Genomic DNA, 144,179 nt, shown 5'->3' with positions numbered 1-144,179 from the left:
CTCCCCATAGCTGCAAGGCGGGTATAGACAGTTTTGGTACTGTTCATTTAAATAGTCATAATTTTGCGCTCGCTTCTCTGTTTTTTATGAAACTTATATCAAACTCTTTCTTTTTTCAAGATCTATCTATTGATGTTCTCAATAATCTATTTTGAGTAGCACAGAAAAAGTTATGGCTGTCTAATCAGAGCAGATTGTTTATTTGGGACAGTTTTCACACTTCTCACTAAAATAGTCATAACTTTATGCTCGCTTCTCTATTTTTAATGAAACTTATATCAAAATATTTTTTTTCAAGATTTATACATTGATGTTTTCAATACTATGTTTTGAGCAGCACAAAAAAAGTTATGGCTATCTGATCAGAGCAAGCTGTGTATTTGGGATAGTTTTGACACTTCTCACTAAAACACTCATAATTTTATACACTTCTCCAATTTTTATGAAACTTATATCAAAATATTTATTTTTTCAAGCTCTATCCATTGATGTTTTTGAGACTCTATTTTGAGTAGCACAGAAAGTTATAGCTATCTGATCAGAGTAGATTATTCACTTTGGAAAGTTTTATTGGTTTCTTTCTTTTCTTGAAAATGATGCGGCCCAACCATCCGCCGATCCGTCCAAATGAGCCGTATCAATATACCCCTTTCACTTCAATTCACATCGTATTGAGCCAAAAGATTTTCTTTCAACAAAGAATTGCCCTCACTTTTGGAGCTAATCGCTTGGCCCAAATTAATGCTTCCCAAGAGCCTTTCCTATTTCCTCTTCTCGACTACAATCTCACCTTCGATGTCTACATATTTGTTTTGCTCTAGGGAGATAGAGGGTGAGATTGTGTTCCTATTTCTTTCTTTGATCGGATTTTCCTCTAGGAAAAGGATCTCTTAGTTATTAGGACCTTTTAACAGAACTTAGGGAGAAAACTGCACAAATCACATTTGGGCAACTTTTGGCACTCTCTCCAAAACTTAGGAAGGAATGGGGTAAGTTAGCCACCACAAGAGAGTCCAAGAAAAAGAAGAAGAAGGATAATGGGATCCCTATGGCTCAAAAGGTAGACATAGATATGGGGGATGATGTTCTTGTGATTGATGTAATCATTGATGGGCAAACAATGGAGGTGCATCAATAAATGTCATGACTGAAAAAACAATGAAAGATGCTGATTTGAAGTTGTCTTATGTTAACTCTCCCTATCGCATTAAACTTGTTGATAATACTAGGGTGAAAACACTAGGAGTGGTAAAGAATCTAGCAGTGGACGTATGTGGTATCTCTGTGCCTACAACTTTTAGGTTATTCCTACAAAGCCAGATGTTAGGGCTTACCCATTGATCTTGGGAAGGCCATGGCTTCGCCATGTGAAGGCAGTTCAAAAGTGGGAGATAGGTGATCTCATTCTTCAAGGAGAGAATAAGAAGGTCCGCTACAACATCAAGAATTGCCACAAGTGTAAGGTTCCTCCTCAGCCCCTAAAAGATGTATACGTTCTCCTCTCAGTCCCCTGTAATCATCCCCTATTTCAGAATGCAAGAAAATATTGTTTTCCTTTGTTTTTTATCTAGAGAGAGGTAATAGAGTTTTGAGATATTTTTAGATATAAAGTTATCCCTTAAATTTAAGATGAATTTCCTTTAAACAGAAGTTTAAAAAGAGTTTTCTAATATGCATTAGAAATTAATTGAATATGTGCATTAGACACCTTAGCCTAAGGGTCCACATTTTCAAAAAATTATGGATTAAGGTCCAAAGAGTGTTCTAAAGGGCCAATAGGGTTAATCCAAGTGTTGGAATAAGAAAAATGCAAGAATAAAAGAAAATCCACCAAAAATGAGTAAATTCTCACATAAGATGAAGAGTTGACTAGTATAGGTACTTAATAGTAGAAAAATGAGGATTTATTAGTAAAAATTTAGAATTTTAACACCTCAGGAGCTCATGAAGGAGGCGCCTAGAATCTCATCATTACCCCCAATTTTTTAATCAAAAAAATGAGATATTTCATCTCTCCTCTTTCAAACTAGATCAGAAAAGTGAGCCTAACTGGTCCAAAACTTGTCCAAATTGGATCAAACTAAAGCTGGAAGCCTCTCGATCCCAATTGGACTTGGTTGGTGGCCTCCCTCTCCTATAAATAGAACCCCATTCCTTTGTATTTTCATCTTAGTGTATTTACATGCTAGTGTAATTTTTAATTTAGTGTATTTCTATTATCCCTCTACCTTGCCTCTCCATTGTGAAGCTTTGGAGCTTCATTAATCCTCTTCATTTCTTGGAGATTATCCTCTTCTACTTGGTGGCCAAGCTTCTTCTTGAGGGCTTCACTTCTCTCTAAAGAATCAAGCCAAAAACCAAGGGTAAGCCTAAAACAATGGTGTTTTACTCTCTTCTTGGATGGTAATCTTCTTCCCAACCTCTCTAATGCTTGGGAAGCATTTTAATTCATGGTTTCTTCGTAAAACCATGCTCTTATTGATTTATGTTGTTTAAATGCATTAATGTTAATCTCTTATGCTTAAATGTAACGTTTTTTATTTGTAAATCTCTCTTTCTAAAAGATTACTCACTTATATAGTTAAACCCTTCTTGAAAGAATAGATCTTAGTTTTCATCTCACTTTCTTACCCAAAACTCTAGGCCTAACAAGCTAGAGATGGAGATTAAGCAATTTTATGATTTTTAATCTATTTAAAAATGAGGTTAATTCATTTAAGCTTGTTTTTATGTTAAAAAATTCATATTTATTCATTTTAAGATGGAAGAGAGCTTAGGATAGCATTCATGTAAATATTTTCATAGGGAAGATATATTTGGGTTTTTTTTTAATAAATAAGATGCTTAGACGCAAATTATGCTTAAATTTATGCTTAGGTTTAGGCATAAATAATTTTTATATTAAAAGAGGAAGTCTCACCATATTTTTATGTAATTATGTTTATGCATAATTTTAAGAATGCAAAAAGAGAAATTTTCACGATATGCTATATGCATAAAACATTTTAAATGCTAAAAGATAGATTTTTGTCACATTTTTGAATATACATTTATAGTACATAAGCATAAATGTCTAAAATGTAAAAAGAGAAATTTTTGTCATATTTTAAAATAGGTATATTGATTGGAATGTATATACATGGGTATTTTTTATTTATCAAAAGAGGAATTTCCATCGTATCTTTAAATAGGGAAATGCATAAAGTAATTTTGGTATCAAAAAGAGAATGTTTCATAATATTTCTATATAGATAATCATGGCATGTTGATGCCTAGGTCCAATTTGGAGAAAAGAATATTTTAGTATAATTCTATGTGAATATTTTAATAAAATGATGTATGCACATTTATTAAAGGATCATTTAGAAAAATAATTATCCTTGTTAGATTCCATTATTCACAAATATAATTATTTAAAGTTCTATTATGTCCAAGGAAGAATGAATTTTTATATTTTTGGATATTTACCCTTACAATTAGAAATCATAGTTATTTTATTAGATAAATGGAGAATTCTTTAGGAATAAATTCAAGTAAGTCGGTGCTAGACCATGACCACGTGAGAAAGGTGGGTCAGTAAGATGCCTGCCCATCTCTTGAATCAGAAATTAAGCCAAGTCTTGTGACCATTCCCATTTCTTCAGTACGAAAATGGATAACCGGCTGATTAAGAGAAGTTTTCCCTAAGACCCAAAATCATCTAGAAATAAGTTAGAAATTCGTTGTAATTGATGGATGGATCACCAAGATATGAGATTCGTGATTTTCATTGAGAAAGTCCGGGTTTCAAAAAAAAGGGTCTTGTGAAATCAAACTTAATGGGAAATTCTTACTTGCATAGAAACTCTATTTTTGTAAAGGACTGTCTTACGCCAGAATGCTGGAGGAAGCATTTGGCTTATTATTAATCTAAGGAGAGTTTACGTTGCAACAACTAGCGGGGAGTCATCAAAGGATGTCTTTCGTGGCGGTAAAGCCTGCTAAGGTCTTGACCAGCCTCGGTACAATTAAAAATGGTGTGCTTCCAGTATGATGGGTGAGGGCCAACGAAGTGGTCGCTGAGTGAAGTGCTAGGACACCTAAGGAGGATCCTAGAGGGTTTTGACCAAGCGATGCACAGGCTCGTGGATGCTAGCACACCCATGCATATGTCAAGGGAGATATTCATGGATTGGCGAGAAATTATTTAAGTAAACTGGAAACTATGAAATTGGATCTCATTAGTTGACTAGCTGGTCTTTAACAGCAGAGAGTCCAGATGACACTTTTTGTTAAAAAAAATGGAACTGGAATATTGAGGATTATGATGGAAACAATGTGGTTTTATTGCAGTTCTATCTTGAAAATAGTTGAGTCTGAGAAAAAGACAAATTTCATATTGGGTGCGTAAGTGGTGTGTCTAATTGATATTTTTGCATGAGTGCCGGCTAGGGGGCCTGGGAACTCTTTTCCCTAGTACCCGAGACAAAAAACAACCAAATTTTAATAAAGAGGGATTCCACCAATATAGGTTGGCTAACCCATGGGCCGGTTGGGGTTGGGCTGTGGATTGTGGGCTGTGGTTCAATGGATTCCTACAATAAATTCCAATTATGTTCAAGTTACGATAGTTAAAGTAAGTCACAGGAAGATTCTTGTTCTATTGAAAAGAATCAACTACTGTGCCTCGCTTGAGGGGGAAAAAGCGATGATCTCTATGAACCAAGTGCAAGTCCCTCCATTCGGCCATGTGACCTACGAGTTCGGTCGAAATAGAAAGGATATTTAAGGCTCTTGACCTCATTAGAAGATTTTTCCTAGAGGAATTGCCCGTGCTTTCTGGGCGAGGAAAGTTTTTCCAGTCTTAGTTTCGGAAGAATCGCCAGACTAGTCCCTTGCTCGGACATCCATGACCGAGGCCTCGAGTGGGAAGCTCTGCCCTACGCAAGAGGTTGCTACTTCCGCTCCTAGCACTCCGGAGTTCGATGTGCAGAGAGGGAAAGGGTCTCTCAACAAGAAAGTGGTAAGAGATGAATCTTCAACTTCCGAGAGTTCAGAGTCAGAGTCATTTGATGATGATGAGACAAGTGGCAGCTCTCCGAGGCGTCCATCTCAGAAGGAGAGGTGGAAGGAGTTGTGTTTGGCCTTTGCCTAGGCATCGATTAGGAACACTGAAGGAGAGGGAACCTTGGCGGAAGAAGCTTCTTCAATCATGCCTGAGAAAGAGAAACTCGCCAATCTTTGCCAACAAAATGAGCTTCTTCTTGATGAGTCCATAACAAGTAATGAGAAGGAGAATTACTTGAAAATGTTGGATGGGTTTCCTAACCTTTTTGCAAACAGCTACTCACAGGTATGCCAAGTTACCTTAGTAGAGTACAAAATTGATCTCAAACCCCAAAGCAAGCTAGTGGTGCAACGGATGAGGCGATTGGGAGTGGTGCAAGAAGAGGTGCTCAAGATGGAGGTAACTAGCTTACTTAAAGCTAGTTTTATTTTTTCAGAGAAAATTCAAAGTGGATTTCTCCAATGGTGTTCACTCCCAAGAAGGCTAGAAAATGGCATGTTTGTGTCGATTTTTTCCCTTTAAATGCATGTACAAAGAGGGATTATTTTCCTCTACCCTTTCAAGATGAGATCGTGGACCAAGTTGCAGGCCATGAATTGTATTCAGTGTGTGATGGATACTCTGGATACTTTCAAATTCGTATTTGTGAGGAAGATCAAAGGAAGACCTCATTTGTTACCCCCTGGGGGGAGCGTATGCCTATAGGGTGATGCCATTTGGATTAACCAATGCACCAACAACTTTTCAACGGTTCATGAGTCACGTATTTACACCTTACTTGGGAAAGCTTATAAGAGTCTTTTTGGATGGTTTTTGCATTTATTCAAGCCGTGTGGATCACTTGGAAAAGTTGAGAATGGCGTTGTAAAGGGTTGACGATGCAAAGGGTTGTCTCAATCCTAGAAAATGCCACTTAGCACAAAAGAAAGTGGTTCTTTTGGGGCATGTTATCTCAGAGGAAGGCATAGAGATGGACCTTGAGAAGGTACAAGCAATTATGGACCTTCCACCACCTTCCAATGTAAGGAAGGTAAGGAGTATTTTGGGTAAAACAAAGTATTATCAACACTTTAATGACATGTTTTCTGAGAAGATGTATCCTATAAATTTGTTGAAGAAAAATGTTTCCTTCCAATGGGTACTAGAGCAAAATCAAGCCTTTTGTTTGCTTAAGGAATGCATGAGTCAAGGTCCGATCATGTAGCCTCCTAGGTGGGGGGATTACTTTTATGTGAATCTAAGTGTGTCATCACATTCAATGGGTGCTATACTCTTGCAAAAGGGTGATCAAGGACGCATGAAACTAGTATATTATGCAAGTCAAAAACTCATTGATGCCGAGGAGAGATATGGTGAAATAGAGAAAGGAGGTTTGTCTTCGGTCTTTGCAGTGAAGAAGTTCAAGTTATACTTGTTGCCTCGTCCTTTTTTCTTCATTACATCTCAGCCTTCTTTTACAATTCCTCGTTCGTAAACCCAATCCTGCATGAAAGTTTGCAAAGTGGCTTTGTGAGCTTTAAGAATTCTCTTTCATTTTTATTACAGAAAGTACCACTAGATCCTCTCTTGCAGATTTGCTTACAAGTAGGGAAGAAGAAGAAGAAGAAGGAACTAGGACAAATTAGGAAGAAGTATGTGATGATTTGGAGACTCCACCAACCGCTTTCACTTTCTATTTTGATGGAGCCTTTAGACCTTCCAAGCAATGTGGGGCTAGGGGAATAGTCTTATTTGATCCAGAAGGAAAAGAGGTACGGGCCAAGGTTAGGGAATTTCCAAAAGCTATATCAAATAATGTGGTTGAGTACAATGCCTTGATTTTTGGATTAAAAAATAGCCTAAAAGGAGGGGGTGAAAGAGGTACAGGTTAAAGGGGAATCTCAACTAGTGATTAGGGAAATGAAAGGAAAATACAAAGCAAGGAGTATGAATCTGCAAGATTTATATAAAAGAGCAATGGAGTTAAAAGAAGTTTTTGAGTTTTGCAAATTTGTGCATATTCAAAGGAAGGATAATCAAAAGGCAGATGAATTGGCTACTAAAGCTTTGGCTTCTTTCAACAATAGAAGCAAAGCCTTACAAGGAAAGCTCGTCCTTACACAATCCTTAGTGACATTCTATACAAGCAAGGCAAGGATAAGGTCCTTATGAGGGTGCTGAGCTTGAAAGAATCTAAAAGGGTTATGGAATTATGTCATGAATGTTCAGGTCGCTTTGCTTCAGCTTGCACTACTCGAAAGATCCTTAGCACATGTTATTATTGGCCATGACTCAACAAAGATGTCCATGAATGATGTCAAAGTTGTGAAGTGTGTCAGGCATATGGGCACAAGACATTGGTTCTTGGATCTTTAAATCCCATTCCAGCATATGGTCCATTTGAAAGATGGGGATTGGATTTTGTAGGCCCACTTCCTCGCTCCTCACATGGTATATATTGGTTTCCACCAACTATATGCAACTAGATGGGCATAAGCAAAGGCCACGGTCAACAATAAGGCAACAACTATGGCATCATTTCTCAAGGAGTACATATGTGCCCGATTTGGGTCCCCATTGGAAATCCTTACAGATGGAGGGAGATATTTTAGGAATGACTTGATTGAATCTTTGGTGCACAAATTAAAAATAAATCATGTCATGTCAACCCCTATTATCCTCAGTGCAATGGTTTAGTTGAAAAAACTAATGGTTTGCTTTGTGGATTCTTGTCTACGCTAGTGGATGCCATGAAAAGAAAGTGGGATGTGCATGTATCAGAGGTCCTATCGGCTTATAGAACCACTCATAAGCTCTCTCTTGGTCTAACACCTTTTTAGCTAGTGTATGGAGTGGAGGCCATTTGGGCCGCATCATTTTCAAGAAAAGAAAGAAACCAATAAAACTTCCCAAAGTGAATAATCTGCTCTGAGCTATAACTTTCTGTGCTACTCAAAATAGAGTCTCAAAAACATCAATGGATAGAGATTGAAAAAACAAAGATTTTGATATAAGTTTCATAAAAATTGAAGAAGTAAGCACAAAATTATGAGTGTTTTAGTGAGAAGTGTCAAAACTGTCCTAAATACATAGTTTGCTCTGATTAGCCAGCCATAACTTTCTTTATTCTGCTCAAAACAGAGCATTGAAAACATCAATGGATAAAGCTTGAAAAAATAAAGATTTTGATATAAATTTCATCAAAAATAGAGAAGCGCGCACAAAGTTATGACTATTTTAGTGAGAAGTGGCAAAACTGTCCCAAATAAACAATCTGCTCTTATCAGACAGCCATAACTTTTTTTGTGCTGCTCAAAAAAGAGATTGAAAATATCAATGGATAGATCTTTTAAAAAAAAGATTTTGATATAAGTTTCATAAAAAAAAGAGAAGCGAGCGCAAAGTTATGACTGTTTTAGTGAACAGTACCAAAACTGTCTATACTGCAACTATGGGGAGAGGCAACGATTTCCCTCACTAGAGAAGTAACTTCCAAGATTCATGGTGGGTTGAGATATCCCAAGGGAGTAGAGGATCCTATTATAACAGATCTGGAAGCAAGATACTCATGTGGACACACTAAGCTCTGAAGCGAAGAGGGAAAAGATAAAGGAAGAAAAAGCTTAATTCATGAAGCAAAAGAGACTTCCAATTGGAGAGGACTACAAGAGTAGGAGAGCCTAATGTTTAAGGGAGATGAAAAATGATAGGAGGAGATGGATACAAGGTTATGGCATAACTACAAGGATATTTATAAAATGAGGTGCTTGAGAGGGAGGAGAGAGGCCTCTTTTATAAAGAAACTCTCACCCTGTTACATTTCCAGCCAGTACTTCACCCCTGGTGACATAAGGCATGGGTCACCATTAATTGTTCATTTGGGCACATTTTGACAAGTGTCCCATCTAAAGATGCTCATGAATCTTTTAAAATTGAAAAAGTCAAGAGTCCTCTGACATGGAGCCCATAGGGACCCTCTCTTTTCCACCTATCAACATCCTCCATATTCCACTTAGGATTTCTAGAAGGATTCCTCTTGATCCCACACTTCTCCACACTCCTCCACGTGCCCTTCATGTGCTTGGCATGTGGTTTCATACTATTTAAGTATCTTATTGATTCCATGTAGACATTTGGCCCACCCTAAATACATGACTCATTTCTATCTTCCCAATACAATCCAATAATGTTTCACTCTCAAACCACTCTATTCCCATACCAAGGTATTTATAATTCATACACATATTACAATGAATCACTCCACTCATACTCACATCCACAATCATTCTACTAATTATCAAGCCCATATTTGTTATTACATGAGATAAAGTAGTCGTCATTAAATGATTGACAAGCCGCAACGAGATTAGCTGCCAAAAGCTATCTCCTGCCGCCAACTTCTCCATCACACTTCTCGGTTCCCATGTCTCCGTGGCTAGCTTCTCCAACACATTGTGGGCCTTGCAAGATTCTCCCACAAGTTTCCATCTTATTGTTATTCTAAAAAAAAGATATCAATTTTTGTTGTCACATCTTTCCCTCCTCAACAAATCCCCGAGCTTGTCTTAGGGGTCTTATGGCCATGGTATCCAAGGGTAAAACATCTTTAGTCAGTATTCATTGGCATGTCCAGGAACCTCTTGACCATTTGTATCATCCAAAGTATAGGTGTTCTTTTTGACTTTTTTCTTTATCCTAAAGGGGCCCTCCCAGCGTCGAAGAAGCTTCTTATCTATTCTCGTCTCTACACAACCATCAAATCTCATGACCAAGCTTCCTTCCTTGAGTTCTGGCTTCTTCTTCTTCTTCTTTGTAAGAGTGTCATGCCTTGCCTTGCACTGTTGTTGTGTTGCCTCCAAATGTTGAAGTGCTTGAAGTCGCTTCTCATCCAAGGTCTCCAGTTGAACTAGGCATTGGGCATGAGTTTCTTCTTCATTACTTGATCATGCAAAAGATGTGCAAAGGCTCCTGATCAGTCCAAATGAGCCATATCAATATACCCCTTTCACTTCAATTCACATCGTATTGAGTCAAAATATTTTCTTCCAACAAAGACTTCCCTCACTTTTGGAGCTGATTAAGTGGCTCAAATTAATGCTTCCCGATAGCCTTTCCTATTTTCTCTTTTGGACTACAATCTCACCTTTGATGTCTACGTATTTGTTTTGATCTAGGAAGATAGAGGGTGAGATTTTTTTCTTATTGCTTTCTTTGACACCGAGATCGCCTCCCCTTCTTCAACTTTTGGGTTTGAGATGTGACCAAAGTTAAACCCCCAACTTTGTGTCATAGTATTAAACATTTGCTTTCTCAACCACTTATCTTCGAGACATATTAACTATATAGCTTTTATTCAAAGTTTCCAACCTATTAAATTCAATACCAACATGGTAAAGAAAATGTAGTTGATGATGCTTTAAGTAGGAGACCTACGATTCAAAATATTTCCAACCTATTAAATTCAATACCAACATGTAAAGAAAATGTAGTTAATGATGCTTTAAGTAGGAGACCTACGATTCAAAATATTTCCATGATTGAGAATACATCTTTTGACTCTATGCATGAGACTTACAACCAAGACCTTGACTTTAGTGACATTTGGTCTAGACTGAGAGAAAATTATTGGAACCCTTTTGTGCTGAGTATTCCTACGACGATGGATATCTTTTCTTCCAGAAAAGTTTATGCATTACTCAACCCTTTAGATGTTATATTCTAAAGAAGTTACATCAGCCACCCTATGCGGGGAATCGAGGTGTTTCATCTACATTTCATATTATATCTAGTGAATTTTGTTGGCCTAAAATGAAACTTGATGTAGCTAGATTTGTTTCTAAATGTGATGTTTGTCAAAAAGTGAAAAGTTACAAGGGTAAGAAATTTGGCTTTCTTATGTCTCTTCTAGTTCTTAACACTCCTTGGGAATATATTTCTCTGGATTTGATCACCAGTTCTCCCATGACTGTAAGTCATAATGATATGATTTGGACTATTATTGAGATAGATTTAGCAAACACACATATTTTCTTCCTTGTAATAAAAAGACTCTTACTGTGCACATCAAGCTGCACACTTGTTTGTTAAATAGATTTTCACACATCATGGCTTACCAAGTGATTGTTTCTGATAGAGGTTCTAAGTTTTTTAGTGATTTTTTGGACTACATTGTCTTGGTGATTTAGATGAAAAGGATTTATCACTAGTTTGGTACCAAAACAGGACACTTGAGTGTCCTTTTTTGGGGGTTGCGAAAAAAAAAATCGAACTCCTAATGTAGGCTTTAAAAACCAAAATGCTTCATTGGGCATGTAGAACATAACCCTATGCTTATGCAAAAAATGCTAAACATATAAAATGCCTTTTTATTTGGAAGTACATAAGCAACAAAGTAGCATATGTCTTGAAAATGAACATTTTTCAAGATTTTTCCAAATATGCAAGCATCATTCTCTCAAAAAAAATCCAATGATATCAATAGCATTTTTCTCAAGATATTTTGATAGCATACATCAGTCCAAGGAGGTAGAAGTTCACCAAAAAAACCATTTTCCTTTCCTAGAATTTTTTCCAAAAAGGTTGCATAAAATCAGCAAAAGTAATGCGTATTATCAAAACTCAATCACGCCACTAAAAAATAATGTAGCCCTATCAAATGATAATGTTGATTATTGGTTTTCATGCTTGAGATGAGATAAATAAGCCATAATTTGATGTGTATGACACTTTAGCCTCCACTTAAGTAGGTTCTTATCGCCTAGTTCTAAAAAAACTGTAAAAAATAAAAATGCAAAATTTGATCATCTTTTATCAAAAACTAATCATAACTATGCTTGCACAAGTAGTCTACACCTATAGTTACAACAAATAATGCACTTACACAACTTTTTCCTTTGATGAAAATCAAAATTAGGCTCATAATTAGACATTTTATGTATTAAAAACAGGTTGCGCAAAAGGCCATGTATGAGAAGAGGCCCAAAAAGTGGCTCTAAAGTTTTGGAAAATTCAAAACAAAGTAGTATTTACCCTATATAACATGGGTGCACCTCAAGTTTTACATTATTAGCTTGCATATGGAAGGAGAAAAATTCATGCTCCACCTGTATAAAAAACGTCATTTCAATATTAGCGAGTCAAAAATTTATCCAATAATTGTCGTTTGATGATTCCAGGATTTAGTTTACATCATGGGCTTTCCATCAAGCCAAGTTTCATGATCAAACTATGTCCCTTCTAAAAGTTATGTCCAAATTACTACTATTTTGAAAACAGCAAAAATCATGTGTTTTATCAGCATGTGTCTAAGAAAATTATAATATTACCTTGCAAAAGCTAAGAAAAGTGCAATTTAAAAAATCTCAAGGATTTTTTGGGTCTTAAGGAACATCTGTGGATGTTAAGCATTTCAAAACTCTTAATAGATTGCCCACAAAAATTCAAGAAAAATGCTAACTTTTCAGGACACTTTAGTGTCCAATTACAGAACTAGTGTTAAGCTTTTGATAAAAGAAAGTCGTATTTTTTTGTAAAGGGCAAGCTCATGCAAGAGTGTAAAACTATTTTTAGCATGTGGGGTAGTTTTGTTAATAAAGACATAAATACCCAAGAGGTGGGAGTATGCCGACACTTCTTGGGAGGGTAGATTTCACCCACTACTCTCTCATGATTATTTTTAATTATTATTTATGCTATCTTGCTAAAGATGATTGTTGAAGTCTATGTAACTTGATCCATTTGATAGTTAGTAATAATGTGTCTCCCCCCAAGATCCAATTTCCTGTTAAAAAAGTGGATGGCTAACACTACAAAAATATCTCATGTAAATACCATAGTAAAAAATATATTGTATAAATACCATGACAAGAAAATATCTCGTGTAAATACCACGGCAAAAATACCAAAATCATTAGCTATCTCGCCAATGCCAAAATACTAAAAGGAAAACCTTCACGATAATTTCTCACACCAAATCATCGATATCATGTCCCGGCCATACCGACTTACGAGCACAAAACTCGTCAATCTCACCAACGTACAAGTTGTCCATTCAAACACATTACACATTAGCAACATATGCTAAAATTACACAAGAGCACATAAACATTAAATCTAACACTTAGTTCCAGTCATCCCTAAATTCATATGTCCTACACATGGAATATTCGTAATCACCCAAGTGCCATGCTACGAACATAGTCGTAAATAATTAGGCGTGCCCAATTAACCACAGAGGGATGGATGGACAAACCATAGCATAAATGTAATTAATGATGATAGTCATGTATGTTATGCATTGGAAACAAGAGAAATGCTCAACAATAATTAATGTGATTTTCTTTATTGTGTTTTAAAAAACAAAGTACGACATAGTGATGGTATTTGTGCATCTACTTTAAAGATTAAATTTGAAGTGATTTTTGATCTAAAGAGTTCTTTCTATTCTGGTTGTTTTCCTCAATGTGAAGTTGATGCTTTACAAGCATTATTTATTAGGGCTATGAGTCTAGATCTAGGGAAGGAACAAAAGAGTGATTCTATTCTTCTTGTTCAAAGTGGCAAACCAATTCAAGTTGTGGTGTTATAAATATGGTACGCCCAAAAGGAGTCGACCTTTAGAGTGTGAATTCTCTTGAGGGAGGAAGACTTTTCAAGAGATTATTTCTAAGTTCTTAGACATGTTTCCAAAAGAGCTACCTCTTAGTTTACCTCTGAGAAGGGGTGTAGACCACAAGATTGAGCTATTACCAAGGACTTAACTTATATTTAGGTAGCCATATAATAAGCCAGATTGAGGAGGATAAAGTTGCTAGATAGCTTTTAGAGTACCTCCATATGGGGCATGTAAGACCTAGTAAGTCGTCATGGGGTACATGTGCTCCTTTAGTAGACAAGAAAGATAAGAACAAGAGAATGTGTTTCGATTATAAAGGGCTTAACAAATTTACTGTTAAGAATAAATATCATTTTCCAAGGATGGATGACTTTATTAATCATCTTTGTGGAGTGGGATACTTCACGAAGATTAATCAAAGATAGGTTATCATCGAATTAGGATATTTGAGGATGATGTCTTTAAGACTAGATTTAGGACTAGTATGGGCTTTATGAGCTCTTGGTTTTACCATTCAGAGTCACAAATGCACTAGTATCTTCCCAATAGATGATGGATGATTTATTTTGTTTATATTTGGGAAAGTTTGTGATTATCTTTTTAGGTGATATCCTCATGTATAGTTGGACCCTTGAGGAACATGCTCAAAATTTGAGAATTGTGTTACATATTTATAGAAAAGAAGTCTTGTTTGCTAAAGAAAGCAAATGTGATTTCTTCAAATAAGAGTTGATGTACCCTTGGACACATTATTTATGTTAATGGTGTCCATATTGATCATAAGAAGGTTAGGAAGGTTTGTGAATAGTAGGAGGTTGTGAGGTTTCATTTGTAGTTATAGAGCACTTCTGTCTCACTCCTTTGAGCTTATCAATCTCTCACACACTCTACAACCTTATGTTCTTATCTTTAAGCATTGTGTGTGTGAGTCCAGCTGTCCATTCTGAGAGATACAACAATCCCTTGTTTGCCACAAATTTCCATTTGGGAATATTCCTTTAGCCCATATCACACCATGCAACTAGAAGGAGTGTCGAAAATTCCTCCCACATTGACATAGCCACTTCATCACTACTTGCACTTCATAACTACAAGCCTTGAGGGCTAATCAAAATCCATAAGTTTGAAACTTTATAAAGCACCTTGTGAATATAGAATCACATGTACATGTAATGCAAAATAGAATGGTTTATACATTGCATGACATAGAGCTACTAACCTATGGCCATCTATTGTTCCAATGGCATCTGCAACCTTTATATGTCTCCTTTTCTGATGCAATGGTACATAAATCATAAGTCTTGACAAAGGGTTAACCTCCTTCATCACCTAAGAACATGGTTAGAAATTAATACACTAACCCTTCCAAGTATTAAACTTCATTTTAGTATGAGGTTCAATATTCTCACCTTGCATTTCAGTAGTCTCCTTTTCATGGTCATGTATGCCTTTTCCACATCATCATCTTGAGACTCATTTGTGTCACAAGGGATTGAATCAAAGACATTTTTCTTAGTGCTCAAGCTATCATGGTTTTTCTTGGGGCCTAACTCCTTTTCCTTGGAAGCTGATCCTTGTTTGGGGGCCTTCATACGTCACTCTTTCCACCTCAACCACTCTTCCATGCAAAGCATCTATCTCATCAAGCACGTATAATAGAATGGATGCAAGAAGATAGTAAAGATAAAATATGATTTTTACTTTTGAATAAGTTATCTTCTAAAGGGTGTCTATTTTTTAATGGATAATCAATCCACCATGGACACACGCCCAAATCCCATTTTATGTACGAGCCATAAGAATTCGTAAATACATGGTAGAGGAGCCATCCCTAATCACCCAATCATGACACTCCATCAAAATATTTGTAATATATTGACCTCGGGTATGTGCATAACCCACCAACATTCCAACTTTAGTTTTACCTGAGCATACATAAGATATACATATTATTGAACTTGTTAAATAATATGAGCATACATAAGATATATTGAACTTGTTAAAGGGTCATCTAAAGAAGTCACTTGTAAACAAGACAAAGGATAAACATAGTCATTTATGGATATTTGTCTACAAGAATATGTCTCATGTCATGCTCAATGATGAAGAATGTATCCTTGAAATGTACTTAGAAGAACCAAGGATTGCTCAAGCATCTCCCCATTGTACTAGCCAAAGAAGCTTGCACACAATTCTTCTGATTATATGGTTGATGATGAGCTTGTACACATTTGAGAATACATGTTTGGATTTCCTTGTGGTCATTTGAGAGTGTTTCTTTGATCTGCTGTTTGTTTCCTTCATCTATTCAAGATTGAGGCTTTATTACGTGTTATCCAATCTTCTTTGAATATCCAGGGGATCAAATGGTGGGATATCAAGGTTTTCTTCTTTGTTTTGGTTCAATTTTATGTTGAAGGCAAGGAGTTCTATTGGTTAAAAGACTATTGGTGGGAGTTAACTTTGGTTGAGTTTGGTTTGGGGAGAGTTAGCCTAAGTAAGGATTGATTATGAGTCATCCAGACATCAGAATGATCAACATATGGCTTAGGGATGTTGTGCTAACTAGTATTAGTTAGGGGAAGTGATTTTGTGCATCAGCTGACAATTTTGGACCTCTCTGAGGGCAACAAACAAAAGGTTTACTATTTTACAATGTGTCTCAGGCAGCAATATGACATAATAGCAGGTCAGTTGATTGCTTCTGCAGTTTGGGACTGGTCTTGTTTAAGTGTTTAAAGGTCCCTGTGGTGTCAGATGACTCAGAGGATAGATTTTCGGTGTGAGCTAGGTCAACTTGGGAAGTTGGGTAGATTTTGCCTGTTCGGAGGCAGTTGTGAGCTAGTAATAGTGAGCAGAGAGCTAGTGAGGTGATATCTTGCCTAGTTGAGTGATATTTGAGGGTTTTTACTGAGACAGAGGACATCTTAAAAAGTGTTAGAATTGCTTTTGACGTCGGAGGCAGATTAGCTCTATAACAGAACTTAGAAGCAAAGGATGTAGGAGGAAGGCCAGAAGACAGTCAGAAGGGGGTCAACAAGACAATCAGGAAAGCCTTGGTAGTATGGATATTAAGTCCACAGACACCGAAGAGTCATAGAGGATACTGGAGGATCACTTTTAGACTGGAAGAGCAATCCAAATTCGGAGACAAGTCTGACTTGTTTGGGGCAGCCAAGAGAGTATATTGTCAGACATAGCTTAGCTGACTAATTTTGAAAGGTTTTGAGACCTGTTTGTGAAGCTATCTCACGGTGGAGGACACTTTGGGCTCTAGAGAGAAAATTTCGGACAAGAAACAAAGAATCTTTCGAAGGCAGATTCTGAGCATTTTTGCATCTACTAGAGGTGTGTTTGATCAGCTGAACGTTAGTGGTGGTCATGAGAGGGTGTTAGGTGATAGATCAAAGATATTGGAGGTCAGTGCTGACCTTAGAGGACAACTTAATGAGGTCCAGGAGGTAGCATGATTAGTTGCTCTGGTGCCTACTGGTGTTGGTTATTTTTGCTGGGGTGTGGTGCTTGTGATAGACTTCTCTCACGGTGGTGTGCTTCAGACAGAGATATAGAGGCAGTATCTCCTGAGGCCATCATCGTCTCTAGTAGATACGTCAAATGTAATGAAAGATACCTAGTTGTGTCATGCTAGGTTTTGCCATACATCTATTGGTGGTTTAATACTTGCAGAAACATGGATTGTTAGAGGTTTAATACTTGGAGAAACATGGATTGTTAGAGGTCCTACCTCAACTTGATCCCCTAGCTAGATATATTTATGTGGTAAGCTTTCATGCTAGGTTTTGCCATACATCTATTGGTGGTTTAATACTTGTTGCAGAAACATAGATTGTTAGAGGTCCTACCTCAACTTGATCCCCTAGATAGATATGTTTATGGATGTATCCTTGGTAAGCTTTCTTACCAAACTTTCCTAAACAATACAATAAACAAAGCTAACCAAACAAATTGCATTTTATACATAGTGATATGTGTAGTGCTCCAATGTGGATCCTATCTTTGGGAGGAAATCTTTACTTTATAACATTCATTGATGATTATAACAAATTTGGATGGTCTTACTCGATGAAAGAAAAATCAAAGGTATTTTCTCATTTTTAACATTTTCTTACTGTGGTTGAGAATAAAACTAGTTAAAAGTCCAAACCCTCCGTACAAATAGAGAGGGGGGATAATGTTTCAAAGACTTTTTGGTACAAAAAGGCATTAAGCATCAATATACAACTCCCATACACCACAACAAAATGGTGTTAAGGAGAGAAGAACCATAACTCTCATGGAGATGGTTAGATGCATGGTTAAAGATCAGTAGTCTGCACAAGTTTTAGATGGAAGCAGTTATTGTGTTGAAAAGGTGCCACACTAAAGATTTAAAAACTATCACTCTTTATGAAGATTGGTTCAACAAAAAATTTAAGATTGAGCACATGCATGTTTTGGTTGTTCAGCATATACACATGTGCCATCTCAGATGCAGATTAAGCTTAATGATAAGGTAGTGAAATGTATTTTTTATAGCTATAGTGCAGAAACCAAAGGCATATACACATATGAGTAAGAGAATTTGAAAAGAAAAACGCCACCATATGATAGCCGAGATGATTAGCCATCCTATGTGGCTGTTTTTTAAATATTATTTTTAGAAAATGGGAAAATTTTTATGTTTTGATTAGTTTTTGTTCTTTTTTCAATCTCTCTCTCTCTCTCTCTACACCAAGTCTCTCAAATTTACATTATCGATGCAATATGTACCAAAATGGGCACAATAATATTTCCTTTGCAAAACTTGGCCTCTGTCCTTATGATGCAAATAATTCTGCGTGAAAGTAGAAGGCACTCAATGCAAGAAGTGAGCACATGTGTGTCCCACTTGGCCGTGTGTGAAACCCCCTTAAACATAGTATAGCTGATAATACTATCCAACGCTCACATAACCTGGTTTGTAGTGTAATTTTCCCAGCTAAAATTTAGAAATCTCCGTATATTGCCTTTAATTTTAAGGGATGAAATTTGTACATTTTAGTTATAAATACCCACATTTATATGATTTCTAGCGATTTTCATGTCTGAATCCAAGTTAAGCCTGTGCATTGCCTGGGTTGAAAAAAACATATTTTTCGAGCATTGATATTATTATCATAGCTATGTACCAGTGTTCACAAAGAACCTGCAAACCCTTACAATGCACCTGCAAAATTCACGATCTCACTTGTAAAAAATAATTTTGCAATTTTAAGAACCGATAGAATTTTAAGCATTTTAGTTTTATTTTGATTAAGAAACCTGTAAATGTTGAAGAAAAACTTGTAAATTTTAAAATTGCAAGATTTTTTTTTTCAATTTGAGAAGAAAAATATTCTCTGTGAACACTGCTATGTAAATTGGATTTCTAGATAGTGGGGGGCATCATTGTTTTGAGCATTTTTCAAATTTTCAAATACAAAGTGACCGTTGGAGGAAAGCAGTCTCCCTCATTTCAATCTCACATTTGGGGTGAACTTCAACTTTTCATGATGGAACGAGCGATGAGATAGTAACGCCTCTGTGAAAGGGCTGTGAGAATTCACTACAACACTCACCTATCGTTCTCCCTTTCCCAAAAAAAGAAAGAAAGAGAGAAAAAACACCACCACCGCTATGAGGCGCCATGGCTGGCATCTTCCTTTCCACAGGCTACAGGCAAGTGATAATCTGTTGCAATCTGCAGTACTAAAATAAATGCTTCTGTTTTGATCAGATAGCTTATTTTTTTCAGAATATTTTCTCCGTTTCCGCGCTTTCTTCTCTTCTTGCAGATCACTGCAATCGTAGCTTTCTTGTGTCTGCTGGTCTGTTTCTACCTCTTCTCAGCACCGCTCTTGGGTAAACAAGAGGTTATTTCAACTTTTACAGTCCTCTATACTGCACTGGTAAGCTGATCTGCTAAAAGAGCGGTTTAAAAAAACACCAAAAAAAAAATTTTTATAGCAGCAGGCATATTTTCAGTTTGTTTTTGGGCATTAGTTTTGACAGATTTTCAATGAAATGAGTCTTTGATATTACTGAGTACTCAAAACTTCATTTTTATTTTCGTGAAAATGAATGCAATATTTGTTTTTATTGGTATCAAAGTTCCGTTTTATCCCTTTATTAAAAGAAAAATGGCAACATGTGATTGCTTTTTTGCAGGCTACTGCAGTGTTTTTCCTTTATATTCGATGTGCAGCTATCAACCCAGAAGACAAGGGCATGTCGATACACATCCCCATCAAGCCCATTTCTAATATGAATGGCATTATTATATCACAAGAAAAGATGGACACTGTTCAAGATTCAATCTTGAAACTGGAAGCACTTCACTCTCTGGCCATACAAAGCCATCTAAATGCTGGCAAGGGTGCATTCTTGGCACTGTCAAGATTCGCCAAACTGCCCTTGCTGTGTTTATCAGAAGCAGATGATTGCATGGGAGATGACACTACATCATCACAAACCATCTCAAACTCACTCAACTGCGTGCTTTGCAACAGGCGGGTAAGTCCTAAAAAACATGTAACATCATGTCTAGTAACCGAAACCGCACCATCTTCCTACATCATAGATTTGCTTGATACTAGATTTTTGTGGGCTAAAACAATACCCTATGTCGGATGCAGGTCAGTACATGCAGCAAACATTGTAAGAGCTGCGACAAATGCGTATATGCATTCGACCATCATTGCAAGGTATGTGTACTTAACATCTAAGGGTCTTTACAGACAGATCCTTGCCCATTGGAGGTTGGATGTGGGAGATCCTCTACCCATGAGGGACAGGTAGTTGAGATCTCTTTGTGCGTTTATAGGCCCTAAAATCCCCATTCTAAAACAGTACAATGACAAGTGGAAGAAAACATTGAAAGCTAGAGGGATGGTTCAATGCCAAGGTGTGTGTAATCCACCAACATGTACGTCATGATGGGTGTGGGTCACTGATACATGTATTGATTTCTTGTTGCACTTAAAAAAGGCTGTTGGCATTGGCTTAAGTTATAGGCCTATGCAGATCTCTCAAATGACCTCCCTCCTTGTAAGGGGGGCTTAGACAGATCAGTCTCAAGCTGTCATGATTAGACATGGAGTGCCATTGACATGTGTGTGTGTATATTGCTGAACAGTGGATCAACAACTGCGTAGGAAAGAGGAATTACAACACTTTTCTAGCTCTCATGGCTGTGACTGTTGGCCTTGTAAGCACTGAACATGCTCAACATGTCATCGCTCTTTGAAATACTTGACATCTTTCCCGTTATACTATAATGTGGGGTACTTATGCAGATGCTTTTGGAGGTTGTCACGGGGGCAACAGTAATTGTGAGATGTTTTCTTCATGACAATGGTATCAGTCAGAAAATCAATGACAAACTGGGCAGCAGATTCTCGAAAGGTTCGGTGGTTGCCATTGTGGTATGCTTTCCTCTTCCTGAAGAGGCATGAAAAGTTCGCTTCTTAAAGACCCAATTCCAATAAGCATGGAAATAAAAACATTTCAATGTTCACTTGAGTGCGAGCTAGGTAAAGATTAAGTATCAGTAAGTAGCTTGTTGATTCAATCAGAAAAATTAGCAGAGCTCTGACATTGCATTGCAGCTGGAACTTTATTATGGTAGTGCAGGCTATCTTTTCAGGCATTTCTTTGGTAGCATTGGCAGCAGTGGGAGAGCTGTTACTGTTCCACATTCTCCTCATTAAGAAGGTAGAATCATAACTTAGCTTTTTGCTTGTTCATAGCCACAAAAATGGGTGTCACCTTTATCTCGGAGTTGGTGCTACATTTCACTACTTCTGGCAACACCACTGCATTACAAATAGTGTTCTTCTCTGATGTATACTGGCAGGGGCTTACAACATATGACTATGTGATTGCCACAAGAACTTTGAATGAGCTGCAGAGCCTGTCAGACCAAGAAAATGCTCACAACCCTCCAGTTTCTCCTGTGAGCTCACTCATGAGCAGCCGGAGTGTGGGGTCGAGTGCATTTGGTGCTCAGTACAGGCGAGCATGGTGTACCCCTCCAAGGGTATACTTGGACTCAGACAATCAGGTGCACAAAGAACTTCCATACTATGTTTTTACCACATACCTATTCGTTTCTTTGTATCCAGACAGCAAGCCGATCATTTCCAACACCCACTCAGTCAAAGTCCTCGCAGACACAACATGGGTTTTACATGTACTAATGAATCAATGTTTTACATATTTGCACATAGTCAGCATAGCATGTATCCCCAGCATAGGCATGCAGATACTCTTAAGTTTTGTAGCAGCCATCTGACTTAGTATACAGAGTGCATATGATGGTATGCCACATACTGGTTATGATTTCCAACTGAACCAGTATAAATTACCTTATTTTACATCTTTGATTGATTTCCCTGGCTCTGCTAACAGCTGGTCTCCTGCACTACATTTTCTACAGGACGAAGTAGCCCCGCAATTACCTCCATGGAGTTTGCCTTCAACAATTGATCCAGATTCAACCCCATCATCCTCCTCGGTGGCAGTGGCAGTGGCAGCGGCACGCCATGTTAGGCCCCATCGGTACAAGGTCAAGATAAGCCCATGGCAGCTGGCAAGACTGGACATGGATGAAGTGTCAAGACTAGTGGCCAAGGCTCGGGTGTCTACTAGTCTGCATCAGCGGCAGCCATCACTGCCAGTTTTTGGACAGGCAATGTCGTGGCCGCAATGCAGCAGTAGCAACAGCAACAGCAACAGCACCAACAACCTCAGCAACAGCAGCACCAACAACAATGAGAGCAGTGCTAAATCAAGTGCTGATGACGAAGAAAACGACCATTGTCACACATTAGGGTTTCAATCTACGTCTCCAGATACCGAAGGCATGCCATGGACCTCAAGCCCTCAGCATCATCACCATCATAAGCCTGAGTCCACCTTAGGGTTTCACCTTAGATCATCCGAAACGAGATACCTTCCATGCTCATCAAGTCAATTCACGTCAGGGTTTCAGCCCATATCATCAGGACCCAACTGCATGATGTGGACCCTGAGCCCACCTGCTCTAGATAATCATCATCATCAAACCACATTAGGGTTTCAACCAACATTAGCAGAGGACAAAAGCCTGCCATGGAGCTATAGCCCTTACAATAATCATCATTCTCCTCCCAATGATTGTCATCATCATGACATGGACATTGAGATGTCGCCTGCACACGTGGCTGATGATTTCATGGACAGCCCCAGCCCCATTCCGAGGCCTGTGCATGCAAAATCCTCATCTCCTGGCTCTGCGTCAAAAAGCCTGCTAGTGATGAGCTCCATCAGTGGTAACCATGAAGAAGACTGCATACCTTCAAAGAACAAAGCCACCACTGCCTCTTGTCGGTCCCTAAATTTTGAAGAACACAGCAGCAACCTTCATGTCGATGGTGCTTCCATCTTCTTTGGAGGGCCTTTGAACTGTCAAAGTGCTTCCCCATCAATGCCTTCTGATACTGAATAGCATAGCATGCAGGTATAACAATTTATCCAAAGGTTTTTTGGAGGGCCATCTTGGACTTTGCTATTAATAGGATTTTGTTGTAAATTATGGTGGGCCATAAGAAATCAGAACATCATTAATATATTAAAGGTGGTATAATCTGTATTACATATGTTGCAAAATATATAAGTAAGGTAATTTTCAAGACTTTGCACAAGTAAAGGAGGAAGGTAGACTTCCCCCTGGGGAGGGGATTCATGAAACATGCCTGCCAGAGAAAACATTACATCCTTTACAATTGCCAGCTCCTAACCCATTTTCAACATATCCATCCAACAGACAGCATCCTATTGGCATCATGTTTATGATCGTCGTCGTCGTCATCATCGTCTGTCATTGTCATCACCATTAGGAAATGGATGATGTATTGGTTGACCTACAGGTTGGCACCCTCATCATCATTATTATCAAGGTTTCTCGCCGCACATTGTAAAAGCATCATCATCATCATCAACATCATTATCAGTTTATGGTTGACCTATAGGTTGGCACCTTCATCATCATTATCAGAATATGGTTGACCTATAGGTTGGCACCTTCATCATCATTATCATCAAGGGTCTCTTTGCCGTACGTCCGAAATCCATCCATTATCACCAGAATACGGTTGACCTACCGGTCGGTACAACATTAACGCCATCGTCATCTTCACCATGGCCATCATCCGTCGCACCTTACATTGATTATCATCATAATGTAATAAGGAAATACGTTCAACATTGATCAAGCTATGGTGCAAGGAAATGGGTTGAGCAGCATGTGTCCTCATCATGATCAGAACATGTATCAAGGTACAGTTCATCGTTCTCAAGAAACGAGTTAAGGCGCATCATCTCTCTGTTTAGGTCAATCATCCAAGCGTTTGTTTTTTTTTAAAGGTTTTAATGTTTGTGAAAGTATATTTTTGCTTGCAATAAAAAGTCAAATCCTTGAGGTTTCTTTTCTAATTTTTGTAGATGTGTTTTGATTAATATGCACCCCAAACGTTTGGTGGTGGTGCATTTATTAATTATCATATTGATTACCACGTGTCATATTGTGTCATATTGCATGGCTCCTTATATTTTATCTTTTTCTTTCCTATTCCATCGTCAGTTGCATGTCGTCGTCTTCTCGGTTGCTTCTGGATATTTCTGTGGTGGCTGCTCAAATGTTCGTCCTATTCCATCAACGGGCTGCATGGGCTTCGTCTTCTTGCTCTGGATGTTTCTCAACTGATTGCTCGGATGATTGGGTATGTGTAGTGTGGTTTGGCATGTTCAGCATGCTTTTGGATTTATCTTCTCGAATCTTTTACGTGTCTTTCCTTTATTTATTCTGTGTAGTATGGGTTGGCATGTTCTTCTGGATGTTCCTTGCTGGCAATTTGCATGTCGTCCTTCATCTGAGTGGTATATTCTTCTCTTCGTCTGTGTCTGTGATTGATTAGGTATATGCATTGTGGGTTGCTATGTTCAGCATGCTTCTGGATTTGTTGCCGTGTTTTTCCATGATTCGTTATGTGCACTATATAACGATAGCAGCGGAAGTCGCAACCTTACACATAGGGCAGAGTTTCCCACTTGAGTCCTCGTAGGGGCCCACGAATATCAAGACAAGAAACTAATGCCTCGGTTCATCCAAATCCCAACCCAGAAAAACTTCCCTTGCCTAGAAGGCATAAGCGATTCCTCTGGGAAAAATTTTTCTAACGTAGTCAAGGGCTTTAACTTCCCTTTTTCATTCCGACCGAACCCACGGATCACATGGCCAGATCAAGGGAGGAACTTGCACTTGGATCATAGAGACCAACGCTTTTTTTCTGATCATTAGAGGCACAGCCGTTGATTCTTCTCCATAGAACAAGGATTATCCGTGATTTACTTTAACTATCGTAACCTGAACAGAATTGAATTTTAATTATAGGGATCCATCAGTCCAGCCTAACTCTATCCAATCCCATGGGTTAGCCAACCGCCCAACCACTGTATTGATAAGATCCATTATAAAAATTTGGTTATGTTTTGTCCCAGGTACTAGGGAAAAGAGTTCCCAGGCCCCCTAGCCACCACTCATGCAAAATACAATTTAGACAAACCACTTATGCACCCAATATGAAATTGTCTTTTACAGATTTAGTTGTCTTTAAAAGCAGACTTGAAATGAAACCATAGTATTTTGAATCATAATCCTCCAAAATATCTAGATCCAATTTCCAACATTCCTTCATTGGTGTACCTATGGCATCATTGACTCAACCAAAACGCTCACCACCTGCTCATTTAGGGGCCTTTCCAATAGTTCTTAGCTCATAGTACCCGAAAATATAATCACATAAAAATCCAGATGGACTCTTCGTTGAAGATCAGCTAGATCAATCAATAAGGTCCATGTAAAAGGGTCATGAACACATCCGTGTTGAAGACTAGCAAGGCCAATCAACCAGATCCATGCCCGTGTTCAGAAAACAACTCTAACTCATTTTCATCCCCAACGCACACGTGGGTATCTTCGGGGGGCGGCGAGCCCACCGAGCACCGTATGGTCAGCACCCTCTAGGCTCCTTCATAGGTCACCTAGTGCTTCACTCCTTCTAGGCTCCTTCATAGGTCACCTAGCGCTTCACTCATAGGCCACTTCCTTGGTCCCTCATCCGCAGTACCGGAGGCTCACTATTTTAATCGACGAACCGAGGCTAGTCAAGACCTTGACCGACCTTGCAATGCGAGACGTCCTTCATTGACTCTCCGTCAGCTGTTGTTTGCAACCTTTTCACTTAGGTCCTCACACGACCTTATTTGACAAGATAGTCAAAGTGCTTCCCCAGCATTCTTGACATAAAACAGCCTTTTAAAAACAAGTTTTCATATACAAATATAGTTTCTAATGAACTCCCATCTTTCCACATTGTTCCACGTCATTTCTCATTACTTCACATTCTTCTACATTAATTCACATTGCATCATTCCACGTCCATTCATAGCTATTCACATCATCCTACATCCATTCACATCATTCCATATCCAATCACATCCATTAACATCATTCCATATCCAATCACATCCATTAACATCACATCACATTCATTCACATCCATTCACATCATATCATATCCATTCACATCTATTCTCATCCATTCACATCCATTCACATCCATTCACATCCATTCTCATCCATTCACATCCATTCACATCCATTCGTGAGCATCCATTCAAATCCATTCAGATCATATCACATCTATTCACATCTATTCTCATCCATTCACATCCATTCGTATCCGTTTAGATCATATCACATCCATTCACATCTATTCTCATCCATTTAGATCATATCACATCCATTCGCATCCATTCGTATCACATCCATTCGCATCCATTTAGATCATATCACATCCATTCACATCCATTCACATCTATTCTCATCCATTCACATCCATTCGCATCCGTTTAGATCATATCACATCCATTCGCATCCATTTAGATCATATCACATCCATTCACATTCATTCAGATTATATCACATCTATTCACATCTATTCTCATCCATTCACATCCATTCACATCACATCCATTCACATCCATTCACTTTTCTAAAAATGTTAGCATAACCCTCTTTCAATTTAGAATGAGTTAATATGATTTTTCTATATCATAAACAAGTTTAACAAAATTAATCATCCGTTTTTTCTAGATTAAAATCATAAAAATAACTAATCTCTTTCTCTAGCTTGTCAAGCCTAGAGTTTGGATTAAAATGAAGAGATTATCATTAAGAATCATCCTTCTACCAAGGATCTAGCCATAAAGATGATTAACCTTTTCAAGAGAGATTTATTAATAAAAAACATTATAATTAAGCATAAAAATTAGCATTAATCTAATTAAACATTGTGAATCATTGGAGAGCTTGATTTCAAGAGAAAACCATTCCATTGAAAGCTTCTCAAGCATTAGAGGGGTTGAGAAGAAGAAAATCATTGAGAAGAATAGAAAAAACCATTAAATTAGGGTTTACCTTTGATTTTGGCTTGATTCTTTGGATAGAAGTGAAGCCCACAAGCAAGTCCTTGGCCACCAAGAGAGGGAGAGTAAGCTCCAAGAGAGGATGGAGAATAGAGAAGCTCCAAATCTCTCAAGAGAAAAGGCAAATTAGAGAGATAATAGAAATATGCTAATTTAGAGATAATACTAGCATGGTATTGCTCACAAGTTTAACAGAATTAATCATCCTTTTTTTCTAGATTAAAATCATAAAAATAACTAATCTCTTTCTCTAGCTTGTCAAGCCTAGAGTTTGGATTAAAATGAAGAGATTATCATTAAGAATCATCCTTCTACCAAGGATCTAGCCATAAAGATGATTAATCTGTTCAAGAGAGATTTATTAACAAAAAACATTGTAATTAAGTATAAAAATTAGCATTAATCTAATTAAACATTGTGAATCATTGGAGAGCTTTATTTCAAGAGAAAACCATTCCATTGAAAGCTTCTCAAGCATTAGAGGGGTTGAGAAGAAGAAAATCATTGAGAAGAATAGAAAAAACCATTAAATTAGGGTTTACCTTTGATTTTGGCTTGATTCTTTGGATAGAAGTGAAACCCACAAGCAAGTCCTTGGCCACCAAGAGAGGGAGAGTAAGCCCCAAGAGAGGATGCAAAATAGAGAAGCTCCAAATCTCTCAAGAGAAAAGGCAAATTAGAGGGATAATAGAAATATGCTAATTTAGAGATAGATAATACTAGCATGGTATTGCTCAAAGATAAAAACACAAAGGAATGAGGGTCTATTTATAGGTGAGGGAGGCCACTTACCAAGTCCAAGTGGGTTCTAGAGCCTTCCAACTTCAGTTTGACCCAATTTCGATAAGATTTGGATCAGTTTAGCCCCCTTTTTGATCTAGTTTGCACCAGGACAGAGGAGAGGTTGCACCAAGAGAGAGGAGAGTTTGCACCAGGAGAGAGGAGAGATGAAATATCTTGATTTTTTTGAATCTGGGGAGCTAGCAGTGGAAGTAGCAACCTTACGTGCATGACAGAGTTTCCCACTCGAGGCCTCGCCCACCACGAATATCCGGACAAGAAACTAATCCCTCGGTTCCCAAATCCGAACCCGGAAAAACTTTCCTCGCCCAGAAGACATAGGCGATTCCTTTGGGAAAAATTTTGCTAACGTAGTCAAGGACCTTAACTTCCCTTTTTCATTCCGACTGAATCCGTGGATTAGATGGTCGAATCAAGGGAGGAACTTGCACTTGGATCATAGAGACCAACACTAAGTCTTTTTTCCTGATCATTAGAGGCATAACTATTGACTCTTCTCCATAGAACAAGGATTATTTGTGATTTACTTCAACTATCGTAACTTGAACATAATTAAATTTTAATATAGGGATCCATCAGTCCAGCCTATCCCATGGGTTAGCCAACCACCCAACCATTGTATTGATAGGATCCATTATGAAAATTTGGTTATGTTTTGTCCCGGGGGTACCAGGGAAAAGAGTTCCCAGGCACCCTAACCGGCACTCATGCAAAATACAATTTAGACACACCACTTATGCACCCAATATGAAATTGCCTTTTACAGATTCAGCCTTCTTTAAAGCAGACTTGAAATGAAGCCATACTATTTGGATCATAATCCTCCAAAATATCCAGATCCAATTTCTAACATTCCTTCATCAGTGTACCTATGGCATCATTGACAACCAGAACGCTCACCCCTACCTTGCTCATTCAAGGGCCTTTTCAATAGTTCCTAGCTCATAGTACCCGGAAATATAATCACATGAAAATCCAGATGTACTCTTCGTTGAAGATCAGCTAGATCAATCAACAAGATCCATGTAAAAGGGTCATGAACTCATCCATTGTTGAAGATCAGCAAGGCCAATCAACCAGATCCGTGCCCGTGTTCAAAAAATAACTCCAACTCATTTTCTTCCCCAACGCACGTGTGGGTATCTTCGGCAACCTAGAGCCCGAGCACCGTATGGTCAGCACACTCTAGGCTCCTTTGCAAGTCACCTAGCGCTTCACTCATAGGCCGCTTCCTTGGTCCCTCATCCACCGTACCGAAAGCTCACCATTTTAATCGAACCGAGGTTGGTCAAGACCTCGACAAACCGTGCCACGCGAGACATCCTTCATTGACTCTCCGTCAGCTATTGCAACCTTTTCACTTAGGTCCTCTCACGACCTTATTTGACATGATAGTCAAAATGCTTTCCTAGTAATCTTGACATAAAATAGTCTTTTAAAAATAAGTTTTCATATACAAATGTAGTTTCCAAAACAAACTCCCATCTTTCCACATCGTTCCACGTCATTTCTCATTACTCCACATTCTTCTACATTAATTCACATTGCATCATTCCATGTCCATTCATAGCTATTCACATCATCCTACATCCATTCACATAATTCCATATCCAATCACATCCATTCACATCGTCCTACATCCATTCACATCACATCACATCAATTCACATCCATATCACATCACATCAATTCACATCCATATCAATTCACATCACATCAATTCACATCCATATCACATCCATATCACATCCATTTACATCCATTCACACCATATCATATCCATTCAGATCATATCACATCTATTCACATTCATTCGCATCCATTTACATCCATTCACATCACATCAATTCACATCCATATCACATCCATTTACATCCATTCACACCATATCATATCCATTCAGATCATATCACATCTATTCACATTCATTCGCATCCATTTAGATCATATCACATCCATTTAGATCATATCACATCCATTTACATCATATCATTCGCATCCATTTAGATCATATCACATCCATTTACATCCATTTACATCCATTTAGATCATATCACATCCATTCGCATCACATCCATTTACATCCATTCACATCATATCACATCCATTCACATCCATTCACATCTATTCACGTCTATTCTCATCCATTCACATCCATTCACATCACATCCATTTACATCCATTCGCATCACATCGATTTACATCCATTCTCATCATTACTATATTCAATCATATCCATTCATATCCATTCTCATCATTCCTACATTCATTCACATCATTTCTACATTCATTCACATCTATTTACATCCATTCACATCATTCCTACATCCATTCACATTATTTCTATGTCCATTCACATCCATTCACATTATTCCTATATCCATTCACATCCATTCATATTATTCCTATATCCATTCACATCATTCTTATATCCATTCCTATATCCATTCACATTCATTCACATCATTCTTATATCCATTCACATTCATTCACATCCATTCAATATTTTCACATTCTTTCTCAAATTTCTCAAAATAAAATACACTCAATATTCTTCTTTTTGAATAAAAGATTCATGAGATTTACAAAATCAATTATACCCATATTTTCTCTTTTAGTATAAACACTAATCCATTTATCTAAATGAATCATTTCCATAATTCTCATAAATTGAATAATTCTATAAAATTTATGCATAACCTTCTTTATTTTTATGACTATTGAATAATGCTCAAAACTCCTCTTTTAGCATAAAAATATCTATGCCTAGAATATGATAGGAATTCCTCTTTTTGCTTTATTAAAATCATGCATAAAAATAAGATTTATATTTTTTTCTCAGAAATTTTACCATAGCTTTGCTGCAATTACTAAGAATATTCAATTTTCTATTTTAAAATGAATACTTGTAATGAAAATATGATAGGAACTCCTCTTTTAGACTAAAATTAAATTATGCATACATAGCATAATTATAACCATAATTATGATTAATTCTCTTGATTAATCATAATTATGCATACATACATAATTATAACCATAATTATGATTAATTCTCTTGATTAATCTAAAATAACTACTCCTCATTTCTAAAAATGTTAGTATAACCCCAATTTAGAATGAGTTAATATGATTTTTCTATATCATAAACAAGTTTAAAAGAATTAATCATCTTTTTTTTCTAGATTAAAATCATAAAAATAACTAATCTCTTTCTCTAGCTTGTCAAGCCTAGAGTTTGGTTTAAGATGAAGAGATTATCATTAAGAATCATCCTTCTACCAAGGATCTAGCCATAAAGATGATTAATCTTATCAAGAGAGATTTATAAACAAAAAATACTATAATTAAGCATAAAAATTAGCATTAATCTAATTAAATATTGTGAATCATTAGAGAGCTTGATTTCAAGAGAAAACCATTCCATTGAAAGCTTCTCAAGCATTAGAGGGGTTGAGAAGAAAAAAATAATTGAGAAGAATAGAAAAAACCATTAAATTAGGTTTACCTTTGATTTTGGCTTGATTCTTTGGATAGAAGTGAAGCCCACAAGCAAGTCCTTGGCTACCAAGAGGGGGACGGTAATCTCCAAGAGAGGATGGAGAATAGAGAAGCTCCAAAGCTCTCAAGAGAAGAGGCAAATTAGAGGGATAATAGAAATATGCTAATTTAGAGATAATAGAGATAATAGAGATAATAGAGATAATATGCTAATTTAGGATGGAGAATAGAGAAGCTCCAAAGCTCTCAAGAGAAGAGGCAAATTAGAGGGATAATAGAAATATGCTAATTTAGAGATAATACTAGGATGGTATTGCTCAAAGATAAAAATACAAAGGAATGAGGGTCTATTTATAGGTGAGGGAGGCCACTAACCAAGTCCAACTGGGTTCTAGAGCCTTCTAGGTTCAGTTAAAATCCGACAAGATTTGGGTTTACCTTTGATTTTGGCTTGCTTCTTTGGATAGAAGTGAAGCCCACAAGCAAGTCCTTGGCCACAAAGAGGAAGAGGGTAATCTCCAAGAGACGATGGAGAATAGAGAAGCTCCAAAGCTCTCAAGAGAAAAGGCAAAATAGAGGGATAATGGAAATATGCTAATTTAGAGATAATACTAGCATGGTATTGCTCAAAGATGAAAATACAAAGGAATGAGGGTCTATTTATAGGTGAGGGAGGCCACTAACCAAGTCCAACTGGGTTCTAGAGCCTTCTAGGTTCAGTTAAAATCCGACAAGATTTGGGTTTACCTTTGATTTTGGCTTGCTTCTTTGGATAGAAGTGAAGCCCACAAGCAAGTCCTTGGCCACAAAGAGGAAGAGGGTAATCTCCAAGAGACGATGGAGAATAGAGAAGCTCCAAAGCTCTCAAGAGAAAAGGCAAATTAGAGGGATAATGGAAATATGCTAATTTAGAGATAATACTAGCATGGTATTGCTCAAAGATGAAAATACAAAGGAATGAGGGTCTATTTATAGGTGAGGGAGGCCACTAACCAAGTCCAACTGGGTTCTAGAGCCTTCCAGCTTCAGTTTGACCCAATTCCGAAAAGATTTGGATCAATTTGGCTCCCTTTTTGATCTAGTTTGCACCAGGAGAGAGGAGAGATGAAATATCTTGATTTTTTTTGAATTAAAAATGTGAAGCAATGATGATAAAAAAGGCACCTACCTCAAGTGGCTTTCCCTCCTTACTGAGGTGTCAAAAATGCATCATTATACCAAAATATTCCATGTTTTTACTAATATACCTTAATTTTTAACTAATAAACCCTGTACTCAGTCAACTCTTCATCTTATGTGAGCATTTACTCATTTTTGGGGTATTTTCTTTTATTCTTTGCATTTTGTCATCCCAACACTTGGATTAATCCTATTGGCCCTTTGGAACCTTATTTGGACCTTAATCCAAAAATTTCTGAAAATGTGAACCCTTAGGCTAAGGTCTCTTATACACATATTCAATTAATTCCTAATGCACATTGGAAAGTTCATTTTAAACTTCTGTTTCAGGGGAATTCATTTTAGATATCAAGAGAATTTTTGTATCCAAAAATATTTCAATTTTGGATTACCTCTCTCTCGACATTTTCTCTCTCTAGGCCAAAACTAGGTAAAACAATATCTTTTTCCATTTCTTGGGGGGATGATTACAAGAGACAGAAGGGGAGGTTCTTACACCTTTACATCTCAAAAGCTGGAGGGAGGAATATTACAACCACTCCTTTGTCTCGTGAAGCACAAGCTTCTACGTCCACTGTTCCTAGAGCTCAATATCCATGTCCTCGAATTGAAACGCCGTCGGAAGGTGCTTAGACATTCACAATTTGCGTGAAGGTTTAAAAAAAGCAAGGTCTTCTGGTAACTATTTTTCATTCTTATTATGCTTTTTTTTAATAATATTATGTCATGAATTGCATATTGTTACGTTTGGGCTGCATAGGTTTTAATTATTTTTGTCATGCAAGTTATTTCGTTTTCTTTTGACATCATGCTTTTTTTGGTGTTGGTTACAATTGTTATCTATCCATGATGCAGTGAAAATTAGCATCCATAATACATCTTTTAAAACTTTCATCCATGATATATATATATATATATATATATATATATATATATATATATATATATATATATTGAACATCTTCATCACTGTTGAAAATTCCTAGCATTTGGAATGCATATTTTAGAATTTACATCCAATAATATATATATTTTATATCCCACTGAAATGTGAAATTTTCTATTGGGCGGCAAGTTTTGTATTTTTTGTATTTTTGTTATAAAGCGAACACTTTATATTTCTTCATAAATCAATTATGTTTTTTCAAATAAAAAAAGAAAATATATTTGTTATTTTCAAGATTAGTAAAATATTTTATTTTTTCTATTCCTAGGAGTTTCTTTCATTCTATTTTTTTAATGAAGTAGATAATTATTTATGTCAAATAAATATTATTCTATCTCTATTGATCTGTTGGTAGAAATGAAAAACAAAAAATATATTGCTATTTTCAAGATTAGAATTTTTTTCCTTTTTCTTGTTCCTGGCAGGTTATTTCATTCTAATTTTTTAATCGAATAGATAATTGATTATTATTTTTATAAATGCAAATCCATAAACTGTGTTATTTTAGTTTAGATATATATTGTTTTCTAACTCTTAAATTCTTAAAATTATTTAATTAAATATTAGTATTAAATTGGTTTAATATATATATATAATATATAATTAACTAATTTAAGATTAACTATTAAATTGGTGTGATATGTATATAAATTCTTTTCTTTAAATTTATATATATATATATATATATATATTATTTTGTAAAAATTAGTTAATTTAAGATAAAATCTAAAATTCTTAAAATTAGTCAATTAAAGATTAAGTATTAAATTGGTTTAATATGTATACGCAAACATAGCATAATTTTTAAATATATATTATTTTCTAAAAATTAGTTTTGATTGAAGATAAAATCTAAAATTCTTAAAATTAGTCAATTAAAGATTAAGTATTAAAATTGTTTAATATGTATATGATATACAATGCGCAAACATAGCATTGTATAATATGTATATGATATACAATGCGCAAACATAGCATAATTTTTAAATTGGTTTAATATGTGATTATGTGAAAATGAATGTAGATTTTTTTTCCTTATCTGTTTGATTGCTCTTTTTGTAGCTAAATATGAATATACTTTACACCGTTAAAAAAATATAATTTATAATATTTCGTATTGTTTTATTTTAAAAAGTTAATTATAAATTTGGAAAATTGGCATATTGGTGTATGTGTTTTTTCATTTCCAAATTTGAATAAAAAGTAAATATAATTCATAAAATAATAATAATTTTCTTAATGGTATATACAAATATCTATTTTTCCAAAAAAAACAATAATAATTTCTTCTTAGATTTTTCCTAAGGTCGAATTAATGTTTGCTTTCATTTTCATTCAGAGTGTATGTTTCTTTAAATTTTAAATTTTATAACTGCTTTGTATTTACTTGTTTTCTTGAAGGTTCAAGAAAACTGAATGCAAAAGGAAAAAAACCAATGCAAACCGAAAAAATGCAGATTTTGAACCTTCTATACATAAAATACCTTCTTTTCCAGCTGAGAAGAAAACAAGGCTGTTTGAAATACCTTCTATACATAAAATACCTTCTTTTCCAGCTGAGAAGAAAACAAGGCTGTTTGAAGTTTCCGTTGACAAAGAATGGGAGGCTCTCCTTTGCATAGAGCTACAAGTTTTCTGCCATCTCAAGAACATTGTGCTCTTTTGTTGTTGACAAAATACCAACCTTAAATCTTTCAATCAAGGCTTTTAGAAATTCAATTCATCTAGGCCGAAGAACCATATATCTTTTGTTGCAACACATTATGGAGGGGTGTATCTATGACTTGAACCAACAACGTGTTAATAGTAAGCCATTTAGGTCCAATATTAGAGACATCCTTATCATATGAAAATGTAATGAAATTGGAGGTAGATCTTGATTGTCTTTAAAATTGCTACCTCCCGACTCCTCGAAATATCTTTCTTCATCTATCCTTATAGTGGCAATACTCTCCAAATTACATGCATCATGTAAGCTCCTTGGTGCTGCATCATCTCCTATACTTGTAGCTCCCATTCCATCTCTATTTCTTTTATCAATAGCATTCCTCGCATCCTCCATTCTCTGTGAAGTCAAATATTAAAAATAGCTACTTAAATACACTTATAGAAATAATCACCAACTTTCTACTATCATAACTATCTACACTAAATTTTGGTTTGATGGAAGTATAGAACCACTTCATTCTCTCCCTTAACTTTCTTTGATTTGGTCCACTATCATAGGGGAGATCGGCAAGGTGTTGTTCTCCGATCCTTAACTTGGTGAGAGAGATTTTCATTCTCCACTTTTCCCCACTAGAATGGATGGGTTTAGGATCATCTATCATTATGGAGAATGAAAGTGGTGCTATTCTCTAATCCACTTGGAAAATTTGATTTTAGGGGTCAATGATGGATTTGGTACCATTCTCACCTCATTAAGGGAGATGGTAGCCCCATTAATTTTACGAAAAAATGGCATTGTGTCATTCTCCTTGAAGATTTTGGTTTGAGATGAGAATAATAAAAGGAGAATAGCAGTGCTGTCATTCTCTCCTCCTTCCTCCTCTAATCAAAATTTGATGGGAGAATTACTCGATTGCTATTCTCCCTCTTGTATAAGATGGAGGAAGAATGGCAATGGTGCTATCCTCCTTTAATCATTAAACTTTCCAAGGGAGAATGGACGTTCTACAATTCTCCCTCAAATCTGATTACAATGAAAGCATGGAGCATGGCTTTGTTTGTTTTGGTGCATTATCATTTTGGGGAGAATGGTAGTGGTGCCATTCTACCCTCAATCACAATGTCATCCTAGCTAGACTTTTCCAAACTCACTCCTCATTAAAGGACCCATTCCCCATTGAATATTTGGTTTGAGATGAGAAAGAAAGTGGTGCCATTCTCCCTCTTATTAGATTTGGTTTGGTTTGGTGCATTATCATTGGGGAGAATGGCAGTGGTGCCATTCTCTCCCAAGCCCATAAGGAAAATTATGAGCTCATTTTCGGGCCCTCTAAGAAGTTTCATGCTCTTTCTCTCTAAAAAACAGGGCCATGGTGAGCCCTATCACTCTTATGTCAGAACCCCTATCATTAAGAAGATTATGATGAGTAGATTTCAAATGTACAATTCACTAACCAAACCGACTGAATCTGTAAGTCTCATGGTCAGATCAAGGAAAAAACTTGTACTTGGATCATAGAGTCTAACGATTTTTCCCTCATCAGGAGGCACAACCGTTGATTCTTTTCCATAGAACAAGGGTTATCCGAGATTTACTTCAACTATCGTAACTTAACATAATTGAGTCTCATTTTAGGGATCCATCAGTCCAGCCTAACGCCATCCAATCCCATGGGTTAGCCAATCGCCCAACCATTGTAGTGATAGGATCCATTTAGAAATTTGGTTATGTTTTGCCCCGGGTACCAGGGAAAAGAGTTTCCACGACCCCTAGTCGGCGCTTCAAGCAAACTTCAAGATAGTCACACCACTTACACACCCAATATGAAATTGCCTATTTCACAGATTCAGCGGTCTTTAAAACAATCCTTTAATGAAACCATAGTATCACTGATCATAATTCTCCAAAATATCTAGCCTGAATTCTAATTTCCAATCATTCCTTCATCAGTGTACCTATTGCATCCTTCACAACTAGAACGCTCTCCACCTGTTCACTTAGGGGCCTTTTCAATAGTTCCTAGCTCATAGTACCCGAAAGTATATTCACTTAAGAAAATCCAGATGGACTCTCTGTTGAAGATCATCAAGATCAACCAACAGATCCATATAAAAGAGCCATGGACTCATCCGTTTTGTTGAGGACCAGCAAGGAGAATCAACCAGATCCATGCCTGAGTTCAGAAAACAACTCTAACTCCTTATTCCATTTCCTTCCTCGATGCATGCGTGGGTATCTTCGGGGACCCAGAGCTCGAGCACCGTATGGTCAGCACTTTCTAGGCTCCTTCGCTCGCAGGTTACCTAGCACTTCACACATAGGCCACTTCCTTGGTCCCTCATCCACCGTACCAGAAGCTCACCATTTAAATCGAACCGAGGCTGGTCATGACCTCGGCCCCGACCGTGCTATGCGAGACGTCCTCCATTGACTCTCCGTCAGCTGTTGCAACTTTATCACTTAGGTCTCCACGACCTCATTCACAAGATGGTCAAAATGCTTCCCCAGCATTCTTGACATAAAACAGGTCATAAATATAGTTTCTAATAATGAACTCTCATCTTTCCACATTGTTCCACATCATTTCTCATTATTCCACATTCTTCTACATCAATTCACATTGCTTATTCCACATCCAGTCATATGTATTCCCATCGTCTTCATCCATTCTCATCCAATCACATCATATTACATCTCATCACAGCACATCATATTACATCTCATCACATCCAATCATATGTATTCCCATCGTCTTCATCCATTCTCATCCAATCACATCCAATCATATGTATTCCCATCGTCTTCATCCATTCTCATCCAATCACATCATATTACATTCATATCGTCTTCATCCATTCTCATCCAATCACATCATATTACATTCTCATCCAATCCAGTCATATGTATTCCCATCGTCTTCATCCATTCTCATTCAATCACATCATATTACATTCTCATCCAATCACATCATATTACATCTCATCACATCTATCCTCATCATATCTCATCCATTCACATCTACCCATATCCACATCACATCTCATCCATTCACATCTACCCATATCCACATCACATCTCATCCATTCACATCCACCCATCTCATCCATTCACATCTACCCATATCCACATCACATCTCATCCATTCACATCTACCCCGATCCACATCACATCTCATCCATTCACATCACATCACATCTCATCCATTCACATCTACCTAGATCCACATCACATCACAATCATCCACCTTATATCTCATCCATCCATTCACATTACATCACATTCATTTATATTCATTCAGATCCACATCTCATCACATCACATCCATCCACATCACATCTCATCCATTCATGTCTCATCACATCATATTCACATCCATTTACATCTGATCATATCATATTCACATAACATCACATCCATTCAGATATCATCACATTACATTCACATCCATTCACATCTCATTGCATCCATTCAGATATCATCACATCACATTCACATCCATTCACATCTCATCGCATCCATTCATATATCATCACATCACATTCACATCTTATCACATCCATTCACATCTCATCACACCCATTCACATCCATCACACCCATTCACATCTCATCACACCCATTCACATCTATCACATCACTCATATCCATTCACATCTCATCGCATCCATTCACATCTCATCACACCCATTCACATCCATCACATTCATTGCATCCATATCACATCACATACATTCCATCCACATTTATCCTTATCACATCACATTCATTCCATCCATATCACATCACATTCATTCCGTCTACATTACATCACTTCCACATCTATCCACATCACATCTCATTCATTCCATCCACATTACATCACATCCACATCTATCCATATCTCATCACATCCATTCATATCTCATCACATTCATCCACATCCATCCATTCATTCACAGTCACGTCTATCCACATCTATCCATTCATTCACATGCATATCTATCACATCACATCTCATTCTCATCCATTTACATCACATCACATCCTTTCACATATCATCACATCTTATTCATATCTCATCACATTCACATCCACATCTATTTATATTACATCACATCCCATCCACATCCACATCCACATCCACATCCATTTACATCTCATTCACATTTAGTACCATTTTCTACTTTCGATACCGATGGGACTTTTCTAAGTTTCTGTCAATTGCTTGGCCTAGTTAAAGGTACTTTTTCTCGATGGATATTTTCATATTCTTTCTCAAATTTCTCAAGTGAAATATATTCAATATTCTTCTTTTTGAGTAAAAGATTCATGGGATTTATAGAAATCAATTCTACCCATATTTCCCAAATAAAATTAATAATGCTCAAAATTCCACTTTTGATAAATACCCATAATTTGAATTATGCCAAAAATTCCTCTTTACCATTTAATTACTTGGATCTCAAATATCATGGGAATTCCTCTTTTTGTATAAAAATAAATTTACCAAAATTTATCATTTTCTCATAATCAATTAATTATGCATAATTACAAAAAAATTATTTCTCATGAATATGATGAAAATCATTCTTTTTGCATAGGATGTCCAATCCTAGAAAATGGTAGGAAGTCCTCTTTTAGCATTATGCATAAAAATAAGATGCGTATTATTTTTTGAAAATTTTACCATAGCTTCGCTGCTATTACTGATAATTCTCAATTTTTCTTAAAAGAGTAAAAGCTTGTAATGAAAATATGATAGTAGTTCCTCTTTTATGCTTAAAATCAAACTATGAATTTTGCCATAGCTTCGCTGCTATTATTACTGATAATTCTCAATTTTTCTTAAAAGAGTGGAAGCTTGTAATGAAAATATGATAGTAGTTCCTCTTTTATGCTTAAAATCAAACTATGAATTTAAATCATAATTTTAACCATAATCATAAACTTAATTATAATTATCCCACTAGATTAATCTCATTCCATTATTTCTCTTTTCCCAAATTGATAGGATAATCTATTTCTCATTTAGAATCAATCAAAGTAGTTTTAAACTACTTATAAATAATCTAAAAGAAATAACTATTATTTTGTTAACACAAAAACATAAAAATACCATTTTCTTAATCTCTAGCTTATCAAGCCTAGAGTTTAGCTTTGAATTAAGAGACTATCATTGAGAAGCATCCTTTTTCAAGGGATTTAGCCATAAAGATGGCTATTCTTTTAGAGAGAGAGAGATTTACTTAAAGAAAGCATTACAAATAAGCATAAAGATTAACTTTCTCTTAATTAAGCATTAAGACTTTAAGGAAAAGATTGATTTGAATTAAAACATTTATTTAGAAAGCTTCTCAAGCTTGAGAGGGGTTGAGAAGAAGAAAGTCATTGAGATAAATTGGAAAAAACCATAAAATTTGATTTTACCTCCAAGTTTGGCTTGATTCTCTATTAGCAGTGAAGCCCCCGACCAATCAATTAATCCACCAACAGGAGAAGAGAAACTCCAAGAGTTGTTGTAGAGAGAGAGAGCTCCAAGTCCCCAAGAGAGAGAAAAATTTAAGGGATAATAGAAAATATGATTATTTTAATATAATACTCGCATAGTATAGGTCCAATATTTTTTTACAAATGACTGAGGGTCTATTTATAGGTGAGGGAGGCCACTAACCAAGTCCAATTGGGTTCTAGAATTTTCGAGGTTGAGTTTGATTCAATTTGGACAAGATTTGGACCAGTTTGGCTCCCTTTTTTATTTGGTTTGATCTAGGAGAGAGGAGAGATAAAAATATCACAATTTTTTTGAATTAAAAACCCTCCACACATGTGAAATGGGTGCCTACCTCAAGATTCCCCCTCTCCTTACCAAGGTGTCAAAAATGCATCATTATTCTAAAATACCTCATTTGTTTAGTAATATATCATAATTTTTAACTAATAAACCTTGTACTCAGTCAACTCTTCATCTTATGTGAGTATTTACTCATTTTTGGGTATTTTGTTTTATTCTATTGGATTTATCTCATCCCAAAACTTGGATTAATCCAATTGGCCCATTGGAACCTTAATTGGACCATAATCCAAAAATTTCTGAAAATGTAGACCCTTAGGCTAAGGTCCCTTATACACATTTTCAATTAATTCCAAATGCACATTGGAAACTTCATTTTGAACTTTTGTTTCAGGGGAATCCATTTTAGACACTAGGAGGATTTTTATATTCAAAGATATCTCAATTTTAGATTATCTCTCTCTAGATATTTTCTCTCTCTAGGCTAAAACAGGGTAAAACAAGATCTTTCTCCTATTTCAAAGAGGGGAATAATTTCAAGAATAGAAGGGGAGGTTCTTATATCTTTACTCCTCAAAAGCTGGAGGGAGGAATCTTACATGGTGCCTTTGGTGGCCGTCTAAATGCTGCTTGAAGATGTTGCAAGATGTCAATATAGTCTTGATTCTGAAGTCCATCTCTACTCCGAGGTGTGTGGTCATCACGAAGCATGTGGTAAGAGTTATGGTATACATGTTTATGGTATACACAGGTCTATGGATTCCTAGACTTATTTTTTAGGGATTTGGATCCATCCTCAACTTTATGGATTATCTTTATTCCTTTTACTGTGATGGATTATTCTTTTTGGCTCCCTTTATTTGAGATGCATTCTCCCTTTTACTGTGATGGATTATTCTTTTTGGCTCCCTTTATTTGAGATGCATTGGACTTATTAAACTCATGGTTTACGTACTTTGTGTAGTGTTCTCTTATCCTACATCCTCTTTTGACGATTGTTTCTACCATGTGTGGGTGGAACAATAGAGAGCAGATGGAAGGGAACATGGGCACTTGAGAGGGTAGTGTGAATTGGTGGTCAAAATGCCCATAAACTATGAGTAGCAGAAATGCTTATGGAACACCAGGGTTCTATGCCTACGAGTGATTGTTTTATCTTATTACTTGAGCCCACATCTCATCCAAGGTGTGTGTAGTACTAACACAGAGTGCAAGTGGTAGAGTGGACATGACCCTTGGTTGGCACAGGACTTATGTCTACGCCAAGGGTCATGTGGCCTCATGCCTTGTTGTGGCAGGAGACTTATTTTGTCTCGCCCATTTATTTGGGATGTGATTATGATATCTCAACTTATGGGACTAATGTGTCTCCTTGAAGGGTAGAATGGCAGTGGTGCCATTCTCACCTTTATATATATATATATATAATGTAAGGTAGAATTGCAGTGGTGCCGTTCTCCCCTTTAAGGTGATGTATGTATATATAAACTATATGTATGTATGTATGTATACAAAGACGTTTGAAGCCTTAGGCTAGACTCTCACCAATGGGGCACTGTGTGTGAACACACCATTAGGGAAGTTTGAGAGGTCTTAGGGCAAGGTTGTAGATGGAGTAGTTCTTGGACAACTCTCCTTCACCCTTGGATAGGTGACAAAAAGCCAAAAAAATTCAACACTAAGTCTAAAAGAATATGCATACCTCATCCAAGTTCTATTATATGAGACTAGCAGGATGTAACACTTTTACAATAAAATATTCATCGTTTATGCATACCTCATCCAAGTCCTATTATATGAGACTAGCAAGATGTAACACTTTTACAATAAAATATTCATCTTTTATGCATACCTCTATGCATGAAATTCAGCTATGCTAAAAGTAACACTTTTACAATAAAATATTCGTCTTTTATGCATACCTCTATGCATGAAATTCAATTATGCTAAAAGTAACACTTTTATAATAAAATAATCATCTTTTATGCATACCTCTATGCATGAAATTGAATTATGCTAAAAGTAACTCTTCTATAATAAAATAATCATCTTTTATGCATACCTCTATGCATGAAATTCAATTTTGCTAAAAGTAACTCTTTTATAATAAAATAATCATTATAAAACTTGACATTAATCAATTAACCATTCACCTAGGATTAGAGAATGGTTGGTTTTGTTAGAGAAGAGAGGGAAATGCCTTTTTGTAATGAAGCATAACATTTTTAGAGAAGACATAAAGAATAAAAACCATTTAAAGCCATAAAAACCATAAAATAAATGAAAAGAAGAATCACCAACTTACTAATGACTTTGAAAGCTTTCCTTTGGCTTGATGGTTTGAGGGTTCAACTCTTGTTTGAACAAGAGTGGCCAACCAATCTTTGGAAGAGGAAAATGTCAAAAACTAGTGAATTATTAATAAATTCATAGTTCTTGGCTTGGGTGGAGTAGAGTAACAATTCATAAACATTGTTATTTTTCAACAAGGGGGAGGCTTCTATTAGTATAGGAAAAATTGAGCTCCTAACCAAACAAACTAATTCTAGAATTTTCCAAATCAGCTTAATCAATTTTTGACCATTTTTAGATCAGTTAAGCTAACTTTTTGGAACTAGACTTGAATTAGGAGAGAGGAGAGATAAAATATCACATTATTTATGAGTTTAAAACTCATTCAAGCATGTGAAGTAGGCGCCTCATTGAAGGGCCTCCCCTTTCTTACATATGTGTCAAAAATGGAATCATTATTCCCAAAATATCTCATATTTTTAATATTGCTCATAGTTTCTTACTAATAAACCGTGTACATATTCAACTCTTCATCTTATGTGAGCATTGAAGGGACTCCCCTTCCTTACATATGTGTCAAAATGGAATCATTATACCCAAAATATCTCATATTTAATATCACTCATAGTTTCTTACTAATAAACCTTGTACATAGTCAACTCTTCATCTTATGTGAGCATTTACTCATTTTTGGGTATCTTCTTTTACAAAATTGGATCTCCTCCCCACACATGGATTGATCCTATTAACCCATAGGAACCTTAATTGGACCATAATCCAAAAATTTCTGAAAATCTAGACCCTTAGGCTAAGGTCTTTACACCCATTTCTAATTAATTCTAATTGCACATTGGAAATTTCTTTTTGAATTTCTGTTTCAAGGGAATTCATTTTAATAATATGAGAAATTTTTCTATCTAAAAATATTCAAAATCTGAATATTCTCTCTCTAGAATATTTTCTCTCTCAGTTAGAAATAAGATCTTTTATATTTCTGAAGAGGGGATTGATTACAGGGGAAGATGCTGGATATCTTGAGAGGCTGGGGAGGAATCTTACATTCTCTCCCACTTGAAAAACGCGAGATGTCCTCATCTCGCAAATTTGGGGATAATTCCGCAAGATGCACGAATATGAGACTAAGAGAAAATTTAATTAAGATTAACCACTAAGAAAAGTCTCAAAGAGAGCAAGACTCAAGACAAGAACAAAGATTTCAACTTTATTCACTCTTGGAACATATACAGCAAGATAGAAGACCTTTTTACAATTCCATAAACCTGTCCATCATATGGTTTCAAAAGCAACACTCACAAGCTGCACACGTATAAGGTAACTCATCTATGGGAATAATTCGGCTGGTTATTGCAGCACCTATCTCATTGGTATGAGGTGACCTAATAAAAGGACCTCTGAGAGGCAAGCCAAAAATGGGATAAAGGCATATCTTCTGATGAGGAAGAAAACACGCTAGTAAGAAGACCTGCTCAGAAAACCCAACATGCCTTGATCTCATCACACAATAGTATTGGAGACCCAAACCCAAAGCTTCAATAACCATAGCCAAGCGGACATTGTTAACAAAAGTGTTGCTGACCCCACGGTGTTACCCTAGTTATGTCTTGACAGGTCCGCCATTTGGTCTGAGCATTGCTCTGATACCAACTTTGAGATCCCTGTTCCCACCGAGCAACGGATTTGGGGTACTAGCAACGAAAGTAGCACTTCTCGCGTGGGGCAGAGTCCCACACTCGGGGCCTCGCCACGGATATTCGGACAAGAGACTAATCCGTTGGTTTTTCCAAAACCGAACCCGAAAAAACTTCCTTTATCCGGAAAGCACGGGCGATTCCACCAAGATAATTTTTTACTCTAACGTAGTCAAAACCATTACTGATCAAACTGATCCGACTGCACCTATAAAGATACTCGGTCAGATCAAGGAAGAAACTTACACTTGGATCATTGGGATCAATGCTTTTTTCCCCGTCAAGAGGCACAGCCGTTGATTCCTATCCATAGAACAATTACTGTCCGGGATTTACTTTATCTATCGTAATAACAAAAATTGAGTCTCGATTTACGGATCCATCAGTCCAGTCTAACCCCATCCAGTCCCATGGGTTAGCCAACCTCCCAACCACTGTAGTGATGGGATCCAATTAGGGATTTGGTTAGGTTTTGTCCCGGGTACCAGGGAAAAGAGTTCCCAGGCCCCCTAGTCGGAAGTTCATGCAAACATAAACTAGTCACACCACTTACACACCCAATATGAAATTGCCTTTTTCTCAGCGTCGGCTAACTTTAAATGAAACCATTATGTCACTGATGACAATCCTCTAAATCATTGGTTGAATCCATATTACCAATCATTCTCGATGTACTTATGGCATCATTGGCAACCAGAACGCTCACCATCTGTTCACTCAGGTGCCTTTTCAATAGTTCCTAGCTCATAGTACCCGACAAATCAAGATGGAATCCTCGTTGAAGATCAGCAAGATCAATCAACAGATCCATATAAGAGAGCCATGGACTCATCCATTGAGGACCAGCAAGGTCAGTCAACCAGATCCATGCCCGGTTTCAGAAAACAACTCTTACTCCTTGTTCCAATATCTTCCATGATGCACGTGTGGGTATCTTCGGCGACCCAGAGCTCGAGCACCATATGGTCAGCACCCTCTAGGATCCTTCGTAGGTGACCTAGCGCTTCACTCATAGGCCGCTTCCTTGGTCCCTCATCGACCGTACTGGAAGCTCACCATTTAAATCGAACCGAGGCTGGTCAAGACCTCGGTCGACCTTGCTACGCGAGACGTCCTCCATTGACTCTCCATCAGCCGTTGCAACTTTATCAGTTAGGTCTACAAGACCTTAATCCATAAGACGGTCAAAATGCTTCCCTAGCATTCTTGACATAAAACAATCATTTACAAAGAGTCAACCTCGTGTTCAGCCATGTGACATTATGGGTTTATGTGCTGCATGTGATATTTATTGGGCTACTCACATGTGATATTTATTGGGCTACTCACATGCGGGTGTAAGCGCGTACACGCACACACTGGTATACCTTGTGTTCAGCCATGTGACATTATGGGTTTATGTGCTTCATTTCATGATGTGTGGCGTTTCATTGTGGAGGAAGTGTTCTTGATATGGGAGATTTCAAATATAATTTCTATGTCGAACTCTCGTCTTTCCACATTATCCCTCTTAAGTCCACATTACTTATTCCACATTCCGATCAATGTGTACTCATTCTCATCCATTTACTCATATCGCGAGATGACACATTATTTCACATATACATTCACATTCATTATTATTCATACATATCCATGTTCGTACATCCACATCATACATCCAATCCCATATCCGCATTCATACATACACATCCATATCCACATCTATACATCCACATCCATATCCACATTCACATCCATACATCCACATCTACATGCATATATCCATTTTCACATCCTCGTTCATACATCCACATTTACATACATACATCCACATCCGCATCTACATCCATATATCCACATCCATATCCACATTCACATCCATACATCCACATCTACAAGCATATATCCATTTTCACATCCATACATATATCTACATCTACATTCACATCTATACATACACATCTACATGCATACATCCATTTTCACATTCATATATCCACACTCCCATTTCCACATCTTGTCACATCTCATACACCTCTTATCACATCCTATCACTTCCCATACGCATCTTATCACATCTTATCACATCTCATACACCTCTTATCACATCCTATCACTTCTCATACACCTCTTATCACATCCTGTCACTTCCCATACGCATCTTATCACATCTCATACACCTCTTATCACATCCTATCACTTCCCATACGCATCTTATCACATCTTATCACATCTCAATATCTATTTATAGAATACAAGAGAATTCTTATATTTGATATAAGATTTCTTTACGCATCTATTTATGCGTAAATTCCATTTTAAAGAGAATAACACTTTCGAAATAAAAATCAATCTTTTATGCATCTTCCTATGCATAAATTCATTTTAAATGAGAATGACACTTTTGAATCAATCGTTTATGCATCTTCCTATGCCTAATTTCAAGTTAGTAGAATAAAAGAATTTCTCTTATGCATCTAATATATGCATAAAATCCATTTAGGAAAATCACACTTTTAGTATAAAAATATCTTTTATGCATACCTCTATGCATGAAATCCAATATGATAAAAGTAACATTTTTACAATAAAATAATCATCTTCTATGCATACCTCTATGCATGAAATCCAATATGATAAAAGTAACATTTTTACAATAAAATAATCATCTTCTATGCATACCTCTATGCATGAATTTCAAATGTGATAAAAGTAACACTTTTATAATAAAATATTCATCTTTTATGCATACCTCTACGCATGAAATTCAATTATGCTAAAAGTAACACTTTTACAATGAAATATTCATCTTTTATGCATACCTCTATGCATGAAATTCAATTATGCTTAAAGTACCACTTTTATAATAAAATAATCATCTTTTATGCATACCTCTATGCATGAAATTCAATTATGCTAAAAGTAACTCTTTTATAATAAAATAATCATCTTTTATGCATACCTCTATGCATGAAATTCAATTATGCTAAAAGTAACTCTTTTATAATAAAATAATCATTATAAAACTTGACATCAATCAATTAACCATTCACCTAGGATTAGAGAATGGTTGGTTTTGTTAGAGAAGAGAGGGAAATGCCTTTGAAGCATAACATTTTTAGAGAAGACATAAAGAATAAAAACCATTTAAAGCCATAAAAACCATAAAATAAATGAAAAGAAGAATCACCAACTTACTAATGACTTTGAAAGCTTTCCTTTGGCTTGATGGTTTGAGGGTTCAACTCTTGTTTGAACAAGAGTGGCCAACCAATCTTTGGAAGAGGAAAATGTCAAAAACTAGTGAATTATTAATAAATTCATAGTTCTTGGCTTGGGTGGAGTAGAGTAACAATTCATAAACATTGTTATTTTTCAACAAGGGGGAGGCTTCTATTAGTATAGGAAAAATTGAGCTCCTAACCAAACAAACTAATTCTAGAATTTTCCAAATCAGCTTAATCAATTTTTAACCATTTTTAGATCAGTTAAGCTAACTTTTTGGAACTAGACTTGAATTAGGAGAGAGGAGAGATAAAATATCACATTATTTATGAGTTTAAAACTCATTCAAGCATGTGAAGTAGGCGCCTCATTGAAGGGCCTCCCCTTTCTTACATATGTGTCAAAAATGGAATCATTATTCCCAAAATATCTCATATTTTTAATATTGCTCATAGTTTCTTACTAATAAACCGTGTACATATTCAACTCTTCATCTTATGTGAGCATTGAAGGGACTCCCCTTCCTTACATATGTGTCAAAATGGAATCATTATACCCAAAATATCTCATATTTAATATCACTCATAGTTTCTTACTAATAAACCTTGTACATAGTCAACTCTTCATCTTATGTGAGCATTTACTCATTTTTGGGTATCTTCTTTTACAAAATTGGATTTATCTCCTCCCCACACATGGATTGATCCTATTGGCCCATAGGAACCTTAATTGGACCATAATTCAAAAATTTCTGAAAATCTAGACCCTTAGGCTAAGGTCTTTATACCCATTTCCAATTAATTCCAATCGCACATTGGAAATTTCTTTTTGAATTTCTGTTTCAGAGGAATTCATTTTAGTAATATAAGAAATTTTTCTATCTAAAAATATTCAAAATCTAAATATTCTCTCTCTAGAATATTTTCTCTCTCTATGTTAAAACAGTTAGAAATAAGATCTTTTATATTTCTGAAGAGGGGATTGATTACAGGGGAAGATGCTGGATATCTTGAGAGGCTGGGGAGGAATCTTACATTCTCTCCCACTTGAAAAACGCGAGATGCCCTCATCTCGCAAATTTGGAGATAATTCCGCAAGATGCACGAATATGAGACTAAGAGAAAATTTAATTAAGATTAACTACTAAGAAAAGTCTCAAAGAGAGCAAGACTCAAGACAAGAATAAAGATTTCAACTTTATTCACTCTTGGAACATATACAGTAAGATAGAAGAGCTTTTTACAATTCCATAAGCGTGTCCATCATATGGTCACAAAAGCAACACTCACAAGCTGCACACGTATAAGGTAACTCATCTATGGGAATAATTCGGCTGGTTATTGCAGCACCTATCTCATTGGTATGAGGTGACCTAATAAAAGGACCTCTGAGAGGCAAGCCAAAAACGGGATAAAGGCATATCTTCTGATGAGGAAGAAAACACGCTAGTAAGAAGACCTACTCAGAAAACCCAACATGCCTTGATCTCATCACACAATAGTATTGGGGACCCAAACCCAAAGCTTCAATAACCATAGCCAAGTGGACATTGTTACGAAAGTGCTGCTGATCCCACGGTATTACCCTAGTTATGTCTTGACAGGTCCGCCATTTGTTCTGAGCTACAGAAGTTCCCAAGTGAGGGAAAAGTGAGCGCTCATATAGTTCTATAAAATCCTTCTTCACAGACTCGCTTGCGTCTTGAAGGTGAGAAATCATCATGGATAAAACTAAGTCTTGCTACCAAGCCATGAAGGAGATTAAGAAAGAAAGGAGATCGATGGAAGTAAGATTACTGCGAGCGACAAGTAAGAGTTACGACTTATATAAAAGAAGGAACTAGCGTAACCTAGAAGCCAATGGAGTATCTTGCCACTAAAGTTTTACCGTCTTTCCATGATTTGGGTTTGGCACATATTTCTATAGAAGGCTTACATGAGATACATTATGAACTTTGAGATGAGGAGGTAAAAGAAGCTCGTAAGCTAAGTCACCTACTTTCTTTGAATTCAGATATGGCCCACAATATCTAGGGGATAACTTCTTATACTTCTCAAGAGATAAAGAACTTCTTTTGGGTCGTACTCGAATGAAGACCAAAACCTTGGTATTCAAAACACCGGTTCTCACTTCTGAACTCATCGTTCTGAATCCTTAAAACAGGTGGGGCTCCTGAGAAGTATTCTTGGAAAAGGTTCTTCCTTTTTTTAAACAGAATCTTTCTTTTATTTTAGAAAGGAAATAAATATAAGATAGAAAGGGAGGTTCTTACTCCTGTACACCTCGAAGGCTGGGGGAGGAATCTTACAAGCCAGGTGAACACAAACTGGACTACCCCATAAGTTTTGCCAGTCGAGAGTTGTGTGAGGCTAAGATAAATTATACCACCATGGGGCATGATGGTTTAGGAACGGTATATGCCGTGAGACATTACCTTCTAGATAATAAATTTATTTTCTATGTCAATAAATCAAGCCTTGCTATACCTTGTCAACAAACCTTTCTCCATAGAGGGAGAATCACTAGGTGGTTGTTGATTCTTCTTGAATTTGATGTCATAGTGGTGGTATGGCCTAGCAAGAAACATTTCATGGCTGATCATCTATCTTATGTACTTAATGGTGAAGCATCAACTAGAATAGATGATGATCTACCTAACACTACAATGTTTAAAGTTGAGGCCATACTAGAGTGGAGTGAGAAAATCGTTAACTTTCTAGCTAATGGTTTTCTAAAGTCAAAGAATTGATAAAGGTTTCTAAAGGCAAAGAAGTTAAGGAAAGATCTAGCAAGTAAGTTACTTTAAAGAAGCAAAACCTTACTTGATTGATGAAACTCTTTATAGAAGAGGTTAGGATGACATATTAAGGCGATGCTCCAGGGAGGATGAATACTTATACATCACCAAACAAGCACAAGGGGTAGCCAATGGAAACTTTGCAAGAGAATTTACGGCAAGAAAAATACTCTAATAAGGGTATTGGTGGCCCATGCTCTTGAAGGATTGTGCGCTATTTGTTAGAGAATTTAATAACAAGTGCCAATGATGTAAGGACGCGATGCCCTTGAACCCTATTAAAGTTATAGAATCCTTTATGAAATGGGGCATTGATTTTGTGGAACTCATTAGTCTAGGTACACATAGCACCCAAGCAATGTACATTTTAATAGCTACAGATTATATCACAAAATGGGACAAAGCAAGAGCTTCAAGGAAATCGGATGCTATGGCAACAACTAAGTTTCTTTACGAGAATATCATTACCCACTTTGGTTGTCCTTTCAAGCTAGTGAGTGACCAAGGGAAACATTTTAGAAATGATGTAATCCACATCTAACCACAACGTTCATGATTTCACATCGTAAGTCCAGTCCATACTACCCACAAGAAAATGGTCAACCTGAGAGCACCAACAAAGTCCTAATCTCCATATTAATAAAATTGTTGAAGCTCAATGCAATGAATGGGAATTAGAGCTCACAACAGCTTTATGGGCTTACCAAACCTTTTACAAAGTTGCAATTGATTGCATGCCATTCAAGATTGTATATGGGGTTGAGGTGATAATAAGAAAAGTATCGACAAAAAAAGTGGTTTGATAATAATCTCAAGGATAGGAAATCAATGAGGGAGACCTTGTACTTATGTACAAAGTCCACAAACCAAAAAAAAAAACTAAAATATACAAAAAAAACGGACCATTTCAAGTCTGCAAAATAACACCTCAAGGTACCATGCGTGTTGAAATACTTGACGAGGTTGAAACCGTTGGCTTCCTTAATATGGTAGTAAATTCAAAAATTATTATGGTCTTCTTATTGAGGAAGCCTTGCAAGTCGCACATGATAAAAAGGTAGCCAAGGAAAAAGCAAAATTAAAGAAAGCTCAAGCTCAACAAGAAGCTAAAGAAAGGCAAATCTGACAACCACAATGACGAGAAGCTATTATTGGATCCACAGAAGCCTTTGTGGAAGAAGTTGAAGGGGACATAGAGGAGCACATAGCACCTCTATGAACATCTATTTAATTTTCTAGCCTTATGTAGTAAAGTGCTCTATAATGCATCACTTTGACACGGGGGCTAGTCACAATTTAATTTCCTTTAATGCATGGAACTAGTTGGGAAAACCTTATCTCATAGACACCTCTTTAAAGGTGAAAGGTATCCATGGTAGAAATACTAAGGTTCTTGGGCTACTACAAATAGAAACATATTGTGATAGCAAAATAAGCACTTGGTGTGGGATACTTCCTGGTTATGCCTCTAAGAACATTACCTGAACTGATAATACTTGGTTGCACATGGATGAAGGCTATTGGATGTATGATTGATTGGTCAATGGGGGCATGTCTCTCTATGTGTAAAGATATGGCTAAACATTCTACTCATAGACCCCCTACCTCTCACTCTTATCAAGAGTCGCAAGGAGAAAGCTTTAACATCCACAAAATCTAAGGAAACTCCCTCCACTTCATCGTCCACTATTCAAGAAACTCTTGATTCTTTTACCTCCACATGGCAAATACCTCCATGTTAGAATGATGAGAAGATACAACATGCTAAAAATTGGTAACCCAAATCTAAGTCTCCTCAGTGATGGACAAAAGCTTCAATAGCTTAAACAAATAAAGGGAAGACTATTGTAAGTGAAACTTCATCACCAACACCCAAACAAGTTTGAATTCCAAAGAGAAATCCTATCCCATGAGACATGGTGATTGATGATGAAGGTTCTACATAACAAAATGTTACAAAACCATTGTTGGCTATCCAAGCCCCAACCCCATTGGTTTCCCTCCCCACTACACAAGTACAAGTTGCCTTGCTGCAACAAGTGTTAACTCCATTACTCACATGGGGAAACCCATAAGATCCATTCGATCTTATGAAAGCCCCTTATCGCTCTTAAATTTGGAGATTGATATGATGCAACAAGTAATAAAGGGTGATCCTAGCCAACAAGCACTGATGGAGAAAAGTTGGAAGACATGGTTACAAAAAACCTACAATATCTTTTGTGAGGTCAAGGTATGATAGAAGTAGGAAGGGGGATCTATGCTATCATCACTTTTACCCCCACATTCCACTCCCTGAAAAATTTCATGTCCATATCAGGAGGGAGCTTGAACTAGAAAAAGCTAACCCATGAAAATATAGCTTACACCAACATGTACATCAATATATCACTTATACATATAAAAATCTGATTAACAATAAAAATTAAAAAAGATGATGAGAGAGAGCACATATCAAAATAAGAGAATGAATTACGACTATGTTGTTACTACATGTCGTAAGCATGGAATTTTTATGGATTGATACAAGTGACCCTATCGTGGACCCGGATTATCTAGATTGGTACTATCAAGGGTAGAAAAGTATTCTTTCTTTCCAAATCCACTCACGATATTTTTATACATCACTAGGGGAAAAATGTTGTGGAGCCACTTTTGTGGACGTGTTCTACCTACAGTTTCATCCCCTGGTTTCATGTCTTATCTATGAGTGTCGCTTGTTGTCTATAGTATCCTACTTATGCTGGCACTGTAGAACTTATTTTAGGTGCTATAGGACAAGACTCTTGTAGTCCATGGTGTTAACAATCCTAAAATAGGATTGATCATGGTGATAGACATAGATTAAGCAACATAATTAAGGTGGAATAAACCACATTTGATGGTCTCACATTGTATCCATTATTTCTAGTGTCTCCTCTAACAAGCTTGGCTAAGTCATCCTTTGGTTCATGAACATATAGTACCTACTCCTTGCCTTTCCTCTTTTGAGGCTTTTGCTCTTCAGTATCCAAATCTAAACTAGAGTATCCATTATTTCTAGTGTCTCCTCTAACAAGCTTGGCTAAGTCATCCTTTGGTTCATGAACATATAGTACCTACTCCTTGCCTTTCCTCTTTTGAGGCTTTTGCTCTTCAGTATCCAAATCTAAACTAGAGTGTCTTTTTTGGACTTTGACACTAACTCCTCCCCTTTATCTTTTTCTTATATTTCTTCTTATTTTCCTTAGGATGATCCTCTCTGCTCTCATGGCTTGCTACTACTGCTTTCTCAAATGAGAGCTTCCAAATCTGACCATGCCATAGCTATCTAGAGTGTTATCCACAACCCTCCCACAAACCACTGGCTCATGATACTAGTATGTCACCTTGATCCAATCTTATCAAAAGTGATCTCAACTCACTGTAGTAGAGTCTTCCATGATCCTTTTCTTTTGGGTGCATCTTTAACAACTAACACTTATGTTGTTGTCGTGTCCTTCCAAAAAGGAAGGAACTTTTGAGCTATGGAATCAGGTAATGTGATACTAAGAAGTTTTTTGATGTCTTTTATGTGCAAGACCTCAAAAGGAATCTGTAATCAGGTAACCATAGCTGATCATGACTAGAAGGTTCTCTTCAATAAGTTTGGTGGAAGTCATCATATATGCTAGCAATAATGCCATCATAGTAGGGAGAGAAATACAGTGCAACAACTTGTGGTAGGTGTTATGCTCATAGCAACCCCCCTTCCTATTTCAAACATTGTCCTCCAAATTTAATATTTTAAAATTTTTATTGATATTTTCATAGTTCTCTGAGGTCATAAATTTAACTTTCTCTCACTTACTTTTATGATTTGAGGATGTGCACGATACATATGTGAACCGTGCACTTGTGCATCCAAGTAATTTTTCTAAGGTTCCATATTGTAAATTCTCTTTGCATCTTTGATTTTATACTATTTTATTCACTTTCTCTAGTATTTCCTAGCCTTAGAACACTTTTTCTCTCCATTTTTTCTCTCTAGAGTACACATCTATAAGATAAATTTTCTCTCTACACACACATTCTAAGAAATTGACCCTTGTATTCATAATTTTTGCATCTACATATTGAGAGTAGTAATAAGGAGGAATCTTATAGTGTGAGTCCACCAAATGTGAGCCATTATGCATGACTCCACCACACAATAGTGTGTGAGTCCACTAGATGTGAGCCCATAGCAAACATGATGCCTTACCAGGCTCACATGTGTGATGTGAGCCTAGTTCATATCACCAGACCCGTGTGAGCTTATTTTATATAAAAAAAGTCATGATCCACACATAGGATGGAAATATGAATTAAGGCCTAATGTTGAGAAGTATAGACTAAAAGAAGAGAACATGATTTTTTATTATAAAGAGACAATTATGTAAACAAGAGAGCTAGGGGGCTTGGGTGAGAAACCCCTTATACCTGGGCACAACCCACCTTTAATTCGAATTCAATCTCATGCATATATGGTTGGGTGGGGGCTAACCCATGGGCCAGATGGGGTTAGGCATGGCCATTAGATCTAAGAATTAAGGTTTGACTAGATTAGTTAAGTTGAGAATACCTTAGAAATTTCCTCAATTTTCATGTTGGTGGTTTCTTGCCTTGGGGAGCCACCCCGAGTAACTAGCCTTCACAGAGGTTATAGATGAAAGCCCTAGGATTAGTGAACAATCGTAGTCAAGCATACAAAGCTACTGGGCTAGGATATCATAGGGATAGGCTTCCACTAGATTTTATAATATAAATAGTGGTTAGGGTACTCACAGTTGATATCAAAGCCCCAGGTTATCTAGAACTACCATACTTAGGCCCTTTTACAATCTTAGCACAATCTTAGATTACTCATAATGATCCAAGGTATGACTATAAGGAGTCATTATCCGTGAAGAAAGGTTAGGATTTTGAAGTAGCCCTTGTCTCATATCACACTTCAAAAAGAGGTAGCCTTGGTTTTAGTAGTAGTGAGCATGTGGAAAGACCTCGTGGCCCTCCTATTCACGTAGGGGCATTGTTGTGTACCCTTGTAGCCTATCTAGAATTAAGGGTGGAAACCTAGTGTATGGTTGTAAGGACAAGGGGACTTTAGAACATGTTTGAATGTTTCCTTTCAGGAATGGTTGTTTGGATTAGATTTGAATCATGTTTTTTATTGATGCTGTAGACTTATGAGATCAATGACTGTAGGTTAAAATGGATTATTTGGTCTTATGTGAGCATTCCTTATGTTTAGGTGAACCAAGGTATGACTATGACTTGTTTATATGGTATTATAGTCTTATCAACCGAGGGGGACATGATAGCCTTTACTTTTGAGCACTTATTGCCGAACTATGGATGGCACGAAAGGATTGCCTTAGCACATGACACTTCAAGGCAGCTTTAATTTTGTACTTATCTTGATGCACAATAACACTATTGGTTCTAGAAGATGAACCCCTATCCTTAGGAGAGTTCATTTACAAGGCTAAATTGTTTGAGCTTATACCTCCCACATGGTAAGTTTGTATACAATATCCATGGAAGTGAGCTTGCATTGTTTAAAAGTTATGTTAGAGATTAATAAGCTAATGTCATGTAGCCTGTAAACGGCATGCATGAGTTGCCCATAGTGACAACAAGAGCTCGATCAGACATGGAGTCCAGATGTCCAAGCGCATGTGGTGAGTGTGTCTAGGGTTCAGGGATGAGGCACCTAGTTTGGAGGACCGTGGGTGGCTAGGCTAGTGTGGGCAGGCAGGCAACTATATAAGCCGGCAATGTGGACACTTATCCACATATCTTTATGGTTGGGTGGTGACTAGAGCTCTTGGCCCTATTTGGCTATGGTGGCAGCTACTGTGATGTAACATTGGTATCAGAGCCTCTCAGGCCTGGCATCACACCTTCCTTGCAAGCATCCCCTCACGAGAGTGCCATAGTATGATGATAAGGTTTTAGAACCTTAATAAATTTTTAATTTTTTTTTATTTAACAAAAATGTTTGGAGGAGGTTCCCATGGTAAAAAACCTCACACATGCTTTGTGTGTGTGTGTGTGTGTGTGTGTGTGTGTGTGTGTGAAACACACACGGATTGAAAGATCCTTGCCCCCTCTGCGCAACGAATTTAGGGGTGCTATCAGTGGAAGTACACTTCTTGCATATAGGACAGAGTCTCCCACTCAGGGCCTCGCCCATGAATATCTGGACAAGAGACTAATCTCTCGGTTTTTCCAAAATTGAACCCAGAAAAACTTCCCTCGCCCAGAAGGCATAGGCGATTCCTCTAGGAAAAATTATTCTAACGTAGTCAAGAGACTTAAATTACCCTTTTTCTTTCCAACCAAACCCGCAAGTCACATGGCCGGGTCAAGGGCGGAACTTGTACTTGGATCATAGAGACCAATGCTTTTTTCCCCCGTTAAGAGGCACAACCATTGATTCTTTTCCATAGAACAAGGATTATCCGTGATTTACTTCAACTATCGTAACTTAACAGAATTGAGTCTTATTTTAGGGATCCATCAGTCCAAAGCCTAACCCCATCCAATCCCATCGGTTAGCCAACCGCCCAACCACTGTATTGATAAGATCCATTTAGAAATTTGGTTATGTTTTACCCCCGGGTACTAAGGAAAAGAGTTTCGAGGTCCCCTAGCCAGCGCTTCAAGCAAAATTTAAGATAGTCACACCACTTACACACCCAATATGAAATTGTCTTTTTCACAGATTTAGCTGTCTTTAAAACAATCTTTTAATGAAACCATAGTATCACTGATCATAATGCTCCAAAATATCTAGCTTGAAATCCAATTTTCAATCATTCCTTCATTGGTGTATCTATTGCATCATTGGCAACTAGAACGCTCACCACCTGCTCACTTAGGGGCCTTTTCAATAATTCCTAGCTCATAGTACCCGAGAATATAATCACATAAAAATCCAGATGGGCTTTCCGTTGAAGATCAACCAACAAGATCCATATAAAAGAGTCATGAACTCATCCGTTGAAGACCAGCAAGGCCAATCAACCACATCCATACCCAAATTCAGAAAACAACTCCAACTCATTTTCTTCCCCGACGCACGCGTGGGTATCTTCAGGCGGCAACCCAGAGCCCGAGCATCGTATGGTCATCACCCTCTAGGCTCCTTCGCAGGTCACCTAGCGCTTCACTCATAGAGGCCGTTTCCTTGGTCCCTCATCCACCGTACTGAAAGCTCGCCATTTTAATCGAACCGAGGCTGGTTAAGACCTCGGCCGACCGTGCCATGCAAGACATCCTTCATTGACTCTCTGTCAGAGCTGGTTGCAACCTTCTCACATAGGTCCTTCATGACCTTAATCTACAAGATAGTCAAAATGCTTCCTAGCATTCTTGACATAGAATAGTCTTTTAAAAATAGGTTTCATATAAAATTACAGTTTCCAATAACTCCCATCTTTCCACATCATTCCAGGTCATTTCTCATTATTTCACATTCTTCTACATTAATTCACTTTGCACATTCCACATCCATTCATATCCATTTCCATCATTCTACATCCATTCTCATCCATTTACATCCACTCTACATCCATTCTCATCCATTTACATCCACTCACATCATATTACATCTATTCAGATCCATTCATCTCACATCACATTTGTTCACATCTATTCACATCCATTTAGAACCATTCACCTCTATTCACATCCATTTAGATCCATCTCACATCACATTTGTTCACATCTATTCACATCCATTTAGATCCATTCACCTCACATCACATCTATTCAAATCCATTCAGATCTATTCACGTCACATCACGTCCATTCACATCCATCCACATCACATCACATCCATTCACATCCATCCATATCTCATCACATCCACACATCACATCTATTCACATCACATCACATCCATCCATATCTCATCACATCCATTCACATCCATCCACATCACATCTCATCCATCCACATCTCATCACATCCATCCACATCACATCACATCCATTCACATCCATCCACATCACATCAGGTCCATTCACATCCATCCATAACTCATCACATCCATTCACATTTATCCACATCACATCACGTCCATTCACACATCCATCCACATCTCATCATTCACATCCATCCACATCTCATCACATCCGTTTACATCTATCCAAATCCACATCACACCCATTTACATCTATTCAGATCCACATCACATCCATTTAGTATGGTTACTCTACTTTCGATACTAATAGAACTTTTCTAAGTTTGTGCCAATTGCTTGGCTTAGTTGAAGGTAACTTTTTCTTGATCCCATTAAATCTACGCATCAGAGTGTTGTTGAAGGTTTAAAAAGGAAAAATGAACTTTATCATAAATTTATAGTAAAAACTCAGAAAGAGCATTTACATATTGTGGTTTCATTCCTTAAGCTTCATTAATGAAAACTAAATCTAAATTTTTGTTTACTTATTGGATCCTTGATCCTCCCAAGATTCCAAATTTTCTTTTTCTGATTAAGAATTAGCCAAGTTTTCTCGATGTCCATATTTTCACATTCTTTCTCAAAATAAGATATATTCAATATTCTTCTTTTTGAATAAAAGATTCATGGGATTTACAAAATCAATTCTACCCATATTTCTTAATAAAAATGATAATACTCAGAATTCCACTTTTGATAAATACTCATATTTTGAATTATGCCAAAAATTCCTCTTTTAACACTTAATTGTTTGGATCTCGAATATCATGGGAATTTCTCTTTTTACATCAAAATTCTTATGCATAAAAATAAATTTATCAAAAAATTCTCTTTTCTCTTAATTAAATATTTATACATAAATACTAAAAAAGTATTTTTCCATGAATATGATAAAAATCATTCTTTTTGCATAAAATATCTAAACCTAGAATATGGTAGGAGTTCCTCTTTTAATATTATGCATAAAAATAAGATATGTATTTTTTTCTAAAAAATTTACCATAGCTTCATTTTGCTATTGCTGATAATTCTCAATTTTTCTACTTGAATAAAAACTTGTAATGAAAATATAATAGAAGTTCTTCTTTTTAGCTTCAAATTAAACTATGTATACAGATCATAATTTTAACCATAATTATAAGCATAATTATGATTATTTTCCTTGATTATGCTAAATTAAACATTCCTCCTTTCCCAATTTGTTAGGATAATCCTTTTCTCATTTAGAATGAGTTAAAGTAATTTTTATCTATCATAAACAATCTAAAAAGAAATAACCATTATTTTTACTAACACAAAATCATGAAAATATCAATTCTTAATCTCTAGCTCATCAAGCCTAGAGTTTAGTTTTGAAATAAGAGATTATCATTGAGAAACATTCTTTTGCTAAATATTTAGCCACTAAAGATGACTACTCTTTTTTTAAGAGAGAGATTTACTTAAGGAAAGCATTACATTTAAGCATAAAGATTAACTTAATTCTAATTAGACATTAAGAATCTTAGGGCAAGCTTGATTTGAATAAAAACCATCATTTTGAAAGCTTCTCAAGCTTGAGAGGGGTTGAGAAGAAGAAAGTCATTGAGATAATTGAAAAAACCATAAAAATTAGTCTTACCTCTAAGTTTGGCTTGATTCTTTTAGCAATGAAGCCCCTGACCAATAAATTGGCCACCAAGAGGAGAAGAGAAAACTTTAAGAGTTGTTGGAGAGAGAGAGAAGCTCTAAGCTCCCCAAGAGAAGAGGAAAATTAAGGATAATAAAAATATGCTTATTTTAAGATAATACTGGCATGGTATAGCTCAAAGATTAAAATAAAAAGGAATGAAGGTTTATTTATAGGTGAGGGAGGCCACTAACGAAGTCCAATTGGGTTCTAGAGCCTTCCAGCTTCAGTTTGACTTGGACAAGATTTGGATCAGCTTGGCTCCCTTTTTGATCCAGTTTGCCCCAAGAGAGAGGAGAGATAAAAATAGCATATTTTTTTGAATTAAAAAACCCAAGCAGCAATGATGATGAGTAAGGCGCCTAGCTCAAGTGGGATTCCCACCTTACTTAGGTGTCAAAAATGCATCATTTCACCTAAATATCTCATTTTTTTTACCAATATACCTTAGTTTTTAACTAATAAACCTTGTACCAGTCAACTCTTCATCTTATGTGAGCATTTACTCATTTTGGGTATTTTCTTTTATTCTTTACACTTGTCTCATCCCAACACTTGGATTAATCCTGTTGGCCCATTGGAACCTTAATTGGACCATAATCCAAAAATTTCTGAAAATGTAGACCCTTAGGCTAAGGTCCCTTATATACATTTTCAATTAATTCCTAATGCACATTGGAAAGTTCATTTTGAAATTCTGTTTCAGGGGAATCCATTTTAGACAACATTAGGAGAATATTTGTATCTAAAGATATCTCAATTTTGAATTACCTCTCTCTAGATATTTTCTCTTTCTAGGCCAAAACAGGGTAAAACAAGATCTTTTTCCATTTCTGAGGGGGGGTTTCCATTTCTGAGGGGGAGATGATTACAAGAGACCGAAGGGGAGGTCCTTACACCTGTACATCTCAAAAGCTAGGGGGCGGAATCTTACACACGAATGACATAAATCATAGCACATGTAATCATGTAGGCAGCTTTGTGCCATCATCGTAGCATAGATTTGTAAGTTTATGCACTTTAGTTGTCATGGATAGTTCAAGTGTGCGTAGTCACACACGATAGCATCATGGAATCTGAGTGCTTTTACCTCTTGTGCATGCCTATGGGCATCCAAGAGGATACGAGTAAGTGAGGTTTGAGTGCGTAGTTCAGGTGTGCGTTACATGATAGAATCATGGAATTTAAGTGCTTTTACCTCTTGTGCATGCCTATGGGCATCCAAGAGGATATGAGTAAGCGAGGTTTTCATCTGGCATAGTCTGGAAATAGTTTGTGGGCATCGCAGCTATTGAAAAACTAATGACATGATCCCGTGTGTTGACCATGAGTATTTGGCATGATACAAGGGAGACTAATTTGACACTTTTGGCTCCAAGTGTGCATAGTCACACATGTAATTATCTATCATCTCATAAGCATTCTCGCGTAGTCAAAAAAAAATTTGATTCATGGCCACAGTTGCCATAAAATTGGTGCCATCATCGTATGAAGCTATGACCAAACAAATATGTAAATTTTTGAAATGATTGTGCAAGAATGCACATGGGTCATTTTTTTGCTTGTACAATCCGAGTGGGTGTTGTAGAAATAAGTAAATTGTGGTGCTCATAGTACTGATGTTATTTTAGTCATGTGGCCATAGTGGTCTTGTGAATTGTACCATATTTTAAACCACAAATAAGTGTCTTGAGAGTATGATAACTATAGTGTTTACTAAACAATGGAAGTGTATTATGCTTGGTCTGTAGAGATGCAAGCACTTGTGCATGGTCCTAGAGATCAATTATTCTAAGATTTGTAGTAATATGAGAGTGAGGTCCGTAGTGATCTTTCAATTTAGAGTTTACCGAAACTTGGATGTTCATGATGTTAATGATCTAATTGTTCAACGCAGCTTGTAATAAAGTATGAAGATACTCTACCAACCTTTGGAGTATGTTATTGCTCCTTACATTTGAAAGGATGAGAGTGTCCCTGAGAGGACTTCTGTTGGGGTTCATCAACACAAACACGAATACAACAAGCAAACACAATTTCTCCACAAGGAACATGTTGAATAGGCGAAAACAAAAATTCAAACACACCAAAAAATGAATATGCAGACAGAAATTCGACAGACCAAAGTCACACAAGAGAGATAAACCCTAAAAATCTGCTTCATTTTCCCCTCTCTGCATTACATTGCTTCCCCTTCTTTTCTACCTTGCTCAAAAAACGTTACTCTTTTCCCAAAACGTTATTCTTGAATAACTGTTACATATCATAACTTCCAAGATCCCAAGAAATTCATCATACATTCCTACCACCTTATAATTTCGACTCAGCACATATCCAACTAAATATCTGACTAAGCACATATCTGACTTAGCACATATCCGACTTACTAAATAACTGACTAACATATCTGACTTAGCAACATTCACCCTAAGAGAACTATGCCTTCAACACATGGCACGTCCCAGTGGTAGATTTTAAAGAAATCTGACCCGGATCCAGATATCCCTTGATCAGATCAAAATGTCAGATAAAAGTAAAATCATGCTGCTTCATCAACTAGTCTGGTCCACCTCCTTCATAAAATCAGGTTTAGCAACCTGAACATCCTTGTTTGTTGCTGCTATATCCACATTTTGTAATGAAATTGGTTCCTTGAACTACTCAGCAACCTGTATCTGCTCTGCACCATGCATCTCTACATCAAGCACTTGGTCTGCAACTATCTCAACTGATTCTGCCAGCAAACCTGCAACTTGTGTCTTGAAACTCTGGTTCTTCTCCAAAACCTGCACTTTCTGCATTGAAGGTGCTCTCCATAAAGTAATCATCACTCTTAGTGGGCATGTAGTCCCCAACTCGAGACTTTTGGAAAAAATATTAATTTTAAAAACTCTGAGCCAGTAAAGTCCGACAAAGCAACTTCCAACCTAGCAGAATTCAGCCGAACAAACCCTCACAAAAGCTTCAGCAAATTTCAAGCTCTGCAACAACTGATCAAAACACCCTGTGCCAACAATTAAGCTTCTTGCCATCATCTCAACACCTATGTTCTACCTTAAGAACATCCATCTCTGTGCTGTGTTAACTTTTGGTGAGTCGGATCTGACTTCCTCAACATGCACCAAAGCTGAAATTGGCCAATCAAGATGTCGTGGTTTCCCTTGAAACTTCTTCAACGCCTAAAACCATTGATTGGCTTCTCTACCCTTGTTCACATCTGCCACAATAAAGGTTCCTTGAGACCTAAATCCTCCACAATCTGATAAGGTCCTTTATATCTAAGTGTCAACTTCCCTGGATAAGGTCCCAATCTAGAGTTGTACACCCTCACCCAATCACCACTGACGTGAAACACTTTAAATTTGACATTCATACTCACCCATGCATGTCGTCTCTTTTGGATCACCTCAGTAATATATGAACTGACCAACCTGTCTTCTTCCAACAGCATCAGATATTTACTCCTGTGCTGAACTGACAATTTAGAAGACATCTTCTCAGCTGTGATTCTAAGACTTGGCACCACAAACTCCATAGGCACCATAGCTTCTAATCCATACACCAATCTAAATGGTGTCATCCCTATTGTTACCTTAAAGGCTGTTCTAAAAGACCATAATGCTGAGTCCAATTTGTCATCCCAATCCTTATGATTGTCTGCCACTATTTTCTTTAAAATTCCAACCAATGTTTTGTTAGTACTTTGAGCCTGCCCATTAGCCTGAGGATGGTAAGCTATAGACTTTTTATGCATAATCATATGGGTTTTGGTTAATTTAGCTATCACCTCATTTAAGAAATGAGATACCCTATCACTCACAAGCTCCACAGGACACCCAAACCTGGTCATTATGTTGTGATACAAGAACCTTGCAACACTTGAAGCTTTATTATCCTTCAAAGCTACAGCTTCTACCCATTTAGTACAATAGTCTGTTGCAACCAAAATATACCTGCATCCTTTCCTTGTTGTAGGCTTAACAGGTCCCACAAAATCCATCCCCCACTTCTGGAAAGGCTCTAGTGGGGCAGAAAAGGATGATCTGACATTCTATCCTTATTATTTGGCTGACCAGTCTTTTGACATATGACACACCTCTTAGCATACTCATGTGCATCCTTCAAAACTGTGGGCCACCACAATCCAGCCTGGAGAATTGTCTTTCCTGTTATATCTCCTGAGAAATGTCCACCTACTGCACCAGAATTTGCTTCTTGAACAACAACATTCTGTTCAAAATCTGGAATAATGCCTTCAGTCAGAAATGTCAATAATTGGTCATACCAAGAATCCGACACAGCAGCCTCTTTGAATGAGATTTGCACCTGCTTGCTGTAAAAATTCTTTTGAATGCTAAAACATGGATTAGAGAGTGTGGAAAATTGGTTTTGATCCACCTCAACTATCAGAGAATCCCCATTTTGATCCATGGGATCACTTTCAAAGTCATTTTGATCCACCTCAACTATCAGAGAATCCCCATTTTGATCCCATGGATCACTTTGAAAGTGATCCATGGGATCACTTTCAAAGTCATTTTCAGCCATGAGAGTTGGAATAGAATGTTGCAAAAGAATCAACATCAAACATGTTAGCTTTGTTTTCATTTGTTTTGCATGAAATTGGAAAATTTTGGCATTCAAGGTGACTACCCTGATCTGAATTTTGTTGATTTTTAGCCCCCTCTTCATGATCTTGGGCATCATTTGAGACTTGCCCTTCACCTTGCAGCACTAGGTGAAAGAAACTTGCAAAAAACATGGAATTCTCAAATTCAAAGTACTCTCTTTGAGAGCTTTGAACTGAAATCTGATTTGATTCCATTTTTGAAAATTCAGAGTTGGAGTTTTGTGATGCAAAAACATTGCTCATGCACATGATTTTATCATCATCTTGGTTGTTGAGATGCGTGTGGTGAAGAATTTCCCCATTTGGTTGAATGCCTGATGTTGGCTTGGGGGTATCTATGGGTTCTTGGTGGCATCTTTGGCTCACTCCCACTTATACTCCCTTTCCCCTCAATCATCGACACTCCCATTGGGTATCCTCACTCATCATCGTCATCACTTGATTCACTCTCAAACGCATCTTCATAACTCTCATGCAATGCTTCACATGCTTTTTGCAATCTAGCTACCCGCTTAAGGCTTGAACAAGTTTTCTTCCTACCCTCATGCTTTTCACAATATACATATGCATCATCAAGAACCTCTTCAAAGGCTTCTAGCTTCTCTCTAGCTCTCTCCATCTTCTCACAAGACCCATTTTTGGATGCATATTTGAACTTTGAAATGATTTTGTGAAGTTTGGCGCTCAAACCGACCATGCAAAATTTCATGCATTGATCTCCTTTTGAACATGGCTCACACATGTATGAGCATTCATTTGTTGCATGGTTATGATTCATGCAAATCAAACACTTCTTTTTTCTTTTTACCCATATTTGAAGTTAGAAATTAGATAGCTATGTGAGCTCTCATATTCAATGCACCACACCAAATAGAGCCCATATGTATGCTTGGATCAAAATAGCACCTGAATCTATAGCAATGCCTGAATCTGCAGGCTGCAGCACTTGCTTTGCATGCTCCTATTGTAGGCTCCATCCTAATCAACCATTGTGGTTGAAACCACCGTGAACACAGCAGGATCGCCAATTGTGTTGGGGTTCATCAACACAAACACGAATACAACAAGTAGACACAATTTCTCCACAAGGAACATGTTGAATAGTGCGAAAACAAAAATTCAGACACAGCAGAAACTGAATATGCAGACAGAAATTCGACAGAGCAAAGTCACAGAAGAGAGATAAACCCTAAAAATCTGCTTCATTTTTCCCTCTGTGCATTACATTACTTCCCCTTCTTTTCTACCTTTCTCAAAAAATGTTACTCTTTCCCCAAAACGTTATCCTTGAATAACCGTTACATATCGTAACATCCAAGATCCCAAGAAATTCATCATACATTCCTACCACCTTATAATTCCGACTTAGCACATATCTGACTAAATATCTGACTAAGCACATATCTGACTTACTAAATAACTGACTAAGCACATATTGACTTAGCAACATTCATCCTAAGAGAACTATGCCTTCAACATCTTCCTCTAAAAACTACCTTGTGGGGCTAGTCTTTATACTATCCCTTGTGGTTTGAGCAATAGTTTATGTAGTGGGCCATTGGGACGTTATCGGATTATTCTCATAAATACTCTAGATTAAGTATCTGAGGCTATGGACCTTGATATAGTTCTTAAAATTATAGCCATGTTGAACTTTGAAACAAACTGTGAATGGTTCATCTAGTGCAAACACTCATGGGTGCAAATTGAGTTTGAGACTCATAGAATTTTTTTGGGAAGAAATCCAACGACAGAGTTTGGAGAAGCTATATGTAGCATAGCCATGGTTAAATACTACTACTAATAGAGTGACTTCTAGTTTGAGAATGCTATAGAACCATTGGTGAGCAAGAAGACTAGTATAGTTGGATGGTTGTGATATGTGGGTGATGCCCTACACCATTCAAGGAGTGTAATCTCGCCTATATCCAACACTGGTGTTTATTTTTGAGCACATGTTTGGTTTCTATCGAACAAATTATGGAAGTATGGAATGACTTTCATAAATAAAAAAAGTAAATTCTTAGTTTGCTTAGGATATTTAGTGTTGCAAAGTTCATGTCCTTGTAGAACCTACCAGTTGCAAGGCAATAGGAAATGAGTGGATCATTACTAGTATGTGATAAGGTTACTACCTGGTTAAAGTGAGAAGTACTTCACTCCAGATGATCATGGCTATTTATTGTCATTGGGTCCAACACTATGACTATGTTTGTTAGAAAGAATTCTAATTCGAAGAGCTTAGCGGAGTATTCCAACATGTCTGGCGAGTTTAGGACTAAACATGGTGGTTTCAGAAGTAAACTCAAGGCTAATTTGGAGAGGTTAGAGGAAAGCCACATTAGATTTGGCGTTAATCCAGAGTGATTACACAAATCGTGATCTTGATGCTAGTACAAAATTCCTAGCAATTATCTTGATCATTTTGTATACTTTGGCATGGTATTGTTGTATGTTCGTGCACTTTCCAGCAATCATCGCCTTCCTCGTTTAGAAAGGTGTGCTAATCTAGAGTGATTATTTGAGGTTTTTAAGAGAATAAGAGTGAGTTTTGATCTTGAGAAATAAGACGAATATCTTGGGTTATGTACTGAGATGGAGCGCTTAGGGGTGGACCCCAGAGTGAGTTTTGATCTTGAGAAATAAGACGAATATCTTGGGTTATGTACTGAGATGGAGCGCTTAGGGGTGGACCCTTCATGCTTGCTTAAACTTGTGTCAAATGGGGGTGATAATTTATTGGAAGAAAGTGATAGATTCATTTAACCGATACAGGTGTTGAATTCCAATGAGCTCAAATTTTATGGAAAGTCACATACCTTAGGTGCTTGATATTCTAGATAAATCCCTGACCTTGCCAATTTGGTGCTAAACCAAATTGGTAAGATAAAGCCCTGACCTTGCCAATTTGGTGCTAAACCAAATTGGTAAGAGTGTTCAGTGTGTAGTTGAGTATGTGTGAAATTGTTTTTATGCTATGCTCAAGCGTGGTAGATGGCCATAAGGTGGTACCACCACAAAGTTTTGAGAATCTTCTTTAGGGACTTTGATATTTATATTCACACTAAAACTAAGGCTAGTATCATGTCCTAGTAGGACTCATGGTTAGCTACTAACCATAGAGTTTAGAGATTAACATAGTTGTTGAGTGAATGTCTTTGAATTAACAACAATTGGGTGCTAGAATGCCCCATACTTTGTGCCGTATTGCCAAAGGTTTTGAGTCAATCCAGATAATTACTTTTTAATAAGTGGCTTGATTATCTATTAGTGTAAGGTGAGTTTTAGGGATACCTAATCCACATATCATTTCCCATCATTAAAATAGTTTACGATATTGTTTCACATAGTAGAGGTGTCCAATGAGACCACACTTGTAGAGGTGTGTCTGGATGGTGCTATTAGCTTTTTGATGTGACTATAGATAGCCCATAAACATGTCCGTAGAGACATGGTTGGCTATAGAGACATAGATATGTATTGCTGTTGCAAGAGTAGACATGTGGATATGCATGTATCTACTCGTGGATATGCATGTATCTACTCATGGATATGCAAGAGTAGACATGTTGATATGCATGTATCTACTCGTGGCTCGGAGTGGTACTCTTATTGGTTCATGTTATTCTTGGTTTTCTAGTAGTGTGTTGACACTAAACATCACATAGACGGTGTCTGTGTGGAACTCATATTCGAGGTCAATTAAACTTTACCACATTATAAAATAGTCTGCTAAAGACTTGTAATAGTTGCGTAAATTTTTTGAATTAACTTTCATGTGGTTTCTAACCACAAGAGGAAAACATCTTTGATGTTGTAGAACATGCAAAGTAATTCCTTGAATGTCGGAGCACATTCATTATGAGGTTCTTGAGGATTTGAGAACCTCTTGTGTATACTAAAGGCATGATGTTATTTGATGCCCTAGTAGCAATTTGTGTTTTACTGACATCTTTCATAGTTGCAAGTGGCAACTATGGCTTGGTGTTCCACATGAAACACGAGTGTTGCATATTTCCTTGGTTGTAGTACTTAAGGAAAATATGTGTTGTGTGTCCTACTTTCCTTATCGTATTATTTAGGGAAGATACAGACGTAGATGACCATATGGTCTACACATAGACACTTGTTTATAACTTTTTGAACTATTTTTGCAGATGAAAACTCTTATTGGAGGGAAAAGTAAAAAGGTCACCAACTAATAAGATGTGAAAACATCTAAGTTTGAAAGGCTCTTTATCAAGCATCTCTACAAACTACATGGCCTACCTGTAGAGATAGCATTGAGTAGAGGTAGAAAGTTTAATAGTCGTCAAAGGTTAAATATCACTCTAAGTAAGAGTAAGGTCAACCATCTGTAGATTGATGGTGGTCAAACTAAAAACCCAACAAGTTTCTAGAGCATATGCTTGAGCATAGATAAATAATATAGTGGAGAGGAGTACCTGTCACCTTTGGAATCTATTTTGTTGTTGTTTATGACTAGATTTTCTCCATTTACTTTGTTTTATGGACTATAGTCTAGATCTCCTATGGCGTAGAGCTATGCAAGGAGAAGAGTCAACAAGTTGGTAGCATAGTCTACAAATATTTAATAGCGTAGTCGTAGCATAGTCTACAAACTTGAGTTGCCAGAGAGCTCTCAAGTACACCTAGTTTTTCATGTTAGTGGCATGTGAAAACAATGTGTCACCAAGATAACATAGTTTGTTTTAAAGTTTTAATTGAGTCCTTGGAGTTACCACACTTCCCTATAAACCAAGGAGAATTCTTAGGTTAAAAGACCGAAACACGAGATGTACTATGTACTGATGAGAAATTGTTCAGTGCAAAGATGGGTCAAAAAAGGTCTCAAATGAGAAAAACTATATATGCTTACCAACAAATTTCCCCAGTTTGTTTTCGTGGACAAAAACTCTTTAGAAGGGGGGGTAATGTCACATAGCCTGTAATGGCATGCGTGAGTCACCTGTAGTAGCGAGCGGAGCTCGACTGGACACACGGAGTCCACACGTTGGAGCATATGTGGTGAGTGTGCCTAGGGTTCAGGGGTGAGGCAATGGGGTCGGAGGACCGTGGACGGCTGGGCTGGTGTGGGCAGGCAGTGTTGAGATATCGAGCTCGTCTAGTGAGGCGGTGGACACTAATGACCCGCCTGGGGGGGATAGGCCCCACACACCAAACTGGCATGGTTGGTGAGATCTTGGGTGATATGCGGCCAGTGGGATGACAGGCTGTGTGACAGCCATTCTAGAGACTGGCATAGTTATAGCGCCAGCTCATTTAGTCGGGTTCACACTATAGAGAACCCGTGTATGTATTGGTTGAGTACCTTTCATATTATGTGTACTCTTATCTTGTATATGGTGTGTTGAGTGTTGAGTGAAGAAGAAGAAGACTTTCAGCCTCTCACCTTGTGTGTGTTCTCTATTAGGGTTTTGTGAGTGTGTGTGTGTGTGCTTGCAAGAGCTCACAAGCTCTCTTCCTCCCTGCATCTTTTCATGGTATCAGAGCCTGGTTCGTGCTAAGGGCTGAGCTGCAAGCAAGAGAACCACACGAAGCGGTACGAGGGTAAGAGCTTTAACTACTCTTCCCTACTTGTGTTGGTGACTACACCCTTGTCAGGAGCTCTATGGGAGAGGCACCGGCAACGATCTCTGATTGAGGAGCTTTCTTCACAGGAGTAAAGCAATAGGGCAACTATATTGTCCTATCGGACCAAATTTTCTGGGCCGAAAACGCATTTCGGGCACGTCTGGACCTCCGTTTTTTTAGAAAGCAGGCGATTTCGAGCACTGGGCGGGTAAGTCATCGATTCTCTGCAGAACTCTGTTTTAAGAACTGCAGGAAGACAGATTGACTGTGCAGACACTGTGGGTGCTGCAAAGAGGTCTACAGTTGCCACCATTGGGTGTATGTATGCACATTGAAGTCACTGGTTGTGACATTTGAGAGTACTACAGTACCGCTGTGCAGAAAATACAGCAGTTTGTGCAGAAAAACCAGAGTGCAGTTTCTGGTAAAACTGTGTGTTTGGCAAGATGTCAAATGATGGGATAACCCAGATTGTGGCTAAGAAGCTTGATAAGAATAACTTCCATGCTTGGAGGTTCAGGTTGATGAATTTCCTGATGGGAAAAGGCTATTGGGACTACATAGAAGGTGAGCATGAAGAGGCACCAGAGATACCGGATATAAATCCGACTGCTGCAGATGTGAAAGAGTTTAAAGACTGGAACCAAGGAGCCAAGAAGGTTATGTATTGGCTCTCCATTAGTATACAGGACACCATGATTGGGCACATTCAGGATGCCAAGTCCCCTAAGGAGGCGTGGGACACCTTGGTAAAGCTTTATGAAACAAATACCAAGGCACGCAAGATATAGTTGAAGAATGAGCTTCATACTGTGGAGAAAAAGAGCATGTCTGTGAATGACTATGCGCTTAAGATAAAGGGTATTGTGGAATCCCTTGCATCTATTGGTGTGTCAGTAGATGATGATGACAAGGTGGAAGTCTGTCTACGTGGTCTCGGGCCACAATACAAGGCATTCAAGACGTCTATTCAGACTCGGGAAAACATTCCCAACTTTACAAATTTGGTGTCTATGCTGATTATCGAAGAAAAGAGCTTGGGTGAAGACCGTTGGTCTTCACAAAGCAAAAACAATTCAGAGCAACAGGCCTTCTACACGAGTTCAGGAAGAGGACGAGGTAGAGGAGGCCGTGGACGCGGTCAAGGAGGTGGCCGAACAGGTAATCAGAATTATGGCCAGCAGCAGCAACAACAACAGCCCCAAAATCAACAACAACAACAACACGCAGGTGGAAGAGGCAAATTCAGAGGCAGGGGGAGTCAAAGAGGCCGTGGAAATTGGCAAAGGTAATATAATGATGCACGTGAATGCTATTATTGTGGTAAGCCTAGACATGTGCAGGCAGAATGTTATAAGAAGCAGGCTGACATGCAAAATGGGAAAGTGCAGCAAAACAACTATGCATCCTCAAGCAGAAATAATGAGAATAATGAAAGGTTGTTTGTTATGCAGCATGTCGTGAATGCCATGTCTGAAAATGTTGATGCAGCACAAAAAGATAATGTATGGTATGTGGATTCAAGCACTTCGAACCACATGACGAGTCATGGGGAGTGATTCAAGGAGATGAAAAACCCGAAAAGACCAGGTTTTGTGGAAACAGGGGATGACACTGCTCATCCAATTGCCCATGTTGGAAATGTGCCATTGTCTATGCAGGATGGCAAAGTGAAGTACCTTGCATATGTACTTCATGTACCGAACATAACAAAGAATCTCGTTTCAGTTGGCCAGATGATTGAGTAGGGTTTGCAGGTTCGGTTTAACCCTGATGGTTGTTATGTCGAAGACTTCAAAGACAAGTACAAGTTGGTTGCAAAAGGCAACAGAGTGGACAGAATGTTTACGTTGGATGTAGACATGCCTGAGATGAGTGCTGCGATGTTTGCAAATGGTTCAGGGATTGTTGCAGCAGACACAGACATTTGGCATAAAAGAATTGGACATGTAAATGTGCAGAGATTGAAGTCTATGCAAATAAAAGGAATTGTGACAGGGCTGCCAAAATTTAAAGTGGAAGGTATGCCGAAAATATGTGAAGCATGCCAATTTGGGAAGCAAACAAAGCATGTGTTTCCACGTAACAGATATGTGAGCAGAAATGCACTAGATGTTGTGCATTCAGATGTATGGGGTCCTACGAAGACCATATCTATGGGAGGCTGCAGGTATTATGTGACTTTCATTGATGACCACACAAGGAAAGTGTGGGTATATTTCATGAAGGAGAAGAGTGAGGTGTTCACTCACTTTCAGAATTTCAGAGTTTTAGTTGAAAAGCAAACAGGGAAATATGTAAAGTGCCTAAGGTCAGATGGAGGGGGAGAGTACTTCTCCAATGAGTTCTCTGAATTTTTGAAGAAGAATGGTATTCGGAGATAGTTTACATGCAGATACACTCCGCAGCAAAATGGAGTTGCTGAGCGGAAAAACAGGCACATTGCTGAGATTACGCGAGCATTGATGGAAGAGAAGAATATGCCGCATTGCTATTGGGCTGAGGCTGTTTCTACAGCAGTATACATCATGAACAGGACTCCAACTGCAGCCATACATGATGTAACTCCCAGAGGAGAGGTTTACTGGCAGAAAACCAAATTTGTCTCATCTGAAAGTCTTTGGATGCATTGCATATGTGCATGTGCCAGATGAGCTGAGAACTAAGCTGGATCCAAAAGCTGAAAAATGTGTGTTTATTGGATACTCCCTTGAGCAAAAGGGATACAGGTGTTATAACCCTGCTACACGTGAGTTGAGGGTAAGCAGGGATGTTGTCTTTGATGAGATGAGCAGCTAGTATGCTGCTGAAAAAGAAGCTGTTGGGGCTGATGTGAGTGGAAGTGTGGTTGCACAGAATGCAGGTCAGCAATCACAGTCTTTGAGTGGACCAGGAGAGTCCTCATCTAGTGGGTCTGTTGATAGACCATGGAGTGGCAGGCTGCGTCATAATACCAGCCCTGCAAATGTGATTACTACATCACGTAAAGGAAAAGAGAAAGTGGTTGAGCCCCTTGGTATGCTTGACATTTCTGCAGGGCATTCTCATGTTGATGGAGAGTCTAGTGGCTCAGATATGAGCCTTGATGAGGAGCTTGGGATCCCAACTATGAGAACACCTGGTGTAAAGAAGGCTATGGAAGCCATGAATGAAAAGCTGCGAAGATCTGGGAGAGTGAAAAATCCTGTGCAGAGATTTACCTATGATGGTTATGTGGCACATCACTATGCATATATGGCAAAGGTTGTGCAGGTTGTTGAGTCCACATGCATTGATGAGGCTGTTGGAAATATGTGTTGGGAGAAAGCTATGGATGAGGAGATGGATGCACTATATGAAAATGAGACTTGGGATTTAGTGCAATTGCCTGAAGGCAAGAAAGCCATTGGATGCAAGTGGGTGTACAAAGTTAAACATAACAGTGATGGAAGCATAAACAGGTACAAGGCTAGATTGGTAGCCAAAGGATATGCGCAGACATATAGGATTGATTATGAGAAAACTTTTAGCCCAGTTGCCAAGATTAGCAGTATACAGTTGGCCAAGAACCAAGATGGCAACGGTGAGAGTTGTGATAGCAGTGGCTGCGTCAAAGCAATGGTCTTTACATCAGATGGATGTAAAGAATGCATTCTTGCATGGGGATTTGCAAGAAGAGGTGTATATGTTGCAGCCACCTGGTTATGAGGATGTGGGTCACCCCGAGCATGTTTGCAGGTTGAAGAAAGCCTTGTATGGCTTAAAGCAAGCACCAAGAGCATGGTTTGATAAGATTTCTGAATATCTTGTCACTATTGGCTTTCATGTAGCCAATGCAGATTTCTCGTTGTATGTGAGACATGGTGATAGAGGAGTTGTGCTTATTGTCATCTATGTAGATGACTTGATCATTACGGGGGACCATGATGCAGAGATGTTTGATGTAAAGATCTTGCTTAGACAGAAGTTTGAGATGAAGGATCTGGGGGAGCTCAGATATTTCTTGGGCATTGAGGTGATTAGGTCACCACATGGTATTGGATTACTACAGAGACAGTATGGCTTGGACATGTTGTCCAAGTATGGTATAACAGGCTGTAAGCCTATTTCTGTGCCATTGGATCAGAATGGCAAGTTGAGTGCAAATTCAGGAGAGATCTTGGAGGATCCTACTATGTATAGGCGCATAGTAGGAAGTTTGATCTACATGACGATCACCAGACCAGATTTGAGCTATGCTGTTGGGTTGGTGAGTCAATTTATGCAGGTTCCACGGAAACCGCATTTGGATGCAGTGAGACGCATACTAAGGTATGTGAAGTCTACTTTGCATTGTGGACTATTCTATGAGACTGGGACAGAGATATGTGTACATGGGTACACAGATGCTTATTGGACTGGTAGTATCTCAGATAGAAGATCTACCAGTGGATTCATGTTTTCTTTGGGGAGTGCTGCTGTGACTTGGAGCAGCAAGAAGCAGCCTACGGTTGCTCTATCCAGTACAGAGGCCGAGTACAGAGGAGCTGCTATGGCAGCATGTGAGGTAGCTTGGTTGAGAAAGCTACTTGCAGATTTGGGTCTATCAGTGGATAGACAAGTTATCATTTTCTGTGACAACATTAGTAGTATACAGTTGGCCAAGAACCTAGTCTTTCATGCTCCACTATCACTTCGTCAGAGAGAAGGTCTTGGCAGGAGATCTTGACCTTGTTTATGTCAGCACAGAGGATCAGGTAGCTGACATCTTCACCAAAGCATTGGGTACATAGAAGCTCCGCAGATTCAGGGCTTCGCTTGGTGTACATGAGATGGAGTTGAGCTCGAGGGGGAGTGTTGAGATATCGAGCTCGAGGGGGAGTGTTGAGCTCGAGGGGGAGTATTGAGATATCAAGCTCGTCTAGTGAGGCGGTGGACACTGATGACCCGCCTGGGGGATAGGCCCCACACTTACACCACTGGCATGGTTGGTGAGATCTTGGGTGATATGCGGCCAGTGGGATGACAGGCTGTGTGACAGCCATTCTAGAGACTGGCATAGTTATAGCGCCAGCTCATTTAGTCGGGTTCACACTATAAAGAACACGTGTATGTATTGGTTGAGTACCTTTCATATTATGTGTACTCTTATCTTGTATATGGTGTGTTGAGTGTTGAGTGAAGAAGAAGAAGACTTTCAGCCTCTCACCTTGTGTGTGTTCTCTTTTAGGGTTTTGTGAGTGTGTGTGTGTGCTTGCAAGAGCTCAAGCTCTCTTCCCCCCTGCATCTTTTCTGGCAGGACACTAAATAATCCATAAATGTGGACACTTATCCACATTCCTCTATGGTTGGGTGGTACTAGAGCTCTTAGCACTCTTTGGCTATGGTGGTGGCTACCGTGACGTAACAGCTAGAAAGATCAAGAAATTTAATAAAGTATTTTAGAAAAAATAGCAAACAAAGAAATTAGGTTAGTAAATAGTAAATGGATTGTGAATGGATGCACGCTCTTATTATGGCTTAGAACCGAACCATAATCCATACTCAAGAAATGGTGAAAGCATAGCTTTTGTGCATTGGGCCTTGGATAGAGATTTGGAAAAGTGGCATTATTTAGGGTTTAAGGAATATTATTTTGGTCAACCCTACCAACATCTTTTTTTATGGACGTGACAATGGTTGCAAAAATTAAGAGGAAAATTTTGGTTAAAATAAGTTTGGATCATGGATCCTTGAATGCATTGAACCTTAGCTTGTCATGAGAATTTGACTGTAGAAGAATATAGAATTTCAGGTTGTACCCCATGACCCTTAGATGAGTACATCCCTAGACTTTGTCATCTCTTATTGTATTTATCCTGAGAAAAAATTATAACTGTTGGATATTACCCCCTCCATTGATTACTTGATGTAATAAATTTAACAAATATAATAAAACTTTTTACTTTCTATGCATTCTTATTTGAATATAGATTGAAAGCTAAAAAGAAACAATAAATTGTGAATCACACCAATTGTAATTAGGCTAACCTCTTAGATGATAATGAGCCACTTTACCACGATGTGTATGAGAAGCCCTCCATAACACTTAACCTAGATTTTTCAAAGGAGATGGAAGGAATCTAAGAGAGACTCCCCCCCTCTGCACATCAAAATCTGGAGTGCTGGAAGAGGAAGTAGCAACCTCTCACGCAAGGCAGAGCTTCCCACTCGAGGCCTCGCCCACGAATGTACTAATCCCTCGGTTCTTCCAAAACCAATTCAAAAAAAACTTCCCTTGCCCAAAAAGCATAGGCAATTCCTCCAAGAAAATCTTCTAACGTGTCAAGGGTCTTAACTATCCTTTACTTTTCAACCGAACCCGCAGATCACATGGCCGATCAAAGGAGGAACTTGCACTTGGTTCATAGATACCAACGCTTTTTTCCTCATCAAAAGAGGCACAACCATTGATTCTTTTCCATAGAACAAGGATTATCCTCTGACTTACTTCAACTATCGAACTTGAACATAATTGAATTTTATTATAGGAATCCATCGATCCAGCCTAACCCCCATCCCATGGGTTAGCCAACCACCCAACCACTATATTGATAGGATCCATTATAAAAATTTGGTTATGTTTTGTCCCGGGTACCATGGAAAAGAGTTCCCAAGCTCCCTAGCCGGCTCTCATGCAAAAATTAAATAGACACACCACTTACGCACCCAATATGAAATTGCCTTTTCCTAGACTCAACTATTTCCAAAACAGCATTGCAATAAAACCACAATGTTTCCATCATAATCCAATTTCAGTTCCAAATCCAATTTCAAATCATTCCTTCCTCGGCGTACCTATGGCATCATTGGCAACACCAGAACGCTCACCACCTGCTCACTCAGGGGACTTTTCAATAGTTCCTAGCCCAAAGTACCCAAGTATTCCATTCATTCCTTTCTCAGCGTACCTATGGCATCATTGGCAACCAGAACGCTCACCACTGCTCACTCAGGGGCCTTTTCAATAGTTCCTAGCCCATAGTACCTAAGAATATAATCAAGTATTCCACTCATTCCTTCCTCAGCATACCTATGGCATCATTGGCAACCAGAACACTCACCACCTACTCACTCAGGGGCCTTTTCAATAGTTCCTAGCCCATAGTACCTAGGAGTATAAAAAATCCATATGGACTCTCTGTTTTGAAGATCAGCTCGATCAACCAACAAGATCCATGTAAAGAACCATGAACTCATTTGTTGAAGACTAGCAAGTCCAATCAACCAGATCCATGCCCGTTTTCAAAAAACAACTCCAACTCATTTTCTTCCTCGACGCATGCATGGGTATCCTGGGCAACCCCTAGAGCCTGAGCACCGTATGGTCAGCACCCTCTAGGTTTTTTCATAGGTGACCTAGCGCTTCACTCATAGGCCGCTTCTTTGGTCCCTCATCCACCGTATGAAAGCTCACCATTTTAACCGAACAACCAAGGCTAGTCAAGGTCTCAGCCGATCTGCCATGCGAGACATCCTTCTTTGACTCTCCGTCAATTGTTGCAACATTTCCACTTAGGTCCCTCCACGACCTCATTCCACAAGATAGTCAAAATGTTTTCCCAGCATTCTTGACATAAAACAATCTTTAAAAAATAGGTTTCACATACAAATATAATTCCCAAACAAAATTCTCATCTTTCCTTATCATTCCACATTCTTTCACATTATTCCTCATCATTTCTCATCATTGCACATCATTTCTCATTATCTCACATTTTCTACATCAATTCACATCACATCAACTCACATCCATTCACATCATCCTACATCAATTCACATCCATTCACATCACCCCACATCATTCCCACATTCACTCACATCATCCCACATCATTTTCACATCTTCCCACATCATTTCTACATTCACTCACATCATCCCACATCATTTCCACATCCATTCACATCTTTCCACGTCATTCCCACATTCATTCACATCATTTCCACATTCACTCACATCATTTTCACATCATTCACATCATCCTCCACACATCAATCCACATCATCCACACATCCCACATATCACTTCTCATCTCTCCACATCATTCCACACACATCCCACACATCACTTCTCATCTCTCCATATCATTCCACACATCCCACACATCACTTCTTATCACTTCTCATCTCTCCATATCATTCCGCACATCCCACACATCACTTCTTATCACTCCACATCATTCCACACATCACTTCTTATCACTCCACATCACTCCACACATCCCACACATCAACTAGATTAAAAGTACAATTTCTTTACTTTTCATACTGACACGACTTTCTAAGTCTCGGCCATTACTTGGCTTAGTTAAAGGTAACTTTTTCTCGATTCAATTTAGTTAAGTCTAAATTTATGTTCTCTTTTGGATCCTCAATCCTTCCAAGAATTCCAGATTCCTTTCCCAAGGGAATCTAGGAATAAGTCAGTCCAACTACGCATGTTTCTAGTCTTTTTCTAGGAAATCCTTTTCTCGTTCAGAATGTACCCCAAGATTCTATTTTTTGAGAATCTAGACGTATTCCCAAAATATGTTCGTGATTCCTCTTTCTAATTTATCCATTTTTCTCAATGCATTCCTATGAATATTTTCACATTCTTATCTCAAATTTTTCAAAATAAAATATGCTCAATATTCCTCTTTTTGAATAAAAGATTTATGCATGCAACCTCATGGGATTTACAAAATCAATTATACCCATATTTTCTCTTTCAGCATAAACACAAATTCATTTTTATCTAAATGAATCATTTTCATAATTCTCATAAATTGAATGAATCTAGAAATTTGTGCATAACCTTCTTTATTTTTTTGACAAATGAATAATGCTCAAAACTCCACTTTTAGCATAAATTCAATTATGCATAAAAATGATATAAACTTTTCCATAGCTTCTCCACATTTTCAATGAAATGAGAATGCCCAAAATTTCACTTTTAATATAAAAATTAGTTTATGCAAATCCTTCATTCTCTAATGAACACTATATTTGTGAGTTTGGAATTTCCCAATTCCCATTTTTTAATAGTAAAAAGATGGGATGCGGATAACATGCTTATAAGTTTCTCAAAACCCTATCATGTGACCTATCATTGGAAAGCGCTTGGAAAATGGGATCTGGTGAGCTATAGAGTGCTCAATTTGGAGCAACATTATTCAAGTTATGATTAATCCAAAGATTTGACCACATGTCCCAAACTTATGGGAAATTCCCATATTCCCCAATATGATGTTAATGATAAAATTTTGCCATAGTTTCCTTGCATTTTCTTTGACATGAGAATGCTTAAAATTCCACTTTTAGCATAAAAATTAATAATGCATAAAATTCATTTTCTAATGTTGAAAATTTTGCTATAGTTTTCCCACATTTTCTATGAAATGAGAATGCTTAAAATTTCACTTTTAGCATAAAAGTTAATTATGCATAAAATTCATTTTCTAATGCTGAAAATTTTGCCATAGTTTTCCCACATTTTCTATGAAATGAGAATGCTTAAAATTTCACTTTTAGCATAAAAATTAATTATGCATAAAATTCATTTTCTAATGCTAAAAATTTTGCCATAGTTTCTCCGCATTTTCTATGAAATGAGAATGCTTAAAATTTCACTTTTAGCATAAAAATTAATTATGCATAAAATTCATTTTCTAATGCTAAAAATTTTGCCATAGTTTCCCCGCATTTTCTATGAAATGATAATGCTTAAAATTATACTTTAAGAATAAAATTTATTCTATGCATAAACCTTCATTTTCTAATGATAAAATTTTGCCATAACTTCTCCATATTTTCTATGAATTGGAAATGGTTAAAATTACACTTTTAACATAAAAATTAGTTTATGTATAAACCTAAGCTTAAACATAAACATTAATTCATCATAATAATCAAGAAAAGCACGGTTTTTAAGAGGAAACCCATAAAATAAAATGCTTCCCAAGCATGAGGGAGGTTGGGAAGAAGATTAAGACTAAAAAGAGAGCATAAACATCATTATTTAGGCTTACCCTTTGTTTGCTTGATTCTTTACCTTGCAAGAGTTGAGTAGCCCCCAAAGAAAAGGCTTAGCCACCAAGGGGAAAGAGTAATCTCAAGAGAGGAAGAGGTTTAGTGAAGCCCCAAAGCTTCACAATAGAGGCCCAATGAAGAGGGAAGAGGAAAATGCACTAAATTGAAAATTACACTAGCATAGAGTTACTCCAATATGAAAATACAAAGGATTGGGGTTCTATTTATAGGTGGGGGGAGGCCACCAACCAAGTCCAACTAGAATCTAGAGGCTACCAGCTTCAGTTTGATCCATTTTGGACAAGTTTTGGACTAGTTAGGCCCACTTTTCTGATCTAGTTTGAAAGAGGTGAGAGGAGAGAGAAAATATCTCATTTTTTTTATTAAAATTTGTAGTAATGATTCTTATTCTAAGCGCCTCATTCATGAGCTCCTGAGGTGTCAAAATTTTAGTTTTTTACTAATAAACCCTCATTTTTTACTATTAAGTACCTGTACTAGTCAACTCTTCATATTATGTGAGAATTTACTCCTTTTGGGGGATTTTCTTTTATACTTACATTTGTCTCATCCCAACACTTGGATTAACCCTATTGGCCCTTTAGAACACTCTTTGGACCTTAATCCATAATTTTCTGAAAATGTGGACCCTTAGGCTAAGGTGTCTAATGCACATTTCAATTAATTTCTAGTGCACGTTAGAGGGGAATTCATCTTAAATAAAAGGGATAACTTCATATCCAAAAAATATCTCAAAACTGTATTATCTCTCTCTAGAATATTTTCTCTCTCTAGATCAAAAACAAGGAAAAATAATGTTTTCTTGCATTTTGAAATAGGGGATGATTATAGAGACTGAAGGGGAGGTTCTTACACTTTTATATCTCAAAAGCTGGGGGGCGGAATCTTACAAGGAGACTTAGATCAAATCCATGGATAAATACTTCAACATAACTGGATACAATGAGTGAAGCAAGTTGGCCTTGGCTCAAAACTGAAGAATACTTTACGTCAAGTTAATACATGTTTTAAGTGTAAGCAGAGCTTTTGAATATCCAAATCAGGTTAATACCAAGATGCCTACCCAAAACAATCAAAGACCTTACTACCAAAGCACCTCCTCCTTTTTTTTCAAAGTAACCAGTAGGGACTGCCTCAAAACTAGGGAGTTCTTGAGGACAGTTCAATACTTAACCATTTGCATCTAAAGCTATGATGATTTGCCGAGTAGGAGGAAGAAGAAGAAAATGGCAAAATTCATGCATCCACACTTAGGGTAAAGTAGACAATATTCAGTGATTCAGGCACACCAATAAGCTATCAAGGGAAGGAATTTAAGCTTTTGATAGATTCTCAAAGCACTCATTCTTTCATTTTACTTGGATGCATGAGTAAAAAATTAGTCTTAGAACAACAGCATGGAAAACTGATGCAAGTGGAGTTGTCTAGTAGAAAAATTATCACCACTCGCCCACAAGATACACATGATTTAATTCCTATTAGGTGGAAACCTGACTGAGTATAGATTCAAGGTTCTACCCTTAGGATTATATGATGGAATTTTAGGAATGGATTGGCTCATATAAAATTAGGCTAATATCCTTTTCCAAAAAGGGATCATGTCCTTGATCGACCTTCAAGGTAATAAGTTAGAAGGAATCGGTGAGAATAAAGGTCCAATACTGGTCCAATTGGTGAGAATAAAGGTCCAATAATGGTACCATATCTAGACAAAGTGTCTAAACTACTCCAAGGACTCTAGAATAAGAAAGAAATCTAGGTATAAAGCTTAATCTATTAGATAAGGAAGCAAACTCTAATAAACCACAGTGGTTGAGTGAGTATGCAGATGTGTTCCTAGAGGAGATAATAGACTCTAGATAAAGTGTCTAAACTACTCCAAGGACTCTAGAATAAGAAAGAAATAGAGATACCTCCAGCTTGTGAAGTAGATCATGAAATCGAATTGGTTCTTGGAGCCTAACCTGTAGCCATGCAGGCCTATAAAATGGCAATTCCAGAAGCCATTGAACTCAAGGAACAATTAAGCTAATTAGTAGACCAAGGATTTATCCAATCCACCATGGGGAGCTCCTATACTTTTCCAGAAGAAGAAGGATGTAACCCTTAACACATATCTCCTTGCACTATGACATCTTCAACAAGATGGCATGTATTGTCGAGCATGATCACTCCTAAATCTCCATGAGACCACTATATGAAGGAGCCCACGTATGACACACATGAACCAAAATCACAAAATATCATCATCCAAGCGGCTTCACCTAGACGTTATACAAGTCCCAAAAGGTCGTACACTCAAGTACTACCCAATGTTAGGGGCCATGTATGACTAGTACCAGCACACTACTTAGTCATTGAGCTCCACCTTGACCATAATCATCTAAAGCATCTTCCTTATCATCATTACACTAATCATGCCACACCAATCATTCAAGAAGCCCACCCAGTTGAGATGAGTCAAGGTCTCAAAATGATCATCATGTGATGCACTCCGTGGATGAAATCCACATGGTAATCCATGAACCTATATGGTACCCTCACATGCGTTCACAAAAAAACACATGCATCACATGACTATAAATTCCAAATAGTAAACATGATTTCAAGAAATATACACTCGATGAGACATCATAGCTCTGCTATCAAAACTTTAAGTTAAATTTCGCTAGCTGCATATATCCTGGGGAGATCTTCTCTCAAGACATTACATCTAACTTTTTCGAGTTATACCAAATTTCTTTAGGAGATTATTACTCCTTAAATATGTGTTTATTCATGACAACTTATAGTTTTTTAGAATAATGGTGGTAATTCTAAGGTCAATCTACATTGTCTCTCTTATCTAAAACTTATTGCAAGAGAGGGGCTACTCATGGCATGGAGTAGACATGCATGTAGTTCACCATCCTAAGAAGAAGGAAGCCAAGAATGCCATGGAAGCTAAAAAGCTTGTAAATGTGATTAGTAGTCATTAATTATGATTAATAGAATTACAAATGTCCTATATACCAAGGCCCATGTTCACATTCATTTAAGCCCTTAGCCCCTACACTTGGACTTGGCCCATACCAATATTCATGGCCCATACCATTTACAAGCTTGAAAGCTTGTAAATGTGATTAGTATTAATTAAATATGATTAACAAAATTTCAAATGTCCTATAATATAACAAAGCCCATGTTCACATTCATTTAATCCCTTAGTCCCTACACTTGGCCTTGGCCCATGTTCACATTCATTTAAGCCCTTAGTCCCTATTAAAAATGTTCTCCTTATATTGCAAAAGAGATTGCATCTTTCCATTTCATCCTTTGCTTGAGCATTCACATTATCATGCCTGAATGCTACAATTGGCACATACACTATGTAGCCATATACAACCTCAAAAGGTGGCATTCCAATGCTCACATGATATTTGTTATTGTAAGCAAATTCCACCAAGTACAACCATTCATCCTATGCATGTTGCATCTCATAACAATATAATGCCTCAAGCAAGTCTCAAGCCACTTGTTGACCCTTTTGGTCTGACTCTCAATTTTTGGGTGATAGGCCATACTCAGAGTCAATTTAGTGCCCATGCTCTCAAACAATATACGTTAAAATTTTCCCATGAACTTCACATCTCAATCAGTCATTATTTTTTATGGCATACCATGCATCTCGAACACATATTCCAAGAATTGGTGTGCAACCATGGATGCCGAGTATCTCACTTTTCTTGGCATAAAATTGGAAGCTTTTGTCAACTAATCAACCACAACATAGATGCTATGCCATCCTCTCTTGGTAGGAGGTAAATCGATGATAAAATACATTGTAATATGAATCCTTTTACCATCCCCTTACCATATGCCACTTACCATTCGGAATAATTCTCCATTGCAATATGCGTCCACTTACTATCCGAAATAATGCTTCATCTTCTCTTGAGACTTCTTGATGTTCTCCTTGCATGTTTGCAAGAGAGATTGCATCCTTTCCACTTCATCCTTTGCATGAGGATTCACATTATCATGCTTGAATGCTACAATTGGCACATGCACCATGTAGCCATACATAGCCTCAAAAGGTGGCCGCATTCCAATGCTCACATGATATGTGCTATTGTAATCAAATTCCATCAAGTGCAACCATTCATCCCATGCATGTTGCATCTCATAACACGAGTAAGTCTCAAGACACTTGTTGTGACCCTTTTGGTTTGACCACATCATTTTTTAGGTGATAGGCCATACTTGGAGTTAATTCAGTGCCCATGCTCTCAAATAATGTACGATTCATCTTAAACACATATTCCATGAATTGGAGTGAAACCATGGAATCATGCCGAGTATCTCACTTTTGTTGGCACAAATGGGCAGCTTTTGTCAACTAATCAATCACAACATAGATGTTATCCCATCCTCTCTTGGTAGGAGGTTGCAATATGCATCCACTTACCATTCATAATAATGTTGCATTGCAATATGCATCCACTTACCATTCAGAATAATGCTCCATTGCAATATGCATCCACTTACCATTCATAATAATTCTTCATCTTTTCTTGAGACTTCTTGATGTTCTTCTTACATGTTTGCAAGAGAGCTTGCATCCTTTCCACTACATCCTTTGCATGAGGATGTACATCATCATGAGGATGTACATCATCATGCTTAAATGCTACAATTGGCACATGCACCATATAGCCATACATAGCCTCAACAAAAGGTTGCATTCTAATGCTCACATGATATATGATATTGTAATAAAATTCCAGCAAGTGCAACCATGCATCCCACGCATGTTGTGTCTCATAACAATAATGCCTCAAGTAAGTCTCAAGCCACTTGTTGACACTTTCAGTGTTTGACCATCAATTTTTGGGTGATAGGTTGTATGCGGAGTCAATTTAGTGCCCATGCTCTCAAACATTGTATGCTAAAATTTTCCCATGAACTTCACATCTTGATTGATCACTCATTATTTGTTGCATCATACCATGCATCTTGAACACATATTCCATGATCGGTGTACAACCATGGATGCCGAGTATCAGACTTTTCTTGGCACAAAATGGGAAGCTTTCTCAAATGATCAACCACAACATAGATGCTATCCCATCCTCTCTTGGTAGGAGGTAAGACAATAATGAAACCTATTGTAATATGCATCCACTTATCATCTAGAATAGGTAAGGGCTGAAGTAAACCACTAGGCTTTTTTGTGGGATCCTTGTTGAGTTGACATGGCTTACATTTGGAGACATATTCCTTCACATCTCTCCATTGACCAATGCAATGAAAGATATTCCTTATGGCATCATAGGTTTTGAACAAACCCAAATGTTTTTCCATGGAATAAGAACACATCTCATTCATAAACTTTTTCTTAAAACCACTAGGCTTTTGTGTGGGATCCTTGTTGAGTTGGCATGCCATACATTTGGAGATATTTTCCTTCACGTCTCTCCATTGACCAATGCAATGAAAGATCTTCCTTATGGCATCATAAGTTTTGAACAAACCCAAATGGCGTACCATGGGAGAAGAACACATCTCATCCATAACCTTTTTGTTAAAAGCCGAATGAGGCATAAGATACACCCTCTCCTTATTGTAATGAAAATGAGGTAAATCATCACAAGTACCATGATGTAATTTCTATACCATTTGTGATGCCTATTCATTAATCATGTACTCCTATTCATTAAGCATGCCTCTTGATCAAGCATGTACTCCTCTTGGATGTCATGAATCCAATCCTTGTGCACTTCTGTGATGGCTGATAATGAACATTCCCACATTCTAAAAAAGTGAATCTGCCACCACATTATCCTTCCCCTTTGTATAAGTGATCTTAAAAGCATAATTTTGAAGGGTAGCTAACCACCTTCTTTTGTTAGGTGAGAGATTGGGTTGTGATAAGAAGTATTTGAGTACCCTATGATCACTTCTCATGAAGAACTTGCTTCCATAGAGATAGTGATGCCATTTCTTCATGATTTCATACAAGATTGCAATCATCTCTTCGTTATAGACTTGTAACTCCATCTCTTGTCATCCAATTTATTGCTTTCAAATCACCCCATGATCTTGATACAACGGATCAAACCAAATCAAAAGGGAGCCAAACTAGGTCCAAATCTTGTCCAAATTCAACCAAACTGAACCTAGAAAATTCTAGAAACTAGTTGGACTTGGTTAGAGGCCTCCCTCACCTATAAATAGATCCTTAGCCCTTTGTAAAAAAAATATGAGAACTATACCATGCTAGTATTATACTGAAATAATGATATTTTTTATTATCCTCTATAAATTAGAGGGATTGGAGTTTCTCTCTCTCTCTTCAATCTTCCTTGGAGTCTTCATCAACATACCAAACCAATTGATTAGTTGGGGGCCTCTACATTGATTAAAGAATCAAGCAATCTAGGAGAGGTAAAGTGTGGTTTATGGTCTTTTTTTTTAATCTCCAAATGTTCTCTCTTCTCAACTCCTCTCAAGCTTGAGAAGCATTCAATTGAATGGCTTTTTAATACAATTGAAGTTCTTTAATGAATTGTAGTGATAAAACACATAAATTTCTATTTATGCTTAAATTAAATATTTTTTAAAAAAAGATTTCTCTCTCTCCCCCAAAGAATGGTCATTCCTATGATCTATTCTATATTCAAATGAAGCTTCTCATGAAGCAATTCTCTAATCTAAAAGTAATTTCTATGCTTGTCAAATTGAGGTCAAATAAGTGGCATTTTAATGCTTTTATGCTATTTAATTCATGGAAAAATTAGGAATCAAGTCCATAATTGGATATTGATCCAATTAATGGTTATTCTATCATATGATATTACTAAACTTTATGTTTTCAAAGTTATTGAGAATTATCAATAATAGCATCGAAGTTATGGCAAAATTTTTAAAAAATTAACACATAAATCATTTTCATTCATAATATGAAAAGAGGACTTCCTACCATATTCTAGGATTAATCATCCTAGATTAATTGAATGATTCTCATTATAATAAGAAAAAAATTAATTTTTATGTTTATGCATAAATAGTTAATTAAGAAAATTAACACATAAATCATTTTCATTCATAATATGAAAAGAGGACTTCCCTAGCATTTTGACCGTCTTGAGAATGAGGTCGTGGAGACCTAACTGATAAAGTTGCAACAACTGATGGAGAGTCAAGGGAGGACATCTCGTGTAGCAAGGTCGCGGCCGAGGTCTTGACTAGCCTCGGTTCGATTTAAATGGTGAGCTTCTGGTACGGTGGATGAGATACCAAGGAAACTGCGTATGAGTGAAGCGCTAGGTGACCTGCGAAGGATCCGAGAGGGTGCTAAGACCATATGGTGCTCGGGCTCTGGGTTGCCGCGAAGATACCCACACGTGCGTGTCATGGAAGATATTGGAACAAGGAGTAAGAGTTGTTTTCTGAAACAAAGCATGGATCTGGTTGATTGACCTTGCTGGTCCTCAACGGATGAGTCCATGACTCTTTTATATGGATCTATTGGTGGATCTTGCTAATCTTCAATCGAGATTCCATCTTGATTTTTATAAGTGAATATATTATCGGATACTATGAGCTAGGAACTATCAAAAAGGCCCCTGAGGGACAGGTGGTGAGCGTTCTAGTTGCCCATGATGCCATAGGTACACCGATGAAGGAATGATTGGAAATTAGGATTCAATCGGATATTTTGGAGGATTATGATCAGTGTCACTATGGTTTCATTAAATGATTATTTTAAAGATAGCTGAATCTGTAAAAAAGGCAATTTCATATTAGGTGTGTAAGTAGTGTGACTGGCGTTAAATTTACATGAATATCCGGCTAGGGGGCCTGGGAACTCTTTTCCTTGGTACTCGAGACAAAACCTAACCAAATTCCTAATTTGATCCCATCACTACACTGGTTGGGCGGTTGGCTAACCCATGGGACTGGATGGGGTTAGGCTAGATCTGTTATAGTACGATAGATGAAGTAAATCCTGGATAGTAATTGTTCTATGGAAAAAGAATCAACGGCTGTGCCTCTCAATGGGAAAAAAAGCATTGGTTTCTATGATCCAAGTGCAAGTTTCTTTCTTGATCTGACCAAGTGACTCAAAGGTTTGGTTGGATCAGTTTGGTTTCACTAGTAATGACCCTGACTACGTTAGAGTACAAATATCCTGGGGAAAAAAGCGTTGGTTTCTATGATCCAAGTGTAAGTTTCTTTCTTGATCTGACCAAGTGACTCAAAGGTTTGGTTGGATCAGTTTGGTTTCACTAGTAATGACCCTGACTACGTTAGAGTACATATATCCTGGAGGAATTGCCCGTGCTTTCTAGTAGGGGGGAAGTTTTTTCGGGTTTGATTTTTGAAGAACCTTGGGATTAGTCTCTTGTTCGGATATCCGTGTGGGCGAGGCCCGAGTGAGGGATCCTGTCCCGCGCAAGAAGTGCTACTTCCACTGCTAGCACCCCCGAATCTATTGCGGTGGAGGGGGCAAGGATCTTTCAGCTGGTATGAGAATTGACTAAAGTGGATCAACTGAAAAGCCAAAAATGTCAAAAATTTGTGAAGTAACTGTAAAAGGTTGTAATTGTGTGATAAAATTCATACAAATTGATATTCAAAATGAAGATTCATAAAATTGAAAGTGGGTCTTCAGATGAAGTACCGCAATTGTATGGAAATCCCTGACTTGCTTGAGGCCTAGTCTCATGATGGTATTTACCTTATAATTTCAAGGACCATGACTACCCGTATATACCGAGGGTATAACTGTAGCTCTTTGCTGGCAATATATACGAGTAAATCTAAGACCTTGAAATTATAAGTAAAAATGCTATCTAGATGATGAATTTGAATGTTGTTGATATGATTTTAAAGTTGTTGTTGAGAATTGATTAGTTGATTTGGATTCTGATTGAAAAAAAAAAGATGATTCTTGAATTTTGGGTGAAAAGTGATTAGTGGAACAAAGCCACAATGAGGATGAATGGGACGAGTCCCTGTGATGATGTTCGTAATTGGAATGATGATAATGACTTCAGCAAATCAGTACGAGATTAGTGGGATTGTGCTGACAGATTGCTACTGTTAACACTTGACCTAGTGGATCCAGTTAAGGGATGACAAATTAAAAACCTGCATAACTACTGAAACTTCCATGGAGGAATGTTGAAATGGAATTTTCGGTCTAATGGACCATTATTGTGTTAAGAATATGAATGATATATTATGAATGAATTGTTATCTGATAATGAGTTCTATATAAGGGATCTTTATCCCATGATTCTATTGGGAGCCGACCAATCTAAAGAACCCCAGAATCAGTTGGATCTAAAGTCGGATTTGAATTGTAAATAAAAGGATTGCTACTGTTAACACTTGACCTAGTGGATCCAGTTAAGGGATGACAAATTAAAAACCTGCATAACTACTGAAACTTCCATGGAGGAATGTTCAAATGGAATTTTCGGTCTAATGGACCATTATTGTGTTAAGAATATGAATGATATATTATGAATGAATTGTTATCTGATAATGAGTTCTATATAAGGGATCTTTATCCCATGATTCTATTGGGAGCCGACCAATCTAAAGAACCCCAGAATCAGTTGGATCTAAAGTCGGATTTGAATTGTAAATAAAAGGACTTAACAAGAATTTTCGTATTGATAGGATCATGGATCGAGGTCGTCGTGGTAGGAATGATAGCCCCCAACTTGATGAGGAAGAGCTCGACTTGGATGTTCGTAAAACTCTTCATAGATTGCAGCCTGGACCTTTCAAGGGTGAAGGGGAAAACTTGGGCGAGACTGTGGAGAAGTGGATCGAAGCAATGGAAGAGTACTTCAATGTCACCGGTACAATGAGAAGAGCAAAATGGCTCTTGTAAGGCTGAAGATAGTAGAAACAGCCATAGTAGCATGGAGAAACCACTGTGAGACAAACCGTGTGGATTGAAACCACTGCGAGACAAACCATGTGGATTGAAACCACTGCAAGACAAATCTTGTGGATCGAAACCACTGCAAGACAAACCGCGTGGATTGAAACACTCAGACATGGAATGATCTCAAAATTTACCTAAGGAAGAGATTCTGTCCTCTCGGCTTTTTGGAAACAAAGATGAACAAATTCTTAGAGTTAACCCAGGGGAGCAGAACTATTGAAGTATATCACCAAGCATTCACTCTCCTCCTCAAATACTTGCCACTGCTGGATGAAGAACAGCTTATGGCTAGGTTCATTCAAGGACTGAACGAACTTTTGAATATCCTAGTGAAGAATGCCAAGCCAATTTCCATGGCCGAAGCAGTGCGGATGGCGAAGGATTTCGCCAAGGCCTTTGATGTCAAGTCCCGTCGAAGCCAGCACCATCACCAAAAGGTTTTTAGCTCCAGAAGGTGATTCCAACCTTCCACCGTCTAAGAGATATAAGGGTCAAGTCTAGGAGATGGAAAGTTCTAGAATGGAAGAAATCTCCTTTTCCTGGAACTCAATCCCTTGTAATTCAACTTCAGAAGTTCCACCCTTGAACAAGGGAGTGAAATGCTATAACTGTCAAGGATTTGGACATCACAGTATGGATTGCCCAACTCCTTTTGGAACAAGGTTTTCGAGGTAGAAAAATCAGGGATCAAGATTCCAGACTCGAGCTCCTTCCTTCCAAATTAATCAGCTTTCTTTCCGCCAAAATCAAAGTAATTTCAGAGATAGACCCTCTAAACCAATCCGAAGTTTTAATCCAAAGTAATACAAGACCTCCGCCTCAGGAATAGGGGAATTCAAAGAGAGATGTCCCTAAATTGGTCGTTCACTTCCAAGGCAGTAACGCTGGAAGTGATTGAAGAAGAAGAAGAAGATGAAAGAGATCATACTCCACCTATACGAGATGAGGACATCTCGCGTTTTTTAAGTGGGGTAAGATGTAAGATTCCTCCCTCCAGATTTTGAGGTGTACAGGTGTAAGAACCTCCCCTTCTGATCTTGTAATTTGAAATAAAAGAAAGATTCTGTTTTACCCTGTTTTGACCTAGAGAGAGAAAATATCTAGAGAGAGATAATCCAAAATTGAGATATTTTTGGATATAAAAATCCCCCTAGTGTTAAAATGGCTTCCCTTGAAACAGAAATTCAAAAAGAACTTTCCAATGTGCATTTGGAACTAATGGAAAATCAGTATAAAGGACCTTAGCCTTAGGGTCTAGAATTTCAAAATTTTTTGGATTATGGTCCAATTAAGGTTCCTATGGGCCAATAGGATCAATCCAAGTGTGGGGGGGGAGATAAATCCAATTTATAAAAGAAAAATACCCAAAAATAAGTAAATGCCCACTTAAGATGAAGAGTTGACTGAGTACAAGGTTTATTAGTAAAAAACTATGAATATTATTTAAAAAATGAGATATTTTGGGTATAATGATTCAATTTTGACACCTTGGTAAGGAGATGGGGGCTCTTCAAGGAGGCACCTATTTCACATGTGTGGTGGAGTTTTAAACTCAAAAATATTGTGATATTTTTATCTCTCCTCTCTCCTAGATCAAACCAAATCAAAAGGGAGCCAAACTAGGTCCAAATCTTGTCTAAATTTAGCCAAATTGAACGTGAAAAATTCTAGAAACTTGTTGGACTTGGTTAGAGGCCTCTCTCACCTATAAATATATCCTTAGCCCTTTTTTAAAAAAATATGAGAACTATACCATGCCAGTATTATACTGAAATAATGATATTTTCTATTATCCTCTACAAATTGGAGAGATTGGAGTTTCTCTCTCTCTTCAATCTTCCTTGGAGTCTTCATCAACATACCAAACCAATTGATTGGTTGGGGGCCTCTACATTGATTAAAGAATCAAGCAATCTAGGAGGTAAAGTATGGTTTATGGTCTTTTTTTTTTAAATCTCCAAATGTTCTCTCTTCTCAACCCCTCTCTCAAGCTTGAGAAGCATTCAATTGAATGGCTTTTTAATACAATTGAAGTTCTTTAATGAATTGTAGTGATAAAACACATAAATTTTCATTTATGCTTAAATTAAATGTTTTTTTAAAGCATGTCTCTCTCTCTCTCCCCCCCAAAGAATGGTCATTCCTATGACCTATTCTATATTCAAATGAAGCTTCTCATGAAGCAATTCTCTAATCTAAAAGTAATTTCTATGCTTGTCAAATTGAGGCCAAATAAGTGGCTTTTTAATGCTTTTATGCTATTTAATTCATGGAAAAATTAGGAATCAAGTCCATAATTGGATATTGATCTAATTAATGGTTATTCTATCATATGATATTACTAAACTTTATGTTTTCAAAATTATTGAGAATTATCAGTAATAGCAGCGAAGCTATGGCAAAATTTTTAAAAAATTAACACATAAATCATTTTCATTCATAATATGAAAAGAGGACTTCCTACCATATTCTAGGATTAATCATCCTAGATTAATTGAATGATTCTCATTATAATAATGAAAAATTTAATTTTTATGTTTATGCATAAATAGTTAATTAGGAAAAAGAGGAATTTCTAGTAATTCATTTTTATGTTAAAAGAGTAATCCCCACCCATGACAATGGAAATCCATGTATTCCAATGAAGTAAGAGAAAAATTGGGATGCTAAAATAATGTATATTTTATTTAAAAATTAAAGAAGTATTTTAGTTAAATTTATCTTTTTGCATAGATAAATTTAAATGATGAAAGAGGTATTCCCACCATATTGAAATTCAAATATTTAAATGAGGAAAGTATAATTTTCAGCATATTGAAATTATTGGGTATTTTATTTAAATTCTGATAAAAAAACAGGTAGAGGGAGAGGAGACACACACACATGAGCAAACCCTAATGTATATTACAAACCCTAACCATAGAGGGAAGCAATCTCCCTTCTCACACTATGCATCAAGCCATAATCCATAATCTACAACATACTACCTGTGTTGTGTCCACACACTGCTAACCCTAGCTAATGTTCACACTGCTAACCCTAGATAATGTCCACACACTATGACCAGCTGGACGCGGTCATTTATGTCTCACACATGTTACTACCTAACATGCCAGCACATAGTGCAACTGGCACAAGATGACATCGAGCTTGAATCTCAATAGCCTCTCTCAAGCTCATGATGTACTGCCATAGATGAAGATGTAGATGAGCTTGGGCTATCAAAGCTCTCAACACTCCCCCTCAAGCTCATCCCATGCACTCCCAACATAGTACGGAAGTACTCAAACTTCTCCCTGCTAAGTGGCTTTGTAAAGATGTCGGCCACCTGCTCTTCAGTCTTCACATATACTGCAAATCCACTATACCATCCAACACTTTCTCTCTGATAAAATGATAGTGGACCTCTATGTGTTTGGTCCGCGCATGAAAAACTAGATTCTTGGCCAACTGTTGCTCATGTTGTCACAATGAATGACAACCTTGCCATCAATAAGCTCACCCAAATTAGCCAAGAGACTCTTTAACCATACTCCTTCACATGTAGCAATGGCTGCACCCCTGTATTCAGCCTCTGTACTAGATAAAGCAACAATAGGTTGCTTCTTACTGCTCCAACTCACCACCGCACTTCCAAATGTAAAGGCATAACCACTAGTAAACCTCCTGTCATACAAGCTACCTGCCCAATCTACGTGTGTGTAGCCGTGTACATCCGAGCCTTTACCATGCTCATAAAGAAGACCATAATGTGCAGTGGTCTTTACATATCACATAATGCGTCTCACTGTATCCAAATGAGGTTTTCTGGGGCTTTGTATAAATTGGCTTACTAGCCCCACAGCATAACTGAGATCCGGGCGTGTGATAGTCATGTAAATAAGACTGCCAACCATCTTTCTATACATAGATGGATCATCCAACTCTTCACCAAAATCAGCCCGCAGCTTCACATTTTGCTCCAAAGGTGTACTTATTGGCTTACACCCTGTCATCCCATATTTTACCAACATATCAAATGCATATTGGCATGCACTAACCATGTCCCTGCATGGTCTTTGGTCACTTCAATCCCAAGAAAATATCTCAATTCACCCAAGTCTTTCATGTCAAACTGCCCACTCAATGTCTTGTTGACATGCATAACATCTATAGCATGAATCAAGTGATCCACATAGATGACAAGCAAGACAATCCCATGATCTGTTTTCTTCACTTAGAGTGAAGAATCTATTGAAGAAACCTAAAATCCAAGAGAGATAAGATATCGGCTTATCTTATCACTCCAAGCATGAGGTGCTTGCTTCAAACCATATAATGCTTTCACACATGAGTGGGATACCTCGGGTGTACATATCCTTCTGGCTATGCCATATAAACTTCTTGTTATAAATCACCATTTAGAAATGCATTTTTCACATCCATTTGATGTATTTCCCAACCATTTGCTGCAGCCATAGCAATGACTACTCTCACTGTTCCCATCTTTGTAACTGGACTAAATGTTTCATCATAGTCCAAGCCTTGGGTTTGTGCATAACCCTTAGCTACCAATCGTGCTTTATGGTGCTCAATGGAACCATCTGATTTGCATTTCACCTTATAAACCCATTTGCAACCAATGACATTTTTGCCGTGTGTGGTAAGGCAACCAAATCCCATGTTTCATTATGAACTAATGCATCCATTTTAACATCCCTTGCCTTCTCCCATACATGCTTCCCAATAGCTTCTATATAGCATGTAGGTTCCACATACTTCACCAAAGAGGTCATATATGCGTAATGCATAGCAAAGTCACGATATGTCAACCTCTCAACTGGATACCTGACCCTTTGGGATCTCCGCAATGCATGTGGATCACTCTCAACACCTGTCACTCTAGCATGTGGAGGCATGTTTGGGACATCATAGCATAGCGGAGGCTACACTCCAACCCACACACTTTGTCAATCCGTGAATGCAACCCGGTTAGCGCATAGAGGCTATCCCGAATGGGAGAAGATTAGTTAACCACACACTAATGACTTCTAATCCTACTCAATCCTTCTTCAACAATCAAGCAATCAATCGTTGATTCCTTCTCAATCTAACATAATCAACGCATCAAGATTAGGCTACACTTAAGCACAAAAATACAACTTATGCAAAGAATCTAACATGCAAAGAGCTATCACACAAGCCTCAACTACACATCATTTCATGCACAAGCTTCATCACATGCACTCTTCAATTCACAAATCAGATTTTAGCATCAAAACATCATTACGAAATCTAGATTAGCAAGTGTGTAGACCGTAACCTCAAATCATTGAATACGTAGAGAATAGAGAGTACAAGATTGAAGCAAGAATGGAGATGGAGAGCCTTGGGAGAGCTCATGAGAAGGAGCTACGGAGCAAGCTCTCTCTATGAGCCTCTCAACCAAATGACCAAAGAGTCCTCTTTAGCTCTCAAATGGGCCACTTTTTATACAAAAACTCTAAAACTCCCAAAAGTTCCCATGTGGGATTATTATCAAGCCCACTCCCACATTCATCTACAACTTGGAACTCTTTACAAGAGCCCTAAGTGTCTTTTTTGTTACATCCTTGCATTGATCTTCATTCGTCATGCAACACTCCCCCCTTCCTATTTTGCGCACGTCCTCAAGCGCGGTAGGAGCACGAGCTGCAAAAAAAATAATGGATACAAGTAAAGCCTTTTATTGAAAAAAAGAAAAGAAAAGAAGAAAAGAAAAAACAGCAATGACAATTCCACATGTGAGCATACAAGTGAAAGGCTGATTAGAGTTTTAAAGAGTACTAAAATAGGTGAGTAAAGACTAGTCAAAGTGAGACTAAGTGGTAGGATAGTGCTATACAAAGGCAAGTGTGCTTGTACACCGCCGGTTATGACCGCAGTCTCAATGTCCTACAAGTATTTAAGTTATTCCTAAGTGGCAAACCTACTCCTAAATATGAGCAAAGGTGATTGGAACTCTTTTTTTTTTTTTGATGTGTGTGTAGAAGGTGATAAAGATTAAGGTTCCATCCCAATAAGACCCAAGCAATGGCCAAGAGACCTCCGCCAAGAGAATCTAAAAGCCGCTAAGTATCTCAAGGGCAATAGACCCTTTTTCTTTCTTTTATGACATAAGGAGTACCCCATGAAGATGAGGGCATCGGTCTCGAGAGCCCATAATGTACCCCAGAGTCCTACCAACATCTATCAAGGCGATAGATTCCTTGAAGGTCTTCTTCTGAAGTTTTTAGACGTCAGTGTTCACCCCATGGAAACCAAGGCATCGGCCCCAAGGTGCTAAGACAACCCCAGGTCCTACCAAGCATTCCACATGGCTGTAGACACGTCATGTCTCGATTCACTTGTATATATTTATTTTTTTGGGGTATATTTTCGTAAAATTTCCTTATTAATCCTAGCACCTAGCTCATACCTAAGAGGTAGCTACCACTAGGGATAACTAATATACCTTGAAAGCATAAGAACTTGGCATACTCCATTGGTATATATCTTACACTGTCTTTAAATAGAAATATCTTTTACTAAGTCCTCTAAGAATCTATAATTCACTCACCATATTTTAACAACTAATCAAAAACTTAAACCAGCCAATATTGTGTGAACATGCAAACCATATATCCAAAAGATAAAAGCACATAAAGAACAAAAGATTATGATTTGAATACACCTGTTGTAGTGCCCGTGTTGATGTTGTTCGTTTGCATTGATGCATTGTTGATTTTGTGCAGATTGCTCCTCCTTTGTCTTTGTAGGCGTAGCATGTCTCCCCCCTTCCTAATTTGTGGGCACGGTAGGTGGACTGTTGGGGCATGTTAGATGCTCTTGTTTAGCTGAGATCTCTGCAAAATTTTTATTAACAAACAAGAAAAGAAAATAAAGGAATAAAATTTGTTATTGGTGCCAATCACCGAATATAGCCTAGGGGAAAAACCCAATGGGAGAAAAGTGCCCTGGCTTGTCGATCTTATTGTGGAGTCACTGAGCTTACCCTTGCGTTGGTGGTGGATCCGTGTCCTCATCTGCTGGAAAGATGGTATCGATTTCTTCAGGATGCAGGGACAACCCTTCACAAAAACCGGCCTCTGAAGAAGGTGGTAGAGAAAGGAGTGCTTCCTCACTAAAATATGGCATTGGTTCTATGGGAAGGTTAAGCAGACAATTTCGATTTTGGAACTGCGCAATATAGGTACTCATATTGATCCAATATTGACATGTTGAGGCTTGGGGAAGGAGGGTTTGCAAGATAGGTGGTTGCAAGTCATTTAAGCATGTATCCCTCCATTGTTGTGCTTGAACCTCCTCAGGTAATCTACGTTGATTTGGTCCTCTCTCTGGTATTCTTACATTAAGAAGATTATGGCGTTGGGGTGTAATTCCCACAATTTGTTTCATTAAGACCGTGCCATATCGTCTAAAGTAAGAGCGGCATATCCAACAAATATGTGAAGCTTCTCCTAATACGAGTCATGCACACTCTTGACAATGTGGAAATGGGTGATGCTGTTAATAGAATAACGTGACAAAGTGATGCCCACATCAATTTTCACCTAAGGGAGCATAGAAGTACCTAGAATGTGTTTGAAACGGAGGAGCACTATAACCCCCGCGATGATCAGGTCGAGTACTATCAGGGTCAATGCATGGCCCGACATGTATCTCGCCAAATATCCATCAAGAGTTATCTGGACGTAGAACAATGAAATTTAGAACACTCATATCCATCATTACAATTCCAATCAAAAACAAGATTATCTCAAAAAGAACACAATCCTCTAAAGGCATAAGGAACCACATTATTCAAACATTGATCTACCAAAGAGCTTCAATTGTAGTGTTAATGCCTTATCTTTGGTTTTAGGTATATCCTTTTTAAGAGGTGGGAATTTTAGCAATTGTCTTGGAATTTGAGCAAGATAAGAGGATTTAGGCATTGAAATGCTAGAATCTATGCTCAAATGAGACTCATTTGGACTTGTCTTACACAAGTTGATGGTGGAATTGTGTAACAAGGAGAAATTGGGACAATCGGTGTTTCAATACATGTTTTAGGAAGATCAACACAAGTAGATTTGTAGGTGCTATCACAGCCACCTATCCTATCTTAAAGAGTTTGTGTTGATTTCTTTTGCACCCACTGATATGGAAAATCAAGGGTGGCTTTTGGGATCTTTCTGAAACACTCTTTTACCCCTAGCAAACCATGGCATTTTGGAAGCCAAATTGCTGTTGCACCCTCATAATAGCCTTGTGCTTTAAGAACATGTTTTGGGACCCATCGAGTAACAATCTGAGGTTTAGGCTTGGAAAAGATGTGCTTCTTAGGAGGCTTAGCGACTGGACTAGATGATACAAGTTTGTACGCATCTTTGGGTAGCCAAATTGATAATTCCTTCTTGCCTGGCCTTCTTTGAGCAGCAACTAGAGTAGTTGGAACATGCCAGCCATGGCTCTCACTTGAGTACTCATCAATTATCCACATCATTTGTTTTGGAGCCTCAAGAGCAGATTTTGAAAGTGGGTTGTGTAGGGTAGAAACACCACTCTTTTGACATGATAAAGCTCGTGGAGTAGCAGATCCCAAGATGCAATCCGAATCAATTTGCAACTTATATTGTCTATTCTTCCAATCTAATGAGCAATTGGTAGCATTTAACCACGATCGACCGCCGAGAACAGCCTCTACTACTGCCTTGGACTTACGTGCCACATAAAAGGACACTGACATCTGGTGATCCTGAATGGTCATCATAATGACACATTTTCCCTCTATAGGGTTATCTTCACCTGAGAAGCTTCGTAAGTCAACAGGAATTTGCACAAGTGTTGGTTGTCCCAAGGCTTTCCATGTGTCAAACGAGAGAACATTATAATCTGCACCAGAGTCAATTAAGGCAGAGACAAAGTAGGTAGTCTCATGAAGATGAAGGCACACTTGAATATTGAATGGATCGACATATGGTTCATCAGTAGCCAACTGTAAGGCCATCATAGAAGCTTTGCGACACTCCTTGGCTTTTGCAACCCTAGCTTTAGCCTCCTCTTGAGCCTGACGTTTAAGTAGGTCAAGTGCTTCTTTCTGTGTTTGTGCAGCCTGCATCTGTTGAAGCATGGCTTCAGTTAATGGTTCATTGTATTTCTTGAGACGACTTCCATTAATGAAGTTAGGCATTTTCTCACCTTCTAGTGTCTCTAAATGCACTACACCACTTGGAGTAAGCTCATTAATCACAAACGGTCCTAGGCCACGTTTCTTGAGCTTTCGTTTATGCTTCTTAAGTGTGTACAAGAGCACCAGGTCCCCTTTTTTGAATCGGCCAGTTGTTACATTTCTATCATTCCATTGCTTCTGTCTCCTCTTCTCGGCATACATCCCCATTACTGCCAATAAGCGGGTCTCATCAAGCTTTTCCAATTCATCAATGCGTTGTGAAAGCTCATGACTTGTCCAATCCAATTGTTTAGCTACTCGTAGAGTAGGTACAAGAAATTCAATGGGAAGAATTGCGTCTAATCCAAAAGCAAGCTCAAATGGGGTTGTTCCCACAGATGTTTTATAGGCTGTCCTATATGCCCAAAGAACTGAGTGCAACTTTTGCTCCCAATCAGTCCTATGTCCCTCAACAATCTTTGTGAGTGCTGTGCAAAGAATCTTGTTAGTACTCTCAGCTTGCCCATTGGTCTGGGGATGATAGGGTGCAGAACGCTTGTGAATTACCATAAATTCTTGAAGCAAAAACTCTATGACCTCATTCACAAAGTGCACACCTTGATCACTAAACGATCTCAATAGGTAAGCCATAGCGTGTAAACACGTACTCATACAAGAACTTGGCTGTGGTTCTGGCATCATTTTTGACTGTAGCCTTTGCCTCTACCCATTTGGTCAAATAGTCGGTTGCGACTATAATATATTCTGCATGCGTGTGACAAGCTAGAGGTTTAATGGGACCGACAAAATCAATACCCCATTTTGCAAAAGCACGTGTGCTTAACATGGGTCGCAATGGCATATTGTCCTTTGTGATGGGAGGTTTGGTCCTTTGACAATCGTCACAACGTTTTACATATTCTTCGACATCCATTTGTAAGGTTGGCCACCAAAGCCCAGACCACCTAATCAACTTAGCTGTGGTATTGCCCGAAAAGTGTCCACCCCTAACACCTGCATGTGCATGAGTTAAGATTTTCAAATAGTCAACTTCACATACACACATGCGTAAGTTGCCATCCTTGCCCCTCTTGTAGAGTTGGCCCTCTATCAGCATATAGTTTGCCGCTTCAACTTTAATAGCACGCTTTCGATGTTTAGGAATTTTTTGATCCGTATCACCATGCTGAAGATAGTCCACAATATACTTACTCCAACTTGGTGTAGTTGAAATTTGGAATAATGTGACATTATGAATTGGCTGTTGAATTTGACATGAAGCACAGTTACGAACAAATGTTTCAGCATCTGCATGCATGGTAGACCACCATTGCCCATCCTGAGATATACGTCGCACACAAGTAGTAGCTGATGCATGGATTCCACCGATACCCGCATGTGCCCATTCCAAGATCTCCTCATATTGGTCGGGGTTAGGTATAAGCCGCAACACTCCATCATTACCCTGACGATATAATCTTCCTGAGATTAACTTGAACGGTCGCCATAGGTCCACATTAGGACCCGCTAGTTGTATTTGCCCACTTGTCAAAATTTCTAAAATGGATTCAGACCATCTAGGAGCTGTCTCTACAAGGAAAAGTGTTGAATCTAACATATCATCATCCACACCCACAAGAGCTTCGCCAGAGGTGATTCGAGACAAATGATCTGCCCTAAGATGAGTTGTTCCTTTTTGAACTGCCACTTCAAAATCAAACTCAAGAAGGATGATAAACCACCTCACAATCCTTCCAGTTGCACAAGGCTTATTTACCAAATATAGCAATGCTTGATGGTCCACAAAAAATATGAATTTGTTTGCCAAAAGGTAATGGCAAAACTTTTTCACTGCATATATCATGGACAATCCTTCTCTTTCTGTTGTGGTATAATTCTTCTCAGCATTGTTCAACTGTCGACTAGCATATGAGATTGGGAAATCCTTATTATGTTCTCCGGATTGAGCCAAAATACATCCAATTGCAAAGTTTGAAGCATCAATATGGACATGAAAGATTTGGTTCCAATCTGGTGCCCGTAAGATGGGTGCAGTCACTAATGCTTGCTTCAACTTTTCAAAGGATTCCTCACACTCGTCAGTCCAATTAAACTTTACAAGAAGAGCATATAATGGTCTGGCTAGGACAGCGTACATGTAGATGAATCTACGGTAATAGCCACAATGTCCCATGAATGTTTGTACCCCTTTAGGGTTGATAGGCCGAGGTAATGAGACAATGACATCAATTTTATCCATATCTGTTGAAATCCCATTGCGAGAAACAATATGGCCCAAAATTTTCCCTTGTCTTACCATGAATTTGCACTTGTCAGGATTCAAGCATATACGATAAAGTTGACACTTTTGAAACACAAGTCTGAGGTGTTCTATATGATCATCACGCTCTTGTGAGTGAACACATAAATCATCCATGAAGATCTCAAGAAATTGTCGAAGGTACTCCTTGAATACATGACTCATTAACCGCTGAAAGGTTGCTGGTGCATTTGTTAGACCAAATGGCATAACACGATAGGCAAAGATGCCATCTTCAGTAGCAAAGGCTGTCTTGTGTTGATTCTTTGGATCAATTGACACTTGATTGTAACCGGAGAATCCATCCAAGAAACTATATGCCTTTTTCCTTGCAACTCGTTCCAGAACATGATCCGTGATTGGAAGTGGGTAATGATCACACACAGTAGCTGCATTTACCTTCTTGAGGTTTACACATACTCGAAGTTTTCCATTTTTCTTGGGCACCACTACAATAGGGGAGACCCATTCAGTGTGTTCAATCTCATAGATAAATTCTGCCTCTAAGAGCTTGTCTATTTCTTCCTTTATCTTCCGTGCAAAATTTTCATTGTAAGTATAAGGACGTTGCTTGGAGGGCTTTGCATCCTCTCGCAATGGAATTGTATGCTGACATATGCTTGGATCAACTCCTTTTAGGTCTTTATAACTCCAAGCAAAAACATCGCGATACTCCTTTATTGTTTGTATAAATAACTTCTCCTCATCTAAGGACAAGTCTGTGGCAATCCACACATAGCGAGGCTCTTCTCCTGGCTTAGCAATATCAATCTTTTTTGCATCTTCTGGACCATCGTATGAAACCCCTGGCATGCTTGGTTTTTGTCGCATGGGTTGTTGAAGAACAATCTTTCGATCTTGAAGAGTGTACTGTGTGAAATTGGGAGGAACATTGAGACCTTGTTCTTGTCCACTTGAGTCTTCACTCATTGAAGACCATGCGGTTTTGAGCTCTCCTTTGCTATCTTGCATCGGATTTTTTTGTTCAACCGTTGTCTTTGCACTTCCGACACTCTCTTTTGAATCGATTTTAGACTTGAGTTTTTGTTTTTGTTTCTTTGTTTTTTTACGATTTTTGCTAACAGTTGTTAGCTTTTCTCGTGCTTGGAATCCATCTGATCATTTTACTTGGTCTTTGATATTATCTTGTGCTTGGACATAGATATCCGTTCTTTCCTGAGAAGTGAGGTGGTGGTCGAGAGTGTTCACTCTTAGACTCCTCCTTTTCTTTTTGTAGTCTCTCACGTCGTTCCCTCTCATCTTGTTTACGGATTCTTTTATGGCTCTTACAGCATTTACGTTTAGGTCGGCTTCGAGGGATCTCTACTTGAACCTCCCTTCCTCTCAAGAGTAGGCGTGCCTTTCCTAACTCTTCCTCAGGGATTGTCACATCATTATTAAAATCAGAGTCCCATCCATCTTTCTTATCAGCATCATTAGCAGATTCGAGTGTTAAATCCTCTACTGAGACTTCCTCGACATGCAGTGCTGTTGTGGATGTATTCCTATAGTACAAATCATCTAGATGGTCACGTGGTTGTACCATTTGTATAGGTATAATGTCATATCCATCTGAGTCACAAAATTGAATTGGCTTAGGTAAAGCACATGTCGATAATGTTGCTAGGACATGACTCCATTCTAGTGGATCAATTAAATGCTCAGGGAAGGGTTGTGGAATGTATGCTTCATCTGATACACTTCGATTACCCTTAAGTCTCTCAGTGTTGAAATCCCTACATGAGGCTCCACACATCCATAGATCTTCTCGCCCGTCTGACAATGTAACTCTTGAGCCCTCAGATGAAGCAGAATCAAACTCATCTATTGGAGACCTTGTTACATCACGATATGAGTGATTCCTTAGGTTGACTCTTGTGATGACAGAATCATGTCGGAGGTACAAATAATTGTATCCCCAATCTTGAATCATTTGAAATTGTTGCATGAATGATCTACCCAATATCACTTCATAGTTTGGATGTTTTCCAAAATCCACTACTGCAAAGGTGTGCTCATATTCAATCCCACATGTGGTGACCAATATGTTCTCAAGTAGCCCAAGGGGATGTTCTAAGCTTCCATCTGCAAGCTGCAAGTGCATCCTGGTACTCCTAATAGCTGGTTTGCCCCACTTTTCCCAAATGGACCTTGTCACAATGCCCACTCCTGCACCACTATCAAGTATTGCAGTTGAAGCTACTTTTCGCACTTCTAATGGGAGGGTAGCATTTCCCTGATCGTCCTCACAAAATTTTCCTACTTTGTTGATAGGAACTGGCATAACATGCTTTGTCTCGAGGTGTATAGTACACTCATGGTGACCCTTTTGTAGCAATACCTGCTCTGACAAACATGTGGTAATATCATTCCACAACTCAGGTCGAATTTTTATCAAATCAAGCAAAGGTAAGGTACAAGCCACACTGGTGCTGACAAAATAGCTTGCACGATACTCATATCCTTCTCCTTTGTCAACCTTTTATGCATGGAGGGTATCCTCAAGGTTTGAGAACAGTTCTCATATTCTCCCAGATATGATGGTAAGGTTTTCATTGTATGCTTACTTCTAGGAGAAACAATTGTTTGAACTTCCTCTGGTCGACTAGAATTGTTTTCTGTGCCCTTGGTAAAATCCATCTCAGAGAATGGAGGTGAACTAAGAGAAGATATGTTCTCATTAACTTTCTCATGAACTGCTGCCCACATCTCATTTGCCATGTCCTCGTTAGCATCAATAACTTCATCATTGCATGGGAAGACAAGGCTAGGTTGTGGCAGAATTCCTTCTTTCAATGGGGTGTCAATTGGTGCAGACCTCTCGCTATGAGCTTGTGAAATGAGCTCACTTTTCATTTCCCAACTTGATGATACTTCCGGTATGGTTTCTAATGTTGGCTTAAGAGAGGTTGGGCCCCGAGGAATAGGTGGTGGTGGTCCCTCAAGTATTGACTGAGCTTCCCTAATGAGTTGCTGATGTACAGCTAGATTGATCTTCTCCTCACTCACGAGGGTTTGGGTATTCTTGAAGCTTCTTGGGTAGCTCAGATAAAGCTGCAATGCGACTTCTATGAGCATCAATGATGGCATCTAGAGTCTCATTCACTTTATCCACAAAAACAGAACCCCCAGAACTATCCTCGGTCGTACTAGTCTCATCTTGTTTAGCACTAGGCCTAGGTTGAGGTTGATGTTCCTCATGCACTTCTTGGGATGTAAAAGTTTTATCCCTCATGTTTTGTTTAGAGGCTTCTTGAGAACTAGTGGATGCACTTTTAGTTCGCTTGTTTCGGTTCTTCTTCCTCCTAGTGGTCTTTTTTCTATTGGACTGTAGGGTCTTGTCCACTAGATTTGTCTTTGCATCCCTAGTTCGAGGTGTCTCATCAGTCTGTATTTCGGCATTTCGTGTCTGTGATCTAGTCATGACTCTAAGTGGCACGACATCCTCATTCTCAAATGAAGGTGGTGATGGAACTGCCCCTACAAGGTTAAGTGAGACCTTTGGTTGAGAGGTGCCTTCCTCATGTGGTTTCAGCAGACAATCCTTTGGGAAGTGTTCTACACAACACCCTAGACAATATCGTTCAATTGGTGGAAACTGTTGTACTGTTGTATTGGATCGAGCTGCTTGCCTTGACCGATGTGGATAATCACGAGCCCAATGGGGTTCTCCGCACTCATAACAGGGGCCCATTAGTTTGGCTTCTACTTTCCTTTGCTGTCATTGACCTGAGAGACCTAGAGTCCTAGGTTGGTAGCCACCTAGCAACATTAAAGAGTTTTGTTCCCCTGGTTGAATCTCCAGTGCGCTTGGCTTGGGTATGCAGGACTTTCAAAGAGATTTTCCTTGGATGAATATGATGCGTATTCCTCCTCCACATAGCCTGGGTTTACCAAGTCTCTACACATATTTGAATTGTCGTAGTCAACAACCCTCACAGGAGCAGTCCCAGGAGCAGGAGGTTGGGCACCAAGAACAGGTCGTGCTTGCTCTTGTGCCATCGGTGGCTTACATTCAAAATTAGTATACTGTTGATACATTTGTGGACCCACTCCTCCCCTTGGCTGCTCACGTTCGTGTCTCATTCTTGCAATGCGAGTACATTCTTGTGTGGTATGGGTAAAGTTCCAAGCACATGCTTGGCACCACTTTTTTGTGGGTTAGTTTGTGACTAGAGGAGAAAAGGTATTACATTCCTCTGTTTTATGGTTACCGCCACATGCTCCACAAAGATGAGGACTTGTAGGAAGTACCCTCGTCATTCTCTGCTCTGTTGTTGTGGCTGCATGGGTGGACGATAGGTCTGTCCCAATCTCCTTAGTACTAGGTTAGCTATCTGGTCTGGATTTACTAGCGCGCTAGACCCTGAACTTTGGTCATCACCCCACTGATCTCTAGGTTTCACCTCAGGGCCAGAACCATCTTGGAATTTGAAGTTATCGGTGAAATCCATAGCATCATGGCAACACTCATTGAAATTTGTATGCTTCTTCGCATAGAGATGTGTATGCAGTGTTGAATTTTTGAGTCCTTTTAAGAAGAGAGAAATTAATCGACTTTGGGCAGGCTTCTCATCTTCTGGGCAATGATTAATGTACTACTTCATTCTATTTACACAGTCTCTAACACTCTCATTCTCGCCTTGCTTGAAAGAGTAGATGTGTGCTACCGTGTCATGTTGAATTCCCATCAAGGAAAAAGCAGCAATGAATCTCTCTTCCAAAACTCGTAAAGAAGATTTGTCTGAAGCCTCTAGTGCCTGAAACCAAGCAAGGGCCTTTCCCTCAAGAGTAAGCCCAAATCCTTCAATTTGAGTATGCTTGTCAGTCAGCTCGAACTGCTTGCCTAAATGCTGCTACATGGTCGTATGGATCTCCCGACCCTTCGTACTTCTTTACCAGTTTCTGAAGAGTTGATGGCCTTACTTGTCTTGAATACTCATCATAGGGCCTACGGCCTCTCACTCTTAGTGGGAATTGTTCCTCTCTTTGGTAAGATGGTCCACATGCATCCCAAATTGGTGTAGGTCCCCTATTACCAGCCTCACCAAACCCCTCCAAAGATCTTGTCACCCGCATTTCAGGAGGTGCATTTATGGGAGGCCTAGTTGGCTCCCCTCTCCTCCGATTGTCATAGTGAGAAAGATGTTGTTGTGGTGTGACCTGTGGGTCGCACATTTGGTGTAGGACTATATCTTGGTGCTAGAGTTGGGCTACTAGCAGTGGTCCACTTTGATGTTGAAGGTCCCTCTCTAGTGAACTCTCGTAGGGGAGGAGCAACAGTTTCTCCAAGAAAGGCTGTCTCTCCTGGTTTGGCTGTATTTGTTGAGAACACTTCCATGAATAATGGTTGTCCTTTCCACATGAGCTCCCGAATCTCCTTCCAATCTAAGGTTCGGTATTCATTGGCCCATTTATCAATTATTCGGTTCATGTGTCCTGCAAGCTTCTCAACTACCACCACCAGTGCTAGAGGAAGATCGAGCTGTGGCAATCTAGTTGTGGCATAATATCCCTCTAACGAGTCCTTATAGACCTCTTGAAGTGGGTCATCCTGTAAGACCTTTGTCATTGGAATTTGTCGTACAAACTCCCATTGGTTCTCAGCCCCCTGATCCATTTTGCTCTTGCCTTTCCTATCCCTTTCCAAATTTAGATCTACAAGAAGTAAATCATCAATGGATGGCTTTGAGGACTGGGCATTGGATGGTCCAGGCATGTCCGGTTCAATGAGCCAGTCATCTCTAGACTCCCTTGCTCTGGAAAGCTTTGATAAGTCTAAGAACTCGGTTTTAGAGAGCTCCCCTAATTTGTCTACATTTTCTGGATGGTAGGTGACTTCGTAGCGAACACCATCTCCACCCATGTACATGTTACCCTGGTCATTGACTAGAGGTGCTCTATCAAGTTCTGAGAAAATGTTTGCGATCTTAACAAGATACCGTTGTTGTGGATCCCTAAAGATCTCAGCTCCTTAAGCATTCGTGTAGACATATTGGAGTCTCACATTGAGTGTTAACCCCATGGTGTCGGCTTAAAATGGATTAAAAGATCTTGTGGGTGTCCTTTTTGGGGCTAAGGGATGACTAATTGACGGCCCTAGATTGTCCATGGACAATGAGCTAGTTGTTCTGGAGGAAAGGGTATCGGATTGGGATTCGAAAAGGATTTCAGCAATATCTGCCAAATTTTCTACCGATTGGGTCCCACTTTCCTGCGTAAGTACTATAGAAGGTGCCCTAGGCCCTATGGCAGAATCTATAAGACGTCCTGACCGCAAGCGCATAAGGTCAAATTTTTTTTTGGTTTTTTATGTGTTTTTTTTTATTTGTTTTTGTTTTTGTTTTTGTTTTTGTTATATATATATATATATATATATATATATATATATATATATATATATAACCCTACCTAACCACTAAATGCAACTAAAATGAATATGTGTATAAATACCTATCCTATTTTTTTGATTTTGATTTTATTGTTATTTTATTTTTTTTAAATGATTTTATTTTTTCCTTTTTTTTCCTAATTACAAAAAATATGAATCACGCTAAAAAGAATACTAATTATGCACAAAATTACAAAAATTTTAAAACAATGCAAGTTACCCTAATTATGTAAAAAACTACAAAAAATTAAAAAAATAAAAAATTACAAAATATGCAAAGAATATGGACTCCTAAAAAAAACACATAATTTATAGATTTTTAATTTTTTTTTAAACTAATAAATTTCATACTAATTACATAAAAATATGAATTACGCTAAAAATATACTACTTATGCACCAAATTATAGAAATTCAAAACAAAGCAAATTACTCTAATTATGAAAAATTTTACAGAAATTTAAAAAATGAAAAATGGACTCAAAATACAAACACTATAATTGTTTTCTTTTTATATATATATATTTTTTTTTGAATTTTTTTTTCTCCTTTTGTTTTTCTCTCTTTTTTTTCTTCTTTTTTTTTTTAAAAAATATATTTTTTTGTTATTTTTTTTTTATTATTATTTTTTATTTAAAAAAATACAAAAACATTAAAAATTAATAAAAAATAAAAAAAATAAAAATGAACCAACCTTATCAATCAGCTCGAATCTCTGTGCGCCGTTCCGGATTTCGTGCTGCATCCACGTGCCGTCGTCAATGCTTTGCCAGCTGCTGCAGCTCTCCACCGCTTTCGCAACCACTCCACCCCTTGGCTTGCGTTGCTTTAAGCTGTGGCGCCCGGCCCCTCCACTGCCTTCTTGCCGCCTGTCTTCCACGCACTGCTGCAGTCCGCCTATACGGCAACACCCTGCTCTCCACGACCTTTCCACACAACCTGCTACAGCTGCCGCCTTCTCTTCGACGCTCCTTCCACCTTCGCTCGGCCACCTGGCCTGCCTTCGCTCTACGCCTTTGACGACCACTGCTGCGCTCTTTCCACACAACCTTCGCCAGCCGCCGCCTCCCACAGCCCGCCTACGGTTTCTCAGTCCACGCAGCCGCCTTCGCCACCTCCCCTGAGATCGCCTGGGCTGCCACCACAGCATCTACAGATCTTCTTCTCACTGCCGCCTACCACGCTTCTGCTTAGACGCAGCCTCCACTTCTACTGACACGTCAGCTGCTGCAGACGCCCCCCACAGCGCCTCGACAGGCTGCGCTCGATGCAGACGCCCCCCTCCACAGCGCTTCGAGCTGCTGCCACGTTAACGTATAAATATATATATATATTTTAAAGTCGCCTCCAACAGCCTTCTGCTCCCCGCCTTCAGCTGCCAGCAGCCTTTTGCCTTCCCTCTTCGCTTTCAGCCGGCCGCCCAACAGCCACTTCGAGCTGCTGCCACAAACAGCCACGCTTCAAAGTATATATATATATATATATATATTTCTTTGCTTCAGCTCCAACAGCCTTTTGCCTTCTCTCTTCACAGCTCGACGTCAGAAAATACAAAAACAGAAACCACTTGAACCTACTTAATGGCGGGATTACTCTACCACAATGGGGTTTTAAATTATTATTTTTTGCTTCTAATCAAAAACAGAAAACACACAAGGCGCCCTTGAGATCACACACTCAATGCCCTTGCAAACTCTACTCTAATCTACCCTAATCCACGATTTTGCAATCAATGGAGCACTTAGTAAGAAGTAATGGTTAACACCCTTCACTAACTTAGGTGTGTGTCCCCGACAGCGGTGCCATTGTTTGGGACATCATAGCATAGCGGAGGCTACACTCCAACCCACACACTTTGTCAATCCGTGAATACAACCCGGTTAGCGCATAGAGGCTATCCCGAATGGGAGAAGATTAGTTAACCACACACTAATGACTTCTAATCCTACTCAATCCTTCTTCAACAATCAAGCAATCAATCGTTGATTCCTTCTCAATCTAACATAATCAACGCATCAAGATTAGGCTACACTTAAGCACAAAAATACAACTTATGCAAAGAATCTAACATGCAAAGAGCTATCACACAAGCCTCAACTACACATCATTTCATGCACAAGCTTCATCACATGCACTCTTCAATTCACAAATCAGATTTTAGCATCAAAACACCATTACGAAATCTAGATTAGCAAGTGTGTAGACCGCAACCTCAAATCATTGAATACGTAGAGAATAGAGAGTACAAGATTAAAGCAAGAATGGAGATGGAGAGCCTTGGGAGAGCTCATGAGAAGGAGCTATGGAGCAAGCTCTCTCTATGAGCCTCTCAACCAAATGACCAAAGAGTCCTCTTTAGCTCTCAAATGGGCCACTTTTTATACAAAAACTCTAAAACTCCCAAAAGTTCCCATGTGGGATTATTGTCAAGCCCACTCCCACATTCATCTACAACTTGGAACTCTTTACAAGAGCCCTAAGTGTCTTTTTTGTTGCATCCTTGCATTGATCTTCATTCGTCATGCAACAAGGCACATATCTATCCTGCCTTGCACCAAGTGTGCGTAAAACTAGTATGCCAAGTTCCTTATCCAAACTTTCTGAACTTGATGACTCATAACCTGTAATGCCAATTCCTTCAACCTTCTTTTTTCCTTTATCCATAGCACTACTCCCAGTGCTCACACTCTCATGTCTCAAGCGTCTCCTAACACCATGGACATATAGTGCTACTCTCAGACTTTGCTGGCCCCAGACATAGAAATAGAACTTGCTTGTGGCAAGTTCACATGCACATCAGCATCAATGGAATCAATGACACCCTCATCCTTTGCCTTGTACCAACTAGCAAGTTCATCAAACACCACATCTCGTGAGATAACCACTTGCCTAGTTTGTGGATTGTAACATTTATATGCCTTGCAATCTTGTGCATACCCAACAAAAACACACTTTTCTGCCTTAGGATCTAACTTCCTTCTTCTCTCATTAGGCACATGCACATAAGCTATGTAACCAAATACTTTGAGGTGTCCAACGTCTGACCTAAAACTTGTAAGCCGCATCTCTAGCGTACTTCCATGTATGGCTACTGTGGGTGTCTTATTAAGTACATACACCGCTGTGGCACACGCTTCTGCCCAATAATAGTCTGGAATGCTCTTTTCATTGAGCATCACCCTGGCCACATCACAAATGACTCTATTTTTCCTCTCAGCAACACCATTTTGCTGAGGTGTGTACTTGCAAGTTAACTGCCTTCTTATGCCATGCTTTCTCAAGAAATTCTCAAAAGCATGTGAGGTAGATTCACCACCTCCATCTGTCCTCAAACATTTTATCCAAGAGCCATATTGCTTCTCTGCAAAAGATTTGAAGTCCATAAACTTTCCCAACACTTCACTTTTCTCTTTGAGAAAGTAAATCCAAGTCATTCTACTGAAATCATCAATGAATGTCACATAATACAAGCTACCTTTAATGGATGGGTTTTGTGCAGGACCCCATACATCACTATGAACTATCTCAAGTGGCCTACTACTCATGTTGCCTTATTTAGGAAATGGCAACCTTGCTTACTTTCCAAACTGGCAAGCATCACAAACATGCATATTCCCATCATACTTAAATCTAGGCAGCCCACTAACAATGCCTCTTGCCTGCATGTTCTTTAACCTTTGTATGTTCACATGTCTAATCCTTTTATGCCACATGTCAATATCTTGTACCACATTTTGGCTTTTAGAGAACATGGCTGATTTCAACTCAGGAATCCCAACATCCAACTTAAATAACCTGCCTTCTTTCTTGCCTTTGACAATGACTCTACATCCATTTTTGAAATCCTCAATGAAGAAACCATGCTCGTTGAAACAACCTGTAAACCTTGTTCGACCATTTGACCAACTGAGGGCCAAACTTTTTGTAATAGAAGGCACATACAAGACATCTGCCACATAGACTTTGTTTCCCCATTGTGCATAACCAATGGTACACTTCCAACATGTGTGATAGCATGCTGGGTATCATTACCTGTTTCCACATAGCCTTTCACATCCATAGACTTCATATGCTCAAACCATTCGCCACCATGACAAGTCATATGGTTTCATACTCTAGAGTCCATATACCAAGTGTCATCACTTTCACCATTTGTCATCATAGATCCCACGACATATTTCATGGCAAACAAGTGATTTGCGCTACCATCTAAATTGATATTTACCCAAAACTAGATGTTTATCTGAAGGGAATCCTTGTTAGAACTAAACCAAATGAATTTGGTTAGACTACGAGAGGGACGAACAGTAAACCTACTTATCTATCTCTCGATCTGAATCAAGCAAAAAACTTTGTGACCAATTCCAGCTCCTAAACACAAAGAATAGACTACCGAAACTAAACTAGTTTTTCCTTTGACTGAACTCAGCAAGAATCTAGTTGGATAAACAGACAAAATGATGAGTAGATTACCCTCATGAGAGATCAAGGATCCTCATTATGAAACTGGGAATTATGGAAAAAGGGTTTTTGGAACCAATTTCAAACTAGAATTTTACTTGCATTGGAACCTCTGTTTTTCATTCAAAGGATTGTTTTATGCCAGAATGCTGGAGGAAGCATTTGGCATATGTTTTACTAAGAGGAGGTTCATTGGAACAGCTGGCGGGGAGTCATCAAGGGACGTCTCTCGTGGCAAAGCCTACCGAGGTCTTGACCAGCCTCGGTACGGTTAAAATGGTGCGCTTCCAGGGTTAGACTGGATCAGAGGATTCCTGTGAAACAATGAGATATGATTAGTTACGTTAATTAGATTAAATCCTGAGAAGACCTTGTTCTGTGGAAGCTGTGCCTCGTAAATGAGGAAAAAAGTGGTGATTCCATGGACCAAGTGCAAGTCTCTTCTTGATCTGACCATGTGACTTCAGGTTTGGTCAGATCAATTTAACTAGTTAAGATTTGGACTCATTAGAAGAATTCCCCGCCGTTAGAAGATTTTCCCATGGCGGAATTGCCCGTGCCTTCCGAGCAAGGGGAGTTTTTCTGGGCTCGGCTTCAGAGGAACCGATGGGCTAGCCTCTCGTCCGGACATCCGCAGGTGAGGCCCCAAGTGTGGATCCCCGCCCCGTGTGGGAGGCCCCGATGCTCCTTCCGCCGCCGCTGCTGGCAGACAACCCGCAGAGAGGGCAGGGGTCTCATAGCTAGTATATCAGAGCTATGTTGAAAGCTAATAAAGACAACCGTTTCCACAATCTTTAACCTGGCGAGAGCCATCTTGCTTCTCTCATTGTAGCCAGTTACATCATTCCTCCATTGCCTCAATCCACTTTTCCACTACTTTACCTAACTGTTCCCCTTCACCCTTGAAGGGACCAGGTTGGGATCTATGTAGGGCTTTTCGAACATCTGGATCTAACTCTTTGTCATCGGTTAGAGGATCCAATCGCCTTGCAGCACGGGCTGCGCGCCTCATGATTCTGACAAAACAAGATTTTTGTCAACTTAACCTTGACAACAGATTTATGATTATTTAATTTTAGCGATTTATTCTTTAAACAGATAATTATTTCATCATACTTCACGTAACAAGATTTACTCTGATAACCATATTCACAATCATGAAAACAATTTGGAATTTTTTTACAAAACATCGTTTATTATCAAAAGTTTGAGATATATACATAGAGCATCACTGCTCCCCAAAGTTTGATATATATACATAGAGCATCACAGCTCCCCAAAATCACTATCGTCTCAATCGTATATGCATAAAGAAGCAAAACTGCGAAGGAGACATGCCATGATACACACGGTTCATTACACAAAGAGGTGCTGTAATTCTATTTCTAAGGATGACGCGGCTAAGAAGCCTAAAAACTCGGCATGAAGTTCTGAAGTTCCTAGGTGAATGATCAAATAGTTGTACACGCTAAACAAGCCCTAGCCTTATCAGAATCATGGCTAAGGAAATATTTTGCTACATGAGCCTCTGACGCTGACTGGTACTGACATTAATACATCGTCCTCCAAAGAACTACATATACCAACGTCGCTCAAGAGGATCAGGAAAGTAAAGACTCTCAAAATGACGTGCGAGTCTCACTCTCGGGTCATACCAGAGTTGATGAGGTGCTCGAATGCAAAGGCTATCCTGACTCTGGGAGAGTTCAAGAATGCCAGATAGATTCGGGTTATCCATCTATAAATTTCCAATTCAATTTATGAGTTTTCAATTTTTGAAGTTCATTCAACATAATATTAACAAGTGAAAACATTATTTTCCAAATTTACTTTAAAATTTTAAGCAATTTTTGCTGCTGTTACGTAAATTTACAACAGCGCTCTGATACCACAACTGTGAGATTCCTCATCCCCCTCCACATACCGGGATTCCTGGTTGTTGGCAGCGGAAGCAGCTCCCTCTTGCGCGGGGGCAGGGTTTCCCACACTCGGGGCCTTGCCCACAAATGTCCGGGCACGAGACTAAACTGGTGGTCATTCCGAAAACCGAAACCAAGAAAAATTCCCATGCTCAAAAAACGAGGATGATTCCACCATTTTTATTTTCTTAATGAATTTTTCTAACGAGATCAAGATACTAAACTAACCTTCGTCTGATTAAATGAGATAGAAGGGAAACTATTACAGACTTAACTTGAATGAATCAACACTTTTTTCCTAATTGAATCAGGCATAGCCGTTGATCTATTCATTAGATAAGTCTTTAGGCTTTTAAATTAACTACTCGAGTTCTAAGCGTAATCCTATTAATCAATTTTATTAGTTAAAACTCTATTGACTCTAGCCTAATCCCATCCGGCCCCATGGATACCAACCACTGGAATAGTAGAACCAGACAAGTACTCACCCACCCATAATTGAATGCCTTTCTTAACTTTTGCTTTAGAATACAGATACGCACACACTCCTCTTTAAACTTTAACTTATAGAACAATCCATTGACAAACAATACAGGTTACAGATGTCCTAACTCAAAATTTCCATTTCAATCCTTATTTCTCACAAAACAGAATCACTCTGGACTCTCCATTATTGAGACCAGTGGGTCAGCAACAAGATCTAGTAACAGATTACAATAATTTTCTCGTCATCATCCATATATACTTTTTCCATGACATACGCATCGATGTCCTAAGCACCGTGAGCTCGTGCATCACCTGGTCAGAACCCTCCAGGATCCTCCTCCTTAGGTGTCCTGGCATTTCACTCAGGGACCGCTTCAGCGGCCCTCACCCATCATACCGGCAGCACTCCATTTTAGAATGAACGAGCCATTGGACACCTTAGTGAAGAATGCCAAACCTGTCTCAATGGCCGAAGCAAGAAGAATGGCAAAGGACTTTGCCAAAGCCTTTGTTGTTAAGGTCCCGCCAAAGCCTATGCCCTCTAACTTTAAAAGATTCCAAACCCCGGGAAGTACTTCAAACTTTCCTCTCCCAAAGAGGCAGCAAGGCCCAAATCAGAATCAAGATGCGGGAAGATTCAGAAGTGAAGGAAGACCCTTCCCCTAGAACACTTTCTCAGGAGCCCCACCTATTTCAAGGATTTAGAGGGATGAGTTGAGAAGTGAGAACCGGTGTTTTGGATGCCAAGGTTTTGGTCACCAGCATCTGCTGAAAGACTGCCCGACTCCTGCCATGTCAAGGGGACACGAAAGTCAAGGACCGAGAGTGCAAAGACCAACCCCTTCCTATCAATCAAATCAAGGTCCATCTTGCCCAAGTTAGGGAAATCCTAGGAGAACTCCAGCTCAGCCATCTGCCTCTGTCTAGAGTAGCCTCAGAACTTCTTCCCAAAACTGGGGCAACCAAAGAGAAAGAGTTCCGCCTTAGACTGCAGCAACCAGAGCAGTCACCATAGCAAAAGTAGTGGAAGAGGAAAGAGGACAGATCTATGCAGCAATTGAAAACCAAGGGCCAAACCGTCAATTCTCCATCATCCAAAGCAAAAGTAGTGGAAGAGAAAAGAGGACAGATCTATGCAGCAATTGAAAACCAAGGGCCAAACCGTCAATTCTTCCCAAAACTGGGGCAACCAAAGAGAAAGAGTTTCGCCTTAGACTGCAGCAGCCAGAGCAGTCACCATAGCAAAAGTAGTGGAAGAGGAAAGAGAACAGATCTATGCAGCAATTGAAAACCAAGGGCCAAACCGTCAATTCTCCATCATCCATACTCTAGCTGAGTATCAGGGTAAGCCTTTTAAGCTTTTGATTGATTCAGGCAGTACTCATTCTTTCATTTTCCCTAGATGCTTGCATAAGCTAGTCTTAGATTAGAAATCAGGGAAACCTATGCAAGTTAAAGTCGCAAGTGGGAAGATTCTTTTCACTCACCTTGAGACAGATCGTATTCAGTTCAATCTAGATGAAAATTTAACTGATTATCAGTTCAGAGTTATACCTTTGGGAGTTTTTGACGGGATCCTTGGAATGGATTGGCTCCACAAAAATCAAGTTAACATTCACTATCATAATGGAACCATCTCCTTCCGTGACCTTCACGGAAACAAAGTTCAAGGAACCGAAATTTCAGGATCCCCAAGTCTGCAGTTAGTAAAAGCTTCTAAGTTACTAAAAGGACTTAGAAAGAAGCAACGCATTTATCTTGTCAAAATGAATCCAGTAGACTCAAAGTTAAATGCTAAAGAACCTGAATGGTTAAGTGAATATGATGATTTATTCCTAGAAGAATTAACAGAGATGCCTCCAATTCGGGAAGTAGATCATGTGATAGAATTGACCCCCAGAGCTCAATTAGTAGCCTTGCGCACGTACAAAATGCGAGTTCTTGAAGCCATCAAACTCAAGGAATAACTTAGACAGCTGTTAGAACAAGGGTTTGTAAGACCCAGTGTTTCACCTTGGGGTATGCCAGATCTCTTTTAGAAAAAGAAAGATGGAACGCTATGACTCTATGTGGACTACAGAGGTCTCAATCAGCTGTGCTGACAGTTAAGAATAAGTATTCTATCCCCAGAATTGATGAGCTTCTGGACACAGGCTAAGTGGAGCCCAGATCTTCACAAAGATAGATCTCAAATTAGGGTATTATTAGATCAGGATTAATGAGCAAGATATCACGAAGACAGCCATCAATACTCGGTATGGGCATTATGAATTCACTGTCATGCTGTTTGGATTTTGACAAATGCCCCAGCTACATTCAATCTCCTAATGCAGGACATTCTCAGAGAATACTTGGATAATTTTGTTCTTGTTTTCTTTGATGATATTTTGATTTACTCAAAGAATGCAGTTGACCATGAAGCTCATGTCAAAAAAGTTCTTGAGATTCTAAGAAAGCACCAACTCTTTGCAAAAAAGAGCAAATGCACTTTCTCTGCTGACATTGTTGAATACTTGGGCTTTCTGATATCCAAAGATGGAATTTCTCCAGATTTCGCAAAAGTCCAAGCAGTCATAGATTGGCCTAAACCAAAGACAGTGAAAGAAGTCTGAGAATTCTTGGGATTGACTGGTTGGTATAGATTTTTTATACCAAAGTCTGCTCTCATAGCTTTCCCCCTGACTAATCTTCTCAAAGTATGCTCTCATAGCTTCCCCCCTGACTAATCTTCTCAAGAAGAATATCGTTTCAATGGTCTACTAGGTGCTAAAGTGCTTTTGATAAGTATACCAAAGTATGCTCTCATAGCTTCCCCCCCTGACTAATCTTCTCAAGAAAAATATCCCGATTCAATGGTCTACTAGGTGCCAAAGTGCTTTTGATAAGCTGAAGACCACCTTGGTAACCAATCCCGTTCTGAAGTTGCCAGATTTCTCTCTACCCTTTGAGGTAGTAACTGATGCTAGTGGTTTTGCCCTGGGAGGTGCACTCATGTAGGAAGGTCATGCAGTGGCCTATGAATCCCAAAAACTCAGAACGCATGAGAGGAATTATGCTGTCCACGACTTGGAACTACTTTCAGTAGTATATGCCCTGAAGTTGTGGAGACATTACCTATTGGGTCAAAGATTCACTTTGATGACAGATCATCAGAGCTTAAAGTGGATCTTCACTCAGAAGGATCTCAACATGCGCTAAAGAAGGTGGATGCAGACCCTCCAGGAATTTGATTTTGAAATCAAGTACCGCCCACGCAAAGAAAATGTGGTAGTAGATGCCCTCAACAGAAAAGCCTCCTTGCTTGTAATTAATGTAGTGTCAAATCCTTTGATTATTGAAGCAAGTGAGAAGATCATGCAGGATAGATTCTTTGGCCCTATTGCTACCCTACTTATGCAGGAAAGAAAAACTCCACAGGAGTTGAACCGAGTTCAAGGGTACAGCTTGGATGATGGAATTATGTATTATAATTGCAGGCTATGCATTCCCAATGATGAGGGAACTAAGGGTCAAATTCTGAATGAAGCCCATGACAGCCTTATTGCAGGACATCCAGGGTTCATCAAAACCTACATGTCTGTGAAGAAAAGATTCTTTTGGCTTGGTCTAACTTCCCAGGCATTTTTACTCTCTCGGCCTTGACTTTCTGACAGGTCAGACATTGACATACATGATTAAGCACATCCATTAGACATCCCTTACATCCATTAGACATCCCCCAAATGAAGTGGGAATGCCTGGGAAGTTACATCCATTAGACATCCCCCAGATGAAGTGGGAATGCATCAGTATGGATTTTATTATTGGATTATCTTCAGTGCAATCAGGTTATAACTCCATCTTCGTGGTAGTTGATAGACTAACCAAAGTTGCCCATCTGATTCTAGTAAAAGAAACCTACACTACAGTGGGTGTGGCCAGAGTGTTCCTCAAGGAAATATTCAGATTGCATGGCCTACCCAGAAGAATACTAAGTGACAGAGATCCCAAATTCACGTCAAGATTTTGGACTGCATTTTTTGAAGCAGTAGGAACTTTCTTGGATCTCAACACAGCTTACCACCCTGAGACCGATGGTCAAACAGAAAGGGTAAACCAAGTAATCGAAGATATACTTTGGTCAAACAGAAAGGGTAAACCAAGTAATCGAAGATATACTTTGGTCATGCTGTGGGCAGGGAACCCAAGAAGTGGCTAAGCTATCTACATCTAGTCGAGTTTGCCTACAATGCTTCTTATCACCGATGTATTGGGATGAGCCCTTTCAAGGCTCTGTATGGACAAGATTTCTTAACTCCATTAACTTGGTCCGACCCATTGATTAGGGTCGAGATGTCCAGACACTGATGACATGGAGCAGCAGATGCAGTCAATTCGCAAAGATATAAAAGCTGCCCAGGATAGATAGAAGCAGTATGCAGATAAGAAGAGGACATACAGAAAATTTGAAGAAGCAGATATGGTCTTCATTCGAGTACGCCCCAAAAGAAGTTCTCTATCTCTTGGGAAATACAAGAAGTTATCCCCCAATTGTGGGCCATATCTGATTACAAAGAAAGTAGGTGACTTAGCCTACGAGCTTCTTCTGCCTCCTCATCTCAAAGTGCATAATGTATTTCATGTCAGCCTTCTTAAAAAGTATATACCAAACCCGAATCATGTGCTTGACTTAACTTCTTCAACCCAAGAGCAGATGGAACTCCAACCTGAAGAAATCCTTGATGTTTGAGAAAAGGTTCTCAGGAATAGAATTCTGAGAGAATTATTGGTCAAATGGAAGTTCTATCCTTTTGAAGATGCCACCTGGGAGAAAGAAGCCGAACTGTTGCGAGATTACCCCCAGTTTGCGAGATGAGGACATCTCGTGTTTTTCAAGTGGGAGAGAATGTAAGATTCCTCCCCAGCCTCTTAAGATGTCCAGCATCTTCCCCTGTAATCAAATCCCTCTTCAGAAATCTAAAAGATCTTGTTTCTAACTGTTTTGGCCTAGAGAGAGAAAATGTTCTAGAGAGAGGTTATTCAGATTTTGAATATTTTTGGATGGAAAAATATCTCTTCTTATTAAAATAAGTTCCCTCGAAACAAAAGTTCAAAAAGATTTTCAGAAGGTGCATTAGAAATCAAGTATAATATGTTCAGGAGGTCCTAGGAGTCCAGATTTTCTAAAAAAATTTAATTAAGGTTTTGAGGGACCAATCAAATTCATCCAAATGTGTGGAGGAGATAAATAGAAGAAATAAAGAAAATCTCCCCCCAAAATGAGTAAATACTCACATAAGATGAAGAGTTGACTAAGGACAAGGTTATTAGTTAAAAAAGAAGAGATATTTAGAGGAAATGATGCATTTTTGACACCTCACAATGGGAATTCCCCCCTCATGAAGGAGGTGCCTACTTCACATGTGTGGTGGAGTTTAAAATTATCAAAAATTGAGATATTTCATCTCTCCTGTCTCCTAATTCAAGTCTAGTTTCAAAAAGTAAGCTAAACTGGCCTAAAAATGGTCAAAAATTGACCAAACTGATCTGAAAAATTCTAGAATCAGTTTGCTTGGTTAGAAGCTCACTTTTTCCTATAAATAGAAGCCTCCCCCTTTGTTGAAGCTTAATAGTGTTTTATGCACTGTTATTCTACTCCTCCCAAGAGCCAAGAACTGTTATTCTACTCCTCCCAAGAGCCAAGAACTGTGAATTTCTTAATAATTCACTAGTTTTTGACCATTTCCTCTTCTAAAGAATTGGTGGCCACTCTTGTTGCAAACAAGAGTAGATCCCTCAAACCATCAAGCCAAAGAAAAGCTCCCAAAATTTCATGTAAGTAAGAAATCTTACTTTGTCTTATTCTTTTAATGGTTTTCTAAATTGTTTGTTATCTTAAAATGATAAACAGATGCTATGCCTTCTTGGAAAGGCTTTCCCCCTCTCTCATTCTTAAAATCAGCCCTTCTTTATCCTAGTTAAGTGATCTAATTGTTGGAATTAAACTTTTCATATTGTTTCTCTCTTAAAAGTGAAAATTGATTAGTTTAGAATGCTTTAAACCAATTGGGGATAATTCCTAAGTAGATTAAGGTTAGAAAAATTAAAAAATGGTCAGCCATACAAAGGAGGTTATGGCAAAATTTTCTAAAAATTTATGAAATAAATTTCATCTTTTATTCATCAAAAAGAGTAATCCCCATCGTTTGTGTATTCTAAAAGTGTCATTTTCATTCTTTGCATAGAAAGATGCATATTGATTATTATTATTTTATTATAAAAGAGTGATTTTCATTAGAATTAAACTCTATGCATAGAAAGATGCATATTGGTTAAATTTTTATTACAAAAGTGTTACTTTCATCAATATTGATTTTTATGCATAAATAGATGCATAAAAGAATATTTTTTATTATAAAAGTGTTAATTTCATCAAAATGGATTTTTATGCATAAATAGATGCATAAAAGAATATTTTTTATTATAAAAGTGTTACTTTCATCAATATTGATTTTTATGCATAAATAGATGCATAAAAGAATATTTTTATTATAAAAGTGTTACTTTCATCAAAATGGATTTTTATGCATAAATAGATGCATAAAAGAATATTTTTTATTATAAAAGTGTTACTTTTATCAATATTGATTTTTATGCATAAATAGATGCATAAAAGAATATTTTTTTTAATTATAAAAGTGTTGCTTTCATAAAAATGGATTTTTATGCATAAAATGATGCATAAAAGAATTTTTTTATTGTAAAAGTGTTACTTTCACTAATATTGATTTTTATGCATAAAATGATGCATAAAAGAGTTTTTTAATTGTAAAAGTGTTACTTTCACTAATATTGATTTTTATGCATAAGTAGATGCATAAAAGGATTTTTCTTTTATATAAAAGTGTTATTTCTATAGAAGTTGGATTTTATGCATAAATAGATGCATACATAATTTTTATATCAAAAAAAGAGTTCTCTTTAATCCCTTGTTGAAATCCCATGAATATGGGTAAATGAATTAAGTAATTACTCTATGAAAGGAAATTTTACCATTTCATATCCTCTAGGATGGTAATGAGAAAATTCAGAAAATCTATCGAAGTCGGAAATTTAGTTAAATGATTAATTTATCCCTCATAGGAATTCATGATTAGTTTTGAATTCAGTTAAGCAAATTACTCGAATTAAATTCAATAAAGTAGTAATTGATATATTACCCTTCGATAAAGATAGTTCAGTGAGAACCTTTCCAGATTCAATCCCTGAATCAGACTATGACCAAGACTCAATCTCCTTCCTCAATTTCAAGAAAAGATGATATGACTAGTTCAGTAATCTACACTCAAATCACCCACCAAATCTGAAACTAAGTTGTGCCTTGATTTCGATATGAGGTCAAGATTACAGAATTCAAGGAATTCCGCTTGGAAATCTAGACCTATGATCTAGAAGTATTGAGATATGGATTTAAGATATACTCATTGTATTCAAAAGAAAAATCAAAATTGAAAACTTACATAGAGACCCTGTTTTCTTAAAGGACTGTCTTACGCCAGAATGCTAGAGGGAGCATTTGGCATATGTGTTTTTTCTAAGGGAAGTTCGGTTGCAATAGCTGGCAGGGAGTGTTCAAAGGATGGCTCACGCGGCAAAAACCTTACCAAGTCTTGACCAGCCTGGGCAGGTCTTGACCAGCCTAGGCATGGTGTAAAATGGTGTGCTTCTGGGTACGATGGGCGAGGGCTGACAAACCGGTCCCGGAGTGAAGTGCCAGGACACCTAAGGAGGATCCTGGAGGGTTCTGACCAGGCGATGCATGGGCTCGCGGTGCTTAGGATACCCATGCGTATGTCGTGGAAGATGTATATATGGATGATGACGAGAAAATTATTGTAGTCTGGATGATGTATATATGGATGATGACGAGAAAATTATTGTGATCTGTTACTGGATCTCGTTGCTGACCCACTGGTCTCAACGGAGAGTCCAGAGTGATTCTGTTTTGTGAGAAATAGAATTGAAATGGAAATTTTGAGTTATGACATTTGTAACCTGAAACAGAGTCCAGAATAATTCTGTTTTGTGAGAAACAAGGATTGAAATGGAAATTTTGAGTTATGACATTTGTAACCTGAAACAGAGTCCAGAGTAATTCTGTTTTGTGAGAAACAAGGAGTGAAATGGAAATTTTGAGTTATGACATTTGTAACCTGAAACAGAGTCCAGAGTAATTCTGTTTTGTGAGAAACAAGGATTGAAATGGAAATTTTGAGTTATGACATTTGTAACCTGAAACAGAGTCCAGAGTAATTCTGTTTTGTGAGAAACAAGGATTGAAATGGAAATTTTGAGTTATGACATCTATAACCTGTAATTGTTTGTCAATGGATTGTTCTATAAGTTAAAGTTTAAAGATGAGTGTGTGCGTATCTGTATTCTAAAGCAAAAGTTAAGAAAGGCATTCAATTATGGCTGGGTGAGTACTTGTCTGGTTCTATTATTCCATTGGTTGGGCGGTGGCTAACCCATGGGCCGGATGGGGTTAGGCTAGAATCAGTAGAGTTTTAATCAATAAAATTGATAAATAGGATTACGCTTAGAACTTGAGTAGTTAATTTCAAAGCCTGAAGTCTTCTCTAATGAATAGATCAACTGTTGTGCCTGATTCAATTAGGAAAAAAGCGTTGATTCATTCAAGTTAATTCTGTAATAGTTTCCCTTCTATCTGATTTAATCAGATGAAGATTAGTTCATTATCTTGACCTCGTTAGAAAAATTTGTTAAGAAAATAAAAATGGTGGAATCGTCCCCGTTTTCTGGGCATGGAAATTTTTCCCGGTTTCGGTTTTTGGAATGACCACCAGCTTAGTCTCGTGCTGCCCAGACATTCGAGGGCAAGGCCTCGAGTGTGAGAAACCCTGCCCTGCGCAAGAGGGAGCTGCTGCCGCTGCCAGCGAGATCGAGAATCCGGTGCGTGGAGGGGGCTGAGGGATCTCACATGAGCTGTGGTGATTTTGTTGGAAAATTCCAATCCAACCACAATCATAGGGATCTTTTTCGTAAGATATGTTGGAAGTTCCAGCTCCTCTAAGGTATCTTCGTCCCATAAATAACAATTGTGCAATGCCTACAGGAGTGTTCAAGGTGGCTCTTTGTATGGGTTCATCAATTGAATACAATGAGTCACGTATCCAAGTTTCACCAAGGATGACATCATACTCAAGGGAATCTAGGGCAACATGGAATGTAAATTCCACATCTCCACTAATTGTTTGAGTAGCATAGCTAAAGTAACTGAGAACTTTAATGTTTTGTCCATTGGCTCCCCTTGCAAGACCATTGTCTGTAGGGATTAGTTTAGGTTGTCCCAATGATACCCAAGTGTATATTGACATGATGTTATGAGTAGTAGCTCCAGGGCTAATCAATGCGGGTTTGTGCTTAACATCATTGCTTGTAGGGAAATCTAACCATACCATGATAGAATCTTCAAGAGGAACCATGGATGTTTCAGTTTGTGTTTGAGCTTCAGATCCCATTTCTGTTTCATATTCCCATTCACTTTTGTCTTCTTTTTGGCTCTCAGCTTTTTCAAGAGTACCAAATGTGTACACTGGCACACAGTCCTCTGACAATTCTAAATGAGGTCTATTTGGAAACTTGCGAATCCTCACAATCTCATTCTATGGAGATCTTTATGTCTTGGTATAACTCATGTTGAGCCCTTAAAGGTGCAAGTACTAATGTTATGCTGGCTTTACCACCCCATGAGAGAAGAGCATTCCTCCAAATGAGGTTTTGAGAGACTACTTTAATTTCATAAGGGATTCATCAAATTCCTCATGTACTTTCTCAACTATATAATTCATGCAATCTGTCTCGAATGACTCTTTTGAGTATGTCTTCCTCTTGATGAAAGGGGAACGGTACTCCTCTGGGTTTTGTTTTGGTTGCTTTTTTAGGTTTGGCATTATTAGGTTCAATCACTGTGGGATCCCTCAGCCCCCCTCCGCACACCGGATTCCCGGTTGTTGCTGGCAGCGGAAGCAGCTCCCTCTTGTGTGGGGCAGGGTTTCCCACACTCAGGGCCTCGCCCTCGAATGTCTGGGCACGAGACTATGCTGGTGGTCATTTCGAAACCTGAAACCGGGAAAAATTCCCATGCCCAAAAATGGGGACGATTCCACCATTTTTATTTTCTTAACAAATTTTTCTAACGAGATCAAGATACAAAACTACCTTCATCTGATAAAACCAAATAGAAGGAAATCTATTACACACTTATCTTGAAGGAATCAACGCTTTTTTCCTAATTGGCCGTTGATCTATTCTCAATAGAGAAGTCTTCAGGCTTTTAATTAACTACTCGAATTCTAAGTGTATTTCTATTGATCAATTTTATTATTAAAACTCTATCCCATCTAGCCCATGGGTTAGCCACCGCCCAACCACTGGAATAGTATAACTAGACAAGTACTCACCCACCCATAATTGAATGCCTTTCTTAACTTTTGCTTTAGAAAATAGATACGCACACACTCCTCTTTAAACTTTATAAAACAATCCATTGACAAAAGGTTACAGACGTCATAACTCAAAATTTTTATTCAATCCTTGTTTTCTCACAAAACAGTATCACTCTGGACTCTCCGTTGAGACCAGCGGGTCAGCAATGAGATCCAGTAAACAGATTACAATATTTTTCTCGTCAACATCTATATATACATCTTCCACGACATATGCATGGGTGTCCTAAGCACCACAAGCCCGTGCATCGCCTGGTCAGAACCCTCCAGGATCCTCCTTAGGTGTCTTGGCACTTCACTCAGGGACCGCTTCGTCGGCCCTCGCCCATCGTACTGGAAGCACACCATTTTACACCATACCCAGGCTAGTCAAGACCTGGGCAAGTTTTTGCCACATGAGCCGTCCTTTAAACACTCCTTGCCAGCTGTTGCAACCGAACTTCCCGTAGAAAAACACATATGCCAATGCTCCCTCCAGCATTCTGGCGTAAGACAGTTCTTTAAGAAAATAGGGTTTCTATGCAAGTTTTCAGTTTTGATTTTCTTTTTGAATACAATGGATATATCTTAATTCCGTATCCCAAGACTTCTAGATCACAGGTCTAGATTCTCAAGCAGAATTCCTCGAATTCTGTAATCTTGATCCTCAGATCAAAATCAAAGGTCTCAACTTAGTTTCAGATTCGGTGGGTGGGGGTGATTTGAGTGTAGATTACTAAACTGGTCACATCGTCTAATCTTGAAACTGACGAAGGAGTTATGTCTTGGTCATAGTCTGACTCAGGTTTTGAGTCTGGAAAGGTTCTCTCTGAACTATTTTATCGAAGGGTAATATTTCAATTACTACTTTATTGAATTTTATTCATCGAGTATTTACTTAACTAAATTCAAAACTAATCACGAATTCCTATGAGGGATAAATTAATCATTTAACTAAAATTCTAACTTCAATAGATTTTTTGAATTTTCTCATTACCATCCTCGAGAATATGAAACGGTAGAATTTTTTTTCACAGAGTATTTACTTATTCATTTACCAATATTCATGGGATTTAAACATAGAATTAAAGAAAACTCTTATTTTAATATAAAAAATTTGTAAGCATCTATTTATGCACAAAATCCAACTTCTATAGAAATACACTTTTATATAAAAGAAAATTTCTTTTATGCATCTATTTATGCAAAAAATTAATATTAGTGAAAGTAACACTTTTACAAATTAAAAAAAAATTCTTTTATGCATCATTTTATGCATAAAAATCAATATTAGTGAAAGTAACACTTTTATAATTTAAAAATTTTCTTTTATCCATCATTTTATGCATAAAAATCAATGTTAGTGAAAGTAACACTTTTACAATAAAACAAATTTCTTTTATGCATCATTTTATGCATAAAAATCAATATTAGTGAAAGTAACACTTTTACAATTAAAAAAAATCTTTTATGCATCATTTTATGCATAAAAATCAATATTGATAAAAGTAACACTTTTGGAATAAAAATTCTTTTATGCATCTATTTATGCATAAATAATTCTTTTTGATGAAAGTAACACTTTTATAATAATAAAAAAATATTCTTTTATGCATCTATTTATGCATAAAAATCCATTTTGATGAAATTAACACTTGTATAATGAAAATTATTCTTTTATGCATAAATAATCAATTTTGATGAAAGTAACATTTTTATAATAAAAATTATTCTTTTATGCATCTATTTATGCATAAATAATCCATTTTGATGAAAGTAACACTTTTATAATAAAAATTATTCTTTTATGCATCCATTAATGCATAAAAATCTATATTGATGAAAGTAACACTTTTATAATAAAAATTATTCTTTTATGCATCTATTTATGCATAAAAATCTATTTTGATGAAAGTAACACTTTTATAATTAAAAAATATATTCTTTTATGCATCTATTTATGCATAAAAATCCATTTTGATGAAAGTAACACTTTTATAATAAAAAAATAACCAATATGCATCTTTCTATGCATAGAATATAATTCTAATGAAAATCACTCTTTTATAATTTAAAAAAAATCAATATGCATCTTTCTATTCATAGAACTTAATTCTATTGAAAATCACTCTTTTATAATAAAAAAATAATCAATATGCATCTTTCTATTCAAAGAACTTAATTATATTGAAAATAACTATTTTATAATAAAAATAATAATCAATATGCATCTTTCTATGCATACAATGAAAATGATGCTTTTAGAATACACAAACGATAGGGATTACTCTTTTAGAATAATAAAAGATGAAATTTATTTCGCAAATTTTTAGAAAATTTTGCCATAACCTCCTTTGTATGACTGACCATTTTTTAATTTTTCTAACCTTAATCTACTTGGGAATTATCCCCAATTGGTTTTAAGCACTCTAAACTAATCAATTTTTACATTTAAGAGAGAAACAATGTGAAAAGTTTAATTCCAACAATTAGATCACCTAACTAGAATAAAGAAGGGCTGATTTTAAGAATGAGAGAGGGGGAAAGCCTTTCCAAGACGGCATAGCATCCATTTATCACTTCAAACAAAACAAAAATTAGAAAAATCATAATAGAATAAGGAAAAGGGAAAATTACTAGCTTACATGAATTCTGGGAGCTTTCCTTTGGCTTGATGGTTTGAGGGATCAACTCTTGTTTGCAACAAGAGTGGCCACCAATCTTTTAGAAGAGAGAATGGTCAAAAACTAGTGAATTATTAAGAAATTCACAGTTCTTGGCTCTTGGGAGGAGTAGAGTAACAGTGCATAAAACACTATTAAGCTTCAACAAAGGGAGAGGCTTCTATTTATAGGAAAAAGTGAGCTTCTAACCAAGCAAACTGATTCTAGAATTTTCTAGATCAGTTTGGTCAATTTTTTACCATTTTTAGGTCAGTTTAGCTTACTTTTTGGAACTAGACTTGAATTAGGAGAGAGGAGAGATGAAATATCTCAATTTTTTATAATTTTAAACTCCACCACACATGTGAAGTAGGTGCCTCCTTCATGAGGGGGGAATTCCCATTGTGAGGTGTCAAAATTCCATTTTTTTAGTAATTCCTTTGGTCCTTAGTCCACTCTTCATCTTATGTGAGTATTTACTCATTTTTGGGGGGATTTCCTTTATTTCTTCTATTTATCTTCTCCACACATTTGGATGAATCTGATTGGCCCCTCAAAACCTTAATTTAAAAGTTTTCAAAAATCTGGACCCCTAGGATAAGGGCTCTTGAACAGATTATACTTGATTTCCAATGCACCTTCTAAAAATCTTTTTGAACTTCTGTTTCGGGGAAACTTATTTTAATAAGAAGAGATATTTTTCCATCCAAAAATATTCAAAATCTGAATAACCTCTCTCTAGAACATTTTGTCCATCGTCTTCATTATGCTCACAACAAGGAGAACTTCATCTTAGACTTTTGCCCTCTCTCCAAACAACATCCTAGCCTTCACCCCACTCTTAAAAGTCACCACCTTAAAATGACATCAGCATAGTACTCTTAAAAGTCACCACCTTCAAATGACATCATCATGGCTTCTTTGCTTCACTTTAATACTATCTTTGGTGTGAGCAGTATGAAACAATGTTGAACTACACTAATACTACACTAACACTCATCTCTTTGGAACAAAACCAACAACATCTCCTTCTGATTCACGGAAAAAAAAACTCTCGTATATCAGTCCATCTCCTTCTAATTCAACAGCATCTCCTTCTAATTCACGGCAAAAAAAACTCTTGTATATCAGTCCATCATGTCTTTTTATAGTGATTCAACTTTATGATTCTTTTGAGACGATTGAATCTATGTTGCCACTCTACCCACGTGATTCCTATTCAACCACTTCTTACCTTCTTGCCACAGTCAAGCACTTTCTGCCATGCTCCTACATCTTGTTGGCTATTCTTATCTTTGGATACCCTAGCCTCCACATCATGCTATACCATGCTACTTTGATCATTCTCTTGATTACTCCTTAGTAGGTGACTTGCTACTATCCATGTTGTGTACACGTGCTTACTAAATGATACCTCCTTGCTACCTTTCAATAGTCGAGAAGCTCCCCAGACGACTATTTCTTTGCTCAGAATATGGAAAGTTCCAGAATGGAAGAAAGATCCTTTTTTCGGAACTTAATCCCCTGGAATTCAACTTCAAAAGTACCACCCTTGAAGTGAAATGCTATAACTGTCAAGGATTTGGACATCGCAGTATGGATTGCCCAACTCCTTTTGGATCAAGGTTTTCGGGGTAGGGAAATCCGGGACCAAGATTCCAAACTCCAGCTCCTTCCTTCCACAATAATCAGTTTCCTTTTCATCGAAATCAGAGAAATCCAAGAAGTAGACCCTCTAACTAACCCGCAGTTTCAATCCAAAGTAATGCAAGACCTCCGCCTCAGTATAGGGGAAGTCAAAGAGAGATGTTCCCAAATCGACCGTCCACTTCCAAGGCAGTAACGCTGGAAGCGATTGAAGAAGAAGAAGAAGATGAAAGAGATCATACTCCACCTACGAGATGAGGACATCTCGCGTTTTTTAAGCGGGGAAGGATGTAAGATTCCTCCCTCTAGCTTTTGAGGTGTAAAGGTGTAAGAACCTCCCCTTCTGTTGTTCTTGTAATTATTCCCCTCTCTGAAATAGAAGAAAGATCTTGTTTGACCCTATTTTGGCCTGGAGAGAGAAAATGTCTAGAGAGAGATGATCCAAAATTGAGATATTTTTTAAATATAAAAATCCTCCTAATGTCTAAAATGGTTTCCCCTGAAACAGAAATTCAAAAAGAACTTTCCAATGTGCAATTGGAACTAATTGAAAATGTGTATAAAGGAGCCTAAGGGTCCAGATTTTCATAAATTTCTAGATTATGGTCCAATTAAGATTCCTATGGGCCAATAAGATTAATCCAAGTGTGGGGAGGAGATAAATCCAATGAATAAAAGAAAATACCCAAAAAATGAGTAAATGCCCACATAAGATGAAGAGTTGACTGAGTACAAGGTTTATTAGTTAAAAACTATGAGATATTATAAAAAAATGAGTTTTTTTGGTATAATGATACATTTTTGACACCTTGGTAAGAAGGGGGGGAGACTTCAAGGAGACGCCTATTTCACACATGTGGTGGAGTTTTTAATTCAATAAAATTGTGATATTTTTATCTCTCCCCTGGATCAAACCAAATCAAAAAGGGAGCTAAACTGATCCAAATCTTGTCCAAATTAAGCCAAACTGAAGCTGGAAAATTCTAGAACTTAGTTGGACTCAGTTAGTGGCCTCCCTCAGCTAAATGGATCCTCATTCTTTTGTATTCTCATCTGTGAACTATACCATGCCAGTATTACATTAAAATAATGATATTTTCTATTATCCTTTAAAAATCCTCTACGTTTTGGAGAGATTGGAGCTTCTTTCTCTCTTCAACCTTCCTTGAAGCTTTCCTCTTAACACACTAACCAATTGATTGGTTGGGGGCTTCTTCTAAGATAGAGAAGCAAGAAAAAACAAGAGGTCATGTAAGATTCCTCCCCAGCCTCTCAGGATGTCCAGTATCTTCCCCTGTAATCAAATCCCTCTTCAAAAATATAAAAGATCTTATTTCTACCTGTTTTGGCTTAGAGAGAGAAAAAGTTCTAGAGAGAGATTATTCAGATTTTGAATATTTTTGGATAGAAAAATTTCTCATCTTATTAAAATAAGTTCCCGTGAAACAGAAGTTCAAAAAGATTTCCAGAAGAAGGTGCATTAGAAATTAAGTATAATCTGTTCAAGAGGCCTTATCCTAGGGGTCCAGATTTTCGAAAAATTTTAAATTAAGGTTTCTATGGACCAATAAGATTTATCCAAATGTAGGGAGGAGATAAATGGAAGAATAAAAGGAAAATCCCCCAAAAATGAGTAAATACTCACATAAGATGAAGAGTTGACTAAGGACAAGGTTAATAGTTAAAAAAGAGAGATATTTAGAAGAAATGATGCATTTTTGACACCTCGGTATGGGAGAATTTCCCTCATGAAGGAGGCACCTATTTCACATGTGTGGGAGAATTTTAAACTCCCAAATAATGAGATATTTTTATCTCTCCTCTCTCATGTTTCAACTAGATCCAAAAAGTGAGCTAAACTGACCTAAAAATGGTCAAAATTGACCAAACTGATCTGGAAAATTCTAGAATCAATTTGCTTGGTTAGAGGCTCACTTTTTCCTATAAATAGAAGCCTTCCCCTTTGTTGGAGCTTAATAGTGTTTTTGCACTGTTACCCTACTTCTCCCAAGAGCAAGAAAACTGTGAATTTACTCATAATTCATTAGTTTTTTGACCTTCCCTCTTCTAAAGATTGGTGGCCACTCTTGTTTCAAACAAGAGTAGAACCCTCAAACCATCAAGCCAAAGGAAAGCTCTCAAATTCCTTCGTAAGTTGGAGATTCTTCTCTTTTCTATTCATTTTATGGTTTTTTATGATTTTTGTCTTCTCTAAATTGAATATGATGTTATGCCTCATTGTTGAAAAAAAGGCATTCCCCTCTCTTCTTTAGTAAATCCAACCATTCTTTATCCTAGATGAATGATTAATGGATAAAATCAAGTTTTCATAATGTTTCTCTTCGTTGATAAGTACAAAATGTTTACATTAGAATGATTTAAATACTCTTGGTGACCTCCTAATTAATTTTAGAGAGTTAAAAATTAAAAAATGGTCAGCCATACAAAGGAGGTTATGGCGAAATTTTTCTAAAATTGTGTTAAATAAGTTTTACTTTTTTTATTCAAAAAGAAGGAGTTCCTGAGAGAAGGGAAGCAAGGGCAAGGCAAAGAGGAAGCTTCCATTTGTAGGCAAGGGCAAGGACAAGGCAAGCAAGGTGCCAACAACAAAGGAGATAGAGCCAAAGGCTGAGTCACAGGAGGAGGCCAAGGCTAAGGCTACAGAGCCCGAAACCGCTTAAAGGCATTTTGTATATGTCCAGAGACAACGTTGTAAAGATTCTGTAATTTTATTGAGCTCGACTCATTTTTGTATAAACATTCTATATTTTTATTGAGCCCTACTCATTTTTTGTATTTTGTGAGTATTGTGCTTTGCCATAATAAAATAGATTGTTGAGAATTTTTATTCTCATAACTTATCTTTGGTTAAAGCTGAATTTTAAAGACGTTTGCTTCAAAATCGTCATGAGTACTTTGTAGAGTAGACACATGTCCATGTAGAAATTTTTCATCACATTAGTTATTGCTAAGATACAACAGTTCAGTACAAGTCTTACAATGACTTCTATTGGGCCTAAGTCCCTCGATACAAGACCTTTCTAATTCTGCATGACAGATTTTTTCTCCGTCTTCTTCTTTGGGGGTTGTTCATCTGAAGAATTCTTTGATGCACGTCTTTGGCTTCATCTATCAGTTTGTCTACATCTTCAAGGTCTTTCTTGAAGCTTTCAGATATTTGGATAGGTTGATCATCTGTATCCCCAACAGAGGAATAGGAGTCATCACATCAGAAGAAACAACTAAAATAGCTGGCCTAGCAACCTTAATAGCAACAGTCCTCTCATTAGAAGAATTCGCATCCATGGGCGGCTTTTGTATAGAGATTATAAGTTGTAAGATATTATGTTCTGAATTCCCTTATGAACTAGTCTTTATATACTGTTTTGGATGGACTCCAAAACCATCAACATAAAAAAACCATGTGCTGTAAATCTGTGTGCCACTAAACCATTTTGGAATAATAGGAACCCTAGTACCTACACTGAGTTGACCATTATTGTGCACATACAAGACAGCTTTAGAGTAAATTTGTTGAGCTATATTATAACTTTAATATAAAAATCTAAATTCATAGCTGTTACAAGACTAAAATTCATTGCTCAATACACTTTTTTGAGGGCAAGGACTTTACAAAATTAACATACTTGAAGTAGCTTCAAAATTCACAAAATTCAAAATCCCCATTAATTGAGCGATATACTATTAACATCCCAATCGGGATCTACCAAGACTTTGGCTCTAGTCGTTTTCGAATCTTCCTATTGTTCACCTTGAATTATGCTCTGCTAATATCCTCACCTCCCACGATATTGAGGTGCTCTCTAATATTTAGGAGGCTCCAATGTCTACTTGCACCTACAACTTCCACTGCACCACTGAGCAACCGAACGAATATGTCAAGAGGCAAAACATCTTGTTCAGCTGCCTACATTGGAACCCAACAACTATTCTTTTTCATCTACTGCTCATAATAGAAGCATATGTGTAGTGTGGCACGAGCTTTGAGATACCGAAATGAGACACTAGATTCTACTATATTGCACTTGAATGTGTCGTCCTTATGTATCCCTTCTACAATCCTCCACCACTGGTCTCCAAGCAAGGCTACCATGTCATCCCCTAATACCTTCTTGTTGCACACAAACATGGTAGGTGTTTGTGATGAGAAACAAAAGTGATTGAACATCTTGGCAAAAAGATGTAGTGGGCATACCCAACTAAGACTCACACATCGAGAGGGCTTTGCAAACTTCAAAGAACCTTGTATATTGTGAGGTGAAAAAAAGAAGAAAGAACTTGCCTCTATAGCCCTTCCACCTCGCAAACTTGGAAACACTCACCCGAACGGGGGCACCACCAGCCACCGGCTGGAACACTCTCTCAACATTCGCCACCCACCCACACCATAAGACAGCCCAGAACCACAATGAACAGATGATCATTCAGCAAAAAACATATACAGCATCAACCATGTACAAACACAGCAAATACACCAAAGACCAGGACTCTGGCCAGGATTTACTGCCAAGGGAATACACCCTTGCGTCTGACGACCAAGCCTCTGTCTCCCGGTCCCTGAAATCTCCAGAGGGCGCCCACACCAGCAACCCTTCTTCACTTCCTCTGTAACCTCAGCTATTCTCTGTCCCCAGCTGCTATCTGCCAATGTCGTAGGCGAGTCCCACTGTCTCCACCCCACACATTAGCACCTCTTCTGCATCCAACACACACAAAAACCTAAGGCTCTCTCTCTGGTCAGCATCCACGCACTGCCTGCAATCATCGCCCACACAAGACCAGCTACTCTCACCAGAAGGCGCCCACACCAGCTAACCTTCACTCAGCAGCTCCCACTCTCTGTATGTCGTGACCAGCAACTTCACCAACCACCAGAGCCTTGCACAATCCTCAGCACCAACCCAGCAACTCAACACAGCAGCCTCCTCTCTGCATCCAACCAAAGCCACATCTCACGTACACTGTTCTCAATCTCGCCACCACGGCTCCCTTCTCATGCAGTTACCTGCAGCTGCCTTCCATTCCAAAGCAGCCTCCATGCATCAACTCGTCTCTTGGCCTCCTCAGTTGCCCACCCTTGTACCCTTGGCAACCACCACTCTCTTCAGACTCTCTGCAGAACTGGCTGCACTGCACAATCACTAGAAGGCGCCCAACCTACTAGGCGGCTCCACGCCTCTGCTCTCTGCACTTCGACCAGCACCTCCAGCTCACCTACAGTCGACTGCCTTCGCCAGCTACCTTATGCCCAGCAGCCCCTTTCTGTTTTTCCTTATCCGCTCCTCTTCTACTCGGCCACTATTCCTTTGAGGCGGCCATCCACACACACGTCTGGCTTCGAGGTCTCAACTCGCCTTCTGGAGGCCCACCACCTCTGTAGCCACAGTCCTTCGACCAGCTGCGCTCCTCAGCGCTCCACGTTCACCTGCAGCTTTGCCTCTACGCATCAGAGCCACTCGCCTGGCTGCAAAAACCATACACGCCTCTGCACTCTTGATGGCTGCGCACGCCTCTCAAAACCCAGGGCTCCCTCTCTCTGTCTTGCGCTCTCCCAACCACAACAAGCCCGCGCCAGAGAGCCTCTGCAGAACTACCCGAGCCCATCTCTGCCTGACTACCAGCTGCAGCCCTGAGCCAAAGGCGACGACTCTTGCAGCTTCCACCTCTCTGCAAGGCGACGACTCCACGCTGGTCTTTTTCTCTCGCGTCGCTTTTCTGCAGCGCCCCTTCACTTCACCCTCGTCACCTTCTCGAAGCGGCCATCACTCACATCTTCCAGACGTTGAGCTGGCGGCCAACCCTTCTTCCATGTGGCCATTAAAACCATGGCCATGTGGATTATATATATACATATATATTTTTTTTTAAAAAGCTTAATAATGGCCATACCCTCAATGACTTCTCCTTCTCCTTATACTTTTCCCAGAAGATACGGCGCCCATAATTTCCAAATAAATGCGAGAGTCGCCCGCCGTCTTCATCAGCATCATTATCTCCAAACACGACATTTCTCAGTCGGTGCTCTGCATTTAGTATCCATCTGCACATCACACAATTGCCATAAAACTCCGGATCTCCAGCGTCTGCTCCGGAAAACAAAACACGTGCATAAATCAACTTTCTGCCAAACCACTCGGCCTGTACACTTGCCAGGGCATTCAGGGCAACATTTATTTGCACACCACACGCACCATATGTACACTGACCAAAAACACCTTTCAGATTTTAGCCTGACATACTTTGCCCAACCCCTAGCCTGCTGAATCATTTATGATCAGCAGAAAGCATATGACCACGTTTCCCTCCATCTATCCTCTGAGCATCATACAGTGTAATTAACACATCTCTGTTCCAGGTGATCAAAGAAACTCTATCATCCTCCATAGGCATAATTTTCCATCTCTTATTCCACAACACAACACCAGAGCTTCTGGAGACAAAGCTCCTAACATACACACCATCTCGTCTCATCTCAATCCCAATATCCCTGATACGGTCAACACCAATATCGGAGAACCAGTGCAGCAACTCCTGCTGAGGGTAAAAATTTATGAAAGCTTCATAAAAAAAAACCGGTTGTACCATAACATTTTCCTGTCCATCAGCATAAGAGACATCACCATCAAAACCAGCCACTACAGGCAAAACAAACTCCTCTTCAAAAGGCATCATTCCCAAAGCATCCACCTCAGTTCCTGCATGCTCATCTTCATCAAGACCACCAAGAAATTCATCTATTACAGCATCCATAGACTCATCCATAACAGCAGCATCATTCAAAGCCTTCTGGTGTTTCTCTTTCTTCATAGCCTCAATTCTGGTCATGGCTTTCTTAACATTCATACACATCTGGTCATCCAGCTCCAACTCAGGCTCATCATCCTGTAGACTGTCTATTTCCCATTCATCCCACACAGGTTCATTATCCAAAGACTTAAAAGCAAGCTCTTTCACATCACATGCATACCTTTGTTCATGATTCATTTGTACCTCCTCGCATTCCTCATGTATGGCTTCTTCTTGTTCAGCAACCTCATCAGCAAGCACTTCTTCATCAATAACCACAGCATCCATCTCTGCATCCTCTTCACTGGATGAAATATCTTCTGTTCCCTCACTAGTAGTGGTGCTACTAGTCGTATCATCACTCGAATCAGCTTCACTCTCCTCTTCATCACGAACAGGCTTCTGGTTATCCATATTAAACTGCTTCTTATCTCCTCTCCTGTCATACAGAGTAATGACCCCTTTCCTCCAATCCTGAACAGCCTTCACCGCTCTCAGCCATGGTCTTCCCAAAATGATGGGGAATGCACCCATTCCTGCAGGCATAACATGACAATCCACAAGCACCTTTACATCAAAAGCTTCCAATTCCAATTCCTTAATCATACCTAAGCATTTGACCTTCTGATGATTAGCTAGCCGAATTCGGAATCCAGATGCTTCAGTAAAATCAAGACCAAGCCTCTCCACAGCTGCTAATGTGATCACACAAATCTGTGCTCCACCATCTATGTATGCCTCTCCCAGATTCTTCCTTTTATACCAAACATTCACCACAGGACATATGTCAGGCAACTCCTGGACAGATAGAACAGTTACTATCCCTTTGGCAGGCTCCTTCTCTCTCGGGTTCACAAGCCTTTTCCACTGGCGCTTCGAATTGGGAGCTAACTCTATCAATTGCCCAAAAGTAATATTAGCCTTCCTTTCAGCCATGTCCTCCTGCAAACTGTAGCTATCCTGCCCACCCCCTAGTGGAAAATCAGTTACCTGAAACTTCCTACGAGGCTTCCGCTTCTGCTTGACCTTCACATCTTCTCCTTCCTTCACTTTACCTTTCTTCTTGCTGGGTCCTGCAGCATCCTTGCTTTCTCTTTCCTGTGGCATCCGTTTCCCCAAAGGCATCACATCAGCTTCTGCCTCCTTCGTCTTCTCAAGGGTGACCACATCTATCACCTTAGTTTTTCCTTTCTCCTCAGCTGTGATTCCACTGGGACCTGCTTGATCCCTTATATCAATACCATAATCATTTAACCTGTCAGGTAGCTGTGAAGGTAATGGGTACATGTCACCACCCATACGTTGAGGCTTATCACAATCTGTGCTCAGATGACCAAGTTCACCACAGTTCCAGCATGTAGGAACGAAATGACGGCCCCTACCGCGACCACGTCCATACCCTGCTTGTCCATCTCCCCCTTCATGATTATTACCTCGACCTCTACCACGTCCACCACCTGTACTTCCCATTAAATTTAAGCTCAAATTCTTCATAAGATCAATCATCTGTTTCATATCCTGCCGCAATCCCTCATCAGAACCTGCAGGAACTCCTTGACTAGCTTGAGGCACCATCTGCATAGCTTGGGCTTCAGTGGGCTTCATTCTCTCAATCATTGCATTCATAGGTGTAGCCTCCACTCTACGAATCTCCGGCTGTGCTACAACTGGAATCATCCCCAGCTGATTCATTTGTTGCAGCTTCCAATCTTTTGACTTAGCAATTTCTACCGCATCCTCAAAAGACCTGGGCTTCTTCAATTCCACTTTCCAGCGAATACTCCTCTTAAGCCCGGCTACAAACTTATTTTTCTTCATCATATCAGGCGGCACCTGGTCTTCTCCCAAATCCCTGCATAGAGTCTCCCATAGCAAAGAAAATTTCTTCATATAATCATCTATTGATTCAAACTCACCTTGTGTCAGAGCTTGCACCTCATGCCAAACCTTGTCGGGGTCTTCTAGCTTCTTGAACCTGTTGCTAAGTGCTATCTTTAATCCATCCTCAGTCATCTCAATGCGTGGAACAGCATCCCTCAATGACTCCTCATAAGTCCTGTACCAGATCCTTGCATCCCCTTTCAAACAGGTGCTCAACAGCCGTAACACCTGTACCGACTCATTAATATGGTTGCTTATACATGCAACCTCCATCCTTTCCAAGAAGTCTGCCACATCCTCATTCAGACCACCATAAAACTCTGGATAAGACATCATCTTGATCCCAAAACTTCACTTCCAATCCCAAGCAAAAACCCAAAAACACCTTCCTTCAATCTCTCACTCTGGGGCATACACCCTCGTAAGAGAAATCCCTGAGCAACTCCTCAGTGGGGGCACCAGAAGGATGTGAGGTGAAAAAAAGAAGAAAGAACTTGCCTCTATAGCCCTTCCACCTCGCAAACTTGGAAACACTCACCCGAACGGGGGCACCACCAGCCCCACCGGCTGGAATACTCTCTCAACATTCGCCACCCACCCACACCATAAGACAGCTCAGAACCACAATGAACAGATGATCATTCAGCAAAAAACATATACAGCATCAACCATGTACAAACACAGCAAATACACCAAAGACCAGGACTCTGGCCAGGATTTACTGCCAAGGGAATACACCCTTGCGTCTGACGACCAAGCCTCTGTCTCCCGGTCCCTGAAATCTCCAGAGGGCGCCCACACCAGCAACCCTTCTTCACTTCCTCTGTAACCTCAGCTATTCTCTGTCCCCAGCTGCTATCCGCCAATGTCGTAGGCGAGTCCCACTGTCTCCAGCCCACACATTAGCACCTCTTCTACATCCAACACACACAAAAACCTAAGGCTCTCTCTCTGGTCAGCATCCACGCACTGCCTGCAATCATCGCCCACACAAGACCAGCTACTCTCACCAGAAGGCGCCCACACCAGCTAACCTTCACTCAGCAGCTCCCACTCTCTGTATATCGTGACCAACAGCTTCACCAACCACCAGAGCCTTGCACAATCCTCAGGACCAACCCAGCAACTCAACACAGCAGCCTCCTCTCTGCATCCAACCCAAGCCACATCTCACGTACACTGTTCTCAATCTCGCCACCACGGCTCCCTTCTCACGCGGTTACCTGCAGCAGCTGCCTTCCATTCCAAAGCAGCCTCCATGCATCAACTCGTCTCTTGGCCTCCTCAGTTGCCCACCCCTGTACCCTTGGCAACCACCACTCTCTTCAGACTCTCTGCAGAACTGGCTACACTGCACAATCACTAGAAGGCGCCCAACCTACTAGGCGGCTCCACGCCTCTGCTCTCTGCACTTCGACCAGCACCTCCAGCTCACCTACAGTCGACTGCCTTCGCCAGCTACCTTATGCCCAGCAGCCCCTTTCTGTTTTTCCTTATCCGCTCCTCTTCTACTCGGCCACTATTCCTTTGAGGCGGCCATCCATGCACACGTCTGGCTTCGAGGTCTCAACTCGCCTTCTGGAGGCCCACCACCTCTGTAGCCACAGTCCTTCGACCAGCTGCGCTCCTCAGCGCTCCACGTTCACCTGCAGCTTTGCCTCTACGGATCAGAGCCACTCGCCTGGCTGCAAAAACCATACACGCCTCTGCACTCTTGATGGCTGCGCACGCCTCTCAAAACCCAGGGCTCCCTCTCTCTGTCTTGCGCTCTCCCAACCACAACAAGCCCGCGCCAGAGAGCCTCTGCAAAACTACCCGAGCCCGTCTCTGCCTGACTACCAGCTGCAGCCCTGAGCCAAAGGCGACGACTCTTGCAGCTTCCACCTCTCCGCAAGGCGACGACTCCACGCTGGTCTTTTTCTCTCGCGTCGCTTTTCTGCAGCGCCCCTTCACTTCGACCCTCGTCACCTTCTCGAAGCGGCCATCACTCACATCTTCCAGACGTTGAGCTGGCGGCCAACCCTTCTTCCATGTGGCCATTAAAACCATGGCCATGTGGATTATATATATACATATATATATTTTTTTAAAAAGCTTAATAATGGCCATACCCTCAATGACTTCTCCTTCTCCTTATACTTTTCCCAGAAGATACGGCGCCCATAATTTCCAAATAAATGCGAGTCGCCCGCCGTCTTCATCAGCATCATTATCTCCAAACACGACATTTCTCAGTCGGTGCTCTGCATTTAGTATCCATCTGCACATCACACAATTGCCATAAAACTCCGGATCTCCAGTGTCTGCTCCGGAAAACAAAACACGTGCATAAATCAACTTTCTACCAAACCATTCGGCCTGTACACTTGCCAGGGCATTCAGGGCAAAATTTATTTGCACACCACACGCACCATATGTACACTGACCAAAAACACCTTTCAGATTTTAGCCTGACATATATCACAAAGCATCTTTAATCTTATGACCATTACAGTCCAAGCATCTGGAATTGGCCATTCTATAGAAGATAGGGGTGGAGATGTGATTATCTGTAGCTTACCAAACCCACCGTCCTACTTTGGCACCAGATAGGAGTGCCGATAAAAGAAGACCTTTTCCTTAAGAAGTTTTGCACTTGTTTCATAAGAAAACATTGCCTTACCAATGTCTGCATGCAATGCTTGAAATGTTCCGGTGGTAAGGCTTTCCAATGGCTACTCCTCTACCATGTTTGAAGGAAAAATATCTGCAAACAAGAAATAAGTTCACTTAGATTGAAACATCTCTGTCAAAAAATCTCACAATCCCCTTTCTACCTGCGATACTTACAATTGTATGGAAATCGAGTTTGTTGGCAAAGATGGATATCTCGTGCTGTGTAAACATGTTGTACCGTGGTGGCCACTAGTTTTTCATCGCTTGCCTTCTTGAAGCCTTGTAAACGACCTTTCCAATGGTGCTCCAATACATTTCGCCGTCGAACTCGATGAGGCCCGATTGTAGCAGACTGTAGATAAACCCAAGCGCTCTTACAAAATGCCTCTCCCACCCAAGCACCATCATCATCCTTCTTGTTGTGCAAGGATATCTCCTCAATCTCATCTTTTGGTCTTCTTGGTGTGGCCATATCCTCTTGGAAGCTAGAGTAGAAAGGTTACGGTTAGAGTAAAAAGGTTACGGCTAGAGTAGAAAGGTTACGGTTAGAGTAAAAAGGAAAGAGATGTGCAGACTAGGGTTTTACGGGATCCTTGAAGATGAAAGAGATGAAGCTCCGAGAAGGGAGGGAGATTAAGATGGAGGAGAAAGTTTAGGGTTTCGAGCTTTGATGGTTTCATTAGGGTTGGGCAAATGAGATAGAGATGGAAGAGAAAGAGACGAAGAGTTTAATTTGGACGTTCAAGAGGGAAAGCGGACTCGAAAATGAAATTTTTGATTACAATGAAATTTGAGATGGGTTTTTGGGGGGAAATGTGAGTTTTGGGGGAACTCAAAAATTTCAAAATTTTAAGGATTTTTTGAGCCACGAAAATGGTGGGACCATACCTACCCTAAACCCCCTACGTTTTTAAAGGGAAAAGTGTAATTATTAGTATAGAAAGCCTAGTCCCCCTCCCTACAGTAGCCTAGTCTCCCTCCCTATATTCAAAGGAGACCAAATGTGCACAATCCTCTATTCCTATTGGTCCATTTTGCTAATTACTTTCATTAGTAAAAGACCCAAAATATGTCCAAATGCCCCCTAATGTCTCAGTCCTTCAAACTCCAGCAGAGTACAGGGGTAAGCACTTTAAGCTTTTGATTGATTCAGGCAGTACACATTCTTTTATTTTCCAAGGATGCTTGCATAAGTTAGTCCTAGATCTGAAAACAGGGAAACCTATGCAAGTAGAATTGGCCAATGGGAAGATTCTTTTCACACACCATGAGACATACCGTATTTAGTTTAATCTAGATGGGAATATGACAGACTGCCAGTTCAGAGTCTTACCCTCGGGAATCTATGACGAAATCCTTGGAATGGATTGGACCCATAAGAATCCGGCTGAACCATCTCGTTCCTCGACCTTCATAGGAATCAAGTTCAAGGAATTGAAATTTTTGGATCCCCAGTTCTGCAGTTAGTAAAAGCTTCTAAATTGCTGAAGGGACTCAGAAAGAAGCAAGCTATCTACGTTGTTAAAATGAATCCAGTAGACAAAAAATGCAAGGCTAAGAAACAAGAATGGCTGAGTATGCTGATGTATTCCCAGAAGAGCTGACTGAGATGCCTCCGACTCGTGAAGTAGATCATGAGATAGAGCTAACCCCCGGAGCTTAGCCAATAGCCCAGCATGCATACAAGATGCCAGTTCTTGAAGCCACAGAACTAAAGGAGCAGTTAAGACAACTGCTAGAGCAAGGATTCATAAGACCCAGTGTTTCACCTTGGGGTGCACCCGTTCTCTTTCAGAAAAAGAAATATGGAACGTTAAGACTTTGTATTGATTACAGAGGATTAAATCAATTTTGACAGTCAAGAATAAATATCTTATCCCTAGGATTAATGAACTTTTGGATCGGTTAAGTGGAACCCAAATGTTCACAAAGATAGATCTCAAATCTAGATATTACCAAATCAGAATTAAGGATCAAGATATCCCTAAGACAGCCATCAATACTCGATATGAGCATTATGAATTTACAGTCATGCCATTTGAACTGACAAATGTCCCAGCAATATTTAATCGCCTCATCATGCACGACATTCTCTGAGAATACTTGGATGAATTTGTTCTTATCTTCTTCGATGATATCTTGGTATACTCTAAGAATGCGGCTGATCATGAAGATCATGTGCATAAAGTCCTAGAGATCCTCAGGAAGCACCAACTCTTTGCAAAGAAAAGCAAGTGCACTTTCTCTGACCATGTCAAATACTTGGGATTTATAGTACCTAAGGATGGGATTGCTAAAATCCAAGTACTCGCGGATTGGCCAGAGCCCAAGGCAATGAAAGAAGTCAGAGGATTCCTAGGATTAACTGGGTGTAGTATAGGATCTTTATACCCAGGTAT

At 38.5% G+C, this 144,179-nt stretch overlaps 1 protein-coding gene across 1 annotated transcript; it reads left to right on the top strand.

Moving 5' to 3' along the window:
- The first annotated feature begins 19,165 nt into the window (after positions 1-19,165).
- Positions 19,166-23,364, top strand: LOC147636076 (uncharacterized). Its single transcript, XM_086801516.1, has 8 exons — positions 19,166-19,567; positions 19,827-20,171; positions 20,294-20,362; positions 20,794-20,865; positions 20,954-21,082; positions 21,291-21,371; positions 21,514-21,720; positions 22,096-23,364. The coding sequence occupies exons 2-8, from the start codon at positions 19,887-19,889 to the stop codon at positions 23,143-23,145; spliced, it is 1,893 nt and encodes a 630-aa protein (XP_086657642.1). The 5' UTR covers positions 19,166-19,567; positions 19,827-19,886; the 3' UTR covers positions 23,146-23,364.
- Positions 23,365-144,179: the final 120,815 nt, after the last annotated feature.

The sequence above is a fragment of the Cibotium barometz genome, chromosome 8 (assembly GCF_041138505.1).
Source record: "Cibotium barometz isolate CiBa-2024 chromosome 8, ASM4113850v1, whole genome shotgun sequence".
NCBI lineage: Eukaryota > Viridiplantae > Streptophyta > Polypodiopsida > Cyatheales > Cibotiaceae > Cibotium > Cibotium barometz.
This window is presented reverse-complemented; position numbering and strand designations above follow the sequence as displayed.

What these genes read in the sequence shown, in the direction of transcription:
- LOC147636076 (XM_086801516.1), top strand. Translation starts at nt 19,887, where the DNA reads ATGTCGATACACATCCCCATCAAGCCCATTTCTAATATGAATGGCATT. An exon ending in CATTCGACCATCATTGCAAG is followed by an intron (nt 20,363 to 20,793) that starts GTATGTGTACTT and finishes ATTGCTGAACAG; the next exon opens with TGGATCAACAACTGCGTAGG. An exon ending in TGGCTGTGACTGTTGGCCTT is followed by an intron (nt 20,866 to 20,953) that starts GTAAGCACTGAA and finishes GTACTTATGCAG; the next exon opens with ATGCTTTTGGAGGTTGTCAC.